The following is a 133,263-nucleotide window of genomic DNA, read 5'->3' as shown; positions in this document are numbered from 1 at the left end:
TAATGATGGTTGCTTCGACTCTCTCATTATTGACAATTTAGTATTCATGTCAATGCCATGGCACCCCCAACCAATGCAGCAACATCACGGACTCATTTTCTCTCCTTGCCCTCAAGGACCATGTGTTTGATCCTTATGGCATTTTGGTTAGAAGCTGGAACGCTACCACCTCCTTCTATAGCTAGACTGAAGTGTCTTATAGCCGCCATCACCAGAGAGCGACCACCCTGGTATTGAGTGACTCCCCCTCCAAAGTACCATTGCTCTCCATCTTTTCAACCTCTCATTCATCTCGCATCTCATCCTTTACAACACCAGACTCATAGGCCCCATCCCGGATGCTCTGGGACAACTACACCCCCTCGATGGGAACATGTATTGGAGCTCGATACCTGACTCTATTGGAAACATGACTCAGTTGCAATCCTCGACACTCTCCATTAATTTGCTGTCATCGACCATATATACCTTCAAGGATATGGCACCTCAGTGATGTCTTAGAACTTCATTTGTCCCATAATTCTCTAGACGACTTCCTACCAATGGATGTGAAGCCTACATGACATCAGTAAATTGGATTTCTTTGCTAACCAATTGTCTGGTAACCTTCTAGAAGCTTTGGGAAGCCTCATGACACTGACCTATCTAGATCTATCACACAATTCATTCCAGGGTCCAATTCCATGGTCCCTTAGTCAGTTGACGAGCATTTAGTCATTGAACCTGTCTTCCAATTCTTTCTTCGGTTGCATTCCCAAATCCTTGGCCAACCTCACATTCCTACCCAACTTGAACCTCTATTTTAATAGGTGAGAAAGCCAGGTTCTAGAAGGTGGTGTCTTCACCAATCTTACAATTCAATCTTTGATGTGAAATGTTGCATTGTGCAGGGCAACACTACTATGAATGTCAGCTTGCTCCTATGATGATGGTGGTGTCTCTCATTTTAGATTGACAAGGCAACTACTAATATATTCCCTCCCTATTATTGCATCTACTATGTTGTTGGCTGCTTGCTTCTACCTACTGATCACTAAATTGAAGAGACGGAAGAAAACAGTAGATGATGGGTCACTTGGAGCTATAAAGATTCTAAACTTGCCAACCGAAGGAGCCTCTGAATATTTTCGCACGGAATGCCGAGCATTGCGCATGGCTGGGCACTAGAACCTTGTCAAGATACTTAGCGCCACTTCTAACTTGGACTTCATGGCATTGTTTCTCCAGTACATGCCCAATAGCACCCTGGAGAGATAGATGTACTCCTATAATTAATTATTGCTTAAGCCCTAGAGAATAAACATTATGTTGGATGTGGTGACTCATGTTACGGATTTTGGCATGTTGTCTGTGTGTATTGTGAATTTGTAAAATAAATTAAATAATAAATATATGAATAAATAAATCTGACCTCAAATGAAGATTCAACTATGTTAGATCAAGGCTAGTGTTTGACACTATGTCCTTAAGACAGATTTCGCCCTCCACACAGGTGCTTTGGATCTCGTGAGCGTCTGCCTCCCAGGATACAATGATCTTCACAAACAAAAGGAGCACACCAATTTGTTTGTACGGCGAACAAAAACTGAGTTTTTGTACTCTCTTTGAATGAACTCACTTATGCTCTCTAAGAACTCTAGAATGAGAGAACTAGATGAATTGGAAAAATTCCATTTGTAGAATGGTTGGAGGAAGGCTCTATTTATAGAGTTCATGGTGACTTTTCAGAATAGACACCAAGTGAAGAGATATGTCTTTTCTATTCAAATGAATAGACACATCCCTATGAATAGTTATGTCTTTCATGCTAATAGTCATGTCTTTTAAATGAAAAGATGCATCCATACAAAGATGCAATGAAAAGATGCAACTCTTTTGAAGAGACATACCTCTTCTAAGAAGCATCCTTTCAAGTGGGTCATTTTGCAGCCTATTTTCTCATTCACCTATTATAGTCTAACAATCCCCCACATGAATAGAAAATTGGCTGAATGCATGTAAATGTTAATGCAGACACTTAAGAGAGTACATTGCGAAAAGATTCTGCATCGAGATAGGTAGCTTTTGGCCTTGAACCTTCTCTAGTGAAAGGCTATCGGATTTACTGGCTAAATAGTGAACAAGATGTCTTGAACTATTCAGCTGATTAAGTAAATCGAATCAAATAGACTTCACACAGTCTCTTTTCTAACACAGTTAGTTCTCATGATTGTGTTCATTTTGGCCCTGAACAACTCCTAGTATTCATGAGTGCTCTAGAGAATTCAGCCTTATAAAAAATTCTCATAGAAGCGGCCCCTTCACACTCATATAGGTGACTCTTATTAGGAATATCCTGCTATATTCCACTTAGATTTTCAAGATATAAGAGTTCATTAAAAGCGAAGCTTACCCTTAATTATAAACGTTGCAGGCAGCACTAGTTAATCTTAGGAATAGGTTGGAGATTTTGTCTCCCTAGTGCTTATGTTAAGCCACACATAATTCGGTTGTCCCTTTGAACATAGATCTTGGGATCTCCAGTCAACTAGGTTGGGTTGCCATTATGATGACTCTTTAATTATAGGCTTTAATCCCATTCCCCTCGATGTGCAATTTACTTGCTCTCTAGTTAAACCTTTAGTAAGCGGATCCGCAAGATTCTCTTTAGACTTTATATAGTCTATCGATATAATTCCATTTGAGAGCAATTGTCTTATGGTATTATGTCTTCGACGGATATGTCGAGATTTACCATTATACATATTACTCTGTGCCCTTCCTATTGCTGATTGGCTATCACAATGTATACATATTGCTGGCACAGGTTTTGGCCATATTGGAATATCCTCTAGAAAATATCGAAGCCACTCTGCTTCTTCTCCTGCTTTATCTAAAGCAATGAATTCAGATTCCATTGTGGATCTTGCAATACATGTTTGCTTAGAAGATTTCCAAGACACGGCACCACCACCAAGTGTAAATACATAACCACTTGTGGATTTTGTATCTTTGGTATCAGATATCCAGTTTGCATCACTGTATCCCTCAAGTACAGCTGAATATCTTGTATAGTGCAAACCAAAGTTTAGAGTGTATCTCAAATATCTAAGCACTCTAATAATTGCCTTCCAATGATCAACTCCAGGATTACTCGTATATCTACTCAATTTGCTAACTGAGTATGCTATATCGGGTCTAGTGCAATTCATGACATACATTAGACTACCAATTATACGAGAGTATTCCACTTGAGAAATGCACTCTCCAGTATTTTTGGCTAAATGAAGATTTATGTCAACAGGTGTTCTAGCTACATTGTTATCTTCTTTGTTGAACTTTTCAAGTATTTTCTCAATGTAGTGAGATTGAGATAATATAAGTCCATCAGATGTTTTAGAAATCTTAATTCCTAATATAACATCTGCAACACCTAAATCCTTCATGTCAAACTTATTGGATAGCATTCTCTTGGTAGTTTTAATGATTTCATTATTACCACCCAGAATGATCATATCATCCACATAGAGGCAAACAATGACATAGGCTTGGCTATCATTTTTGACATAAACACATTTATCACATTCATTGATTTTAAATCCATTTGTGATCATGTGTTTGTCAAATTTCTCATGCCATTACTTAGGTGCTTGTTTTAATCCATACAGGGATTTAACAAGTTTGCACACTTTCTTTTCTTGTCCTGGAACAATGGTGCCTTCAGGTTGTTCCATATAAATCTCCTCATTTAAATCACCATTTAGGAAAGCTATTTTAACATCCATTTGATGTATTTCAAGGTTATACAATGCTGCAATAGCAATTAGCATACGAATGGATGTTATTCTCGTAACAGGCGAGTAGGTATCGAAATAATCAATACCTTCCTTTTGCTTGTAACCCTTTGCCACAAGTCTAGCCTTGTATTTATCAATTGATCCATCAGCTTTCATTTTTCTCTTGAAAATCCATTTACTACCCAAAGGTTTACTTCCAGGTGGAAGATCTACCAATTCCCAGGTGTGATTTTGCATAATGGATTCAATTTCACTATTAACAGCTTCTTTCCAAAAAGGTGCTTCAGGAGTGGACATTGCTTCTTTGAAGCTTTGAGGCTCATTTTCTAATAAATATGTTAGAAAATCGGGACCAAATGACTTTGCAGTCTTTGCCCTCTTACTGCGTCTAATTTCATTGCCTCTTTCTTTTTCAATGGACTCATGATCCATATCACTAGTTGCAACATCATAAGTTCTTTTATGAGAACTTGTATCACTTATATTTTTGCATGGAAAAATATTTTCAAAAAATGATGCATTTCTAGATTCAATAATTGTATTGACATGTATTTCAGAAATATTAGATTTATGCACAAGAAATCTATAAGCACTACTATTATTTGCATATCCAATAAATATGCAATCAATGGTTTTAGGTCCTATTTTGCTCTTTTTGGGAGTAGAAACTAATACCTTAGCCAAACACCCCCACACTTTTAAATATTTGTAGGAAGGTCTTCTACCTTTCCATGCTTCATAAGGGATTTTGTTTGTTTTCTTATGGGGTAACTTATTGAGTATGTAATTTGCAGAAAGCAAAGCTTCCCCCCACAAATTCTGAGGTAATCCTGAACTTATCAACATAGCATTCATCATCTCTTTTAGAGTTCTATTCTTTCTTTCAGCAACACCGTTTTGCTGAGGTGAATAAGGCGCAGTAGTTTGGTGAATAATGCCATGTTCTTGACAGAACTTATTAAGCGGTGCATCATATTCACCACCTCTATCACTTCTAATTGCCTTAATTCTTTTGCTAAGTTGATTTTCAGGACAAACATATCTAATGCCTCATCTTTGCTTCTAAGTAAATACACATAGCAGTACCTTGTGCAATCATCAATAAAAGTAATAAAATACTTTTTTCCTCCTCTAGTTTGAACATTTTTCAAATCACATATGTCAGTATGTATCAATTCTAAAGGTTCAGTACTCCTTTCAATTGAATGAAAAGAGGATCTTGTTAGTTTTGATTCTATACAAGTCTCACATTTATTACTAGTATTAATATCAAATTTAGGCAATAAATCTAAACTTACCAATCTACGCATAGTATCAAAGTTAACATGTCCTAATCTACCATGCCACACATTTGAGGACTCAATAATATAAGCAGAAGATAAATTCTTATTATTAATAGATGGTACAATAGTCATTACATTCATCTTAAAGAGCCCTTCGCTCATGTACCCTTTGCCTAAATAAATTCCACTTTTAGTGAGTACAAATTTGTCAGACTCAAAAACCAACTTAAAGCCATTTTTGCTCAACAATGGCCCAGACACGAGGTTCTTTCTAATATCAGGCACGTGCAGCACTTCGTTTAGAGTAAGTTCTTTTCCCGAAGTCATCTTCAATATAACCTTGCCCTTGCCTTCAACTTTTGAAGTGGCAGAATTACCCATGAATAGTTTTTCACCACTAACTGTTTCATAGGAAGTGAACATGTTCTTATCAGAACATATGTGTCGAGTAGCCCCAGTGTCTACCCACCATGTCTTGGTATTGGAAACCAAATTTGCTTCAGATATGACAGCAGAAAAATTTAATTCTGCAACATTCGAAGCTAGCTTATCCACCTCGGTTATATTAGCTTGTGGAGATTTTTTCTTGAAATTCTCGTGTGCCTTTCGGTAGCGACAATCCTTAGCACGATGGCCAGGTTTGTTGCACACATAGCAATTTCCCTTGAACCTCTTTCTATTGCCACTCTTGGTATCTTGTTGATCATTATTCTTTCTTTTTCTTTTGTTGGTCTTGTGTCCCTCTTCCACCACATGAGCCTTGGACTCCATGAAATGGTTTCCAATCTTTTTCTCAGAATTTCGATTGTCTTCTTCAATTCTCAATCTAACAATCAAGTCTTCAAGTTTCATCTCCTTGCGCTTATGCTTGAGATAATTTTTGAAATCCTTCCAAAGTGGTGGTAATTTTTCAATAATTGCAGCCACTTGAAAAGACTCACTTAGTATCATCCCTTCAGCATGAATGTCAAAGATGATCACTTGGAGATCTTGAACTTGACTTATGACATCCTTGGAGTCGACCATTTTGTAGTCTAAGAATTTGCCCACAACGAACTTCTTTGTTCCAGCATCTTCCGTTTTGTACTTCTTGTCCAAGGATTCCCATAGTTCCTTTGCCGACTTGAGAGAACTATACACATTATATAATGTGTTGTCCAATCCATTGAGAATGTAGTTTTTACATAGAAAGTCAGAATGCTTCCATGCTTCTACAGCAGCCATAGTTTGAGCACTCTCTTCACCCTCGGCAAGAATAGGAGCCTCTTCACGAAGAACCTTCACAAGATTCAATGTTGTGAGATAGAACAACATTTTTTGTTGCCATCTTTTGAAATCGTTCCCATTGAACTTTTCGGGCTTCTCTCCATGGCTCACATGTGAGGCAATGGGAATGGCGGTAGGCACCACATTGCTTGAACTTAAAGCCATCTCTAATTACTAAATAAATGAATAATCTCAAATTAGAATGAGTAATATCAAAATTTAGTTTGTCAAGTGAATGCAAACCAACAATGAACAAATTTTGCAAACAGAATTAAAAAGTGTATATATAAAACTATTTGCAAAAAATTAAATAAATACAAAATCACAATATACACAATATAAAAAGTGGAGATCTGTCTTAAGATTGTTGTCTGTGTGTATTGTGAATTTGTAAAATAAATTAAATAATAAATATATGAATAAATAAATCTGACCTCAAATGAAGATTCAACTATGTTAGATCAAGGCTAGTGTTTGACACTATGTCCTTAAGACAGATTTCGCCCTCCACACAGGTGCTTTGGATCTCGTGAGCGTCTGCCTCCCAGGATACAATGATCTTCACAAACAAAAGGAGCACACCAATTTGTTTGTACGGCGAACAAAAACTGAGTTTTTGTACTCTCTTTGAATGAACTCACTTATGCTCTCTAAGAACTCTAGAATGAGAGAACTAGATGAATTGGAAAAATTCCATTTGTAGAATGGTTGGAGGAAAGCTCTATTTATAGAGTTCATGGTGACTTTTCAGAATAGACACCAAGTGAAGAGATATGTCTTTTCTATTCAAATGAATAGACACATCCCTATGAATAGTTATGTCTTTCATGCTAATAGTCATGTCTTTTAAATGAAAAGATGCATCCATACAAAGATGCAATGAAAAGATGCAACTCTTTTGAAGAGACATACCTCTTCTAAGAAGCATCCTTTCAAGTGGGTCATTTTGCAGCCTATTTTCTCATTCACCTATTATAGTCTAACATGGCATCCCCAAGCTGCTTCATGGCAATAGATAAAGGTCCATAGCATCTGCGACCGCATCGGAAACAATTTGCGATATGGCTCCAGGTATTCAAATTCTTAACCATAATTTTAGCAATGTACTAGCCTTCCAACCATAAAACATCACTAATCAATAGGAAATACTCCTTTGAACTATAGTTGCTTCATACACCAGCTGTGGACAAAAAAATCTTATGAGTAACATTCAATTTTGGATGCGTGTATCATTTGACAAAGTATGGATCAAATGGAAGAGTGTCAAGAAGGAGCGACGTTTGTAGCTACAAGATACTATTTCTAGGATGCTATGTTTGTGGGGAGTTGAGAACGTACAACGTGCATGTTGCCCAGCTCAAAGCTAGGTTGGGTTGGTGGCCAATATGGCCGATCAAGTGGATAGGGCTATCACAGATGTTAAGAAGCATTCTCGAGTCGAGAAAATCAAAGAAAACCATGGATAACTAAACGTCTTACATGCTCACACACTCTTGTATATTTTCAAAATATAATAGAAATACAATTCTATATAAAACAAAAATTAAACACTGTTGTAGTGGTTAAGTGGTTGTCAACGTATCTCATGGACATCGCATATTTCTGGAATGGGTCTATTCGGAAAGATAAACGTATTCCCAAGATGTATCTATTCAAAAGAATACATATTGGTCTATTTCAACCATGTATCCATAGTTTAAATTAGACCAATCTTCGACAATTCTATCAAAAACTAGTGAATGCTTAGTAGTTAGATCTTGTCAGTGCAAGATGTGATCAAATACTGTACTTCATTATATCCTAGAGGTTTATTGCATATTCTCTTTGCACATCAGATTGGTGGAGGTGAATAAAACTTTAAGAACAGTGGTAGTGTTACATGTCTTGAAGCCTTTCCTCAATAATTTTTATTTTTTCTTCCATCAGATCTTACGCACACAAGAAAGAAAAATTGTGAAAAAAAAGACATGTATTTGTTTATTTAAGCTAAATTATCCATAGCCTAAACATCATATCAATCTTCCATGATTTCCTCAAAAATCAGTGGCTTGATTTCATTGGTGCAGGATGTGATCAAACACTATGCTTTATTGTTTCCTAGAGGATTATCGTATATTTTCTTTGCATGCTAGATTGGTGGAGGCAAATAAATTAATCCTTAAAAAAAGTGGCAGTGCTACACACCCTAAAACTTTTCCTTAATAATTTCATTGTTTTCTTTCATCTGATCTAACATACATAAGAAAGAAAACCTGTGAACAAAACCGCACGCATCAGTCTATTTAAGCCAAATATGCACAGCCTAAAAATAATATCGATCTTCGATAATTCTATCAAGCACCGATGAATGCTCAGTGGTTTGATTTCATTGGTGCAAAATGTGATCAAACATTGAGCTTCAACAGATTTGTCACCACAGTTTGAGGAGGAGGAGGAGCATATGTCACATGTTCCTTATGCTAGTGCAGTTGAGAGCATTATGTATGCTATGGTTTGTACTCATCCAGATATTCCACATGCTGTTAGTGTTGTCAGTAGATACATAGCTCATCTTGATAAAGTGCATTGCCAAGCTGTGAAATGGATATTTCGATATTTGTGAGGTAAAACTGGTGTTGGCTTCGTATGTGATAGTAGTTCTAGCAATAATACTGGTGTTGTTGGATTTGTTGATTCTGACTATGCTGGTGATTTGGATGAGAGAAGATCTATGGTAGGTTATGTCTTCACTCTTTATAGTTGTACCATTAGTTGGAAAGTGACTTTACAATATATAGTTGCTTTATCTACCACTGAGGTAGAGTACATGATAATTACAGAAGCAATGAAAGAAGCTATTTGGTTAGTGATATAGGTTTACAACACATTGAGAGTATTATATTTTGCGATAACTGAAAGAGCGAGCCGATTTTTGCATGCATGTATTTTTTTTTAAATGCAGCAGAAAGATAGAATTAAACTATTTAATTCTAAGCATGCAAGAGATCATATCTCGAAATAAACAAGTCCAGAAACTTTAAACAACATTATGTAAAATAACTTGTGGATGATTAATTACATGATCTGAAAATTCTGCCCTAGTCAAGTTCTAAACCTAACTAAGAATGAAGAAGAGATCGAATCTCTTATCTTTTAAATGTGAAGACTGTGTGGATCTGTGTCTCGCAACCGCACACGTGTCCGGCCTCTATGGATCATCCATGCGAAGCTCCAGGTTGATCTGATTCCACAGAAGTGCTAGCTTGCGCAGAACCCTGCTGTGGCTGAAATCTTTCTTTCTTTCTTGGATTGATCAACCTTTGATCAGACCAAGACAAAAGGTGAATGGAGGATGAAGAGGAGGAGAAGAGCTTTCTGACTTTCACAAAATTATAGGTCTCATTGGACACCCTAAAGGAATGACTATTAAACCCTAGGCGTGAGAATAAAAAAGGAATGAAGAGAGGCGTATGGGCTGATTTCAATCTAATTGAAATCTCATCAAGCTACCCCTATTAATTCACGCCATATTCTGATGTCCTTTTATGCTTGGGCGTATGAGAGGATGAAGCAAAATGATAAGATCAAATCCCAAAAGATTGATCATATCCTTTGATCAAATCTCAATCGACCAAATCTTCTTCATACCACCTCATCTGCTTAGTTCACAATTTAGTAAATTTGGCACACAATAATTTTTGAATAATTCCTGCATATGGTGCCTCATCTCTGAGGCTTGCCACATGTCACCATGCGCCATCAGCATTTGAATTTTAAATCCTAACTAAATTAGGATCAAACCAATCCATGGCGCCATGCAAGGAGAAAATGACATGTGTCATCCAATCCTTGACTCAAGGGATCCACTCTAATCTGATTAGAGCCCTTCTTATGGCACATGGAAGGATGCATCACGTGCTTTCTTTTTCTCCTAATCACATCAGAAAACATCCCAATTAATTTCGAATTAATTAGGAATTAATTTTGATCAAATCAGAATTAGTTATGGCGCCAAGATGAAGTGGTGACATGTGGTCTTTGTGATTCACATAATGTGATCACAACTAAAGGAATATTCTCTAAGTTAATTCCTTGATCTAATCAGGCTATGAACCAATCATAAGCCCAAATTAACTTAGGTTGAACCTAATCTAATTAGGTCAAACCATGATTGAAGCCTAAATTGATTTAGGTTGAGCCTAAACTAATTAGGTCAAATCCTGATGAAATCCAAATTGAATCTTATTCAATTTGGCTCATTCCAAGCTCAATCACTCAATCAAATTGAGTCAATCAACAATCTAATTGTCAATTAATCCTTCAATAATTCTTTAATTATTTTTCAGCAACTTTTACTCATGATAATTTGTCAATCGAATTGACCAAATTATCTCTAGATGATTCTTAATCGTCCATCAGCCTTTATGATCAACCTAGAAAACTTCTATGTGTGTGACCCCATAGGTTCGAATCTAAGCCGGTAGCACAGAAATAACTTTTTGTACTAATTGATGTGACCATCTAGCAATGGTACCCAATATCCGAATAGGCCGAATATATACGAAACAATATTCTGCAACCCTGGATTATGGTTATCATATAATTCATCCCTATGACTCCTAATGCCTGGATGACATCAGAGTTCTGTCAACTCTGTAATAGTACATCCACTCTGTGATTAAACTTTAGAAATCTTGTGACTCCTCACAAGAATTACTCTGGCCAATGTTTTGCTAAATTGAACATAAGGGCATTATCTCCTGTCATCAGGAAGGGCCAATTCTATCTTGACTCACACACTGACTTTGCAAGTATTTGACTGCACCCAGTGACCTTCCGTCTCTGAATTAGAAATTCAGCTGGTTCGGTACCAAAGTACAGTGAGTTGCTTGCTAATCATCGTGGTGATCTCAGGTCTGAGGGACATATATACCCATATCCATTCAGAACATCTCTTGACAGCAGAGCGTTCCGGAATGGTCACGTTTAGTGAAGTGTACTCCTATACTTTACCTGTGTGACATATCAGTGTCTCCACACTCCTTGGTTTAAAGGACAACCGACGTATATGGCACACAACGACCTAATCTTGATAATGTTGTTGTCCTAGTAACAGCACATCATTTGGTCGCAAACTATTTTAAGGACTCATAGATAAATCCTCCTTTATCATAAAGGAGTCCTAAGGATTTCATCTCATAACAAGAGTTCATTTGAAGATGTATAAATAAAATGATGAATAATGCCAAATAATATTTTATTAATTAATCAATTCATATACAAATTCAATCATAAACAGGCTGACGATTGATTTTTAGGATACAATTCCCAACAATAACTAGAGTGCTATTACCTCTAACTGAAAATCAGACATATCATGAAAGAACCAAACATATTGATGTTAGATATTCTTTCATTCAGAAAATTATATCATAAGATATTATTTTAGTTAGAAAAGTCGCTACAGCATATAATCCAACAGATATGATGACCAGGCTTATTACTACTCTCAAATTCAAGCGCTCCTTGGACTTCATTGGTATTTGCAGTTTGTGAGATGCCGTTCGGAGTTTTGTAGTAGCAAAGGAGTTCTTTAATTTAGTGTTGCTCGATTCAATTCAATCCAAGGTGAAGATTTGTTATGATGTGGCATGAATTGAATAGGTTGGTGTATGTTATTTTGGTGCATCTCACCACACTCAATCAATTCCTTTTATTTTAGTCTTATGTGTGGCTAGAGTTAGATCATGGGAACCACCTTTGTTGAAAAGGTTTCAAACCCTTATTTAATTCTTTTTGGCCACATGAGAGAGCAAGGCCGCCACCACCCTTCCTTGGGAGTTGTTCTAAAGTTTTTTTCCTTCTTTAGATTTGTAAGCAAGTATTGTAATTTCTTGCCTTTTGATATAGTGAAATTTTTCCTTCTCGTCGTCAGTGGACATAGGCCAATAGCCAAACCATCGTAAATTGCTGTCTCTCCTGTATGGTTGCTTTACTTTATTCTATTCTCTATTTGACGCAGGACGGATGTAGGGATTGGAATGCAGAGAGAAAGAGGAGAGAAAAAGGGGAAGAAGAAGAGGAAGAGGAGAGGAGATGAGGAAGAAGAAGATTAATTTTCATGCAATAATTCATTAAAAAAAATAACAAATGCATGCCCTATATATATATAGGGCCACCAAATAACAAATAAGTCCCAATAATAAAAACAATTCGAAAGAGGTCCTCACAAGACAATATGCAAACTAATCCTATCAAAATAAATAATAATAAAAGAAAAACATCAATCAATCCAGCCACAATGAAAGTGGCTGGACCGTCTTCCTGCGACGACCATAATCCCGCAAAATAATCAGTCCAGTATTCGTGTCCGCACCAACTCCCCCCGGGTAAGAAGAAGTCGACCCCGACGAATGACTCTGGTAGTACTCCAAAAGATCTGGGTCAATGCGCTGTAACTCCGCACGGGTAATCCATGTAGTATCAGACTCCGGGCGTCCTCGCCAACGAACCAGAAAACGCTGAACACCCCCATCACTGGTAGAAACAGTCTGCTCATCTAAAATGGCATCAATATGTTCTTTTTGTGCTGGTGGTAAAGCTAGATTGGTCGGGGATGGGGTGGAATCAAGAAGAGGAGTATCATCAAGCTCAAGTGATGGCGGAGCGAAAGGATCAGTAGGAATAGAAAGGGGGCCCTTGTAAGCAACCAAATCCTCAATATTAAAAGTGGAGCTAATACCAAAATCAGAGGGAAGATCAAGAACGTAAGCATTAGTACCCACGCGTTGCAATACCCGAAAGGGCCCAGCACTACGAGCCTGCAGTTTCTTGACGGTTCCAGATGGAAACCGCTCAGGCCGAATACGTATCATCACATAATCCCCAGTTTGAAATGATTTATCTCGCTTATGAGAATCAGCTTATAGCTTATATTGAGCATTACTCATATGAATGCGTTTGCTAATTTCCTGATGCAGATTATGAATGTGCTGTGCAAATGCATGTGCAGACTCAGAAATGCGAATATGGGGGGACATAGGTAGGAGATCTACAGGTTTGCGAGCTTTATACCCATGGACCACTTCGAATGGACTCATCCCGATAGATCTATTGACTGATGAATTATATGCAAATTGGGCGACAGGCAGAATAGAATCCCAGTTACGATTGTGATCCCCAACTAGACTACGCAGAAGGTTACCTAGACTTCGGTTGACGACTTCGGTTTGGCCATCAGTTTGAGGATGATAAGCCGTAGAAAATTTAAGTTTGGTGCCAACCAGATGCCACAAGGTTTTCCAAAAATAGCTCATGAAACGGACATCCCTATCGGAGACAATGGTTTTTGGTAAACCGTATAACTTAACAATCTCAGCAAAAAATATCTTGGCTACTCGAGAGGCATCAGAAGTTTTGGAACAAGGAAGGAAGTGGGCCATTTTAGAAAAACGATCCACAACCACAAAAATGGAGTCATGTTTCCGAAATGTGCGAGGAAGGCCGAGTACGAAGTCGATACTAAGATCAAGCCAAGGGCGATCTGGGACAGGTAACGGGGTGTATAGGCCAGTATTTTGTTTTTTGTGCTTAGCCAGTTGACACGTGCGACACTGTCCCACAATTTTAGCAACTTCCCGTTTCAAACTTGGCCAAAAAAATTGACGTTCAACTTCTTCTATGGTCTTATCACGGCCAAAATGTCCAGAGAGACCACCGGCATGTACTTCCCAGATCAAGAAATCGCGCACGGAAGTGCGCGGAATGCAGAGCTTGGAAGCTTTGAACAAGTACCCGTCTTGTAGATAAACACCATCAATCAAAGGTCCTTGTCCATCAGCAAGGGCATTATAGAGTTGGCCAAAATCTGGACAAGACAAGTAATCGAGCTTAAGTCTATCAAAACCGGTGATGGAAACAGACATGGCGGACAACAGAGTTACTCGACGACTTAACGCATCAGCAGCTTTGTTCGCAGCACCGGACATATGCTTGAGGACAAAAGTGTAATCCTGGAGGAACTGAACCCACTTGGCATGTCGATGATTAAGTTTTTTCTGGGAATTAAGAAAACGAAGTGCTTCATGGTCAGAATAGAGAACAAATTCATTAGGAAGGAGATAATGTCGCCAATACCGTAGGGCCTGGACTATGGCATAAAATTCCTTGTCATAGGTGGAATATCGTTGTCTAGCCTCATTCAGCTTTTCACTAAAATAGGCTATAGGATGACGTTCTTGACTAAGCACACCACCTATTCCTAAGCCAGATGCATCACATTCCACCTCAAAAACTTTGTTAAAATCAGGGAGTCGCATAACTGGCGCTTCCGTCATTTTTGTCTTAATGTCATTAAATGCTTTAGCGGCTGCGCGTGTCCACTGAAAATCACCTCGTTTAAGACAATCAGTGATAGGTGACATAAGTGTACTGAAGCCCTTAATGAAACGACGGTAAAATGTGGCCAGGCCGTGAAAACTACGGATGTCAGTAATATTCTTAGGTTCAGGCCATTCAACAATTGCGGTGATTTTCGCAGGATCAGCAGATAAACCTTCAGAGGAGACGATATACCCTAAGAAGTTTACGTGAGTAGTGAAAAATGAACACTTCTTAAGGTTAGCATAGAGGCTCTCGTTGCGTAAAGTCGTACAAACTTGCCTTAAATGGCCTAAATGTTGCTCCTTAGTGTGACTATAAATAAGGATATCATCAAAGTACACGACTAAAAATTTGCCCATAAAAGGTCGGAGTACTTGAGTCATCACTCGCATAAATGTACTTGGAGCGTTTGAGAGGCCGAAAGGCATTACCAGCCACTCATAGAGGCCATCTTTTGTCTTGAAGGCTGTCTTCCATTCATCTCCCGGACGAATCCGGATTTGATGGTAGCCACTTTTTAAGTCAATCTTGGAGAAAATCGAGGCACCTGCCATCATATCCAGCATATCGTCGAGCCGGGGAATAGGAAAACGGTATTTGACCGTGATTCTATTAATAGCCCGACTGTCTACACACATTCGCCAAGTCCCATCTTTTTTTGGAGTAAGAAGGGCAGGTACGGCACAAGGACTTAGACTCTCTCGAATAAATCCCTTTTGTAAAAGCTCGTTAATTTGCTTTAGGAGCTCTGCATGATCAGAAGGGTTCATCCGATAATGGGGCAGGTTAGGAAGGGTAGCTCCCGGGACTAGGTCAATGGCGTGCTGAATATCACGCAAAGGGGGTAAATGATCTGGAAGGTCTTCCGGAAAAACTTCTTTGAACTCCTCGAGAATAGCGAGGGATTCAGCCGATAATGTGCTTTTAAGATGTGGCTGAAGTTCTTTAACTAGCAGGGCAAACACCGGAGAGTCCTTAAAGACGTTCCTCTCAAATTCCGTGGGGTTAAGGATATGCAGTTCCTTCTCCTTTGATTTACTCTTGTCTGTACTCTTATTGAGCGTTTTGGGCCGTAAAGGATTAAGCTTAATCTTTTTACCCTGGAATACAAAGGAGCAAGAGTTAGTTCGACCGTAGATGGTGACATCGAGATCGAACAACCAAGGCCTACCTAATATCAGATGACCTACGTCCATTGGGAGTACGTCACACCAGACAGTGTCTTTATAAGAGAGGATTTGAATAGGTACAAGACACCGTTCCTTAATGTGAATGGACGACGTGTCGATCCAGGAGACCTTATAAGGGTGAGGTTGGGACACAGGGGTCAGACCCAAGCGGGCGACAATGCTGGAAGATATCGCATTAATGCAGCTCCCGCTATCAATAATAACTTTACAGTCTTTTTCGCCGCATTTAATGTAAGTGTGGAAAATTGAGGTTCGTCTCCAGTCATCAGTCTCTTTAGGCTGGGTAATTGCACACCTTACTACATTCACAGTGGATCGATCAGGTTCGTGGGCAATTATCTGGGGAGTAGGTCGGATACAACCTAAAGTGTGTGATTCTTCCTCAGTTTCGTCTTCGACATCGTGAATATCATCTAAATTAGGCTCATAAATTTGTTCCTCCAAATTATCTATGTCATCCTGCTGTTCATGTGTGTCAATAACTAGGGTCGGATTTGCACATTGGGAGGCAACGTGACCAAACCCTTGGCATTTAAAGCACTGAATTCGTGAGCTTGGTTTTGGAGGTTCACCTAAAATTCCTTTGCCTTTATTATCTCGGTTTTGGATAGGTGGAGAAGAAAAGGATTTAGGAGGGACAGAACCGACTGGGGGTCTGGGTCCAGATGGTTGGGCACTAGTGGGGACCCGCCTGGTGTCAGGGCGCCTAGCAAACATAGATTTGGAGAATTGTTCATAATTTTGCACAAATGTATAGGCTTGGTCTAAGGTGGACACTTCACGAAGGACAAGTTCTTTCCGAAGCTCGTCATTTAGGCCTCGTCGAAATCGGCTCAAGATCATACGTTCATCTTCAGCTACATTACTACGCATCATAAATTCATCAAATTGGGCGATGTATTCATTAGCTGTGCGACTACCTTGTCTTAAATTGTTCCATCGATCTAAGAGGTCAGATTGATAACTTAATGGAAGGTATTTTTCTTTTAATTTTTCTTTCATCTCTACCCAATCGGTAATAGCGGGTTGATGTCTCCTGGTTAACAGTTGTTCGGTGTTTTGCCAAAACAACTTGGCTCGACCAAGGAGTTTCATTCTAGCGAATCGGACCTTTTTCTCCTCCGACAGATTGTACCACTCAAAGAAGTGATCCATTTCGTGTAGCCAATCGGAGAAGACCTTCGGATCAAGACGACCATCGAAAGTGGGGGCTTCAACCCTAATGCCTCGCATTACATCTTCATCAGGGTCACGAGGCTCTCTAGAGTCTACGGTATGTCGGTGAACTCTATCAACAGGAGGAATGGGACCAGGTCCTCTAGGGCGAGGGTAGGCATAATGGGGACCTGGAACAGACCTATGATCAAAGTTGCCCTGCCGAACCGAACCTTGTTGTTCTAGGATTTGTTCTAGGGTATCATCCTCATCAAGACCCGGTAAATGGGGAGTACTAACCTTTTGGGATTCAATAACCCTTTGAATTGAAGCCTCAATTGAATCGAGTCGAGCATTAACCTGGGTGGACATTGTGGTTAGTTCATGAATTTGGGCGTTGTTTGCTTGGACTTGGGCATTCGTATTTTGGACTTGAATATTAGTGTCATGGATAGCTTTTAAAAGGGCTTCAATTTTGGAATCCATGTCTAGGGGAAACTCAAGATGAGATGCGACACGACCACTACGTAGATGCATAAAATGAATGACAAAATGTAGTAGCCGACCAACTATAAAGGTTCCTAAGTAGACCTAATGCATGAAATGAATTCACAATTGCAAAGTAGATGCTCAATATAAACTAAAACTACTCCCTAGCAAATAGTCATAGCAAACTGTAAATTACTATGAAGCGCAGGCCAACAAGTAATGCAGTCCAGTAGTACTAGGTTTTCGGACTATGCAAGATGGTACGGAGCCACGTATGTTTCCCCGAATTGATCTAGCTCCACAGTTAATATTAAAAGTGCTGCTACTAGGGTTTCTGTTTGTCTTGTGAACGTGTGTGAACGCGTGTATTTTGGATTTGTAGACGCAGTACCACGCACAAATTAAGAAAATTAATGCCAACTTAATTGAGCAAATTGAATCTGCAGGAAATGGGAGAACAGCGATGACCTGGTCTGGAGAGAGACTCGTGCGCGCAGAAGAGACGTGGTCTACAGAGATGTAGAACAGAAGCTCGATGACGACCGGTGGCAGAGAAGGGGTCACTGAGACCTCCCTGAAAGGTGATCAGAGAAACTGATGGCGGCTTTGGTCGGGACAGTTCGTGATGGCTGATGGCGCGGTGACCGGCGATGGCAAGTTGTAGCAGCGGCGCAGCGGCGACTTAGCAGCGGCGAGCGGCAGTAAAGAAGGGCAGGGGCGGCGCGCAGCGCTGTGGTGCAGCAGCAGGCGAGGCAGCGGCGGTGGGGAGCGAGCGGGGAGCGCTGTCAGCAGTGGGAGGCAGAAAGTTGCGGTGGTGGGAGGGCGGGATACGGGGGTGGAGGTGGGAGCACTGTTGGCAGGGGAAGCGACAGTGGCGGTCTGCGGCGATGGCTGTCAGAACCCGACGGTGGCGGTCTGCGGCAACGGCAACGCGGCGGCGCGGCGGTGGGAGCAGCCCGACGGCGCGGCGGTGCAGCAGTAAATAGCAGCGGCTGGGAGCAACTGTTGGCAGGGGAAGCGACAGGGGCGGTCTGCGGTGATGGCTGTCAGAACCCGACGGCGGCGGTCTGCGGCAACGGCAACGCGGCGGCGCGGCGGTGGGAGCAGCCCGACGGCGCGGCGGTGCGGCAGTAAATAGCAGCGGCAAGCGGCGGTACGGAGGAGGCGTGAGCGGCGCGCGGCGCGGTGGTGCAAGCAGCGGAGATGGCGGCGGCGGTGGGGCAAGGCGGTGGCGCAGAGAGCAGTGGAAGGCCGCGGGAACGTTGGTGGTGGGACGAGAGGCGGAGGCGGCGAGAGGCGGTGATCGGAGATGAAGAAGAAGTTCGGGAGAATAAAGAAAGGGGAAAGGGAAGAGCACGTGCGTGACTTACGCGTCACGTGCAGCTTCTTTTCTTTTCTTTTTTTTTTCTTTTTTTTTTTTTTTTTTGAATCAAGTCGGGTTGCCGGGTTGTCGGGTTAACGGACCCAACCCACTAGGACAGTCCGACCCGCAAAATTTTTTTTTATATATATATATTTTTTTTTTGAAATAACTCGGGTTAATGGATATCGGGTTAACGGGTCGAAACCTTACCCGCACTGTGGATCTTCTTCCACCTTCGACGAATCCGACGGTCGCGCTCGACGATTCCGACGGTCGCGCCTGATTTCGCGGCGGTGGTTGCGGGGAGGCGTTGCGCCGGTGGAGCGGGGTGCTGGTGCGGCAGTGAACGGGCGGCGACGACCTTCACTTGGTCCGGCCACGGTCGGTGGCAGCAAGCTGAAGCACGGCGGCGACCGAGGGCGAATCGGCGGTGCGGCGAAGCGGATGCGGTGGGTGATGCTTGCACAGTGACTATCGGAGGAGAAATTGACGAGGAGGCCGGCTTATTTGCCTCCCGGGCTGCCTTGGGGTTTTCCGGCGACAGTGGCTTTCTTCACTGCATGAGATCCGAGAGAAGGAGGGAAAGAAAGGGCGAGAGCGTCGGCGGCAGCGGCGGTGGGAAGAGAGGGCGGCGACGGCGTCTTGCGAAGGCGATCTGTGGATTGACGCCGGAAGACAGTCGACCGACGGGGGGTTTTGTTTTTCTCTTTCTTCTCGGTGGGTGAGGTGATGAACAGGGAAGAAACTAATGAAGAAAGGGAACGACCCTTCTTCTTCGGAGTACGTGCCGTGCGACGACCTTCCGTGCGTTCCGGCGTTCGCGGTGCAAATGAACTAGCAAAGTACAGGTGAGGAAAAGGCCGAAAAAGAATCGGCGGGGGTCCGTCCATAAACTGGATCCTTCGACTTCAGCAACAGAGGCAAAGTCAGCCCTGCTCTGATACCAAAGCTGACGCAGGACGGATGTAGGGATTGGAATGCAGAGAGAAAGAGGAGAGAAAGAGGGGAAGAAGAAGAGGAAGAGGAGAGGAGATGAGGAAGAAGAAGATTAATTTTCATGCAATAATTCATTAAAAAAAATAACAAATGCATGCCCTATATATATATAGGGCCACCAAATAACAAATAAGTCCCAATAATAAAAACAATTCGAAAGAGGTCCTCACAAGACAATATGCAAACTAATCCTATCAAAATAAATAATAATAAAAGAAAAACATCAATCAATCCAGCCACAATGAAAGTGGCTGGACCGTCTTCCTGCGACGACCATAATCCCGCAAAATAATCAGTCCAGTATTCGTGTCCGCACCACTATTTTGTAACTTACTTGTGCAATTGGTTGCAATCATAACAAGTCATAACATTTAACTTGGGAGGAATTTAGTAATGCAACATGACTAAATTGATGTAAGAGTTGAGATTCAGCTTCTCACCAAATTTGAAGATTTGCATAATATTTTTTTTTTTTAAATTTTGAGAAAATTCAGTTCAAACTAGAAGAGAAATTTAGTCTGGATTTTACAATGGCAAACCTCATCAATATAAATAAAGATCTTGTATCATAGTTTTTCACATATTAAGTCGATGAGAATAAAGCAAGTTTATTCTATTTTCTTCCTACTTTCTCTTTGAGTTGTAAGAGGAATCCATCTTGATTCTAAAATAGCAAAGTTCACTAGGGTCTATATAATAGATTTATCTATCTTTAATAAAAGTAAAGGGCTCATAATTCTATTTTTGAAAATATTTTATCTATTTATCTATTTATTATTTTAAGAGATTTGTGACGCATAGATTGAAAGAAAATCAATTTTTTTCACCAATCAGGTCAATTTTCTAATAGATTATGGTTTATTTAAAATCTTGATTGATAACTTTCGTGTTCATTGGGCGGAAGAACTAGTGATCACTACGGATGCGATGCCAATTTTTATAATATTTTGTTTTTTAAATTACAAGAAACAAATAGTGCTCCTGCAGACAACTCATGCTAATTTACTGTTATTCTTCCAGTATTAAAAATTCTAAGAATATTTTTAAAGATATCTACTTCATATATATTAGATGGTATATGATAGTTTCGTAGTCTCTCATGTTTCATATAAAATAATAATTTTGTTGTTTTGTAAGATTAGACACTAATGAGTGGAGTGAGGCTTCTACTACTATTTTTTATTAATTCTTGCTAGCAAAAAGCTTGAATTTAGAATGTGAGAATTTGAGCATCGCTTCTTGAAGTCTCATTTTTTTGTTGTCGCCGAAGCTTCTTTGGTCTATTTTAACCCTCCAAGGTAAGTTATTGCTTTTTTTTCTTCTTCTTCTTCTATCACTAATTGACGGGCGCAAGGTTCCGAAATCCGTTTTTAAAAATAATATACAATTTTTGCTGATTCTAAAAATGATATGTACTTTCTATACTAGTTTGTCCTGATTCATAGTTTAGAAGGGATGCCGGAAGCGTTTCATTTTTAAATTCTATATTTTAAATTAATACTTAATTCTAATGGTTTAACTATATGCATCGTATGCATTTAGGTTCTAATGTACTTTTTTTCACCAAAAGAAATATAAATATTGTATAAATATTTCAGTTCATATATTCTGATTTGTTCAAAATATTAATATAATTATTGTTAGAGCAGGAAAGTGATTGCGTCCCAACCAGAGATATTGTCCGCTTTGAGGGAGCACACATGTGCTTAATACTATGCGCGGTTCGTACACGACAATTGCTTACTCATAGCTTTGTCCTTCTTAAAAGAACCCTCTAGAAGGTAAGGGACGGTCCCTCCTTATAAGGCACAATTCTTTCCGCTACTCTTTTAATATGGGACTAAAGTTCCAGATCCCCCATCCACCCCCCAACACTATCCTCCAGCGGGAAGGATCATGCGGGGAAGTTTTGGCATGACCCTCCTTCTAGCGCCATCTGTTAGAGCGGAAAAGTGACTGCGTCCCAACCAGAGATATTGTCCACTTTGGAGAAGCATGTGCTGAAACAGATGTATCATACATATTATATACAAATATATCTGAAAAAAATCAAAAGATAAAAGGTTTCGGAATGCACTCAGTAATCCTCTCTTCTCTAGCTATAGATTTCAGAATGATTAGCCCTATAAAAAGCTACCTAATTTGTTGTATGTTGGTCTCACTTTTCATCAATGATCACATCTTGAACGTTCCTAAGCAGCAGGTGGTATATGTCCATCATGCTGAATCCAACCAATAATTATAGTGGATACGCCCTGGGAAGCATAATTATATCCTTCAAAAAAATCTTTTTGGATCTTGAAAAAAATATTTTACCAGAATTCAATAAACCCCTAGCCACCAAGATAAGCAAGATAACTTCGATTCTGATGACCTGTGTTGCACTTTTCATATTGGTTGTCCGATGGTTTATATTAAGCGAAAAAAAAGAAAACTTTACTTCTCGGGTTCCCCAGCATCGTGCCCTAACCTTGTCTCCGCTCCTTCCTTCCGCTTCCGTTCTCGATCACCTCCGCCTCCACCCCGGACATCGTCGCGACCGACCCCTGACACCAACGCCGTGGCCGCCGCTGTCTGCTCTCGGGTTTCGGTAAGTACGCTTGTCATCTTCTTTCCCCCGTTTTTCTTCCTTTCCGAATTCTCATATCCCCCATCTCTCAGCGTCGGTCTTCGCGACCCGGACCCCTCGGTACCGCCCTCGTCATCGGTGCCGGCTTGGTACCGGCCGCACCGTTGTCTGTAGCTTTCGGTAGTTACCAACCCGAGCCGGCCTGCACGCCCCGGTTTTGTAGTTTCGGCGACCCGGGGAGGAAATCCTTTGTGTTTTGTCCTCCATTTCAAGGGGAAAAGTCGGGAAAAAACTTTTGAAAGGATATATAGTTCATGTTTAAAATGCATCAGGCGGTGTTTCTAGAATTTAAGTTTTCATTATGTTTCATATAATCTTGAAAAACTTTTTTTAAGGATATCTACTTACATTCTTGATTTCTATGTCTTTATGATCGATTCAGGATGCTGGGCCCGCTTCTAAGTTTCTGAGGTACAAGGGGACTGAGATTCAGTTCTTGGTCCCCTGTATATGACTGTGGTTCAGAGGAGTTTGGAAACGAAATGAGTGTCAATCATTTGCGCAGCTCATTGCTGGGACCTCCTCTTCAAAGGCCTCATAATCAAAGAAATGGGAGCAAATTCTCTATTGCTGTTAAGGGAAAATCAAATGTTTGGGCTTCGTTTGATTTGTTGTTTCCTGGACAGAGTCAGAAATGGCATGGAAGGGATAAGTCTTCATTTTTCAGTGGTAGAAATGTCAATTATTTATGGAGGAACGGTTCAAGGAATGATTTTAAAGTAAATTGCATGAAGGAGTCTTTCCCTAAGACTAAGGCTCTGATCAGATCTTTTGTTCCTGTGTGGATGGAGGGGTTGTTTTTGGTTAGATGCTCAGTGTTCTTTGTTGTAATTTCTGCTGCAGGAATGCTGGTATGGTATGCCCGGCTGAAAGCCCGGTGTTTCATCGAGGCTCAGCTTCTACCATCTGTTTGTTCGATACTGAGCGAACATCTTCAAAGAGAGCTTGATTTTGGTAAGGTTCGAAGTATTTCACCTTTAGGCATCACTCTGCATTCATGTTCCATTGGGCCTCATCGGGAAGAATTTTCCTGTGGGGAGGTACCATCCATGAAACTTCGAATCCGCCCTTTTGCAAGTCTTAGGAGAGGGAAAATTGTAGTCGATGCTATTCTATCCCAACCTTGTCTTCTGGTTTCCCAGAAGGAAGATTTTTCTTGGTTGGGGATTCCATCACCTTCTGAAAAAGGTCTGCAGAGACATCATTCAACTGAAGAAGGCATAGATTATCGGACGAAAGCTAGAAGGCTTGCTAGAGAAAAATCTGCAGCTCGCGGGGCCAGAGAAAGGTTCAAATCAGCGAAGGAAGCTGCAGAGATGGGCTATACTGTTCCTCAAGAGCATTCAGAGACTTTGTTGAATGATGATACTAAGGATGCTTGTCATTGTACTAAATATGGTAGATCTGGTTCATTCGTTTGCATGGATGAACAGATTCATTGGAGGGATCATCATTGCATGGATTCCAGGATTGAGTATGGCTTGAAGCATGCAGATCTGGAGAAATCGTTTGGTGTAAAAACTCGTGGCACATGGCTTACATTATGGTCTAGAATGATACCGCATTCGTTCAGGCACAAATTCAAAAGAAATGCTCAGAAAAAGTTGATGTTTGAAGGTGATATTACTTCTAAAGAAAGATGCCTCAAACATAGTGCCCTTGCAGCTATGGCATATTTTAGGGGTTTAGATAATGGGAAGTTTGGCGAGCCATGGTCCACTCAGGAAATGGATGCTTCGGCTGGAGGCTGCATAGATATTGCATTTGATAGGACTACTGCAAAGGATGTAGTGACTAGTGATACTAATATTATGCCCACGAGTATGGTTGATCAAACTAGATCTGCAAAGCTAGTCAAGTTAGTTCCCTTGGATGGTGAGGAACTCAAATTGTTGACACCAATTGAATTCGCTCGAGATAATTCAGTTGGTAATGAAAATTTTGACATGCCGGGAAATGACAACTTTCTGAAAGATGGAAGTGTGCAAAATTGTCATCCTCCAGAAGATCATCATAGTATTGGGCAAAGAGATGTTGATATTCTCAGGAGTTCTGAATCCAATTTGTGCAGTCCAACTAATGGAGACTTTAAAGCACATCATGTTGTAAATTGTCATGATGAAGGAGTTAGATGCAATAGTTCGCAGGATCTTATACTGGAAGGTTCCATGGAGAGTTCCGAAGATGATGTTCCTCCTTGTCAAAGCTTTAATCTTAGAAAGTTTGGAACATGCACCCAAATGTGTCAATCAACATCTTTTTGGCCATTCAGCCTGACACCTGGTTTAATTAGATTCCCCTTTGCTGTGAACAAACTTCTATCTGATCATCTGGATGATCAGATTCAGAAACTAAAGTCATACTTGAGCATAAGAGCTGAAGACCTTTCTGCTGAACTTGCAGATGGGGTAAATGAGATTCACCCAGAAGGTATTGAGAAGGTCCTTCCAGTTACGCTGGATTCTGTTTATTACACTGGGGGTACTCTAATGCTGCTGGGATACGGTGACCGTGAACCCAGGTTTGAATACTAACTACTGGAGTCCTATCCTTGTTTTATTTGGTAAAAATTGTCTTCGGTCTTTTTTATTTGCCTCTTTCCTCTTTTCTCTTGATAAACTAGGTAATAAGATTATTAATGCCTAACAGAATTGATTGCCATTGTTCACTTAAGCTCTACAGGGACTATCCAATTTATGAGAACCTTTTCTTATAGTTCTTAAAAGTAATGATATAAAATTAACTGAAAATTTGCAGGATGTTATCCTATTATAAATTGATATAATCTTATTACTTTTACGATGAATTAACCTGTCTAATGTTCATTGTAGATCCTTGGATATGGCTTGTTGATTATTAGGTCTTTGGCAGACAATATATAATTAACTCATGGGTGGTTTTTGATTTTTAAAAAGCACAATCAAATTTGAGTGTAATTATTAGTATGTTAAGATGTGTACTCTAAATTCACTAAATTAAACTAGAAAACATAGCTAAGTCTCTTCGCATGGTAGTTTTCTACAAACAGAAGGTTTGACCAACACATAGGCAATCAGATGCAAGTACTCTATTAGCAGAAAGTATCAAAGTATCCAATCATGCCCATGCAAAGCATGACTTTTAAATCTAGCATGAATCGAAACTAAAACTTTTAATCTCTCTAAAAGCATTATAAACCTTTTAAAACACCTTTAGATTTTTAAACCTGTATGCCAATTAATTTGGTTTTCAAGTAACCTAGATGATTCTTGTAATATGTCTGGAATTAGTTATCAAATTGATTATGAAGAAGATTGGACAAGAGTAGAATGTAGTGCTTATGCTAGCTTATGCATTTTAGCATGTCTATTTATTTTAACTTTCCATATTATCATAAAGATGTAACAAATAAGATTTAAGATTCTAGAGTGTGTACAGAAAGTCATCATTGGATCGTGTCTGCTGGAAATAGTGTAACATCCTAAAATAAACAAATGACACATCAAGTTTGAATACTATACTTATAAATTGATATTACCATCATTATAAAAGGATGTCCCAGTGCACAATGCTCCCACAATTGCGGGATTTGGATAGGGTCAGATATACATAGTCTTACCCGTGCGTGTGAAGAGGTTGTTTCTGTGTTTTGAAGCCATAAAATCTAGGTTACAATGGAGCAAACTTATTATTGCGCCAAGGTCCGTCCTCTGATATTTCTGTCGTTATATCATTTTTTTATGTCTAGAAAATAGATGTTATTGAATAATTTCAATAACAACAATATTTTTATAACTATATTATATGGTTGATTATGGATCTACTTGCAACCAAAACCCAATAAGAAATCCTGAACATAGATCTTAGTTCTAGTCTAGATTGAAGACTTGTTTCCACTTTCCCTTTTGAGGTTTAGGGGCTAAAGTTTTGTTGATCATTGGTTATTTGTTAATTATCTATATTATGCTAAGAAGTGTATTTTAACTTTTGTAGCGTCCTCTTATACATTCCATTTCTCGGCTTTTTGGATGAAAATATTCTCAACTTAATTCTAAAATAAAAAAGAAAAATGTATTCAGAGGAAGATAAGAACTCAACTTAACTCAACCAAGCCTTAATCCCATATTAGTTGGGGCTTGCTACATGAATCCATTTTCTTCATTCTGCTCTATTTAGGGCCATAGAAAGATGTAGCAATATCAAGCCCTTATTGCTTCATCTCATGTGATTTTTAGTCTAACTCTACCTCTCTTTCCTTCTATACATGTTAAACCACTCCTTCACACTGGTGCATCTCTTGGCCTACGTTGTACATGCCTAAACTATTTAACTCATCCTTCGTTCATTTTGTTCTCAATTGGTGCTACTTCTACGCATATCAAATCCCACTTTCATATTGGCGCAACATTTGGCCTATGTCGTACATGTCTAAACGAGCTCATTCTTATTCTCGGGCTGGTGCTTATCCTCGAGCTGAATTTTATTCTCGGGCTGGTGTTTACCCCCGAGGGTGCTTACCTCCGAGCTCGTTCTTATTCTCGGGCTGGTGCTTATCCTCGAGCTGGATTTTATTCTCGGGTTGGTGCTTACCCCCGAGCTGGATCTTATTCTCGGGCTGGTGCTTACCCTCGAGCTCGTTTCTACTCTCGAGTTGGTACTCATCCTCGAGCAGATTTCTGCTCTCGAACTGGGTTTTACCCTCAAACTGGTCTCACTTATTCTCCGACGCCGCTCCGCAGGTCGGCCTCGGGGTGCCCTACGGAATCAAATGAAGAGCTACAAGCTCATTCGACTGCGAGGATATCTCTAAAATCGGGAATAAGAACTTAATGCCAAGTACTAAATGAAACGAGTTTAAACGTTTCGTTGGACCTCAAAAAGCAAAGCGTTGGAGAAAAGTGCGCTTCATTAATATTAAGGGGCAAGGACCGAGTACAAAAGAAACCGACCTTGAGGTCGGGTTGAATACAGAAGGCTCGAGTGGCCGACTTTATAAAAAGAGAAATAAAAAGTCAGCACAGTCAACTTGAATGACCTCAACACCAATCTCAGGGGCAGCTCCGGTTTCAACGCAGCCTCGGCAATGGCTTATGACTCCATCCCAGTGACAGCTTCGGGGACGATCTCTGGCCTAACTTCAGTGATGGCCTCTGCAGCACCCCCGTCCACTTCGGCAGCTTCGCCCAAATTCGGTTGAAGGCCGCTAAAGTCGACTCCAAGGCAGAGTTGTTGGGCTTGACCAAGGCAGTTTTCAAAGTCCTGGATCATAGCACTGGTAACATGGTCTGCCGTACCGATCGGTACGGGTCGGTACGGGCCGGTACGTACCGGTACCAGACGGAACCGATACGGTACAGCTATATTTTTCGGTTCCGACTATTCATAACCCGTACGGCCGGTACCGATCCGTACCGAACCGGTACCGGTCCGTACCGACCATACTGAACCGATCTCAATTTTTTTTGGCTTTTGGCCCGAACCAGCTGAATCGGTACGGTACCGGTTCGGTTCGGTATGGTACCGGTACCGGTACGGTGCCCACCGGTACGTCGGTACAGTCGGTACAGCTGACCTTGACTGGTAGCCCCCTTCGCCAGCTCGTTAAGGAACTCCTCCGAATGGCGGAACTTCTTAACGGCCTCGCAGGCAAGTCGCGCGGCCTCCAGCCTCAAGGCCTCAGCTTCGTCACGTTGGCCATTTAGAGCAGCTTCGAGCTCGGAGATACGGCCTTTAGCGGACGAGCAAGCCCGGGAGTGCTCGACGTCCATATCTTGGATCCAGACGAGCCTGTCTTTAATCAGGACTTCGGTCGCTCGTACTTTCTTCCTGGCCCTTCGAAGTTGCTGCTCGGCAGCTGCGGCCTTCTCCTCAGCCTCGCGCCACTGTTGCTTGGCAACTGTCGCCCATTCCTTGGCCTCTTGCTGCCGCTGCGCGACAGTTATCGCGCGAGCCTCAGCCTCCTGCTTCCGAAGCACGGCGTGCTCCATCCTTGGCCGGAGTACTCTCATCTCTCCTCAGTAGGCCAGCATGCCAGACACTAGCATGTCGACTACGTGGAGGAATTGGCATAGAAGATAAAATATCAGCCGAGGTCGAGCACTTAAGGAACAGGAGGGTTGCGTCACTCACTATGATGCTGGTTGAATAAGCATGGCGGGCGAAGTTGTCAAGGTCCTCCATCAGAGCTCGATCGCACGGGAGCATGATATTGTGCACGAGCTCCCGAGCGACGTCGCCAGACTTAAGGGCCACGTCGTCCTCAAATACACGACACTAAGGCTGGAGTCGCCTCCGCTCGGGCTCAGAAGGAATGGACTCGACCCCAGCCGAGGTCAAAACCTCAGGAGGAGTCGAGGCCCCACCCGAAGTCGGGGCCCTGAAAGGAGTCGCGGCTCCAGTTGAAGTCGGGACCTTGAAAGAAGTTGGGATCTCGACCCCGCTCTCCAGCTCGGGACCCGATTTGTGCAGATAGGCGGCCTCGCGAGCCTTCTGAGTTCGATCGACAGACACAACCACCACTTGTTCAAAAGAACCCCCTTCCGCTACCGATGGGGGCACCTCGACCTTCGCTGAAGGAACCCGATCGGATCCAGCCCGAGTAGGGACGACGCCCTAAATCAGAGCGAGCTCGCCCTATTCAACCCCGGAGCCAAAAGCAGCTCTGGCTCTCTTCGGCTTACTTTGGATTGGGCTCCTTCCGAGGCGGCCACCCTCTTTCTGTATCTGGCCATCAACATCTCGGCACTAAAGATCATCCCTGCAATGTCTGGCAATAAAAGACCTTGTTAGAACCCAACATGGAAAAAGAAAAAGAGGAGCAGCCGCGCTACTCTTACCCTCGGAGTGAGCCGGGCTCCGGCCAACATTTACTAAGGCCTCCTCGCTGAGCAGGTCGGGAAGCTGTGGAGTCCCTTCTAGCCCGAGCAAACTGTCTAGAATGCCCCGCTTGGACTGCAATAACTGGGGGAGCTTGTTATTCACCGAGGCTAACGAAAAGCTCCAGGTCGGGTTAAACCCCCACGACCGCTTGGAGGAAACAAAGAAGAATTTTTTCTTCCACCCATGAATGGAGGAAGGAATGCCCCAGAAGAGCTTGCGGCTTCCTTGGAAGGAGAAGCACCACCATTCTTTGTCTGCGGGGTTGCCTTTTAATATAAAGCAACTCCGAAAGACGCTCATCAGGGAGGCAGACCATGCGTAAGGCAGAGAGCGAGGAAGCCAATTATCATTCTCCACGAGTTCGGGGCGAGCTGTGCGGGCACGAGACGGTAAGCCGTCAAAAGCTCGTCCACGAACCTGTGGAGAGGGAACCTCAGCCTTGCTTGGAGCGTCTCTACATACACCTCGATCCAACCTCTAGGCGGATTGGTGACTGGCCCCGAGAGGTCCAGGAGCTCGAGGACGAATTTTAGAGGAAAGAAGAACCGAGCCTAGATCCTCGTCACTCATGAGCGAACCGGTCCCATACGGACCTTGGCCCACCTCAAGCTCAGCCTCTTCCACATCGGAAGAAGCTTGGGCTCGAGATGAACCTGCACCGAGCATCAGGGCCCTCGTAGGCGAACTCATTGCCTTGGTCACAAAATTATAAAAAAAGAGAGGAGACAAGAAACTCTCCGAGCGACCGAGAAATGGATAAAACACCTATCCAAAAGTTTGCCGAAGATGGTGATCGGGGAAAGGAAGAATGATCGTCGGGGATCGAAAACAAAGCTCGATGTGAAGATCGCCGGAAAGCTCCAAAAATACCCAAAGAGAAGCTCGAACACCACGACGATGGCGGTCAGGAAGAAAAGAAGTAGGGACGAAAAGGATCAAATAACGACCCTAGGGTCTCCTCCAGGCCCTATATAGCCCACTACAACGGCTCTGATCGGCTAACTCGAGCGATCAAGCAGGCCAAATCCCGCAATGTGTTAGACCCGGAAGCAACCTCAGCAAATCTTTCCAGATCATGGCACTAAAAGCCGACCATCATGCGAGGCGCTTTGGGGAACGGAACATTAATAAGTACTCTCTCGCATTCCATCAGGTGGGGCGCTTCAGAGGATGGGGCATTAATATTGGCCCCCTTCGCGTTCTATCCAGCAACACCTTGGAAAGGAGGGCGCACGTGGTACATTAAGAAGCTTGCACGGCTGTTCCTACTTGGAGCAACGTAGCAGCCAAAGCCACCCAAGCCCGGCTCAGAAAGCCCGACTCAAAGCTATCGGCTGCAACAACACCTAAAGTGTTCCTGACCCGGTGCGTTCATCTTCATAAGCGCTTAACCTCCTCGCAAGCCGACCAACAATCCAGCTACTTTTTTCGCCCGAGCTAAAAAGCAACTCTACCTCCAAAGTCGGAGGGCAAATGATGGGGGGTAAAATGGATCGTCCTGCTCACCACAGCAGGGCCGCCCAATTTTAGCCAAAATAAACCCCAACACCGGTTGAACCGGGCTTTGGCCCTGCTAAGAGTCAATTCGAGCTCGAACTTTGTCAAAGGCTCAGTCGACCTTAGACAGGTCTCTCCGCTGCTGCAACCTGCGTCAACCTTCTTCGATGCTCAGCAAGGCGCCCCTCGTGGGACGAAGTCGTGAGAGAGAAATTGTAGTGCACGAGCCCACACACGATGTTAAGCACGTGCGTGCTCTCTCAAAGCGGACAATATCTTGTCCTCTGCTGAGTTGCTCCGGCACTCTTCATAGACAACGCGCTCTGGCCTTATTCAATAATGCGCCTCGACCCCCGAGCTCGAGGCGCTTTACTGAGCACACCTCGGAATCAAGGATGCTAGACCGACCTCAACACCTGACAAGCCGATCTATCAAACGTTTGATGCGACCTCACCGAGCTCGGTCTCACCTACAGCCGCATCCACGAGCCTACCCATGCCTGCCCATGTGGCCGTACATTGCAACGCCTCCGCGCCAAGTAGGGGTGCAAATGGGTCGGGTCGGGTCCTGAGTGACCCCCGACCCGACTCGGTTTTTTGTTCGGGTCCTAATTTTGGACCCAGACCCGACCCGATTGAAGATCGGGTCGGGTCAGGTTCGGGTCCGAATCGGGTTCAATTTTTTTGTGCTTTGGGGAAAGAATTTGGGCAGATCTAATTTGGTCATATCATAATTATGAGGTGCTGGGTGACCCATGACTTGAAAGACTTGCAATTGACATCCACTCAGAACAGAGGACCCATGACGTACTAACTAAGTCAGTCTGCAAGCCACATTTCATATCACACTATTTTTTATCTGTATGACTGATTGGATGGAACTTGGTGTCTCCTAGCTCCCCTCTCACGAGGGCAAAAAAAATCCCAGACCTTCTTCCAAAATCCAATTCCATTGTAGAAAACTGGCACATGACCCATATTCAGTTCAGCGTTCCCTCACTTTCTCCCTTCAAAAGTTAAAAGAAACAAAAACCAAAAAACAGAAGGAAAAAAAAACCAGCTACCGAGACACCAGAGGTATCAACAGTGTAATAGATCGAGAGAGAATCCTGACGGGCCGAGGTTCCTTTGGATTTTGTGAACCTATGCCTGTTGCTATCCTTCCAGGCTTCAACCCAACTCCCCTTAGGCTTTTCCACTTCGTTCTCTCTCTCTCTCTCTCTCTCTTCGAGTCCATTCGGGTCGGGTCGGGTCCGTTCGGTAAATCCAGACCCGACTCAGAAAATGATTCGGGTCCAATTTTTGGACCCAACCCGGACCCGTGGGTCTTAAAATTCGGGTCGGGTCGGGTCTACGCGGGTCGGGTTGGGTCGAGTCGGGTCACGGGTCGATCCGACCCATTTGCAGCCTTAGCGCCAAGCTTTGCTTGCCGACCAACGATAGTCAAGGACAATGCCATGCTGCTCCAGCCATACCCTGCTGCGGCTGTCAACGCCTTACCGTTTACAAGAACGGATTGCACCGTGCACCTCCAGTAAGCTCCAGCTACGCGCCATCTGGCCTAAAGCCATCCCATCTCATGATGAGGACCGGCAATACCTTTACCATCTGGACACCTCTACAGGGACTATAAATAGCCCCGCCTGGTAACATAAAGGGGAGACTTTTGGAATCCATCAAAAATCTAACTTGGGCATCGGAGGGCCCTCACCGGAACCACTGGTGAGGCTTTGTGCAGGTACGCCGTCGCGTGGGAGGTGGCTCCTCCATCTCCTCCGGCGTGGTCACCCTCGGGCCAAATTTGAACCGCAACAACATACATGCACACACACACATATATATGCATACACATATATACATACATATATATACATGCACATACATACATATCTATACATACATACATACATATAGAGACAAGCACACATATACATGCACATACACGCACACATATATATATATGTATATATATATTGATACACACATACATATAGAGACGCACACATATACATATAGAGATACACACGCACACATATACATATAGAGATACACGCACACATACATATAGAGATACGCACACATATATATATATATATATATATACATGCACATACACACATATATATATATATATATTTATATGTATATATATGTGTATGTATATTTATATGTATGTATATGTATGTATACATATGTATATATATGCGTGTGTGCGCGTGCGTGTGTGCGTGCGTGTGCGTCTAATAGAAATAGAGCTAGTTGGATGAAGTGGAGAGATGCATTTGGATTATTATGTGGTAGGTGCATACCTGGGAGACTTGAGGGAAAATTTTATAGAATGATAGTAAGCTCAGTAGGGCTATATGGCTCAGGATGTTGGGCAATAAAGAGAGAATGTGAAAACAAAATGAGTATGACAAAAATGAGAATGTTAAAATAGATGGGTGGTAAAACTTGGAAGCAAGGTCCGCCGTACCGGTACCGGTCGGCGTACCGGTGGCGGGCCGGACCGGTACGTACCGGCCGGTATCGGTACAGTACCGGCCGGTACCGCGAGCCAAAAACCACAGCGCCTCGTGCTGTGGTTCATAAAAAAAAAAAAATTCGTACCGGTGCGAACCGGCCGATTCGTACCGGTGCGACGGTACCGACCGGTACCGGCCGGTATGGGCTCCGTACCGGCCGGTTTGCACAAGAAAACCGGAGATACCGGTTTTCTTGTGGTTCCGGTACCGGCTTGTGGTTCCGGTACCGGTATAGGACCGGTACGTACCGGCCCGTACCAGCCGGTACGGCATTCCATGCTTGGAAGGATAAATTAAGAAATGAATATATCAGAGAAATAGTACGAGTTGCATAAGTTTAGGAAAAAGTGATATGGAATTGATTCAGATGGTGTGAACATGCAATGAAGATCTTAGGAGGCTCTAGATAGGAAAACTTTAGTTTGTATTGAAGATTGTAAAGAAGAGGAAGATCTAAATTAACATGGATGGAAATTATGATGAAAGAATATGAAAAAATTTGGAATAACATCAGAGGTGGCCCTAGATAGTAATACTTGGCAAATGAGGATCCATAAAGTCGACCCCAAATTATTGGGAAAAGGATAGAAATTGATGATTAAGATTATAATTAGATAAATGGGTGTCAGTGAATGAGATATCGGATTTCAAATATAAGATTGGCAATTGAAGTTTGTAAATTGTGTTTTTGCAGGCTATAAATTACTTTTGGGTTTTGCAGGCATATGGTAAAAATGAATGAGAATGCAAGATTGTTTTACACTAAATGCAACATTAAATTCAGTTTAGACATGCATAATAAAATTCAAACTTGTCTGCTATGAAATATGGATTTTATGTTTAGCATGCACTATGATTTTTGGATTTATTATTTCTGGCAGTTACAGCTAACTTTTTATTTTTGTAGGGAAATGGTGAAAGTAAATGGGCATGTAAAATTTCAAAACAGTTACAGCCGTGTGCATGTGCAATTGTGTGGGAACTGTATGGAATGGAAGGATCATACTTCTCAAAGTGGAGGCCAGCTGTCTGCAGATGTTTTTGTTGATAGTGTAGAGCAGAAATGGCATGCCAATTTGAATATTAGAAACCTGTTTGCTCCGGTAAGGCAGCTAATATGTGCAGTAGTTTGTTTCTACTAAATGTGTTATATGTGATGTGAGCTTGCCTGACTTTTCCTCGCATGATCAAATGCAGCTGTTTGAGAGGATTCTAGAAATTCCAGTCACATGGTTTAAGGGGAGAGCTACTGGTGAGGTGCTTGTCTGAACTTAACATTTTTTCCTCCGTCTCCCTCTCCCTCTCCAACCCCCCATCTCCCACATAAAACGCATGCAAACTAAGACAACACATGATCTAAAGTAGGAGGTAAACCAAATGCAATTGGATATTTGGATTTTAGAAGTTTTAAGTGCTCGTGATCTTCTTGTGAGAAACAATTTTCTGCTAGAACAAGATTTTATGAATACATTTTGCTTCAGTTGTGACTACTTTTACTGCTGCTGCTACTACTAGTCTGCTACTATTTTTAAGTTTGTACTATCTTCCTACCAATCCTTTTTTGGAGATTTTTAAAGTTGCGAATTACATTTGAGGTTTTGGTAGGATTTAGAATTCATGTGTCTTCTTGAACATTGTTTTATATAATTTTGTGATAGATCATTGACATCAGGGCATTGGAGTTGTTAAAACATACAAAGTTCCCCTTTTGCTAGAGCTTAATGGTCTCTAAGAGTCTTATCTGGAGTGGGGATGTTTAGGCTGCATTTGGCATCGCGCAGATACCCCCCTGCTTCCACGGTCCGCTTACCGAGGAAGAGATGCGGGAGGACCCGGGGCCAGAGCAAGTTGGGTTGGGGTATAGAGCCGTAAGCGCGGTGGGGGGTGACAGAGGACGTGCTCGTACGGTTCATAGTTGGGTATGATATTCTCGTGGATTGTTGGGAACGTCCTCTATATTCGAAATATGCCTTTCTAGGAGCATTACGATCTGCAGCTCAAATGGTCCCTTATGAAGTCTCTATTGGTCTTATTCTTATTGTGCGCCTTGTGAGCACGTTTGGATCCGCGAAGGCAATCGCTCGGATGTTCCCCTAACCCAACCCGGGAACGGACCGGAGGGAACCGCAGCATGAGGAATGTCCGCGTCTCGTCGTAAGGCTCATTTTGAGTTTTGGGTGCAAAGTTTGTTTGTTTGTTCACATAGGCAGTGAGATTGTGGGGGCGTGTTGCTTCGCAAGGTAGGTAGTTGGTTCATCAAAGAGGCATGATAGTACCCAACTGCAGAAAACTAGTAAGAATTGTGCCTGCCATCAAATTCGTGCCGCATTGTAATTTTTCTTTTTTTAAAAAATAGAAAAAGGAATTCTCTTTCCATTTTTTCCCAATTTTTGATGACAGAAACATGTTTGGTAGTTACTTTTTTTTTCAACAACAAACCTAAGAAAACATGTTTAGTAAATAGGGCTAAAGCCGGAGGCGGTTGAAGAAGAGGCACTTGAGGATGTGCTCGGCCTTGTTGAAACTGGCAACCATTGTGTGGGGCGGTCAGAGAAGGCATGGACCGGGTGGGGGAGGAGCAGAGGACGTGGGGAATGAAGGCCTCAATGGAGGTGTTGGAGAAGTGATGGGCGTCGAGGACAAGGAGGCTGGCAATGGCAGAGGGGGGAATGCGAGAAGTGAGGAGGTTGGTGATGAGGATGCGTGGGGCAATGAAGAGGGCAGTGCTGGAGGACTAAAGGATGGTGTAGTGGTGGGATGGGAGGTTTTGGGGATGCCAGAAGTAGTTGGGAAGGAAATTGAATAGACGGGGAGTCGGGGGGGGGGGGGGGGGGGTGGTTGGGATGCATGGGGGAAGGAAGCTTAAAAAGTCACTTCTAGAAAAAGTGAGTGAAATAATTTCACTTTCACTTTTTCCATAAATAACGGATGCTACTTTTGAAAAAAAGAAATAGAAATAGGGCAACCAAACAACTTTTTTTTTTTTTGCATTGGATTCCACATTTTTAACTTTAAAAAATGAAACAAGAAAAAATGATACCAAACAGGCCCTTAATCTTTTAATTTGGTCACTTTGTTTAGCTGATTAGGGTGCCAAGAGAGGTAAGATAACTTAGTTATCTTTTTTTATCTAAAAACTTAGTTATCCTTTTTATCCCAAAATTTGATTAGAAAATTCTGCACTTTTCTCATCTTTCAAAAAAGTAGTTCCCAATGTGAAGCATGAATGTTTCTTTTCGTAAGTGTTGCTTTGTTATTTAGAAGTCCCAATCACCACTGTGTCCTATCTTAATGGGTATTCATATGCTTTAGATATTGATTTGTTCATGGCCTTGTTTAATGTGCTTATGTTTACATATGATTGTAGTAATCAAGCGACTCCTTGAAGTTGTGAAGCCATTGGCTTGCCTCAATCAGATTGTTTGCGAAGTAATCCACACAAATCATCTCTTTGGTGAAAAGCTTTTTATGCTTTATGCTGTTATTGTTCTTGAGATGTCTGGTAGCATTTGGATGTGAAGTGGAGCTTTCTGAAGTTAATGATGGCAAAAATATGTTTTGTTTTTCTCTGATGTGTGGTTTTGTTTTTTTATCTTTTTTTTTTGGGGGGGGTGGGGGGTGGGTGGGGGGGTGGGGAGGGGAAGGGGGCGATCAGCTAGTAGAGATCTTTTTGACCTAGTGCAATTTGTTTTGGGAGTTGTTTTTCCCGTGTCTAGAACATTGCATTTAAACCTGTTGCATTTAGGCATTCTGCATAGTCCGCTCAAGCAATTTAGAACATTAAGCTTATCAACTTGTTTTGTCTGTTAACGGTGTCATACCATCTGTATCTGCAACTTAATCCATTTATACACACTTGCTTTTCTGATCATTAATAAGGATATTTGTAATATCCTGGTCATTACATCTATCTGGATGTGAGGTTGTAGATATGTCCATCTTTATGGAAAATTTGCCCATCTTTATGGAAATGAATACTTGTAATTATGATCACTTGGTGGTCCACTTTGGAGGTGGATCCCTAGGCTGCTCGTGGTTGATTGTTTTGATGATAGTGTCAGGGTTAATGGTACGATCAAATGCTTTTGCTAGCTACTTTCATTTGGGCGCAAGAGCTGAATACTAGAGTTTATGAGTGTACCTTTTCCTGGATTTATGTGGGAGGCAATAAGGGCAAGCGGCTCCCAACCTCTACTTATTGGTGACTCAATCTAAAAGTTAGAGGGATCTGGTTTGGTGCTGTGGTCTCTCGAGTTTCTGAGGGACTGACTTCTATGAGTTTATTTGTGATTTTTATCCCCCTATTCCTTTGGATCCTTGATAGATTCCAAGATCCTCTGTTCAATAAGTTTTTGTTTCTTCATTCAAGAAATGCTTTCCCTGCTGTACTACTTAAAACACTTTATTTTTAGTCAGATTGAAGGTATGTGCTCCCTTACTCTCCTATAAATGACATCAGTTAATTGTCTACACTGAAAATGTAGTCTTTCTTTTGTGTCATGCAGCGAATCCCTGAAAGACTGAGAAGGTCTGGATCTTTTATTTCCTTGTTTTCAGAATAAATTACCAAATTTTCATAGCTTCAACCATATTTAATAACAAAATTATGAATATCACATGCATTACTGGTTAATCCAACTAATATATGTCCTAACATCTTCATTTTCCTTTTCTTTTTCAGGTTCATATCTGTATGTCTAGAGGGGATGCATTCCCGAACATTCATGGTCAGCTTGATGTTAATGACCTGTCTTTTCAGATACTTGATGCTCCTTCATGTTTTTCGGTATGTAAAAATTTCATGATCTGTTGGCTAGTTTTTCAACATTCCTAGAGGACACTTTTTTTGATTCTTCATTTTCTGATCCTTTCCACTCATCTGTAGTTTTAAAATCAGGAAAAAAGATGACTATACCTAATCAACCAATCAGGATGGGAAGGAACAATCAACTGCTATTTCAGAAGTCTTAATTGCTGGAATATAGCTGACTTCCAAAAATTATAAAATAATAATTTAGTTAAAGTCACTGATAGTCCTAAGCATTTTCATGAGTATTTGCTAATTTTATAACAACTGCATGGTTAAAAAGTATGTAATTTGTCTCCTTTGTCTTTTGACTGACTGGCATTTTACACAATATTAAGAATGACTTCTAAATTCAGAAGCATCACTAGAACACTGTGCTGCCTGTTAGTATACTCAAGTGACTTCTCGAGTCTATTATATTTTAGTCTCTCTTCTAGATGCTTAATGATTTGTGTAGATTATTTTTCCTTGTTTGATTTATTCAAATGATTCATGCATCAAGTTTCCTAATGCAGTCTAGTTGGTCTTTAGCTTGGAGAAAATTGCATCAGATCTTGCGGATATTGTGATGCATACTGAGTGCTTATCTCAATTAACACAGGACAAGGATTTTGATCTTTTGGGTGTTTCACTTGCTGCATTGAGAGTTCTGATCATCATAGTTCCATGCTGGGATGCAGGAATTCTGTTTATGAAATCAAGCTAAAATTATGTCGTTATAGATAAATAAGGTTCTATTCGCTTAAGAGAAGGAAAAGAAACAGTCTGTAATTTTTTGTTCTATCACTTGGAAAAAGAAATAGTTTGTAATTTTTTGTTCTATCACTAGATAAATGAAGGTCTGGTACCCAAATTGTTAACTACTCAAGATTCAGACATAATTTCTGCATATAACTGTCAGTTGCCAACATACTGCAAGAGATGAGTCCTGGTTTCTCCATAGAAAGTAAATTACTTGGTTTGCCATTTTGAAAATTTTGTAACATTGTAATGGTCTTTATATATACATGCATGCAGGACTTAACAGCATGTTTGTGTTTTCGTGGTCAAAGGATATTTTTGCACAATGCTAGTGGCTGGTTTGGTGATGCTCCATTGGAAGCTTCGGGTGACTTTGGCATAAATCCTGAGAATGGAGAGTTTCATCTGATGTGTCAGGTATCTTTTATTTTCTATCATTTAATTTTTTAGCTGTAGCTGTATGTCTGAAGAGGTTTATTCTATTTGCATGGAAGGAAAAATAGCCTACATTAATTGATCTGGTATTCATTTCATACTAGAACTTTATGCACGTCGAACTCTGAAATATTTAAGCTTTTATAGTATAAATATGGAAGCTAACTTTGTTTTGTTTTATCAAAATGGCTGCATTTTTGAGCAATTCTTTTCCTCAATGCCACTGAGTCGACAAAAAAAATCAGCTCAGATGGTCTGGTTATGCATGGATGATAGGTTTTTTCTAGGCTTTAGATATCCATGAAACCTTGGAAGATCATAGTGTTTTGTTTTGCATAATGACATGTGCTAGTTTTATTAATTTTATGGCTGATTATTAATGTCAAAACTTTTAGATTATTTAAAAGGCCCTTATTGAGCTTTTGTTTTCTTAACTCTTGCACGCACAATATTTGAGTTGTATTACTTTTTCAAGCATTTATTGGTTTGCTTCTGCAGTCACTATAACTGGATGCCACAACTGGAAGTTGGTTTCAGTTATTCTAAGTGAAAGTTTATGTTTCTAGATGCATGTCTAATATAGCACTTACTCTTTAAAAATGAAATGCTTCTCCTTGTTGCATAGTCCTATAAGTTCAAGTTCATTTCTGGCTTCTACTGTATCAGTTAGCTTGCAACTGAGGACCACATAAACTAATCCTTGTAAGTGCTTGCTTTTGTTTGATGCATGCTCTTCGTATTTTTCAAGCCAAATGACCTTTTAGAAATCAATTTGGAGCATAATAAATTGAAGAGATTGGTAATAAATGACCTCTTCTGGGAAAGTTCTTGGCTTGTTATACAGGATACATACTGAACTTTATGGCGAGCCTTGAAGATAAGGCCTTATGCTTATATGCTAAAATATCAACATGCAGATTGGCACAAATATATGTAATGCCGCTTAACTTTTTTCGAATATGTTTGGTTGAATATCATAACCTGTTGGAACTTACACATATATATGTCTATGCTGTCCAGTTCTGGACCAGTGCGGCACTTCATATGGTTGGCATACCAATTATTAATAAATTTTTAATTTTTTTAGAAATAAAGCTTTTCAAATTTTTAGGTCTATTCAAGGTCCACTGTTCCGGATCTAGTAGGCATATCGGTCGCCAACCGGACCCGTACGGTTTCTGTTCGTACTGAAACCGGGCGGTACGAACTGGTTAGCTCTTCTCCGCCGGAGCTGGGGAAGAAGAAGAGAACGAGAGAGCGGGGAAGAGAGGGAGGAAGGACACCTGTGGATGCCATCGAAGAGCTACGGAGGGGCGGTGGGGAATCCGCGGGGGCGTGGCGGAGGCCGTGGCCACGTCCTCTGTTTCGAAAGAAACAGGAGACGCGGCCGCGGGTTTTTAATTTGGGGGTTTTAAGTAAAGTCGGCAACTCGGTTAAAACCCTCAAATTAAAAACCCGTGGCCTCGGCCTCCGCTGCGCCCGTGCGGTTTCCCCCGCTTCCCGCCGGGCTCCCCCCCTGGCGGCCTCCGCGGCTCTCCGATGGCGGCCACAGGTGTCCTCCCTCTCTTCCTCGAGCTCTCTCTCCTTCTCTTTGTCTTCTTTGTCTCCGGCACAAAACCGGCCCGTACCGGTTTCCACGGCTCCGGCGTATTGGTAGCTTGCCGGACCGGTCCGTACGGGCCGGTTCGGGATACCATGGGTCTATCATCATCATCATCATCATTTTAATTCAGCATGGCATGGTGCGTGCTGTGCAGCTAGTGATTGGAACTCCCACAGACAATGATACTTGAAATCTTGTTGTGTTGTTATGAGTTACATGTTTGGTTTGTTATCCCCTTGCTATTATGCTTAATATCTAGCTAAGTTTGTGCTGTTGTTTCTCAATTTGGATTATGTATGTCCTCATGCATGTTGATGTATACATTCTAAAGACAGCAAAAAATACCCATGGCTTTGTCCATGAGGATTTAGTTTTACCTAATGCATCATTCCAGTGCATTTTAATTTTTAGAAGGTTGTTTAATTAATTTAATTATTGATGTTCGTTTTAGATGTGATGTATCAGCAATAGCCTGAATGCAATAAATAAAATTTTATTCGTCATAGTCCTACATGTGCAAGTGCTTGTTAACTGAAAAGGAAATAAACGGGAAAAATAATGATATGAAAGACGAAACTATTGGTTGAGATGATGCAGTGGCATGACTTTCTTCATTGTTGTGCAGTGGCATGACTTTCTTCATTTTGGTTATGTATTAAAAACTTCTCCCAGCATATTTCAATTGGTTCTGAAAAAGGATACTTGTAGCACTTGGGTTATGACTTGCTAATGAATCTTTTTGACCAGTTTTTATTCCATGACATATTGTTAATATTATAGGAAGAAAAAGGTACAATGAAAGTTGTGCAGACTATGATTATTCACTTGTAATATAATTGCATTTTTGAGAATATGCAGTTGTCTTTTGCAGTGATTATTGGATACTAATGTATTGTCAAGTGAGTAGTATGGTCAGTTGAGTTTCATTTAATGGCTTGGATACTAATGTATTTTTGTTTTATGCTTGTTTTTTCAGGTTCCATGTGTTGAAGTGAATGCCCTTATGAAGACTTTACAAATGAGACCTCTTTTGTTTCCGGTATGTTTTTTGCTTTTAATTCAGTTTGTAAGCTTTGTTGTTCTTAAATATTATGCACATTGTGACCAAGGAAGGGACCTATAGAGTTATTAATATGTGTGAAAGCTCTGTGCTTATTGTCCACTCATGCCTAGCACTTTTGGAATTATGCTGTTCTTGATGTAATCAGTTAAATTATTAGTTTCTAATTACTGGCCTGTCTACTGCTACTTCTCATTGGAAGCAAACTCCAGCTTAGCCCCTTTTTTTTTGGTTTCTTTGAGAATCAGGACCAAGGTACACCGTTTCGGTACCAAGCCCTGTACTGGTGCCACCCTATCATTGTATCGGTATGGTACGATACTTGGTATGGCCTCCGTACCATGTACTGGTACCGAACTGGTATGGCATGATATGCACCATACCGCCCGATTTGGTACGGTACGATACGGTGAACCTTGATCAAGACCTCCTTTAGTGATTGAGAAACATTTCTGCTTGTGTTCTAGAGATAAAAGAGAAACACTTATATTTATTTATAGTTTGGTTTTTCACTCTTGACTGGTTGCATATCTCAAGAGTGTATAGTTGTACAGTATCTAGTTTGCACCTTTCAGTAAACTGGTAAAAGAAGGGAAGAAATTCTTGGCACCAAGATCTGCAATCTCGATATCGAGTATTGTACTGGTACCTTACCGGTTCAACATGCTATGGGTTGGTACAGTACGCAACCTGTGCCATAACAGTCCTCCAACTATTTTTCTTACTTTTTATCTTGGTGCGCCTTTGTATGGATTGGTATGCACCTTGGTACGTCTTGATACGGGGCCTGTGTTGACCCAAACTTGAGTTTTGTACTGGTTTCTACCTAGTATGGTACGGTATGCCTGGTACGACAGTCTATGCTTTGTACACCTGTGCTGTTTCTTTGTAACAATAATATCGTTAACCATTCCATCTGCTTGCCTCTGACCTGATGAACTTACATCTTTCCTTTTGATACATTTTTTATGAGATTCAAGTATCAGTTACGTTTTTCACTGATGCAGTTGGCTGGCTCTGTAACTGCTATGTTCAACTGTCAAGGTCCTTTGGATGTTCCTATATTTGTGGGAAGTGGAATTATATCCAGGAAAACTTCTCATTCAATTTCTAGTTTCCCTCCATCTTCTGCAGCTGAAGCAGTAACTAAAAATAGAGAGGCTGGTGCAGTAGCTGCATTTGATCGTATTCCTTTTTCCCATGTATCAGCCAATTTTACTTTCAATCTTGACAACTGTGTAAGTGTTTTCTGCATGTTATATACATGCATTTATACATGCATTCTCTTCTCTGTGCTGCTTGGTTTATGTGACCGACTTTTGCTGATTTAATATTGCATCTACCAGGTTGCAGATTTGTATGGCATCAGAGCAAGCCTCTTGGATGATGGAGAAATTCGAGGAGCTGGAAATGCATGGATTTGCCCTGAGGTAAAGTGGTAAAAGTGAACTAATCATACAGTAGCATGCCTGTGGATGGAGCTAACACGTTGTGCAGTTTTAGTTGATTTTACATTGGCAAAAGATTTGGAGGTTGACAGGAATGAATGAAAATGGCTCACAACTGGTTTAGATCCTTGGGGTAAGCTTGGCTGTCATGGGTAGGGACCTTGGAAGCTTGTCACTGTTAGGTATAACATGTCCCTATTGTGTTGAGAAGATTTTTAGATAATCTGGAGGGAAGTTTTCTTGGCAGTTCTATTCTATTTGAAATGATTTTAACAATTGCAGCCCTTGCAAGGAAGAATGGTGAAGAAAGATCTTGTATACTTGGCCAACAATAATTAGGAAAAAGTTGCTGCCCTTTTGTTATGAAGTTGGGAAAATGGTGGTGTCTAGACAAGTAGTTTCTGCTGGTCTTAGAGAAGTTGGGCTACTGGGGCCTGTTGCCACTTTTTTAGGATTATGGTTATGGAGGTGGTATAAGCTGGAATTTAAGTCTGTAGATGTTTAAGATTGTTGTTATCAAGAATGTGTATTAAGGCTCATTATAGGTCTGATGTTCCTGCCGTTGGTTCTTTGGGAGAAAATCCTTTTAATGCATGCTTATGGTTTTACCTACTGCTCATGGTGCTTTCAAATACCAGTACCAAGGGTGGTATTCGTTTTCTGTCAAACTGGTATGATAATGACCCCTACCATACCGACTCATGGTACAAGGTTCCATTTTAGGATACAAATTTGATGTTCTTTTTATACTTTTCCATTTTTCATCTTTTTGATGTGTGATAGGAATACTGATTGAATTTTGTTTTTTCTGCATTTCAGAAATTTTTTATGAGGGTTGTGATGCCGGATTATCGGTATTTGTGCCAACACTTGTGGTTTCTATAAGGTTCAAAACTAGCAACAACTAGAAGTGAAACTAATTCATAATATGGTAATATAATAATCAATAATGACTCACTATTCAATTTTCAGGAGAACTTAAAATGTTTGGAAGCATACAAGATAAAAATGGGTGGTTGCAGGGGAGGCGAAGTAGCATTCTCTTGTCGATTTTAAAATGAAACTGAAAAGCTTATGCTAAAGAGTTCAGGGAGGAAGTATGTCCTTATCATGATAAATTTGATCATCTCAGTTCATAGTTCATAGTCATGTCAGGAAATGGTTTCACACAAAAAGAAGCTATTAAGTGTAGCTGAGTGCAGAACAAATGATCACATGTAGTGTTCCTATGCACCTTTCAGTCATTTGGTTTCACTTAACTACACTGAGTAGTTTCTGTCCATGTGAATCTTCTTTTGTACATGATTGCAAAGAGAGATGATCAAATTTATGATGATGAGGGCATATGTCCTCCTTGAACTCTTCTGCATAAACATTTCAGTTTGATTTTACTATGCAGAAGAGAATGTTGTGCTTGAAGTTTCATTTTAACTTGATTTATTTTTAATTTTTTCCTTTATACATCAATTGATCTATGCATGTTCCATATTTTTAGTACTTGATTATAGTTTTTACAATTTCAACTATTTTTTCCTTTTAAAAAATTGAAAATTATATAAATTTTATTAATCTACAAAATGCAAGACAACTAATTTAAACTTTATTTTGTTAATGCTCGATGCACGTTTGATGTTTTTAACATTTAATCAGATTTTTTTTTAATTAATTAAAAATTAGCTTACATATAAACTATGTTAACTAACAAAATATAAGATAGCTATTTTAAAATTTATCTTATTAATTATTGATGCATGTTCCATATTTTTACACTTAATCATTTTTATATTTTAATAGTTTTTCCTTTTTAAAATAGTTTAAAAATCAAACAATCTGTTACTTAGGAAATGCATGCCAATTACTTTTATCATACATTTTTGCTATGGGCATCCGTTCCTAATTTTTAGCCTTTTTAGAATTTTTGTAATTTTTATTTTTTTTCCAAAAGAAATTAAAAGTTTGAAATATTTTGAACATTAGATTTCTTTGAGGGCTATGATAGCACGCCCAAGAAATGCCATATCGTATTGAACCCGACGGTATAGGGCGTACCGTATCATACTGGTTCGGTATTGGTATGCAGTGTGGGGGTGTATCGATACTCGGTATGTTGAACCGGCTTTCATACTGGATGCACCGACATAGATACCGGGTGGCATTGGTATGAGCCTCGGTATCGAGATAACATACCCTGGGCACCCCCAATTGGTACTATGTATTTTTTTAGTGGCTGCTTGGATGCCATTTTGATGGGATAATTTAAAATTTTATCCAAATTTCAAGCCTAGGCTTGGGGCTCCCAAACATGCTACCAGATCATATAATTTGAACCAAAGTAATTGTAGTCTGTGCATGCTACATATGCATACATGCTACAATTTTTCATCTTGAAATGCCATTTATTTTATTTTTGTACTTATTTTAATCTAGAAATGATAATATTTCATAAAAAAATTGAAATTAATGTCAGAAACAAAAAGTACACTTGTTGTAGGGTGCTTTGGCTTCCACAACATATCCACAATTTTTGCAAACAAAAAAATTGGTATGTATATCCCTAGATTTGCCTTTTGCCAATTTTTGGCCAACAAAAATTAAAAAGGGTGTGTGTGTGTGGGGGGGGGGGGGGGGAGTGGCTCACCTGGTTTGGGTTGCTCGAACATATACAATGCTGGTTAGGGGGTGGTTGAGCTGAAACAACCCTCTCCATTCTTCTTTCCGTTCTCCCTTTTCTTTGTTTATCTCTCTCTTTCTCTCATCGCTTTCTTCGCTCTTTGGTCAAAATTGACTAGGAGCTTATGAGGCAGCCCCAAAGTGAGAGGACAACCCTGCATGGCCCCTTGCCCCCGCCCTGAGTTTATTTTTATTTTTATTTTTTTAACTTGCCATTTCTTTTGGACAGCCTTGGTATTGATTGGTGCTGACCCATTTTGATCGTGATACACGATTTGTGCGTTGTACTGGTTGAATAGAGCTCGATACTAGTCGATATGGTTGGTTTTGATCGAGATGGTTGGTACATCTATATTCTTAAGAGTTCTAGCGACTCGAACCTCATTGCAGTCCCATTTTCACATTCGAATGGTACGGTACCAATGGTGCCTTCCTGTTTCACCAGTATTTAAAACCATGTTGTACATTATATAATATACTCTGTTCGTTGTGACATTGTGTTGTTATAGTGCTTGTCTTTTGGATTGTAGTAACTGGCACTATCCTTCAGGGACATTTTAAACAATAAATTATACTCTTTATTCGTTGTACTATGTTGTATAATGCTTACATTTTGGATTATTGTAACTGGTACTACCTTTAATGACGTACTTATAAATCATTGGCAATTTGGATGGTAGGTCGAGCCCAACAATGTCTTAAAATATACTAAATTTTAGTAATAGAAAAAGTGGAACAACTAGCCACTTATTTTGTTGTATGCAGAGTAAAGCGTACATATGTTAATGTCCTATTCTATATATATATATATATATGTATATCGTTTTTGGCTCCGATGGAGACTAGATCAACGTGTCATTGGCTCAAGAGAAGTTCCCATCGAACTTCAATATGAATCTTTGGGTACTTATCATGAGATTTATGAGCACTATCTAATAGTAGGAAATGTAAAAAAAGAAACCCAAACATGATTTGGAATATGTTAATCAACTTAATCAACTAATTGGAACCCAATCTCAATCCAAAATTAACCCAAAAACAGATTTTATCAGGTTAGGTTGGTTATGTTATATTTGCTCAAGCAAGTCTTAACTTGTAAAGAAAGTCTATATTTTACAGAACATACCAATTATGCTTAGACTTATACCTGACCCATAGGTTGCTGGATTTAGATTGTGTTTGCTTTACTTTTAAATTTGATTTAGGCCACAACTAAATTGAAGTCTAACTTTTTAACTAAATTCTATCCAATTAAATGGGTCCATCTAGCTCCAATTGGTCAAGTCCAATTTCATGAGACCTATATCTGGTCCAATTTGAGGTTGAATCTTCATTTAGACCTATGCCTAATCCATAGGTGAGGTCTTATTTTGGATTTGGAAGTTAGGTTGGTAGGGGTCAAATTTGCAACTTTAGCGAGACTTTTAGTTGTAAAGCCAATATTAATAGAATGGAAATTACATTTATTCATATTTAATTTATTATGTGGCGAGTCTAGATCGTGGGTGCTTTACTTTTAAATTTGACTGAGGGTACAACCATTCTAGACCTAGACTTTTTAACTAATTTTCATTGCATCAAATTATGTTTTTTGAGTCCACAATTTGATGAGATTCATTTCTGACCATGTGAGGCGGGATGTTCAATTAGACCTATGTCTAACCCATAGGTCTTTTGGTCTATGTTAGGTCAAGTGACAGATTTGGAACTGTTTCAGTTACTATTAGTTGTTATATTTTCATTTTTTTTATTTTGCTGTACTAGTTTATTGATTTGCTTGCTTTTTAAGTTAACATCTGGAACTTTCAAATTATTGTATTATAGTTATTATTATTTTTAACTATATTATCTCAAGTTGCAATATAATATTAGCTTCATAAAATATTGCTATTGGTTTATTTATTCAATCTTAGTCCACTCTTTAGTTCAATTTTAGTTACTAAAATGATTAGCATTTTGTTGTTATTTATTTTTTTATTCTATTTAATAATTATTTTTATATGCCTACTATTCAATCTTCATTTCTAATTTTTATTATATCTAAATTTTATTTTAAAATTTAATACCAAAGTTTTTTAAATTTCCTCCTTCATTGTGAGGGTGTTTTACTAGGAAATTCGTTAATTGAATAGACTAAATTTCAGTGACCTGGTATTTTTGCTTCTAAGTGGAGGTTTTAACATACCTTTAAAAAGTTTTATATGGATAGTTTGAGTATTTTCTGAAGGTTTTTATTAAATTGTGAACGATATTTGGTGTTTTAATGATGGCAAGTAATATCTGGATCAGATATTGGAAAAATTCATTAAAATATGGTATTATACAGATACTTCCATAGATGGTCGGTAGTGGTGTCAAACAAAATGAATAGATTGTGGTTGGCTTGGGCTTGGCTCGTGAAAGTCTCAAATCATTCTCTGTTGGAGGTTAAACAAACCAAACTTCAACCAGCAGAATGATCTCGAAGTTAATTTGCCGTGCTAAAATTTGACCCAGCTCGTTCAAACTCAGCTTGATAGGTCTCAAATATAGTTAAATTATATATTGTATATCTCATATATGATGGACCATTGAATTAAAGTTTTAATTGCTGTATTTTTTTTACTTTTTGGATTTAGACCTGAACCAAGACTTGATATCAAGAATCAGGCTTTCATTTAAGATTCAACCAAGCTTGATTAATCTCGAGTTTATTTCATCTTGATTTACGATTACCAAGCTGATGAAGTAGGCTCGTGTCAGGCTGAATTTAAAATTAAGCTTGGATTGAGCTAGAAATAATGGTAAGCAAATCAAGCTTGATCTTGGAATTCAAGGTCAAAATTAATTTCAAACCAAGATCAGACCCAAGCTTGATGAAGCTCGGTTCCTCCTCTAATGGTTGGGGTGGCATGAACCGATAAGATCAGACCCAAGCTTGAAGAGTATGCATGATCAGTTGAAGGCTTTATTATAGGAATGCTATTTCTTTTCACTTTCTGAAACTACCTAACCTAAAACATAATCAGCATGGTCAGTTCAATTGCTTATGTATGGTAGTGCAGATTGGCGAGCAAAGTGGTGATTTACCAACCTATGGTTTCTTTTTCGCTGCCTTGGATGGGGGTGTCGTTGGAAAGGTTGTGGCGCTATTTTCTGCTTGTAATTTGAAAGGATTAGAATCTTAGTTTAGTCTATTGTTTTAAACCTAGGTTTGAAGAGCTAACCCCACTGTGTATGCTTGAAGAGCTAATGTAGGTTTAAACTTGTATCAACTCAGTATGCTTGTTACTATGGCATACTGAGGTATGTAAGTGCGCCGTGTTGAGGTGTATCACCTTATCATGAGTTGCTACAAGGGTATAGTGTGGTGCAAGGTTAACCGAACTGCTACCGGGACCCATGCTGGTCGGCTACCGATTTGGTATGGGGTGAACTAGGCGGTTCATCCTTGGTTTAACAAATCAATTTCAAGCTTTTAACGAAATGGGGGGCCGTTCGGCTCGTATCAGTTCTGCTCCAAACCGCCCAGTTTGGAGTAGTTCACGATATTTTCTGAAAAACAAGGTCGAGCCAACTAGGTTCCGCATCGGTTCGGTTCGGTACGGGGTAAACTGGGCGGTTTGGTCCGGTTCGGCATACCTTGGTACATATCATGCTAGTATGTGATTGGTATGCCGCGTCACTATGGTTCTTCAAACCAAGGTTTTCATTCTTGATATAGGGACCACATTGGTACCTTACTAGTATACATTGGATTAGTATGGTATGCTCCTGTACCGATAAATAATATGCTGCTGGAGTTAGTGTTCGTCCGATTCCTGTCTAACTAAAAATATGCTAAACAGATCGTTGTTAGAATCGACAAACAAAGTTTAATTTAATTTTACTCTTACCTTTCCTACTCGAAGAATAGCGGTTGTAAGAGGTCGATCCACAGGGAGGTGATTGGAGTTGCATAAAAATTAAAACGTTCACTCCGATTCGAAATCGACTTTTGAATGATAAAAGAAAAAAAACATTACTTAGGGGATGTGGAATGATTCTCTAGTCTATCAGAGAATGTTTTCTATTTGAAAATAAACAAAGGACAGAAAGAAAACTTGCAATTGAATTCTAATGCAGAGTAGGGATCGATTCCTGAAAACATAATATAAATGAAAACTGCAGATCGAATGGCAAAGAAAAATTTTAGAGTTATCTTAAAACTAAGAATTCCAAAATGCATAAAATAAATTGCAGAAATTGAACTGAAACTTAGACACGGATTTCATAAAATAACAATTAAAAATTTCATAACAAGAAATGATTACAGAAGTAAAAAAAATTGAAGATGAAGCCTAATGCTTCTTTTCTTCTACAAATAAAAAAAAGAAAACAAGGACTAAAAGAAAATCAAATTGAAATCTCTCCCTTCTTTTTTTCCCTAATTTTTTAATCTTCTTTTCAAACGAAACAGAGCATGGCTCTATTTCTTTTTTTTCTTTCTTTCTTCTCTCCCAAACCGAACACACCCTTCCCCTGTTTCTTCTTCTTCCTTGGACCAGCCGGCCACCATCCAGCCGAGCTCCCCCTCCTCCTTGGACCCGCTGGCCACCACCCAAAACCGAGCTCTCTTCCCCCTCTCCTCCCGTCCTACTCTTATAAATCGCCGAAGACCTTGAAGCCAGCCTTGATTGCGTATGGAGAGGAGGAACGGGCGCCTGGGATCGTGCGCGGGATCATCTCTTCGGAACGGACGCGGTATCATGGGAAGGCTGAGACGTGGATTCCCATCTAGCTGGCCACGGAATGCTGAGAGGAGGCTGATCCGGAATGAAGAGTGCCGCAGGATCGACGGGAGGAGAAACGAATGCTGGGATTTCCTTCTTTGGGTGCCGGATTGGAAGCGGGAATCCTTGGATGCATTACTCGCGGAAGCTTGATCCATGGAAGCTGGAAAATCGCCGGGAGTGCAGAGGGGAGCTAATCTGGACGGACGTCGGTCTGGATGCATCACGGGAGAAGAGGAATGGGGCGTACGCACGGGATGAGATGCGGAAAGCTTGGCATTCATCGCGTGATCTAGAAATTGCTGGGAGATTGCGGTGGAGGCGACCAATCCAGAATGCTTGGATCACGGAGAAAGGAAGCAGAAGCGGGGGAGCAACGTGGGATCACGGACGGACGTGTGATCGCCTGGGATTTGGGGGAGAATCACGGGCGGATGGAGTGCTGGGCTGCGTTTGAACGGGCGCTTGAACGAAGGCATGGATCCGGGTGAAGAGTTTCGGAGGATCTCCCTTCATTATTTTGTGAAGTGCGGAAGAGGAGCGTTGGGGGCGTTGATCACGGAATGGAACTGGGAGGATGGAGTGCTGGGCTGCAGGTGCGGACGAGTCACGGGATGCAGATACGGGCTGAGAGCTGGAGACGCATTTTGTAGAAGCTAGCACGGGATGACGCTGATGCGGACAGTTGATGGTCTAGTGATGTTTTATTAAATGCAGGTTCGGATGAGGCGTGGACGGCCGGGATTTCATGCATGCATGGCAGCTGAGGAATTTGTTGAGCTCGGGCTGCCGGGCATTGGGCTCAAACCCAATGTTATTGGGTTTCCTGGATTACTTGCACTTAAACACAAATACAACGTTAATTAATTAATTTTATCATTAAAGATTAACTATAATACTAATTAAGATGGTACGACGATTGCACTTTAGTGCTCTCATCACACCTCCCAACTAGCTTATTACTAGTCTCTAGCAATTTAGTGCGAAAATGATAAAATGAGAGTGCAAAAATGTTATTTATTATATAAATATACTAAGATAAATACTCATTTTCGTAGAGCATTACGATTGCACTTAGTACGTGCAACAAGCCGTTAAACCCCTAGGTTACCCTAGTGGACGAGTGTTGTCTCGTGAGGGTTTGCAGTGAAGTTACCCACAAACTTCATCAGTCAGGGATTTCCAATTTTTAACTCGAAATTTGAACAAGTATTACTGTATGAACTTAGAATTGCAAGGACAATAAAGACTTATTGCTATCATATTTAAGCAGACTCTAACTCAAGTTCCATTACTCCCCATCTATCTGCTAACAAGTCAAGAATGTAGTGAGGTGCAAGATAGTATCATATAAATGAGTGGCTTTCACTTACTTCCAACATGATCATTCCAATTTTCAAGACTTTCTAGAGTTAAATGGTAATGAACACTCCAATTTTTTTTTATTATTTATTTTTTTATCAGACTGAATGCTAAGAAGAATGACTTGTGCAATATCTAGCCTTATTAAGCTTTCTAGCTGACCCATGTAGCGAGTGTTAGGCCAATGACTTCCGATCCAGATGGCTTAGGGCACTAGGTGTAGAGACACCCTAACGGGCTTAATAACTCAAGTTAACTAGGCTTCGAGGCCAAATTAGTCACTTAAAGTTTAATCTCAATTATTTTTACCTTTTTACGCGAACACTCGCTGCTTGCTAGGCAAGAGGCTCGGTTACTCAGTGAGAAGACTTAAAATAAACTCACTATTTTATTTTATCCTCTTTTTTTTTTTGATTAGGGTGTTCATCACACATATAACTTTAAATTATCCCGAAGATTAAAAGTATTCATATTAGTTGCAAGTATACATACCCCACTATCATGTGCTTACGTGTAGGTGCTAAATCATCTTGTATTATGTTAGCAGAAGATAGGTGGGACGAAAACTCAAACTAGAACTGCTATCATATTCCTTAACTCAAAGCTATTGTCAAAGCAATTCCTAATTTGTACAGCCAAAAAGATTAGAGTTTGAGTTAAAAATTTGAACTCCTTTTTTTTAAATTTTAATTTTAATTTTTTTTGGCATAAAAGATTAAAAATATTCCCACCCCCATACCTAAATCTAACATTGTCCTCAATGTTAAAGAAAATTTAAAGCAGTAATAGAACAGAGGAGAAGTTACCTGATATGGGTGGGTAAAGTGACAATTGGGGCCAAAAACCTCCAAACATGCATGTTAGTAAATTTTTTTAAAATAATAATTATTTTTTTTATTTTTATTTATTTATTTATTTATTTATTTTTTATAATATTTATATGTTGGGTTGCCTCCCCAGAGCGCTAAGTTTTATGTCTTTAGCCAGACAAAATGTGGATTCATTTTTTTTAACATTATCTAAGAATGATTTTGGAAGAGTCCGAGGAAGAACAGTTAGCTGATGACAATCTATGCTCATGAGGGGAACAGAATTAGGGAGCGCATGCTCGACCCATTCATTGGAATGGGCAAAGCCTCTAAAGGGTCCTTATTATAAGTTTGTAAGAAAGTCTCCTGAACCAGGCTTTCAATCATGTCAACTTCATTGATTTCTTTGTCGTATGGTGGTTGTTTACTTATGTTGAAGACATTAAGCTCGACTTTCATGTTGCCAAAAGATAACTTCAGCATCCTATTTCGACAATTGATCACAGTATTTGCTGTGGCTAAGAAAGGTCTCCCTAAAATTATAGGTGTGTGAATGTCTGGATGTATTACAGGTTCGGTCTCAAGGATAACGAAGTCCACAGGATAGTAAAACTCGTTTACCTTCACTATTACATCCTCTACAATCCCCTTGGGGTACTTCACCGTCCTATCTGCTAAGGAAAGGGTAAGATTTGTGGGCTTTAATTCTTCCAAACCTAACTTTTGGTACACATAGTAGGAAAGTAGGTTCACACTGGCTCCTAAATCTAATAAGGCTCTCTGGATGATCGTCTCTCCTATTTTTATTTCAATGGTGGGGCAACCAGGGTCTTTGAATTTCGGGGCAATCTGTTGTTGAATGAGAGATGAGGCTTGTGCAGCCATAACAGCTTGCCTAGGAATACTGATTTTTCTTTTGACCGTGGTGAGGTCTTTCAAGAATTTTGTATAGGAGGGAATTTGTCTTATGGCATCGAGAAAAGGTATATTTATTTGAATAGTTTTAAAGACTTCCATTATTTCATCAAAGTTAGATTGTTTCTTGGAGTTCTGAAGTCTACTGGAAAAGGGTTCTTATCGGATTCATTTTTATTTTCTTTTTCAGGAAGTTGGACTTTGTTGTCCACTTGTTTGCCAGACCTTAAAGTGGTAATTGCCTGGATTTCATAGGTCGGATTTCCATTAGAATCGATTTGATACTGACCTCTCTGACCTTGATTTTGTTGTCTACTGGGGTTAGGCACTGGTTGACTAGGTAGTTCACATTTCTTCCTATCCCCTAGAGAGTTTGCTATTTGGCTTAGACTAACCTCAAGTTTTGCAATTGCTTGCGCATGGAATTGGTTAGTCTGGGCTTGGGCTGTATTGGTCTGTTGTTGTTGCTTGATAAAATCTTGTTGTTGTTTCATCATATTAGCCATCATGGTTTCTAATTGTGAAGGTTGCTGTGGGATAGGGGCATTATAAGGAGGTACAGATGGAACCAAAGGTTGGTTCATTTGTGATGGACCTATCCTGGGAAAGTTGTTCTGAAAACCTGGTGGACCACCTTGATGCTGAATAGGTTCGTTCTGCTTGTATGAGAAATTTGGGTGGAACTTATTAGCAGGGTGGTAAACTGGGCTAAATGAATTGGAAGTGGGCTTCTTGAAGGCACTATATGAATTTAGAGCATTTGCTTGCTCGGCCTTTATGGTGGGCAGATTAGGGCAGCACTCCACTAGATGTTCCGAACTGTTACACAAGACACATAAACTATGTGACTCGTGATCCACTTTCATGATGGGATTTAACTCTTTATATGAACTAGAGCTAGTGGAAACAGTTAAAGCATCAAACTTTTTACTTAAGTTATTCATTCTAGTCACCAGATTGGACATGACATTTTTGAGATCTGGATCTGCTTTCATTTCATAATTACCTGGTTTTCTAGATCCGAACTCATCTCTATTTACTTCCTCACCATAGCTACTCCAATTTTGGGCATTTTCAGCTAAGTCAACAACTTGGATCACGGAGAAAGGAAGCATAAGCGGGGGAGCAACGTGGGATCACGGACGGACGTGCGATCGCCTGGGATTTGGGGGAGAATCACGGGCGGATGGAGTGCTGGGCTGCGTTTGAACGGGCGCTTGAACGAAGGCATGGATCCGGGTGAAGAGTTTCGGAGGATCTCCCTTCATTATTTTGTGAAGTGCGGAAGAGGAGCGTTGGGGGCGTTGATCACGGAATGGAACTGGGAGGATGGAGTGCTGGGCTGCAGGTGCGGACGAGTCACGGGATGCAGATACGGGCTGAGAGCTGGAGACGCATTTTGTAGAAGCTAGCACGGGATGACGCTGATGCGGACAGTTGATGGTCTAGTGATGTTTTATTAAATACAGGTTCGGATGAGGCGTGGACGGCCGGGATTTCATGCATGCATGGCAGCTGGGGAATTTGTTGAGCTCGGGCTGCCGGGCATTGGGCTCAAACCCAATGTTATTGGGTTTCCTGGATTACTTGCACTTAAACACAAATACAACGTTAATTAATTAATTTATCATTAAAGATTAACTATAATACTAATTAAAATGGTACGACGATTGCACTTTTGTGCTCTCATCAGTTAGCACATGGTATCATGCGTCACTATAGTGCTGTATTGAGCCTCCATACTATACTAGCATGGTAGCAGGTTGGTATAGTGTGCCTCATACTGGATGATATGAGTCAGTACTGAAAACTTTGCTTCAAACCTTTATAGTTATTTATTTGCATGCAATTCATTGATGATTTTGGAAAGAAATTGATAATAGTGCTACAGACATTAATGGTGCTTTTAGCACAATGCAGAAAATGATGATACTGTTGTTGACATTTATTTGCAGAGAAAATAAAGTGTGGTCTAGATCATTCTGTTATTCCTCCCTCACTTTATTAATGTTATATGTTTTGTTGCCAGAGTATCATACCATATCATTAGTGTTTGTTTTCCCTTTTACATTTGATAGGGTGAAGTTGATGATACAGCCATGGATGTCAATTTATCTGGAAACTTTTTACTTGACAAAGTTGTACATCGATATCTTCCGGAGGGCATTCAGCTGATGCCACTTAAAATTGGGGAGATCAATGGAGAGACAAGACTATCTGGTTCCCTTTTAAGACCGTAAGTTTCAATGTCAACAGTATGTAAAATAACTCATGTGGCTGGCATATACATTTTGATGTTGTTATTGTTTGTCTACTCTTATAGTGTTGATTTTCTTACTTTATTGCTTGTCATAATATTTAACATTTACCTTGTTTCTATCATCGAATTCAGGAGATTCGATATAAAGTGGGCTGCTCCAAAAGCTGAAGATTCATTCAGCGATGCACGTGGGGACATTGTTATTTCACATGAGTATATCACTGTCACTTCATCATCAGTTGCCTTTGACTTGCATGCTAAAGTTCAGACATCTTATCTTGATGATTACTGGCTACGCAAAGAAGTCAAAGATGTTAAAGGAGCTGTGCCCTTAGTTGTTGAGGGAGTTGAATTGGATTTACGAATGCTGGAGTTTGAGTTTGCTAGTTTGATTTTATCTGATGCTTTTGATTCACCACGACCTCTGCACTTGAAAGCAACCGGAAAGATCAAATTTCAAGGAAAAGTTGTCAAAACCATAAATTATACTGATGATAGGATATATGGCCATGAGAAGAATATGGTAGATCCATTGATGATGAACAGTGATATAGCAAGACTTGTTGGAGATGTTTCTTTTTCTGGTCTCAAGCTTAATCAACTCCTGTTGGCTCCACAATTGGCAGGTTCACTTTGTATCTCACGTGAGGCGGTGAAGGTAAGATGCTTGAAAACAATGGCTTTTTTCTCCTAAATGGCTTTTGTATCTACCTGAGCTCTTTAGTAAGATTCCTCATGACTTATTCACAGCTATATGCATGTGAACGATGATTCTTTCTCAATGGTTTTTGGATCTAAATATATTACAATTAACAAATAGCATATGCATGAACCGCTGACAAATAGCAATTGGTACCCTTTTCTGTTTGGAGGAGGTTCTAGCTGGAATCCAATTGGGGCTTCAGGTTTTATTATGTTATTGCAGGTCTGATTATGCTGGTGTTTATGATGCTATGTTCCTGTAATGGAAGCTTGTGGAGCTTAAATGCCTGGTGAATTTTTGGTCTTTGTGCCCATGGTGGGCCAAGTGGTCTTTGCTGTAAGCCATCAAGGCTTTGCTAGTAAGAAAAAAAAGAAAAACAAAATGCATAAATACTCTTAACAAAAGGAAGGAAAGGCTGTTACGTAACAAATGAATTCCAGTAACATCATTGCATCTTTAGCATATCTGTGAATAGTCTAGGTTGCATGTTGTTATCAAAGATGTAGATGCCTTCTTGATAAAATAAAATGCAGAAAACAGGTTAACCTGTTAAACTGGTGATTGATATAATAGATAAGGCTATGGTATTGTGGGCAGAAAATCTCTATTTGTGTTAAATTTTTGTTGTGGAATAGTGGAAGTTTAATTACCTGTGCGCATATTTATATTTGGATTCAATTATTTTAGTATTGATTATTTATCAAAAAATCTGTTGGAACAGAAACATTTCTGTAAGGGATTATACTGCTGTTATATTTAATTAGAAAGCTGCTTGGCCTACCATTTTAAGCTGACCTCCTATGGAACTGTCATTTTCCTACAGGATATTTTCCCCTAAGGTTTCTGTACAGTCTACCATGAGTTTTGAGCTTGAGCAAGATTAAAGTTTCTGTTACTCTAAACCAACATGTTAAAATGTAATTTCCATTTTCCACTGTATCACGGTAAAAATAAACACCCGACAGCTGCCTATTTTCCGACCCTGTTTCCTGCATGTTAAACAACCTACTTGTCACGGCACACATGAATGAAGAGCCTTCCTAGGGAATATTTCCTTAGATATATCTAGGTTTTAGTTGAATTTCATCTTAGATAGATTTAACAGTTAATTTGTCTTTGGTTCTGGTTCATTGTTATGCTACTCCTGGAATCTGTTTGAATGCAATGATGATTCCACATAGTAGTCAAGTACAATTACTGTTTGAGTGATGGGATTTGTGCGAATTGAGGATTAAGTGATAATGTTGTTGATAAAAGAGGCCTTCTGACTTGTAAAAGGTTTGGATTTGAATAACTATCTATCTGGGTCTGTTAACAGTATTTTAGGGAAAAAGTCTTTTTTGCATAGTGAATTTACCTTTTAGCAGCAACAAATGTGAAAGAAAGATTCATAGTCCCAGATATAGATTGATAGAATTAAACAATTTTGATTGTTTTATGTCATAAATGCATGAATAATTATGTGGAATGAATAATTCCGTATAGTTTGAAATATATGACTAATTCCGTATCGCCAATTTATTGGATCTTAGAATCTTTGGATTATTATTACATGTCTTGTTATTTCCCTCTCTTTCTTTTCTGAAGACTTATATTTTGCTTGTTTTTCTTCTTGCTTCGTGCGTTAACAGTTGAATGCCACTGGTAGGCCTGATGAGATTTTGTCTGTGGAAGTAATTGGACCATTATGGTTTAGCACAAAAGAGATCATGCAAAACAAAAGACGCCTATCTGTTTCTCTTCAGAAAGGGCAACTAAGGGCTAATATCTGTTATCAACCTCAAAATTCAACTAATCTGGAGGTACCATATTCTTTGCCACAGTCAATATTTGTGTCAGTACATCAAGAATCTTTTAAATGCTTCTACCTAGTTGGTTTTAGCATCCAAACATGCACCTGTTCTGATGTCTTTCTGTGCCTAGGTGCGGAATTTACCACTTGATGAACTGGAGCTTGCATCTCTTCGAGGAACTATCCAGAGGGTAAGTGTTGTTCGACACTGCAATCAATAATCTAAAATCTAATCATCGTAACCTGGAATTCTTTTGTCAAATAATTAGATGTTCTTGAAACCACATTTGTGATATCTGGATGGAGCACAAGTGTAGAAAGAGAAAATCTAGATAGTTCAATGTCTTTTCAGCAGTAGGAGACCGATGTAAGTAGTCCTTAAGCCACAAAGGAAAGCCATTTGACATATTCTTTGGTTGCTTAAACATTTCCTCCTTGCGCTCTCCTGAACCTTGGAAAAAGTTCCGTCTCCCTAGTTGAACTGTCGTGGTCCATGCATGTACTTTAGTCATGATTATGGATTAGTTGTGCTTATGCTGTTTTCCAATTTATGGATTATCTCTGTCTCCGAATTTTGGTATCAGAATCAGTGGTTCGCAAAAAGCACAGAATTTACTTAAGAATGACTTGGAATATTGATCTGGTTACTGATTTAATATATGATGAGTTTCATGGACTTTCATTCAAGGGCATGTAAATGAGATGTTTTTGCTTCTTTATTTTATGAACTTCCTTTGCAACAGCAGTTTAGGCAACTATCGTATAAATGACTTTCCTTTGGTTCACGTAAGTTATTTTTGGAAATTATTTTGTAATGCTGTATATTTCTAAGTTGCTGATCAATATGAATTTCTAACAGAGTTAATTTATCCTTTCAGAAAGAGTAAATATCATGTCATGTCAGTGGGCTTTTTTCCTTCTTGAGCTTTACTATGGTCTATTTCCTTGCAAGAAGTCCTTTATTATGAAGCTTTCATGCAATTTATTTTCTTATAATTTTTTAATCATCTTGATCCTTTTTACATCTAACCATTCTTAATCCAAAGAATACTTGTGTACATGCAGGCAGAGCTCCAGCTTAACTTTCAAAAAAGACGGGGTCATGGATTGTTATCAGTGCTCCGTCCCAAGTTTAGCGGTGTGCTAGGTGAAGCTCTTGATGTGGCTGCTCGATGGAGTGGTGATGTTGTTAGTAACTCTTTTCTCTTGCATGCCTGTGTTTTCCTATTATAATTGAAGGCTAATTTAATTTAGCTCATGAATGAGATTGAGTATATACAAGGGTGGTACTAGGGGGCCATGGTACCCCCTGCACCCCCTCTCCCAACCGCCCCAAAAAACACACAAACACACATTAGTTCCAACCAAAATCAACCTTCCTATGATAAATTTCATTAGTGCAAATAAAGAAAGAGTTTTCTCCTCTAATTAAATCTTATCCTAACATTCCACTATTAACAAGCTCCTAAGATTTCTCCCAAGGTGTCTCTTATGTAACTTTCTTTCTTTCTTGCCAATGTTTTTTTGGGTAGAGTTTCTCTCTATTCTCTAATGTATCTAGGCCCAACTTAATAAGTGGTTTGGTGGTCCCCTATCCTCATCTCTATTCATATTAATATCAGCCCATCTTTTATAAAAGCACCCAATTACTTAGAGTAGTTCTTTCTCCAAGGTACAGAAACTAGAATGCTAAATAAAAGTATACTGAATTTATCAGGTTACATGAAATAGACTTTTAGTTAGATGAGACTTACGGCAAATTGAACCTGTCCATATTTCCTTTCCTGCAAATTCTGATCACATATTTCATCTCCATTGACCGTAAAGTTACCATAATCTTTATAGTGACTGATTTTTTATTAAAATTAAAGTTATTTTATCATATGATGTCAAAGGTAATAGCAAAGAAGAAAACCCAAGTCTCAAACTCTTGCTATTTTTTCTGAAGGGAAAATATCCCGAGTTGTTCGATAAAATCGAACGCCAGGCATGAAAATCAGTTTTAAAATATTTTTATTTATTTTATTTATAACAATTATAAATATTAAATTTAACTTTTATGTAAAATTACCTCAAGCCCGCAGCGGAAGTTGGTCGAGGTAATCTGGATCTGGATCCCTGAAGGTAGCGCTGCGAGGCTTGGATCTGCAAGCCCTCTACTTCGCACGCACGTCAAGCTTCGCAAGAAGGTTGGATGATGTCTTTACTCGTGCAAAACAATCTTTTGCAAAAGGACCCTTGGAAGAAAGAAAATCCAGAAAAAAAGGACCTTCCCTTTTATGTTTTTTTCTTCTCTTTCTTTCTTTCTTCGGTTTCTTTTCTCCCGTTTCTTCACAGCACGCCTGAGAACAGACGCCCGTCTCTTGATCCTGATCACAGAGGGAATGGAAGGGAGGAGAGGACACCGGATCTGTGCCGAACTCCAAACCACCAGAGAGAAAGGACTCCTTCCTCTCTCTTCTTCTTCACAGAATCAAACCTCCCTCTCTGTCTGACAATTTCTTCTCAAGAAAATTCTCTTCCTCTTTTTTCTTCAAGAGGATACGGTGGCCTACAAATAGGCCAACGCTGAGAGGAGTTAAGAGGCGTTATTGGCCGAGCATTAAAGAATTCATTCATGAATGAATTTCATAACGTTTGTTTCAAAAACAAACGGTGGAAAAAAACTAGTAAATCCATGAAAACGTGCCAGATTTCGAAAATCTAAATGAACCGGAATGTAGAAGGTTCAAAACCGAACATTCCGGTCTAGACGGCAAGCCGAACGGAGTCCGGATGGTGGCACGGCGTGGCGTTGAACCAAGGACGGAGAAGACTCTGTTTTGCTCTCAGGCGTTTCTTTTCCATCGCGGCTCACAAGCAGCTCTTAAGGGTCCATGAGCTTAAGGGTCCATGGGTCCACAGGAGCTATTTAAATGGGATTTGGGTCAGCCGGTTCAATTAAATGGGTTAGCCTAATTGGTTCACTTGGTTCTAAACCAAATTGATGGCCCATTTAAATGATTTTTGATCCGGAAAAATTCCACATGAGTCCGACTCATGGGAGATTCAATTGGGTCCAGTTTCGGCTCGATCCAAGTCCGACTTAGATCAGAACAAATACGAAATTAAATTTCAATTAAATCGTGATCGAGCCCAATTACACTAATTGAGACCCAATCAAACCCAATCTCAACAATTGAGTCCTGATCAAGTTCAATTACACTAATTGAAACTTGATTGACCCGAAATACAGATTTAATTAGTTGTTTATCCATGAAATTTAGCATGTACCTCATGTTCTGTGCTAGCTGAACATAGACAGAACCAAATTCTAAATGACCCACCAATTAATTCTTAATTAAATTGGGTCAAGACCTTCCTACTTAGCTTGACTAATGTGCGTGACTCCGATAGGTTCGAACACTAAGCCGGTAGTACATGGACTACTTCCTGCACTAATCGAGGTGACCATCTAGCAATGATACCCGACGTCTGGATAGGTCGAATATGCAGAGCAACATTCAAGAACCTAAACGTATGGTTATTGCATAATTCATCCCTATGACTATCGATGCTCAAGATGACCTCGGAGTGGACTGTCGAACTCTGGGTTTGGTCATCCATAGTGTATTTCAATTAATCAAATCAAGTGACCTATCACTTGGTTTACTCTGGCCAAGGTTTTACTGAATTGAAATACAGCGAGACATCAACTCCTATAATCTGGAGCGGTCAATCCCATCTTGACTCAAATACAGACTTCGCGAGTACTTGACTGCACCCATCATCCTTCCGATCCCTGAATTAGAAATTAAGGTCGTCCAGTACCTAAGTACAGTGAGTTGCTTGCAAGTCACCGTGACAGTCTCAGGTCTAAGGGGTACTTGTGCCCATATGCTTTGCGAGCTAACTCCCGACAGTGGAGTGCTACGCAGGTGAGTCACTGTTCAGTGACGATGTACTCCTACATCTCACCTGTATGCCATACAGTGTCTCCACACTCCTTGGTTTAAGAGGACAACTAATTAAATGGCACACAACAACCTATACTTGATATAGCTATTGTCCAATTGACAGCTCATCATTTGGTCGCGAACTGGTTTAAGGACTAAATGATAAAACCTCCTTTATCCACTAAATTAGTCCTAAGGACTTCATCACATGAGTTCAATTTGAAGATGTATCACTTGTGATGAATAGAAAAAAGCCAGAATAAATTTTTATTCATTTTAATAAAACATATACATAATTCAATTTCTTACAATTAAAAAAATTGGTTTTGGGACACAATTCCCAACATTTTCTTCCCGCTTATAGCAAAGAGTCAAATATAATTCTTTTCATACCTTGTTGTATACTTCTAATTGTTAATTCAACTCCATGATACTATACACTAATCAATTGTTTAATTTTTTAACTCAATTGTATGATTGCAGAAGCAAATATGGGAAGGAAAAATTTAAGTTTCAGATTATTTTGGTGCCCAAAAATATTAAAGTTGAAGCTACCTATTTTATTGTTCTCCATTCCCCTTTTGTTATTAAATGTAATAATATGGTACATTGATTAAAACATTTTAATCTTATTGGTTATGTCATAGAGTTTCAAAATGTTCATTTACTTATCTTTTATTGATTTTATAGAGTTGCACACGTGTAATATACTTTATTTGATGTCATATTTTCACATGCTACTTATATGTGCATTATTTACTTCTTTCAATATTAGACTAGTGATTTTAACTATTTGTATGCCCCCATATATCTTTTAGATACTTGTACGAAAGGTTGCCAGAAAAACTTAACTATCACCAATGATTTTTTTAAAATGATCAATTATATAATTTTTGTTTGAGTAAAATAAATCATTGCCTCCCGTCGAAATGGGAAAATCCTGGGTCTGCCCGAGTCTATGAGCCTAAATATTAAATACTATTATATGTTCACTTCCTTCTCTGTAAATATTATAGTATAACTTTCTCTTTAAAAGTAAATAGAAAAGCATCCACTGTTATCCAACTGGATTTCTTTTCTCCTTGGAGAGAATTCTGTATCTTCTGAAATTTGAGCCCATAGCACAGAAGTAATATATCATCAAGCTTGTGAGCATCAGGGTTTTTTCAGATATTATTATAGTACTCAGGAATTTCTTTATCAACCTTTGACACTTGTGGGAGAGAATGAGTTTTTTGGGTAGACATGAAAGAGTAAGTATGATTGGGTAGGTATTTCGAGAGTCAGCAGAGTTGCAAGGGGTTCTCTTTGATGATGTGGGTTTTTGTGGGCTTTGTTTTTTGATTTGAAGTTTGTTTTTTTCTTTATACTTTATTTCTATTATTCAACCAACTCATTAACATGTTCTCTTTTTATCAAAAACTTTGATGTTTATTCTTTAGCTATAATTATTATACTAGCTTGTGTTTGACACCAGTACAACACTGAATTGTTTCACTGAGAATCCTGGCTTATATATTACTGGGGTTGCATTTTTATCTCTCAGATCACCATTGAAAAAACTATTCTAAAGCAAGCTAGTAGCCGATATGAACTTCAGGGGGAGTATGTATTGCCCAGAACACGTGATAGATATCCTGCTATTAAAGAGGGAGATGGCTTGTTTAAAAAAGCAATGGCTGGGCATTTTGGCAAGGTAATTTCTTCAATGGGAAGATGGCGAATGAGGCTAGAAGTTCCTGGTGCTGAAGTTGCTGAGATGCTTCCCCTGGCAAGGCTTCTTTCCCGAAGTACTGATCCTGCCGTTCGTTCTAGATCTAAGGTAATGTTTTGCTTCTCAAATATGTTGACTTAATTACCATGTTGTCTATTATTAATTAATATTATGTAGCTTATATAAAGACTAACCTTTTTGAAAATGATTGTGCCAAATGCTGACTTGAAGCCCTGCTGCAACCAATCCGATAGACAATAGCTGTGCACTTGGAATTGAAGTCTCTTTGATAGCAAACCTAATGCAATAAAAAATGTTGGGTTTGCTGATTCATTATTTGATGCAACTTACACATTTCATGGTATTTTTTGAGATTATGCACTTGTTTGGTACCATTTTCGAGACAACTCAGAACTATAGTGATCTCCTTCCACTACAAGCAAAGTTAACCTTAAATGAGATGTTTTTGCTTCTTTATTTTATGAACTTCCTTTGCAACAGCAGTTTAGGCAACTATCGTATAAATGACTTTCCTTTGGTTCATGTAAGTTATTTTTGGAAATTATTTTGTAATGCTGTATATTTCTAAGTTGTTTATCAATATGAATTTCTAACAGAGTTAATTTATCCTTTCAGAAAGAGTAAATATCATGTCATGTCAGTGGGCTTTTTTCCTTCTTGAGCTTTACTATGGTCTATTTCCTTGCAAGAAGTCCTTTATTATGAAGCTTTCATGCAATTTATTTTCTTAAAATTTTTTAATCATCTTGATCCTTTTTACATCTAGCCATTAGCTGTGCACTTGGAATTGAAGTCTCTTTGATAGCAAACCTAATGCAATAAAAAATGTTGGGTTTGCTGATTCATTATTTGATGCAACTTACCCATTTCATGGTATTTTTTGACATTATGCACTTGTTTGGTACCATTTTCGAGACAACTCAGAACTATAGTGATCTCCTTCCACTACAAGCAAAGTTAACCTTGAAAACTCATGTTGAATCGTTCCCTTTCTTTAGTTTGCTATGAAAAACAACTTTGTTCAACTATTGAGTCACCTTAGAGCATGGAGCTAGGTTTAATATCAGATTGGTGCAACCAAAAGTAAGACAAGAATTACAAAATATGCCAAATTTTAAAGTTTCAATAAATTCATCAAATGCCCTGAATTTGTTGCAGTTTACTGAGATGTAGGTGAAGTTTCAAAAACCCTTAATTATGTAATATGGACCATTCATTTTTTGATTAGCATAGTTATCCCCTACACAAAACAAGCTTTATATGCAATGAAAATAACTTTTATGAAGCTGGGAGGTGTTGAACTTGCGAAGAAGATAGGAGAATGAAGAGGATGATGATAGAACTAGCCGGCCTTGGCTCTTCCTTCCTCTCCCTTTCCCTCCCTCCCTCCCTTGCTCGCTTTCTCTTTTCCTCTCTTTCCTTCTCCTTCTTCCCCTCCGCCGACTTTTATTTCGTTTTGGTCGCCGGCTGCATATGCCCAAAGCCCATGCATTTGACGCACTTGCGGGGGTTGGAGGTGGTAGTGTTGGAATGACTGGATTTGGCTTCCTTGTCCTTCATAGATGGCCAGGAGGAGCTTGCTTTTGTGGATGGCGATGTCTTCAATGTGAAACTGTCCTGGCTGGATGCACCACCTCTATACCTTGAGAAGCGTGAGCTAGTTCCCTTAGTTGCTGCTTCTCAACTTTCAATGCCAATTGGATCATGTCATTCAATATTCGATAAGATCGGAGCTGGACACCTTGTTCGATATCAGGCTTTAATCCACTAATATATTGTGTGATCCTTTGCTCTTCGGGTTCTTTGATATCTCATGTCATGAGGAGTTGTTTGAATTCCATCATGTACTTTTCTATGGTCATGTCACATTGCTGAAGGTTGTGGAGCTTAAGAAACTTATCTTCATGGTGATCTTCACGAAGGAACTTATGCTTGAGTTCACAATGTACTTTGTCGTACATCTTGATCATACCACGTCCTTCATGCTTATGTTGTCATTTTAGATTTTCCCACAAGATTGATGCATATTTTTTTAGCTTGATGGCAACTAACTCGATACGTCGGTCATTGGAGGCTTTGTTAAGCTCAAAGACTCATTCAACAGTGTGAAGTCAATCAACGAACTCGTCGGGTTGCATTCGGCCCTTAAAGTCAGGATGTCTATTTTGATGTTGAGGTCGAGATGGTTGCGATGGGTTCTTTGTTGGCATAGGCGATGTATTTCTTCTTCACTCAGTGACGAGTCTCTTCTGTTGTAGAAAGGATTGAGATCTTCAACTTCTTCATGCTCGCTTTCATTATTGAAGGGCTCTCTATTAGAGTCATGATTGAAACTTTGACAATATCGGCATTTCTGTTGCCTTTGATGTTGCCGAAGCTGCTGATTTTCTTGTTGTAATTATTCAAGCTGGTGGTGTAGTTCATAATGTTCAGTATCGTGCAAATTTTGCTCACGTTCTACACGCTCTTTGACGTTGCGACGGCGTGGAGGTATCTTGAAATCGTGCTCTGATACCATTTGAAGGCGGGAGGTGTTGAACTCGTGAAGAAGATAGGAGAACGAAGAGGATGCTGATAGAGCCGATAGTGGTGAGGTAGAAACCCCATTACAACATGTATGACACGAGAGGCTGGAGACTAAACGGCTGCACCAGCGAATTCACATGCTGAATAGTTTTTAACAAAGGTGGGTGGTTGTTGGAGGAGGCGGGGTAGCAGGTTTCTGTTTTCCAAGGCTAAATCACCACCTTGGCCGGCTACTGCAGGGATATAGCTCTCACATAGTCACTCACAAACCCTAAGGGTCCACCAAAAGGGAGGAGGGAGAGAATTGAGAGAAGAATAAGGGAAGAACAATTCCCAAAGTAAAATTTCACTACTCAATAAACTCAAGGATGATTATAATAGGAGCCTCAATAGGGTATCTGTAAGTAGTACATGGAGAACCCTTTTCTTCTCGTTTTCGATGTGGGATTCCTAATCTTATTATAACTCGATTAACTCGAATGATTAACTTCCTAATAAGCATCAAAATTTCTCAAAAGAAAAGTTTACTACTCTAAAGTTTGCTAACATAAAATTTCGTAAATAGCTAACCGGTGCCAATGTGGGATGGCATCCAATGTGGGACTCAAACCCACCGATATGAGACTCAAACACACACACTCACTAGGTCAACCGTAGACGCTCCTGCATCATTTTATATCTCAGTTTCCGTCTTGACAATTTTAAGAACTAGAAGGGTCGATTAAATAACTATTATGATTTTAACATGGGCACGTTTGTCATTTATAACAAACTATAGTTCTGAATTTGCATATGTCTTTGGAATGTCTCTGCAGGACCTTTTTATTCAGAGCTTGCAATCCATTGGGTTTTATGCTGAAAGCCTTGATGATCAGCTGAAGGTATCTTGCTGAACTCATTAATGTTTTTGCAAGATATTGTCATTTGAGGAGAAAAATTAGTGCTTTAATCTCTTAAGGTTTCAATATTGAGGGTCAGCATTAGATTTATATATAGCTCTTGGTATAAGACCTTAGTTTCATATGTTTTTCGTGTAACAAATCGCTCTCATATATATTGAAAGATTAATGAAGCTTTCTGACATTGCAGGCAATACAACGATATTATAATTGGGCAGATGAGAGTATTCTTGAAGATATTAGTCTTCCTGCTTTAGCTGAACTTAAAGGTCATTGGTATGGGTCTCTTGATGCTAGCGGAGGAGGCAATGGGGATACAATGGTGAGCATCACTGGACGTAACTTTAGATGTGTAACTAGGATCTCGCACATGCATGCATGTGTTTTTTAGAAAAGAATACATGTGAAGGGATGGGTTTTACCCTTGACCTTGTGGTTTTACAGTCATATGCTGTCCAACTGGAAAAGCTAAAGTGGGGAAGCACATGATTGTAACATGCAGAAGGGTATTTTGGGAACTGAAATTTGGAGGCATATGAAGTGGAGCCTTATGAATGAACAGAGACACTGGGGTGTTTCAATTTAATGGTAGAACAGTAGATTTAGGAAAATTCGAAATGCCTGTTCTGATTAGTGATTCAAATTTTTACAAAGAACTCATTATTGAAGGTTAAGATTGCCTGAATAATTCTAGATTCATCATTTGAAGTGTTAGATTAATTCGTTTCGTGCGGATTGGTTTTTGTTCAGACAATCTTCATTAATCTACATAGCATGTTGATGATTTTTGCTTTTGGATTTTTTCCCTCTCCAATAATAGGCTTTTTTGCCTATACTGCTACACATTAACCTTTATGTAACAATTAATCATCAAGTTTAACAGCATGTTTGCTTAAGGTCTAATCCATCCAGTAATTTCCTCTGTATTGGTTTGCCATTTTATTCTTGGCATTTCTGTATAAGAAGATCATTGCTCTTGTTCTCAAGAAATTTTGATGTCCCGTGGTAGACTGATTTGTGAGAATGGGATGGGAGTCTGCAGTAATAATGAATATGCTTATCTAAATTTTATATGTTTTTTGCAGGCAGACTTTGATTTTCATGGAGAGGATTGGGAGTGGGGAACCTATAAGACTCAACATGTGTTGGCAACTGGTGCTTACAGCAATAATGATGGTTTGCGCCTTGAGAAATTATTCATCCAAAAAGACAATGCAACTCTCCATGCTGATGGAACCTTGTTCGGGCCAATAACAAATCTTCATTTTGCAGTTCTTAATTTTCCTGTTGGTCTAGTGCCCACTTTAGTTCAGATTTTTGAATCTTCAACCTTAGATTCTATACATTCTTTACGGCAATGGTTGACACCCATAAAGGGTATTTTGCACATGGAAGGAGATCTTAGAGGAAGCCCTGCAAAGCCAGAGTGTGATGTTCAAATAAGACTGCTAGATGGTGCAATTGGGGGCATTGATCTCGGACGAGCTGAGATTGTTGCTTCGGTAACCTCGACCAGTCGATTTTTATTCAATGCCAACTTTGAACCTGTTATTCAAAGTGGCCATGTACACATCCTGGGAAGTATTCCTGTGACTTGCATTCAAAATGACTCAGTAGAAGAAGTTGAAAAAGAGAGGGATATTGCGGAAGGAGGGATACAAATCCCAGTTTGGGTTAAAGAAAATGAAAGAGGAACTTCTGATGATTTCAGCGAAAGAAAAGCTATCAGAGATAAGAGCGAAGATAATTGGGATTTTCAGTTGGCTGAAAATCTCAAAGGTTTGAACTGGAATACGTTAGATGCAGGTGAGGTAAGAATAAATGCGGACATTAAAGATGGGGGCATGATGTTAATAACTGCTTTATCTCCTTATGCCAACTGGCTTCATGGCTATGCCGACATTGCCCTTCAGGTAGGTCAGCCTGAGATATGCTTTTCAATGCTCTTAGCTTATGTGCACAGAAGTTATATCTTTATTTCATTGAAAATGTTGCATGTGATTACCTGCACTTCAATTGTGGAGTCCGAGCGCTGACATATGATATAATAAATATCATATTAATGGGCATGTAAGTCAGCAATATAATAAACTCAATCCTTTGATTAATAATAATCACTGATTTAAAAATTGAGGTTTAGAGCCATATTCGTCCCAGGCTCTAATTTACATACCTTAATGAGGGTGATAAGGGTCTGTATTTCTCAGTACAAATGAGCCAAAATAAAAAAAGGGTGCTGAGTCGTATGGGCTTGGTATCCCTTGGTTAGGGTTGGTGCAGGTTGATAGGCCAAGTACAGCACAATGCAGGATGGTTCGGGCCTGGTTAGCCAAAACCAGGGCACACCAAGCCGTGTTGGACTTCTTGTTGGCTGTTAGGGTATATACCAGCCAGTACATGACCGACATGCATGTTTTTTCAATCCTTGATTAAAATAAGGTTTACTATTGTAATATTTTTCACTATATATAACCAAATCTCAGAGAAAATTATAAAGAACTGTATCCAAGTCAATATTTTACTTAAATGCATTAATGAGCACATCATATTTATGTTTTTATTTTTATAGAAAAGATTTAATAATACTGATTAATTTCCAAATTTTTATTTTTCTTGATAGGTAAGGGGTAATGTTGAGCAGCCTGTTGTAGATGGATCTGCATCATTTCACCGGGCAACTGTTTCTTCTCCTGTCCTTCGGAAGCCACTTACAAATTTTGGGGGTACGGTTCATGTTGCATCCAATAGAGTATGCATCAGTTCCATGGAAAGCAGGGTGAGCAGAAAGGGAAAGCTGTTGCTCAAAGGCAATTTGCCTCTCAAAACCAGTGAATCATCTCCTAGTGATAAACTTGATCTGAAATGTGAAGTTCTGGAAGTGCGAGCTAAGAATTTTTTCAGGTTGATTCTCTTTCTATCATTTCCACTTTTTAGCATACATTACATATATATTTTAGTTGTTTGATATCTTTATCCATTTGTTTTCTGACATATGAATTAAATCGCAGTGGCCAAGTTGATAGCCAAATGCAGATTTCTGGCTCTATATTGCAACCAAATATTTCTGGAATGATTCAGTTGAGTCATGGAGAAGCATATTTGCCTCATGATAAGGGGAATGGTGCCGTTGGTCACAGATTGGCATTGAACCGAGCCAGCTTTCCTGCTGCAAGTTACACCCGGGTGACTGATCCAGGGCATGTCTCCCATTTTTTGTTAGCTACTTCCTCAGGCAACAAATGGTCTCAACCTGCAGGTCTGCCATGATAATATAAGTTCACATTTCTCACCTACCTGTTGCTCCTGATATGATAAATCTATTGATTCTGCTTTGAAAATGCAAATGATTTATCCTGAAGTGCCTTTCTGTTTTCTTGGATGGCCTGTCCATGTGAAAAGGATAATCTATACATGGCCAAGATTGTTATTTTTAAGGAGGAATTATGTGATTGGAAATGACTTTTTACTGTTACCAGAAACTATAGATCATAGCAATTGTATGACAAAAATCACAGGAATGTAGCATCCTAGTTTTTTGGTATTGCATGATTAGGTTCTTCCCCTGATTGCCTGAGATTCTTCTGTTCCATCCTGCTCCTTCCACCACTTCCCTCGATATATGGGGTTGTAGACAAGCTTACCGGGTTCCCAAACAGGCCTGAAAAGTTTGCTGATTGCTATTATTACTATTACCTCCATTATCATATAATGATGGACCTTTTATATGCATATATTTCTATTTTATTAATAGAGGAAAAGGGTTCAAGCCAACTTGAAAGCCCAATCTGTACTTATATTTCTGTGCTTAATTACAATAGTTATTATCTATCATATAACATACTCGTGAAGATATTGGCCTGCAGTTTGTTCCTTATATAGCATGATATATAATTTCTTCATATTTTTCTTTAAATTATATTATTTTATGGAGCAATAAAATTAAGTTACAAACCTCATCGCCAATGTGTACTAACATGGGATGGAATGTCCCTTCTTACTGGATGGAATGCCACTTTTCATTTGTGTTTTTTTGCCATCGCTACCCCTGCAAAACCATTTGTCCACACAATAATGGCATCTTGCCTGTGTTTTTTGATGGGATAAAAGCTATTTGGTACATAAATGGATGTGCACATGTCCTTGGGTAGCAAAACAAACAACAAATCAACCAAGAAAAAAAAAATGCAGGGAGCATGTGATCTAGATCCGGCCTTCATCCCACCACCTAAATAGCTCTTGAATTTGGAGTCCTGTTAAGGGCTTCAATGTATGCTCATAAGCTGCAGAGCTCCAATTGCTTTACGTGCAAATGCACTTCCATTGTTTGTTTCATGGACGTGACATAACTTGAATTGCACATCTCCTTATTTCCTTTTTTCTATTGATGAATAATGAAATACTGAGATATGTTCCTGTAGGTCTAGTTGGGTTGTATTGTGGTGGTTTGCATCATGCCTTTGTTGATCTGTTGGGTTTTCAGTTGGGTCAAGTTGGGCCAAGGCATGGCAGGTCAAGTTTATATTGTTTGGTTCTATTTGGCTTGTTTTGGATTAGGTTGGATCAAGGCACGCTATACCATTTCGGTATCGGTACATGTTATGGGGAGTATGTCGACACTAGGTATTCCGAACATGCCCCATATTGTACCTTATCGACACTGTGCTAGGGTGGCACCGGTACGGGGCCAAGTACTGAGACAGCATACATTAGATCGGATTATGTTTAGTCGATTTGGGTTCAAATAGGTTGAACCCACTTTCCCCCCTACATTTATCTTCGATGACTTCTTGAAACCTGATTCTTGCTCCACCTAGGTCAAAATGATGACGTGGGTTAAGTCTGATTGTCGAGCACCTCATTTCCCTTTCCACTTTTGTTCACTCCAAAGTCCCAAGTGTCATTTTCATATTTCAATTCTGATGGTTGGCATACTTTTATATTGTTATATGAAGCATAAATATACAGTTTTTAGTCTTTTATTAGTTTTTTAATTTTAATGGGGTACTCCTGTAATTTGTTATCTTTAAAGCATGTGAGTCAGTTCAAGTCTATGTCTGGAGGCTGTGGTGCTTGATTAGGTATAGCCCTACATAAACTCAGGTAGATGACAATGGTGATTCTGCATAAGGAATAAATTGGTGAGAGTTAAGAAGCACTAGTGGAATAAATTATTGGTGGGTGCTGAGTGTATATGCCTTGAAGGTGACTCTTCAGTGGTGATTGATTGGGTGCAGGGAGTGGATAGATATGGTGATGATCATCCTCTTATCCGCGACACCCGTAGACTGATTTAGGAGCTGAGCCAGGTTTAGGTTTGGTGTTTTCTAACTTCAGACCAACTCGGCCCAATTCGACCTAAGATCTATATAGTATAATATATTATACAATATTAGTATATTTAATATGATATTAGATTATTATATTTATTATATTAAAGTTTGAAAAAAGGAAACAGGAGAGTATATATGATCAATTGGATCAAATAGGGTTAGGCTTGGTCAAGTTGGGTCGGGCTGGTTGGGCTTAGGCTCCCCCAATCCGACTTGTTCTCGCCGCCAGCTTTAGCCGGGCTTATAAAACTATATCTGGCTAGGCTTGGGCTCTAGAATTTAGGCGCAAGGTTAGGTCAGTCTAGGCTTGGGTGTGGCATAATTCTGTTGGTATGAGACCTAGGCCTAGCCCATACTTGGTTGGCCCCGACTTTTGCACATGTCTATTTTAGGGTAATGTAATTTCATTTTTAGGAAAAAGTCTAATTCGGTCAATGTTCCACGAGTATTTATTTTAGATACAATAGTTTCCAAGCACAGGATATAACATCTTCCCTGCAATCTTAAGAACATTACGTAGTTGAGGGGTGGAACCAACGAGAAGCTAGAACTAAACCTGATTGGCTTTGACTGAAAGCCTCTTCAATTTGGTGTAAGTGGGCTAACTTGGAGCCCCCTTTCCTTGTGCTAAAGCCACCTTAGGTTATTTCTCTCTAAATTGGGTCGTGTGAGTGCTCACTTCAGCTCCATTTCAGAACAACTAAATGCCTGAAGTTGGCTCCCTCTGGGCTGAGCTGAGTTTGAATGCCGAGTTAAAAGCAACAAAACCAGCCTTTTAATGGGGTCTTTTGGCTTAGGTCCATTTCAAAGGTGGGTTGTGTTTAGGCTTAAACTTTGGAACTATTTTTTTGAAGGGTCTATTCAGGACATTTTTTTGGGCACATTGTGTTTTTTTAAGAACCATTTCTGACCTGGCTGGAGAATTATGTCCAGGCATTGGTCTTGGTGTCCCTACCAAATGTAAAATATTGTTATGCATCACGTGTTGTATAATTGTTCAACTACATTGCCCCTTCCTTATGTGACAATGGACTTAAAGCCACCGACAGGTTGTTAGTAGATGAACATTTTTTAATTATATTTTGATTATTGGTTAGACTGTTGTTAATGCACTTCATGCATAGATGACCTATAAATGATTGTGGTCAATTTTCTGGATATCTGACACATCCTTTTTGCTATCAAAAAGCTTTAGTACTAATATTTTGATAATGGGAAATTTCTGTGCATTTAATTTGTACAAGTAGTAATGACTTTTTGGGAATCTTATTAATATTCTGGATGAAATCTTAATAAATGATAAAAATCTTGTTTCACTTCTTTACAGGTAAACAATCTGATGTAAAACAGAAAATGGAGCAAGCAAATACTGGACCAGGACTTGATGTTCGGCTGACTGATCTGAAGCTAATTCTGGGACCAGAATTGAGAATAGTGTATCCTCTGATTCTTAACTTTGCTGTTAGTGGTGAGCTTGAGCTTGATGGTATGGCCCATCCAAAATGCATTAGACCTAAAGGGATTTTGACATTTGAAAATGGATATGTCAACTTAGTTGCTACCCAGGTAAGTTCGTTGTTGCAGTTAAAACTGTGAGATCATTGTGTGCTTGATAATTAAACATATCATACTACAAATTAAGAGGGAATACTTATTCTTCATTTATCTGCAAATATTCATTATGTATGTATATACATTTTTTCTGAAAACAATTTGTGTTGAATTGTTTAATTACAGATCAGGCTTAAACGCAATCATCTAAATATCGCCAAATTCGAGCCTGATCTTGGTTTAGATCCAACCCTAGATTTAGCATTGGTTGGATCTGAATGGCAATTCATGATCCAAGGTCGAGCTAGTTCTTGGCAGGACAATTTGGTTATGACCTCAACTCGCTCTGTGGATCAGGATGCTCTTACACCTACTGAGGTAAGGGTCAAGTATCTGGTTTGTTTATGCTTTGGTGCTGATAGAGTGATTTTGCCTGCTCAATCTGCACATCTTTATGTCTGCATTATTGTGATTACATGTAGACTACTTGTGCAGCTAGGTTCTTCTTTTGGCTATTTGCTCATAGTTAAATGCAGCTTTTATAACAGAGATATCAAACTGAAAATGTTTGGTCTTGTTTATTGGGTTTGTAGATGAACCATTTATTCTGATTCAAGAGAAGTCAGCACTTGGAGTTATTATTTATTTCAATCTTTAACACTTATGGTCTTCCTTTGAGCAAAAATGTTAAATGGGTCATAAGTTAATTGGTAATTAAGGATTTTTTTTTTTTCTTGTTGAAGTTCTAGTTACTTAGGAATGTTTATAGTAGAAGATTTCTAAAGCCAATAGGACTTCTCTTTTGTGGTCAAACTAGCTTTGAAGAAAAAATACCACTGGTATTCCCTGTTGACATTTGGCATTATAGAAGGATGTTTGAACTGCATCACTTCCTTTGCACATGACATAATCTTCAGGAACAATGGTAAGGTGAAGGTAATTAAGTGGGTGACAGATTGCAAAACAATCTACCAGATTTCTTTAGAAAAATACTGCCACCAATCTTATGCTATCTTCATAATATGGATATTCTTTCAACTTTTACTTGCTTATGGTGGACATCTTGTAACTCCGGAGTTGTTGTATAACTAGGATGTATGTCGTGCAACTCATGGCCCAATTTCCAGTTCCTGTTCTTCAAAACCCTGGAAACACTCTTTACTGTTGCCTCATCTCTGTCCCCTGCTAATCTCTCCTCTTTGCCCGGCACTCTTATCCACGATGTATACTGTCATGGCAGAGAAGTGAGTGCAATGCATGAACTGGACCATGGAGCAAGAGGCAGGGAGCATTACCCCTAGCAGGGCATTGATATCCAAGAACAATCTGCATGTAGTGCGGCTAGGGAATTTTCATTAAAGGTGCCTCTAATGGAGAATAGTATGGAGGGCATCGAGGTAGAGATGGGAGGGGTTGGACAAAGTCAATTTGCATAGAAGTTGATCTTGGCTTTGAGAAATAATGGGCAATGGATTTGGATAGGTGTAGTGAAGGGAATGAGAATGGAAATGGAGAGGATTCATGGGGGATGAAAGCTGGTCACGTTAAAAGAGGGCAGCACTGGCCAAAAAAATTCCAAGTGGGTGGATGATGATGAGGTGGAGCATCGGTTTCTTGGCAACCCAGTTAGAGCTGAAGCCTGGAAGATGATGGTTTGAAAGATGTTCGATGAAAAATGCTTGGAAGCAGGGATTGGTTTCTGATAGTAGTACAAAAGGTGATGAAGAAGAGGTGCTAAGAGAAATGTTGCAATTGCTGTGGTGGTTTGATGCATTTAAAATCTCAACGATGATGCCTATAGAATATCTGAGGATGGGGAGCCAGACTATATTGGTCAAATTGTTGAGTTCTCTGAAACAATTGTTAGGCAATTATATTTTATGGCTGAATGGTTATTTAGGCTGAAAAATGTCATATCAAGGAGCAAGCACTTGCTCATAAAGACAAAAAAATTTATGATCCTAGAAGAGTTTTTGTCAAAGGATAAAAATGATAATGTATGGGCAAAAGAAGAGGGGTAAGGGCAGTGGCAAAGAGAGGAGAAAAGCCAGACTTTTAGGGTTATACCTGTGAGAAATTGTTTGTATAAGGATCAAGTTTATTAAATTTGAGGATTTTTTTTCTTTATCTCTAGTAACCATCTAAGCATTCAGGGGGCCACCCTTTGAGATGATTTAGGCATTGTCTCAGCCTTGGTTGTTTTTTTAAGCATAAAATTGTATGAGAATGATGAGCTAAAATACAACAGAACCCTACGTAGTGAGAGCACTTGCAGTACCATATAAATGTACCAACATAAATTAATAAATACATGGATAACAATTAATGCCCTGCAAGGAAATGTATTTGACATATGCTATGGTGATCCTAACAATACAAGTAAAGTAGGACTCAAGTTTAAAGTTTGAAGGAAGGGCTATGGCCTGAGTGAGGACTTTAGATAGTTTATGCAAGTTGTCAAGAATCACTTGACAACTTTATGAGGAATGGATACAAGAAAATATCTTAACTTTGCATGGTAGAAGTTGATGCACATGTGGAGACTGACTTGACAAGGAATAATTGGATTTAATTGATTTCCACAACAAGACCCAAAAGAACAATGAATGGTTGTTTTCATGGATATTTTTGATGTTCTTAAGTTAGAGTATGTCCTTATTGAGAATATAGTGGATATCATAGAGGTTGCTCAAGGTTTTTAGGAAGATTCTCTTTTAGTAGGCTGATTGCAATGGATTATTAAGCGATATTGGAACTGATGGTTGAAGGTTGGGGGGAGAGCTCATCTAGTTGCGATTTTGCCTACAAACTATTACCTACACATGCTGCCATGCATGGCTGTGCTTTTAATGAGTTTGAGCAAATTGTTATTGCATATGATAAACATCAACATTGATAGCTCAAAAGGGCTCTATTGCTTGAGGACTCCATATCTAATCTTCCTTCAAATGGCTTTGATGAGACAAGGGATGGAATGCCCTAGGAATGACACCCAAGGACGGAAGAGCAATGATTTATCTGGCTTACAAGAGAATTGATGGATTCTGCCCTGTTTTTTTTTTTTTTTTTTTTTGTTGGGGTGGTAAACTTGGCCTTCAAAGATGGCTCTTCTCTTTGATCATAGGCCGCTTTAGTTTAATGAATGTGATTAGTTTGTTAGATTGCTAAGGAAAGGTGCAAATTTTGGGGATCTACCTGTTGTTAAGGCTGGGCCAGGCATTGTTGTTGAATGGGTCCATAAATTAATAGAATATTAGTATCACCATGGAAACAAGTTTTCCTTGATTATGTACTATTACTTTCATGCAAGAAAAATCTGTAAAAGTTCATGATAAGGCGGCTATACATCTATAGTTATTCTTTCCATTTGAGGTAATGCAAATTTTAAAGGCTTTTTGGAGTATTGTGACCTTCATGACCCTATTAAAAAGTGTTATATTGAAGTTGGTATGGCCTTTCTTGTTGCTTGAGCAATTGAATATGCTTTAGAATTAGAGTGTTATATTCAAGTTGGTAATGCTATAGCCATTTTTTCTGCTTGAGCACATGGATATGCTTTCAAGGCAAATGAGAGAAGCCACTTGTCTCACACTTCCTTTGAAGTTCCCCAACATAGATCAATTCCTTTCTGAAGGAAATGGTTGAAATTGAAGAAAGTTGGGTATAAGGATGCATGGTGGATTGTCTATTGTTTTCAAGTATATTATATTACATGGTATTAATTATTATTATGATCTGCTGTATCGCCTTGCATGGGGCATACCGTACCGTACTGGCAGAAAATCGGTATGAAGCATACCTTCAAGTTGGTACAAACCCCGTACCATCCCTATTGAGGTGTACTGCCCCATACTGAGGTACGTACCGGTTTGTACTGAGGTGTACCGAGATGAAAATAAGAAAAATGGTTGGAGAGCTATTTTGGCATAGAGATGTACCGTACCGAATCGAATCGATAAGGCACCGATACGGTGCCTGGTACCGAGATTATGGACCTTGATTGTTAGCTATATATATTAATTTATGTTGGTACATCTATGTAGTGGTGCAAGTACTCTTACTGTATGGTGTCTTTTAGCTTGTTAATTTTGTATCACTATATTGTTATAATACTATATAAGGTTGTGAAAATGCCTAGGAGGTTTGAGCTAGTGGTCCCTTTTAAATGCTTAGATGGTTAATTGGAGACAAAAATCTCCCAGATTGAATATGATAGCTTTGTGCAGTCAATTAGCATGTCCGAATTTTCCTCTCTTTTTAGTGCCCCAAACTCTCTTCTTTTGCCATTCAACATTTAGGAGGTCTAGACTCTAGAGTTAAGAGAGGGCATTTCTCTTGGATGACTTTGGATGGATGAAGATCCATTATGGTGGTTATGATGTTTAAATGAAGCAGTCTTAACATGCATTGGTCGGTGAAGTCTAGGACAATGATACAACCCGAACTACCAGATTGTAAATACACATCACAAAGTATATGCTAAAGAGGCAAGCTGGACCTACTTGCCTATGTAATTCTTTTAGACCTACTTTCAGATAAAGAGAGTTGAGGGTGAACAAAGACCAGCTGGAGGGTTAAGAGATAAACAGGAGAGGAATCACTTGTCCAACCAATGATTGATCAAATAAGGACCACATGGCAAATCCACAGCATGTATGTTTCTCCCTTGCCTATACATGCCGTTATATCTAGCACACGACACAGTAGATGGCTCCAATTGCAAGTGTTTAACATGATTATGATAGGCACTGGCCTGGTAACAAAGTAGCTAATAGATAGTGAGGTACCTGCCTAGGCACACAGGCAAACACCTGGCTTGGCTGCCTGGAAAGGTCAGGAGCCTAGGCAATGGGTTGCCCAGGTGCGCAATTGTCACAACCTTGGTACCAACATTTTTTTCCCTTAATAGAAGGAAATTATGGATGAATGCTCTTCTTGCCTAGCATTTACCTGAAAAGTGCAAATATTGTGGGATTCTTTAGATAGGAACTTGTGTGTAGTATCACATAGAAAAAACCATGTGACTAGTGGAGTCTTAGTAGTGGGAACCTTCTAGTCCTCTAGTTAAGGTATTTAAAGTCATGTTGGAAACTTCTTGAGAGTTTTAATCCATACCCACTTCCTAAGCACTTCCTTATATCATCTGTTTTCAAAATGTCTACTTCTCCAACCCTGCACCATACTTGCTTCCACATCAGCTCATGTTTACGCAGCTAAGAGTGGAACATCCGCTCATATACCTACGGAAATCCATTTTTTTTGGATTAGATATCGGTACCTTAACTAGAGGGGAAACTGTTACATCCTCAGGATGAACTTAGCATTTGCTGTGAACCAAGATTTTGGTTTTGGTCTGCTATCTAGAGTTTACGTTTTGGTGGTTTTGGCGCATTGGCTCTGAATTTTAGAGTTTTGGTTTAAAAAAAAGCAGAGAAAAATTTTAAAAAGGAAAAATTAAGAAAAAACAAGCTATTACATTATTTCATTATGTTTTGAGTTATTGAGGATCGTAATTTGGGCAGTTTCAGGTTGAAATCGAACTATGTTAAATCTTAAACAATAGATATATAGTACTTTTTGCTATGTTATGTTTTATAATCATTTTGCACTTCCTCTAATTTTTATAATTCTCCTACACTTTTCACTTTTTCTTATAATTTCACATTAGTTAGTTAACTTTTGCATTTAACTATACTGTTCTCTAAATATAAATCATTTTATTTTAAAAGAAAATAAAAGAAAACTCATTTAAATAGAAAAGGAATCATAGGAACACGACCTAGTTGGTAAAGACACAATAAGATTACATCTTGCCCATTATAGTAGCAAACCTTAGCCAAAAAAAATTAAATTAGACATTAGAACCTTAGATAAATGTGTGTTTGTGACATTTGAATAATTTAACAAATTTTGGAAAAAAACATTTGGAATGTTGAACATGTATACCTATCACATCGAAAAATAACAGAAAAATGGTTTCAGTCTGTTTCAGTTGAAGCTATCGAAATTGGCCACAACTGGCTAAAACTGACTTAAACTAAAAATTTCATTAATTTTTGAACTGGTCTTGGTTGAAACCAATCTGTTTGAGCCAAAAATGATTAGTTGCGGTAGAAACTTTGAACTTTGCTATGAACACGGTAGATGAAATAAGATATCTACGACCATAGTATCAATGCAAAAAGGCAATTAATTTTTTTCAAAGTAATTCTAGCATGTCAGATACCAAGAAATATAAATGTATTTTAGAAATATCTATTTTTGGTGTTCTCCCTTGCATAATTACTTATGTAATGGAAACTCTCCTATTTTGACTCCATTTTTTAATATCTTTTCTTGGGCACTTAGATACACTCCCGTGCACTTTGTTGCGTTCTTAAGCATCTTCCATGTTTTCCTCGGTCATATTCATTGCATGTGCATGATGCTAGTGGATTATAATGTCAACTAAAAAAGAAACTTAATGGAATAATGGAAGAATCTATGAAAATTTTTTCTGATTATCTTTTCTATTGGGTACATGGGAGCAGAGGCCTAGAAAGAAAACAAGACACCTAATAGCCTGACAAAAAAAACATTACAATCTAACAAATTTAACAAATTTTGGAAAAAAACAAACAGCAGAGCAATCGTGGGCGGGAGAACTTGGACCATTGTTGTGTAAATACAGATGTCATGCCGAGGTTGGCTAGCTAATTCGCCAGTCGATTCCTCTTGTAAGCATTGGCAAGTTCTGAACTCACTGAGAGATGGGAGTAAAGCAAGAAAACTTCTAAGGTGAGGATGGTTACCATTGATCTAAGCTATAATAGTTGCCGAGTCTCCTTCCAGTAACATCTAGCACCTAGCACAAGGTAGGTAGCTCTTACCCATGCCAAGCAGCACATAAGTCAGCCTTAGCGGAGAGCTTCCCAAGCAAGATAGCAGCAGCAACGGCCTCCCAAGGTGGTCCTGAATCATGTAGCCTGCACCAGCTGTGGAAGAATCAATGAAGCCATCAAATTTGACCTTCACAAAGCCTAGTAGTTGCGATTCACGTTGAACAAGGAGATGGGGTGAAGGGCTCAAGAAAGGTCTTAAGCGAGAGTTCTAGATCCTGGGACAATTCATAATGTTCACATTGATGGTTCCCAAAATTTTGGAGCCAAAGGCTTCATTGTGGGAACAATCTTGTGCGGGTGGGTGGCAGTATCTTAGAAGAGCACAACTGCATAGTTTTCCATAATTGCCAAAATAGACACATCAAAATAGACTTTGGCAATCACAGCTGTTTTGCTAGGAGCATAAGGAACTCATACGCTTGTACCTAGAAAGATATATGCTGAAGGGCTTTGTACCTTATAAAGGTGCCAAACCTGGGCAATTGTTGTAGAATAAAATATTTGATAGTCTATGTATTCAACACCATCGCTTCACTATATACGGATGAGAGATGCTAGCCCCCAGGCTGTAAGAACTTCATTGTGCATAATTTCTACCAAGGACTGCTGTGCCAGAATTGAGGTTTGGATTGGTTGTCCGGTGGCACGGGTTGGTACGCCCCCGTGCCGGGCTCGTACCGACACAGTAGAGGGGGGTGGGAGAGAGGAAAAGAGAAGGGGAGGAGAGGGAGGGAGAGAGGAGGGTGGCGGAGGACGATGGAAGCTGGCGAGCCGCACGGAGGAGGGGCTCTGTCTTCGATTTTTGCTATGTTGTTTGAAATAGGGGTTCCAGAGGGGGCCTATTTTTATTTTCATAATTTTTAAGTGAAGTCGAAGTTGAAGTCGAGGTCAACAAAGGGTTTGCCGACTTCGCTTAAAAATATTGAAAATACAAAGGGCCCCCCCTCCGGGGTCCTTTGCCGACTTCACTTAAAAATATTGAAAATATAAAGGGCCCCCCCTCCGGGACCCCTGTTTGAACGAAATAGAAGAACCAGCGGCGGAGCCTCTCCTCTGCACGGCTCTGTGGCCCTCCACCTCCCTCTCTCTTCCTTCCTCTTCCTCTCCCTCTCCCTCTCCCTCTCCCTCCCGTGCTCTCTTTTTCTCTCTTTCCTTCTCCCCCTCTTTTTCCAATTTCTTATTTTGGTTGCCGAAACCATCCCGATCCACTGCCGGTAGAGCTCGATATGCTCCGAACCGGACGGTTCAGGATGGTTCCACCAACCATGATTTCTACCAAGCTAACTTTCATGGGAAATAAAGCAAACATTGGTGACACTATATATTCCGAACCCATTGAAGTAGAGCCACTGAGGAGCTTGCTGCTGAATTTGTTATCGATGGAGATCAGAGACTCTAACTGATGATTTATAACCCTTACTCCAACAAAGTAGATCGCTCCCTCCCTTCAAGATAACCAAGGTGTCAGGATTGCTTAGATAATTTATGGTGGGAAGCACTGTTGTAGAAGACTTAAGTTCCAACCCCCTCACCATTCATGAGAGACAACATTGTAGGGGACTGTTGGAGCAAATCCATGTGTACCAGCATTACTTGCCTGGATAAGGTGGTTGCAAGGTTCGCTAGATTAGTATCAGGGGTCGTACCAATGATTGGTTTGATACAGTACATATATGTACCATATTGATACAAGGCATACCGAACTAGGGGGAGGGAGAGGAAAAGGTGGGGGAGGGAGGGAGGAAGAGAGAGGGAGGGGCTTACCTCGTCGGTGGTGGCAGCAAGATGCCCCAAACCCTAACCCTAACCATAGATCAGAGCTAAAGATGTCGACAAAGGCCTCCATGGCATTAATCTAAGGCGATCGCATCGTCCTCGGCGTCTATTGAGGGCGATGGCATCGTCCTCGGCGTTGGTTGATGTCGAAGAGAGGAGAGTGAAAGTAGTTGAAGCCTTTGACCAAAGGGTTGTGGAGATTTTAGAAGCTAAGTCAACACGAATGTTGAAACTATCCTAATTTTGTGTTGGTTCGGTTTAGTACAAGCCGAACTGACTGGTTTAGGTTAGTTTGGCAAACATTGGTGGCGAGGAATCTAAGATCATTGAGAGTGCTCATTGTCTCTTCCCAATCAACCAAATAAGTTGGCTAGGGATCTTCTTAGCTCTCGTAATGGGTTTCTATATGGTAGAGCTAGTCGAGGTAGGTTCGAATGTGAACTAGGCAGTCCGACACATGGTCAATACCAATCAAACCCATAAGTTTTCCGGGATGAGTATAACTTGATTGATATTCTTAGAGAGCAGAGCATCCCATCATTTTCGGAGGTGAGGAAGACCAAGCCTTCTATTCTGCTTAAGTTGGAAAATAACTTCCCATGCAACAATATGTAGCTCTCTTATTAGCTTGATGGCCCCAAAGAAAGCTCCAAATAATTTTATCTAGCTAGTTTGAAAAGGAAAATGACATAGTTATGAATGAAAGGAGCTGGATACAGGAGGCAACCACAATTGTATTGGTAGGAGAGCCAGCAACGGACAAACTTTGCCATTTCCATTGGGCTGAAATCGGATCACATATTAGCATATCCATATCCATATTTGTTTTGTTTGACGAATACAGATATGGATACAGATGTTAGTCAAATGCAACAATGTATATCCATATTTGTTTTAAATGGATACGGATACAAATTAGAAGCAGAAGTATTGGATATAAATACGAATATAAATCGGATAATTTAACTTTATGACCACAGAATCAAAAATATTACTAAGTGGATGATAAATCAAGTTAATAGCATGTTAATGTGGTTATTTATTTTTCTTAAAAGTTCATGAGTGCCATATAAAATTAAATAGAGGTACAAATGGAATCGGATATTCGGATACATATTGGATAATTATCCATCCATATCCATATCTATTTTTTTTTTGACGGATATGGACACGAATCAGGATTTTAGTTGGATGTTCAAATTTATATCCATATCCGGATAGATTTGGATATGAAAACGGATCCAGATGGATATCATCCGATCCACTTTCACCCCTGCATTTGCATGAGTGCAATTAAGGGTGGATATTATCCATGATGAACTACAAGTCAGCCATCTTGGGGCATGTCTGTTTTTAATCATATTCGCTGATAGCGTCCAAGGCTCTCTATTGGAGATCCCCCTAGGATTGAAGAGATTTTAGGGATTCGGCTCGACAGGGTCTTTAGGCTAAAAATAACAATAGACTTCTCTATATCACTTGCCGTGCCTTGGATAATAGTAGACAATCATCTGCAAATGGCAAGTGCATAATAGTTAGGCTACTATGATTTGGCCTATATCTATTGAGTTGCCCATTCTGCAGTGCTTAACAAAGTCCAGAAGATAGTATTTCTGCACATTATACGACAATTATGGGGATAATAGGAACCCATGTTTCTGCCGAACAGTGGAGGTGAAGAATGTCGAAGGGCACTATTAACTATGATTACAGATCAAGAATCTTTTATACAACCAATTACCCATCCAAACCAATGAGTAGGAAACTGAAATTTGATGCATAACAACTTCAAGAAAACTCTATCATACCGTTTCCATGTCTACTTTAATTTCCATCAAAGAAGAGGTGGAACTGGCATGGTGAGGGAGCACACTGCTTCCTACACTATAAGGTTATTGTACATAATGTTACTCCCAGCAAGAGGCTTGCTCCTCAAACATTAAGCCATCCAGTACCATCCTAATTTAGTTGCCAAGATCTTCACAACCAACTTATCCAAGGTAGTGCATAGGCTAATGGGTTGGTAATTAGAGGCTCTTAAAGGGTTATCAGTCTTGTGTACTAGCACTGTTAAAGTAGCTTCCATGGGCTAGATGTTGAGGAAGAGGAGAAAAAGTATTTCATTGCGGAACACAGATCATGGTGTGTAGTAGGCCAGTAGAATATGAAAAAGCCTAGTGGAAATCTGTCGGGCCTAGGAGCTTTATCTGCGGCCATAGCTTTTAAATTGGCTTCAATTTCCTCATTGGTCACTTCTTTACAAAGCTCTCCCTGAGCAAAACAATCCAGAGTACTTCGAATAGAAGGAAGAGCCATTGAGGTACAAATAGTGTTTTGATTCCATCTATCACGAAAGAAATTGAAAATCTTTGGTCTGATGTTGTCCTCCTTTTCAATCCTTTCACGAGCCCCATTTCCATTGTAGGTGATCCTATTTCATCTCAGATCATGGATCGGTGGAAGAAGTTGGTGTTTCTGATCACTTTTTGGCAGCCACTGTAGGCAGATTTCTACTTCCAGAACTGCTTTTACTACCGTAACAGATAATGGTATCTGTAATGTGCCCTTGCAATAATCATTGGACAAACCATCACCCTCATCTTCTTCATGTTGTAAGGATGAAATATTCTATTCAAGAGCTGCAGTTTTTCAGAAGATGCCCCCTGCTTCCTTATTCCATTATTTTAGCACCCTCTTGCTGGAAGCTTCTGAAAATCTCAGTACAATGAGCCTCTCCCTTGGTGCTGCCAAGACTAGTTGTTATTTTCCCATGGTCGAACATAAGAAAACCAAATGTTCTAAACTTTGAATAGAGTCAAACCTTGAGATGTTGCATCTATACTAATAAGGAGCAATGGGTAGTGATCCGAGCGCACAGTTGAAACATGTTTGCTTTAGGAAGGTAATTCATCTAAGCTTTATCAGAAAGGGCTCTATCCAACCTTTTCCATATGCTACCTAATGTATATCGATTATTACACCATATAAATTGGGGCCCAAAGAAGCTCGGGTTGAACAGTCCGTTCCTCTATGAAAAATCCCTTAATTCAATGCTCTTCTGAGGGTAATGAAGCTACTGTCCTCCTCTATCATCCTCACTTAAAATGCAGTTAAAATCTGCCATAATTGCCGTCAGTAGATTCATTTGCAAAACCTTGGTGAATGTGGACCATAATTGATGGTGAACCACTTTAGATATGCTAGCATAAGTGGTCCCCAAGAGCCAGGCTAGCTCAATGTTAGGAGGAGAGATGATAACATAGAGAATTTGGTTAGGCACTAAGATTATGTCAGTATCCCCTAAATCAAGATTTCAAATTGCTATAGATCCGCCTACCCTTGAGATGGGATTGCCTTTAGCCTCCACTAAAGTCCTAAGCATCTATGAAGACGAGCAATTGAAATCTTGGATAGTCAGGTCTCCAAAACCACAAACATCCAATCTATGTAGACAACCTATGATGCATTATCAAGAAGGCACGCTTATCCACCCCCATACAATTCCTAACTAAGATATTCATTATAGATGAGGGGGTTGGGAGGGATTACCTCCACTGAGGCTCTTGTAGCGTTCATCGAAGCACTCAACGATTCCTTACTACGAAGAACATTGGAGAAGCAATTAGCATCATTCCTTGGATCTTTAGCCAAGTTAGTAGAAGGCCTGAGCTAGGGACACTCTTGTTCATGCTCAGGCGGGTATTGGAGCATTGCATGGCCAAATCCTAGGGAGTATCCCCTTGCCTTGGAGCCACATTCTCCATTGCAAGAACTGGCACAGCATGGGGCAGTCCCACTCCTCTACCCCCCGATTAAGACTTCTTTAGGACTAGAGGGTATTTGACTCACCTTCACCTTAGCTTCCATGTCATGTGCTATGGCCCTCTCACCTCGACCAGTAGCATCACGTGCTTACCCTCATTTCAGTACCAATGGGTTGGGGAGTAGGCAGAGCACTCCTTCCCTAATTTACAGTTACCCTAGAATCAAGGTGGGGAGATTGGGAAAGGGAGGTGGTAGGCGAGTTGCATGCCACGTGGCAAGTTATAGCCAATTTCTGGGCCTAGCACTTGTCTTTTCCTTTCCACATTTGGTGTGGCCAAGGTGGATTCTGTCTTTGGGCATAAATCTTCGAAGTCAGATGCATTATGGAGTGGCTGTTAAAATTTGGAGTTTGGTCTATGGGCCAGTGCATCTCTCCATTGTCATTAATACAAGGGTAGACTTGCATTGGCTCAAGGTCCCTTTATTAATGACCATGTGTCACGTTCCAAAATCTCCTCTATTAATGGGGGTTGGTCCCTTGCCACATCATTTAAAGGACAAGATTCCTCTGGAGACCCAACAATAATCGGGGAAGCTTTGTTCGTCAATGTATTGCTGACGTTGTCTTTGCAAGTCGACATAATATGAAAGGAAGATCCTCCAGTTCCCTCATACGGCTTGCCATTTGCCGCATGACCCTTAGGATCTTTTTGTCCTCTGCTCGTATGACTCTATTCGCCACTTAACTTCCACCTCCCTGTCGCTAATGTAGACTAGAGATGCCTCCTAGTCTCCCCTCAATCCCTCCAAGGCAATCAAGTCCAAAATCGACCCACTTGACTCACCTGGACTAGACTTGGTTAGAGTTCTAAGTTTTGGGGCTGTTTTATAGCATCATTCCTTCTTTATGTTCTTCGTCACAAATGCTAGCAAGAAGCAGCTAACCACAGGCCAAAAAGCCAATTTGGTTCCACCTGCTTGCCCTAGTTGCTAGGATCAACCTCTCCCACTTTAACGATATGCCTACCCACCATCTCCATGGTGTCTCCCAGGGGGGCCCTGTGTCTTGTGCTTGTGACCGACTTTGGCTAACGCCTCACAAGCCTCAAGGAATGAACACTCAATGGCGACATGATCAATATGATTGCAAGTCTAACAGAATATGGGAATGGCTGAATATGAGAAATCCTACGGAATAGAGGTTCAAAGAGGTGTTCAACAACACAAACGCTCGTGTAGGCCCCTTTCTTCAACATCTTAGCCTAGTTATAACACCATAGTGACTTCCCAGTCATAAAATATCTCCTCGCCCCAAAATTTCGACGGAAGCTTATCCATATGCATCTATATGGCTGATTGGCGAATGGGAGTTTTGGATGCCTTGAAGTTAGGTTGCCAAGGTTCAAGGGCAAGCGGCAGATTGATGACTATCCATAGCCCTTTTGTCATCATCATTAGCTATTCCTCATCAGACTTTAGCCTGAAAATGAAATAATCTTCTGCAATAGGGATGATCTCCAATTTAGTTTCCAGCATCCATTGTTCCATGAGTCTCTAGTTAGGAATTCCTCTCCCAATCTGCTCCCTGAAGTCTTCCCAATTAATGCTGATCTCCATTCAGAACACATTGATTCCAACACCTGTTTAGGAAATATGATGACCTTCATGAAGTGTTGCCTGAGTTTCTCAACTTCCTTATTGGAGACTTTACTCTTTGATGACCATTGGAGAGGACCTCCAGCCATAGCCGCCTAGGACTGACCATCCTCTGCCCTCGAAACAACCTTGAACCAACAACCAATCCCTGCCCTGCCCTGAGGCATTACTATGGCCAGCCACCATCTTGCAGGAACCCTAACACGAGTCATCACGGAGTTGGGCATGCAACCCTGACTTGCTGAAGCCAACAGGAGTCACAACCTCTATCGCTGGAGTCCACTGGGTCTGTGCAACCTCCTCCATCTCCCAGAACTCATGGAGTCTTCATAACTCTGAACTTTCTGATAATCTAGAGCGCCACGAAAAATGTCGGCATAAAAAATATAAAATTTAGCTATTTGGAAAGAGCCTAGTGAGAAGTGTTTAACAGAAAATTTGGTTTACAAATATATGAAAAAACAGTTGCAAGGATGCTTGGACAGGAAATTCAGATCTTATGGGTCTAAATTAAATAGTAGAACTCCATCCAACATTTTTACTTTTAGCAGATGTTATTATTTATAAGTTAAACTGTCCCTATTCAAGATGGCGCATTTGGCATTCTTCCACTGCAACAAATGTGGCAAGTATTAACCAGGAATAAGAGGGGAACCCGTCTAACTTCTGAATAAAGCTTGAGTCTCCTTTTGTATATGTTGACCTTTAGGCAGTAATTTGTGTGAAAAGTGAACCTTTTAGAGAGTTTTATTTGGAGTAATATGTACACAATGTATTGATATATGAAATAAACTAAAGGGGCTACGACCTAGATCGCCTTCTTGATTTCAACAACTTCAAGTCAACATGGCATGGCTTAATTTGATACATTAACTCTTATTTGGGTAATTGTCCAATGTGTTAAGTATGCAAGTCTGCTAAGGAAAAGTCCCTAACTTACTTTTTTTTAAATATTTGTAGGTGTCACTGTCATGTCCTCTGGTTTCCACATTTTGTTGCTATGTTTATTATATTTCTTGTTGTTCCTTTATTAGTAGAATCAACTTTAAGGGAATTTCTAATTGCTGCAGGCTGCCAAGGTATTTGAGAGTCAATTAGCAGAATCTTTGTTGGAAGGGGATGGTCAGCTGGCATTCAAGAAACTTGCAACTGCAACACTTGAAGCTTTGATGCCACGAATAGAGGGAAAGGGAGAGTTTGGACAGGCAAGGTGGAGGCTAGTGTATGCTCCTCAGATCCCAAGTCTGCTCTCTTTTGATCCTGCAGTTGACCCACTTAAATCTCTGGCCAACAATATATCTTTTGGCACAGAAGTTGAAGTTCAGCTTGGAAAACGCCTTCAGGTAGTTTCATCAAATGACCCTTGACTACTAGTGCCATTAACTATTTTTAGTTGCTATCTTAAGTTTGCATGTAATGTTATATTAATAGGTAATAGTAGGATGCATATGCATGATGCTAGGATAAAGATGTTATAAAATGTATATAACTTAGATAAATTTTTTTTTACCAGATAATTTGAACGATTGTTTAAGTAGATTTATCCCAATAGAGCAGTCATCCCAGAGTAAATCTATATATTGTACATTTTGATCTGTTTTTGCAGGCTTCAGTTGTTAGACAGATGAAGGACTCAGAATTGGCTATGCAGTGGACTTTAATCTACCAGCTTACAAGCCGCCTCCGAGTTCTTTTCCAATCTTACCCATCTAATCGGCTGCTTTTTGAATACTCTGCAACATCTCAGGATTGATACACTTACCTTCATCAACCCTGCAATGCAAGGTCATCCAGTTTTGTGATGCGTCAGGATGTATTTTAGATAAGTCATCTGCAGTTGAACCCATGTTCAGGTTTTTCTGCAATCGTAAATTTATTTTTATTTGTATATATGTTACACTATCAATATTCTTTTGCTAAGAGATGAAGTCAGCTTGTTTATAAGTTGTACATTAATTTTCATTCTTTTAAATGCCTATTTTAAAAGGTCCTATACACCCTATATTCATGGGTCAAGTTCTGTTTGTTAATGGAATCAAAGGAAAGAAGACAATATTTTTTTAGATTTAAGTATTGCAAAACATTTTTTGACCTAAGATAACTACAAGTCTGTAATCTATAATTGCGCTATATTCAGCTTCTCCTATTTACTTCCTATTTGCTTCATTCTTCTCCTATTTTCTTCATTGTTTGCTTCACTCTTGCATTCAAGGATTGCATTAATGTTAAACTTTTTGTATAGTTTATGGTGTACGAGGCAAGTAGTTTTGGATTATCTTTTGAATTGGTGATAAATCAAATTTCATACATTCTTCATGGGCTTACCATTGTTATTACATGTCAAGCTGAAAGCAATAAAGCTGCAATTCCCCGACAGACTGAGAGAGTTTCCCCTTTGACCATCATGTTTTCTATTTCTTTGAAACTAAATTGTGCATGGAAGCAGAGAGAAAATTGTAGATTGGGGCCTTCCCACCCGCACCATCTCCAAATGGAGTTATGTTAACCGTGAATAATGGATATAACGCATGCAGATAGGCATGTTGCAGCAATCGCAGACAGGTTTGCCTATAAACATAGTTTTTTCTTAAAAAAATAAAAAAATATAATGTGGAGCAGGTTGGAAGCTCCTCTGAAAGTCAAATAGGTTTGAGACAATTTTGAACATTACTTTCGATTCCAATCTGCTTCATTTTCTGGTGTTTCTGAAATTAACTTTAAGGCTAAATTCTTGCATGTGCATTTCTGCAGGACCTATGGCTTCTGATTTCATGACTTTCAAAATTTTATTCAGTCATATTGTCCGCCATTTACCTGCATTACCTGGACACACTTGTCACTGTGCTACAATCTGCAGAGAAAAATGATCGTTATAAGTGTTAATTTTTTTTGAAAATCATGGATCATTATGAGGAGTAAATCTCTGAAACAGGCATCAATTGTAATATAGGGGAAAGGTTGATGACACAATGTTTTGAAGCCCTAGTATAAGGCCAATATGATAGCTGCGTTACTGCTTTCTTACCTTATCATAAACCGACCAGGATGTGAACCATGTCTGCATCAAGAGTACTGTATCCAGTTTAATTATTGTAATCAGCCTGAAAAGAGCAATTAACTAGGGAAAACAGGAAAAAGAAGAGAAAGAAGCAACGAAGTAGTTATAAGTCCCCGTTATTCCAAATATATGTACCTCAAAGCAAAACTGTATGACATTATAACTTCCAAATTTCAAGAACATGCATTGGATGGTCAGGTATATGTACACCGTTAAAAAGACTACATTAGCTCTCTATGACTTTAATTTCATTGCATAATGGTAAAAACCCTCACTGCTTCATGCTTTAGTCATACAAAAATATTGTCAAAGACTCTTACGACCTTTGGTGCTTGACTGTAGGAGTTGCTCAGGAAGCATGCTATATGCCTAAATCTGCGAACCTTCACCATTAGCATCCTAGTGCGACTTCTGGGATTTGTTTAGTATTATTGAGTACCATGGTCGATTGCAGATTTCATATCCTCCATATCTATGCATCTTTCTGCCCCACAATTACTTGAATTTGGAATATATATTGCTTTGCACATATTTTGGCATAAATTAATATAGTGTACCTTGCAGATAATACATTGTTGTGTTTGTTGATTTGTGCATGTTGAACAAAGCAGGGATCTGGTGCTAAAATGACAAAAGAGAACATTACATCATGAGCAAGAAGCATTTACATAAAAGTTGAATTGGAGGATGATATTACCCATATGCTATAAATAAGCGCCAAGAAACTATGACTGAAACATGGGGAGCAATGATTAGGTCCCAACCCAGGATCAATTTTATTTTTCCCAGTTTTCACCTGTTACAATTAAGTAGATTAGTTTCAGCTGCTGCTCGGATCTCTGCAAAGCTTGCTCCATTTCAGATTTCCACACTGTTGACTCAGTGGTATATCCTATAAGGGAAATCCATATGCCTTTCATTTTTTTGTTAGGAATCTGTAGCGAAAAACTTCTATCAAGAAATAAGGACAGAAAGGTATATTTTGTTATAGCGCAGAATGATAAGCTTGATGGTTATAGTCAAAAACTGCTACTTGTAGAAGCATTTTTCATAATTCAGCAATCTGAATACTAGCTTTCCATTGATCTTGTGGTTGGAGGCCGGGAGGGGGAAGGAGGATGATTTGCGTGATCATTGTAGGCTTTTCTTAGCCTTTAAAACTCGTTCTAATCCAAGTACTTATCCAATTGTTGGAATCTTGTGATCTTTGCACACTCTAAATAGCTGTTGGTTCTAAATATCTTAGCGCGCTGCTTAATATTTGTATAAGTTAAGTTTTCATTATTTTTAGCTAAGAATTTCTGTAACACTTTTATGTAGTCTTATGAAGACAGATGTTGGCCAATATCCTGCCATGATCCAACAAGAAAGAACGCATTGGTGCAGAAATGAGGCCACTTTTCTGTGGGTGAAATGAGACCAACTGGGCTTCCCTATGTTATCCAGATTGCAGAGTCTTCGGCCGTAGCATATATACGTCAAAATTGTGGAATGTTTTATCGTATAAAAACCATACAGAAAGAAAAGTAGCTGGTAAAAAGAAAGGAAATAACTACAGAGTGAGTATAATCCCCTCATACGTTCAATGATTATTTGTAGTTGTTTAAGATGCTAAATAAGTAGCTGCCTTAATGAACATTTTATACCGTGGGAATTTAGAAAGGCATACTAGTTTCTCCCTCATTTACATTTTGCATAGTCAGCCTATATTCCTACACTTGTTTTGGCTAGACTGTTATGGCCGAATCCTGTCATGTCTAGTAGTAATCATGTGATTTCCATCTAATTCTAAACTCTTAATGGTTTACAAGGTGCTTACTCATGGCTGCCATCTATATTGGGACGGGGTATAAACGATACCCTGATCCACATCCCATAAGTTAATAGTCAGTTGGATGATGGTATGTATCTAACACCACATCCGTCGGCCTTTTAGGATAGATGAACTTAAATAATATGCGCAGACCTTGGCGATCTAGTAGAGGTGAGAAACTTGAGTAGCATATAGAAGTCATGAAGAATATGATCGGCCCATCGCTATGTTTACCGTCCACATTATTCGTATTGCGGATGCGGCTGATTTGGAGGAGAATCTGCCCAATAATATGACTAGTGCCCTCTAGCTCTTAGAGAGGCATAGGCCATTGGCTGTTTAACAGGTTGCTCCCTGGTATATAAATTAGGATTGCATGGTTGTTGATGAAGAGGATGTCGTGGTATGCGCTGAGGTGGTTGCCCATTATCTATTACCACTAAAGGATGAGTAGTGGAGATTTGTGGTGGCATAACTCCAATGACCTTTCTTCTCTTAGGTTCAATTGCTGGCTTGACGCTAACCAAACCATCGATCGATACATGTTCAGTTTGCCCTGATGCTACATTCAACTGTAGGATTCCTTTCTCATTACCTCAGTCTATAGATGTCGAGGACTCCACAGAGCGATCTTCAACTTTGTCCTTCAGGTGGGTCAAAAAATAAACGTTAGGTTTCTTGAGGATAGCTGATTCATCTAACAAATGGTAAGATCGAATGCTTTCACTACAGTATGGATGGGAAAATGTTGTGGCATATAATACTAGCTCTCAATAACAGAAATAAATCACTCAACCTATTCCACCACTAAAACTGAACTGGCCATGAATCTCTCAATAAATGGCTTTAGCATGGTGGCTACTTTACTTGCAACTACTTCATCAATCTTCGTGCATAGCAGCATGACGGTAACTATGCAATAGCATCCCACCAAACATACCAAAAACTTATTTCCATCTCTCTGTTTTCGATGTGGAGAGAGGCAAATGTATCAAGAAAACTTGTTCACTGGTAGAGAGTGGTAACAAGCTAGATGGCTAGGTTGCACGGGCGTGTCACTGCCATTGGATTAGCCAAAAATAGAATGATCGGAGGATGATGATGATTGTAATGTGGGTCTAGGTATCTTGACTTTTATGGATTTTTTACTACCATCACACCGCTCGTTTGAAAAAAGGATGGAGTAGGATAGGGTGTAGCTAAGGGCTATGACCAAAGTAATCTATTGCTAATTCTGCAAGAAAATTAGAGTCTTAATGGTAAGTAAGTGGAAGGAATTGAAAAGTAAAGATAAAAGGTAAGGTAAGACTGATTTCATTGATGGGTTGATGGTCTTTTCTTTATACCATACTATTATTTCTATACATAACAAAACTTGTAGAATAACTGTTGAACTTTTGTAACAGTCCTTGTTGGATCGTCTTTAGTGATTCTAGAAGTTCTCCTTCATGATTCCACGTACCTTATTTATGGCATAACTGCAAGCCAAATCCCATCCAACATAAAACTAACATACCTCGGTCTGTGCAAGGCAAATTTCATATATGACACTTACTCCATCCAAGTTGTTGAGATGGAGTGTAAACAAATTCGATCAAATCCACAATTAGTTCTAAGGACATAACAAAAGAACTAAAAGAATAATTTATTTTTGTTTGTAGAGTTTTTGAGAGAGAGAGAAAGAGTACTTGCACTATAATTACTAAGGACCCGACCATAAGGGCATTAACTACTTGAGAATTGAACGTTTGGTTGCTAAGAAGAGACGCCTAGCCATTGAGGAAGACATCTAAATTGGTGAGATGGGGTGTAAACAAATTCAACCAAGTCAATAATTAATTCTAAGGACATAAAAAAGAACTAAAAGAATCATTTATTTTTGTTTACGAAGTTTTTGTGAGAGAAAGAAAGAGAGGAACAATACCTGCCTTATAATTACTAATGTCACGACCCATACCCGAATCCATAATGGCCGTGCTTTTGCAGACTATCGCTCATAATAGGATGAAGCCACATATCAGGATAATAAGGTAGTTAAAATAGTCAACCTTCATTTATAACAGTCTCAGTACAACTTTCTGGATAACCCAAAGTACAGAGCTACCAAAATAGTTTATGTACACAAAATGTTTGTTTTAGCCCAGAAAGAACCTGATGCAAGATGTCTCTTGCTGCTAACCCCGACGGTGATCTGAAAAAAAAATATAAATAAACTGGTATGAGCTACACGGCTCAGTAAGTAATCGTGCATGATCTTACCAGATCAAACATAATGCTAAACATGTTTATGTAGGGTTTGAGAAGCTAAGATGTACATCAAATACAATTTTTCATATATATAATATACTCAAATCGAGCTGTAAATCAATGCATGTACAATCATGCAATTTCATAAATATGCTTATGCATCATAAAACTGTGCCATTATTCTATGATTTGAAATCCATACTCTCAGATAGTAGTGTAGCTATTGCCGCTCTTAACTCCTATGGCAAGGATCAGTATGCCTAGTTATTGTTACCCACTGGCGGGGGCCATATGTACATGCCAATTTATTATACTCACTAGCGGGGGCCTATGCATAGCATCTGAGAGTTCATAAATCATAACTTTTATAAATCGTACTTTATAAGTAATTTGAAAACTGATTAATGGTACCTCAAACCATTAATTTCATGATCATGTTACAAATATCATTTTAATACATTTATAACACCATATTTCATGGAATACATAATATAACTGAACCATGCTATCTTTGGTAAATCATGCACACTTACTAGCATATGCTTGATCCTATAATTGAAAGTATAAATAACACTTTATAATTTCTATAAACAAAGTATTTTCATGATTTATAAAACAATAAGATTAGTGCAAGTTTACTTACTTTTCACAAATTGGTAAATGTGCAAAATGCATCGTGAAACTTTATGCCGGTAATTCAGGTTTAAAATCTATACTCTCACATTTAAAGCTAGGGCCGTACTTAATTCCCATGGTAGGGATCGTTATACCTAATTATTCCTACCCACTAGCGGGGGCCCATATGGTCAGTTATTCTTACCCACTGGCAGAGGCCCATATGCTCAGTTATTCTTATCCACTGGTGGGGGCTATCCATAGCATCTGAGAGCCCATAAGTAGTACTTTTCACAAATCATACTCATAGGTAGAGTGAAAACTCATTAATAGTATCTTAAACAACTAATCTTATGCTTATGCCACAAGTACTATTTTAAATGTAATTATAACATCATAATTCATGTAGTACATAATTTAAAATGCATAAATAACACTTTATAAATTATGTAAGCAAGCGTATACATGATCCATAAAATAATAAGATTAAGGCATGCTACTTATCTTTTCAATTTGTTCAAAAATTCCTTTAAACTTGCTAAATGCCTCTTTGATCACCTATCATGTTAAAGGGGACATTTATTTAGTAAGTATACTTATTTATTTATTTTTGCAGGCCCTTAGCCTAATTTCATGTAATTTGAATTACAAGGCTTCTGAACTCAATTTTAGGCCAGATCCAGCTTAATTTAACCCACTATAAGAATGCTTGAGCTTGGTTTAAAATCAAATCGAGCCCACATAGACTAATTCGGTTTTCTGATTGGGTTATTGGGCTCAGCCCAAGGTCTAATTGAGTCTAACTTTGGTCCAGGGTCAATTTAATTATTTGGGCCTGGATCAAGGTCGGCCCACAGCTAATTTGGTCTCTAACAGTTGATTTAGGCTTGGATTAGGGTTGGCTCGAGCCTATTGAATCCAATTTGATCTGCCATTTTAAAATACTTTGGGCTCGGCCCAAGGCTAGCTCGAGTCCAATCATTGCATAATCCAATTTAATTGGGTTCAAGCCCAATTAAACTTGGACTCAACCCAATTAAACTTTATTTAGCTTAATCAATTTAAATTCCAATCTGATTGAACCCAGTTGGATTTGGATTAGACCCAACCCGAACTAACCCAAATCCATTTAATTTTTTTAAATCGGATTGGATTGGATCGGATTCGGACTCAACCTATTAACCCGAACCCAACCCATTAACCCAATCCATTTTCTTTTTTTTTTCTTTCCTTTTCTTTTCTTCACTGTTCCTTGCCTCTCTTTCTTTCTCCTCCTCTCTTTCTTTCTTCTTCCTTCTCCTCTCTTTTCCTTCCCCCTTTCTTCTCCCGCAAAGGGAGAAAGGCAAACTCAGGAGGCGCCGAGCCATGGCCTGCGGCACCTACGGTCGACGCCCGCAGCTGAGCCCATGGCGTCCCCGGCCGAAACCGCAGTCGGAGCCGATGGCTTCTTTGTTCCCACTGCGGTGGGGGAGGAACCCACCACCTACAGCCATGGCTATGGCCGGACTCGCTGCGACCAAAGGAGGGCTGCGGCCGAGCTCACCGTTTCCGAGGGAGGGGAGGAAGGTGAAAGTGCATCCTAGGTGCTTCGGTGTTTAGCATGCTGAATTTTTTTTTTTTTTTGAAAACCATGGCTGAACCTGATCGGATTGCCTACGTACCCCTTCACAAGGGGGATCAATTTACACGTAGTTCTTTTTAAGTTTTAAAAATACAGCAAAAAAATGAATCAAATAATTTAATTCATGCATGCTTACAAGATCAAATCTAGAAATCAGCACCTTAAGAATACATAGAATTATGCCGGAATCGTTTAAGCAATTATGCTAAAATTTTTATGAATGATTAATTATCAGATCTGAAACTTAAGAACTCTATTCCAATTAATCTCCGAATATCCATCGAATGGATTCTGGAGATATCTCCGTGAGGAGCCCCAAAAGAGGGTAAAACCTCGGAGAATCGGACCTAAACCTTGACACCATAATAAATGATTAATGCTAGATTAATACCTTTTATGATGGATGAAAGTTGTGGATCAGATCCTTGACTTCACAGCCACGCACACGAATGACCTCTATGAGAAGTACACGTGAAGCCCTGAAGAATCTTTTTCCGCAACAGTGCTAGCAGCTGCAGAACACTTGAAAGCTGAAATCTGCTCTCCGGGATTTAATCAACTCTTGATCAATCATCTTGAAGCAGATGGAGATGAGGTTTGTAAGAAAAGTAGAGAACTCATATCTGATCTTGAATCTTCTAGATATTCACCCTAAAAACTCTATCTAAAATGGAGAAGAAGAGGAGGAGGCATGTGAGGAAGAAGGCTGCAATGGATTTCTTGTCGGCGCCCATATTTGACCCCTTTTAATGGCCTTCAAATTTAATTCAAAATTCAAAAAATTATCTTCAGAAAATCTCCTTTAGTTGGCGCATGCAGTGGAATAGGAACAACCCAAATCAGATCTCAACCAAATCTGATTTAAATTCAAATTTTAAACACATGCACAAGAGGGAAGAAATTTGAAATCCATGCGGCAGAATTTTCCTTCCTCTTGTAGCATATATTTCATTTGAAATTTGAATTTAAATGATTCAAAGTTTCACACGTCAGCTTGGAAAGTTATTTGATGCATGAAATTATTTAATATATTGCTTAATGTTTGAATTCAAATTCAAACAACAAACAATGTTGCCATGTGTCAAGCAATGGGTCCATGCGCCATGCAATAATTTTGGTTTATTTAAAATTCATGAAATCCAATTCCATGTCACCGATAATTGCCACATCATCTGAGCCTAATCCCTTTGGGTTGCACCTAATCAAATTTGGTCAAATCCGGATTAAAACAAAGCATTTTGGTTGAACCTAATCTAATTAGGTCAGACACTGATTGAGCTCAAAATTAATCCAATTCAATTTTGGCTCATCCAAACTCAATCAAATTGAATTAATTACTTTGTGTTGGACCTAATCCAATTAGGTCAATCCCCAATTAAGCACAAATTAATTTAAAATTAATTTGATCAGCTTAAGTCCTTTTGGTTCTGACCTAATCCAATCAGGTCAAAACCCTGATTGAGCCCAAAGTTGAATCCAATTCAATTTGGCTCAATTACTCAATAAAATTGAGTTTATTGGTAATTTAATTACTAATTAATACTCCAATAATTACTTTAATTATTTTATAAGATAATTTACCAATCAAATTGACCAAATTACCCCTGAATGATTCTTAATCCTTCATCAGCCTTCTTGATCAATCAGGAAACTTCTAGGCGTGTGACCTCATAGGTTCGAACCTAAACCGGTAGTATAGGAACAACTTCCTATCCTAATTGATGTGACCATCTAGCAATGGTACCCGACGTTCGGATAGGCCGAATATATGTGAAGCAAATATTCTGAAATCCTGGACTATGGTTACTGTATAATTCAATCCCTTTGACTCCTAATGCCAGGATGACTTAGAGCTCACTGTCAACCATATAATTAGTACATCCATTATGTGATTTACTTTAGATATCCTGTGACTCCTCACTAGGATTATCCTGGCCAAGGTTTTGCTAAATTAATCACAAGACATTATCTCCTGCTTTCAGAAGGGGTCAATTCTATCTTGACTCATAACTGACTACGCAAGTACTTGACTGCACCCACTGACCTTCCGTCACTGAATTAGAAATTCAGGTAGTCCGGTACCAAAGTACAGTGAGTTGCTTGCTAGTCACAGGTTGCGGTCTCAGGTCAGAGGGCCAAACTTATACCCATATCCACTCGGAACATCTCTTGACAGTAGAGCGTTCCAAAATTGGTCACGTTCAGTGAAATGTACTCCTACACTTCACCTGTGTGGCATACCAGTGTCTCCACACTCCTTGGTTAAGAGGACAACCAACGTATATGTCACACAACGACCTAATCTCGATAATGTTGTCGTTCTTGTAACAACATATCATTTGGTCGCGAACTAGTTTAAGGACTCAAAGATAAATCCTTCTTTATCATTAATAAATTCTAAGGACTTCATCATATAAGAGTTCATTTGAAGATGTAAAATGATGAATAATGCCAATAAATACTTTATTGATTTGTCAATTTATTTACAAAATTCAATCATCAACATGCCGACGATTGACATTTAGGATACAATTTCCAACAACTCCCACTTAGCCTAAGCCAATTGGCACAATATCTAATACCCATCTTCGATTTGTGTTCGTTGAACTGTTTGATGCCAAGGACTTTGGTAAATGGGTCAGCCAGATTTTCTTTTGTGTCGATCTTCTGAAGATCAATATCACCTCGATCGACGATCTCTCGAACTAGGTGGTAGCGACGTAGAATATGCTTGGTCCGCTGATGTGCTTTGGGTTCTCTTGCTTGAGCTATGGCCCCAGTATTGAATGGACCTTTGAAGCTTGCACACCTTAGACTCATCTATAGATGTAAAACCTTCAGGTTGTATCATATACATCTCCTCTTCTAAATCTCCATTTAGAAATACGGTCTTTACATCCATTTGCCAGATTTCATAATCTAAATGTGTTGCTATCGCAAGCACAATCTGAATGGACTTGAGCATTGCCACGGGAGAAAACATCTCGTCATAGTCAATACCATAACATTGACGATATCCTTTGGCAACCAGACGAGCTTTATAAGTCTCTATCTTTCCGTCTGCGCCCCTTTTCCTTTTGAATATCCACTTACACCCTATGGGTTTAATCCCTTCGAGTGGGTCAACTAATGTCCATACATCATTGAATTTCATGAATTTCATTTTGGATTGCATGGCTCCTAGCCATTTATCAGAGTCATACCTTTGCATTGCATCCATATATGTGATCGGATCCTCATCATTTTCATCAAGTTCGATAGGATCCCCATCCCGGATCAAGAAACCGTTATATCTGTCCGGCTAACGTGGTACTCTACCCGATCGCCTTAATGGTGCATATAATATGGGCTCTGGATCTGATCTAATCAAATCCGACTCAACTGGTTCAGTAGATGGTGTCGGGTCTTCCACATGTTGAACTTCTCTAAGCTCAACATTAGAGCTATTTGTTCCTTCACCAAGGAATTCCTTCTCTAAGAAAATTGCTCTATTGCTTACAAACATCTTTTGTTCTTCAGCAAAGTAGAAGTAATATCCTTTAGTTTCTTTAGGGTAACCAACAAAGAAACAATTGTCAGACTTAGATTCAAGTTTGTCTGTCTTCAAATGTTTGACGTATGCCGGACACCCCCAAACCCTAAGGTGAAAGAGCACCAGTTTCCGTCCCGTCCACATCTCATGTGGTGTTTTATTCACAGATTTATTTGGAACCTTATTAAGTATATAACATGCTGACTCAAGTGCATATCTCCAAAAGGATATGGGCAGATCAGCAAATCCCATCATGGATCGAACCATATCTAATAGAGTTCGATTTCTCCTTTCTGACACACCATTATATTGCGGTGTACCAGGAGGAGTCCATTGGGAGAGAATTCCATTTTCTCCTAGATATGTCAAAAACTCACTGATGAGATATTCACCTCCTCGATCTGATCAAGAGTTTTAATACTCTTTCCAGTTTGTTTTTCTATTTCATTACGATATAATTTGAATATTTCAAATGATTCATATTTATGTCTCATTAAATAGACATAACCATACCTAGAAAAGTCGTCTGTAAACGTAATGAAATATGAATACCCACCTCTAGCATTTGTACTCATTGGCCCACATACATCAGAATGTACAAGGGTCAATAAATCACTAGCTCGTTCACCTTTTCTGGTAAAAGGTGATTTGGTTATTTTACCAAGAAGGCATGATTCATAGGTTGTCAATGATTCACAATCATTAACATCGAGGATTCCCTCTTTACTTAACCTGTTCATCTTGTTCTTATTAATATGACCTAGCCTATGATGCCAAAGGTAGACATCCGTGATATTATCTATTCTAGGGCGCTTATTGGACTTGTACATTACATGAACAGGCTGTGACAAAATGTAAATACCATTACTCATAATTTCATTTATTACAGCAGCACCATTCCCAATGATATTCAATAATCCTTTTTTATTGATATTTCATAACCATTTTTGGCCAAAATGCCTATAGAAATGACATTTGTTGCCCAAGGAGACAACCCAAGAGGGGGAGGGATGAATTGGGTTTTAATTAAATCTTGACCAATTAAAAGTATAATGAGTAATTAACTAAATCTAATGCAAGCAGAATAGTTAGATTGCCAGATGCAGTGAGTGAAGTGAGAGAAAGAGACAATTAGCCAATGCAAACACAGTAAAGTTTATAGTGGTTTGGAGCCAACTCTTGCTCCTACGTCCACTCCCCAAGCCGCACTTGGGAGTTCACTATAATCCCTAGGATTACAGCCGGTTGTTTTACAAGCTCATAACCCAACTTGTTGTTTTCACAAGTTTACAACGAACTCGGTCAGTTTTTATAGGCTCACCGACTAGAACCACCCGATTATTTTTCCGGGTTCACAATCAAAGCCAGTTGGTTTTTTCCGGTTCACCAACCACAACCTTACACTGTTGGTTTTCCCTTTGGCTCACCAACAAACTTTACAATTCTTGATTCAATCAGGCCCTGATTGAATCAAGTAAGAAAAACAGAGGTTGGAAGTGCACAAAGAAAGCTTCTAAAAAAGCAAGTGTGAGAACAATATAAGCAAAGAGGAGTTAGAAGTCCTCAAACAGATTTCCGATGAGAAAGTGGGGGCTTCTCAATTTCTGAGTCTCCTCTTGAATGTGCCGAATGATGGAGGACAATAGTAGAGCCTTGAATGCGAAGGAAGCACTTTCAGATTTGTGTTGAATGCACCTCTTCCTTCTTTTTCTTGTATTGACTCCCTTGTTGTTCTTGGTAGTTGAAATGCTTTAATGTTCAGATGGAATAGCTCTCTTGTTGTCTACTACTATTCATTCTGGCTATTTAAGTAGTTTTCTTTGAAAAATAGCCGTTAGAGACTAATTCATAACCGTTCTGTCCCGTCTGCACATCCTGACAATGTATCCGTTGGGATCGGAGTCGACTCGTGCGATCTGGAGTCGACTCGGCTGTTGCTGGAGTCGACTCATGCTTTCCTAGAGACGACTCGTTCACTGTTCAGAATTTGAATTAAAGTGCTTGTCCCGTCCTGGAGTCGACTCGGACCAAACCTGAAGTCGACTCGCCAACATCTGGAGATGACTCGCCACTCGGGAGATGGCTCGTTCGCAGGGTTCCAGAAATCCATCTTTCTGTTTTTCTTCCTCGAGTTGACTTGGGTATTCTTGGAGTCGACTCGGCTCTCTTGAGAGGCGACTCGAGATCTTCGGAAGACGACTCGCTCTCAGAGTCCGAAAAATTGATTCTCTGTCTATTGAACTAATCTGCCTCGGAGTCGACTCGCGCTTTGTTGGAGTCAACTCGGCTGATTTGGGGGTCGACTCTGGAACTCTTAGAGTCGACTCGCTCACGAGGTTTCTAAGATTGGTTCTCTGTCTTTCAGACTGCTTTCTTCTGGGAGTCGACTCGGACATATCTAGGAGTCGACTCGCCTAAACGTCGGAGTCGACTCGTAACCTTTTGGAGTCGACTCGGTAACAGGGTCTAAAATCCATCATTCTGTCTTTTTGTCTGTTACCCTTTGGAGTCGACTCGGAACCGTCGGAAGTCGACTCGACAAGCATCGGAGTCGACTCGAAACCTTTTGGAGTCGACTCGCTGACAGTGTATGAAACTCTTCTTTTTGTCTTTCTGTCTGTTCTCAGTCGAAGTCGACTCGTAGAGTATCGAAGTCGACTCGACCTTGTGCCAGAACCTTTATACCATTCGGAGTCGACTCGAAATCCTCCGGAGTCGACTCGGGATGCAGACTTTGGTCGAAATCGAGTCCTATACTTATCCAAATTACTTTGAACCAAAGCTTAAGGCAGTTTACTAGAAATTCACACATATTTGCCTGAAACACTAGATTGAATTCATTAGTACAATATAAAATATACTCAAATGCTTTGAGCTCATCAAAATCAAATAGGGGTTTACTCAATCACTCCACAACCTTTCCCTTTTTGATGATGACAAAACATTGAGTATTTGTAAAGTGAATTGCTCAATCAAGAAGTGAATTGTAGTAAAGTTTCAAAATGAATTCAAATGTCTAGTCATTTAGTGTATCCAAAATTGAAAGGTATGAGTCAGTATACTTTGAAATTAACGCTCCCCCTTTTATTTGGAATTATATAAGCCTTCAAATTATGCAATCAATTGTTTGGCTTATATGTTTTTAATGAATTTGCTTTTTTAGAATTTCAGATTCTCCCCCTCAGTATGTGCATTCAATTTTGTTTGAATTTTGCTCGAGTTTTCTGAATTTTTAATTAATATTTTAAACTTGAAATTCTTAATTATAGAAGAGAAAATCTGACGATTTGTTCTTGAATATTGTTAGATGTATGCCCTAGAAGCCAATCTGGCTGACACATTGTTAATTCTAGGGACATAATTTTGTACTTGACTATTTATTATTGAATAAATAAAAGGCATCTTTTCATTCATATTAATTATGTGTCTATGAATCATCTAAGAAATTAATAAGATGATGATGCATATTCTCAAGAGTTGAGAATTTGAGCCATGTATCATTGGTGATTAATTTCTAAATGCTCCTGATCAATGGATCATCACGAGGACGGTGATCGATCCGATCAGTGCACAGATCACTTTTCTTCTGGATGGACGAGACTTGAGTCCACAGTGCAGGGACACTGAAGTGATAGTGCAGGTGCTTGTTAGAGAACAAGGGTACTGAGCGTGACCAAGATAAGAAGTTACTTGGACGTCTATCCACTCGTCAGTGACTTGCTTGATGTTGCAGTAGTATGACTGGTTCTTTGACCTGCGGTGCTTCGGCTACTCACAGTGAGGTTATTGTAGTTTGACTACACGTATACATGGTCTCTAGTCATATGGGTCCTTGTAGTGTAGATTGGCTGCAGTAAGTTCACTGTAGGAGTAGGGTATGCACTTACATGGAATCTATCGACCTTGATAGAAGAGGAGTGATCCTATGTGATTTGTTAGACTGAGTTCTAAGACCTTGGCCAGGGCAGTAATATAAAGTGGAGAAAGAGTTTTCCACTATCGAACTCGAGTCAAATAAATCTTGACATATGACAGACGAAGGGGTTTGACGAGTTATCCATGACCTCCGTCCTGTAGGGATCCACGATAGAAAGACTGTATCACATGATAACTGCACCTAGAGGTTCATCATTCTATTCTGCTGGGTAGCCACTATATGCTGCTAGGTGTCACTGGTGGATGGTGGGACTCATAGAGATTATCTCGATGATCGATAAGCCCTAATGAGTAGAGTTGGAATCGTTCCGACCCATTGAAAGGAGTTTTCAATGATATTGTGATAGAGATCACAATATATCTCACTACCAGTCAGAGTAGAACCTATGGGGTCACACACACTAGAGGCATTGACCGATCCGATGGTTGAATCGTGATTAGGAATCACAAGTAATCAATTCGATTGATAATAAGCTGAAGAAGGAACAAAGAGAATTAATTAATTGGACTTAAAACAAGAGTCCTACTTGGAGTAGGATTCCTAGAGTCCTAATTGGATTAGGACTAGGAATCCTACTTGGACTGAGATTCCTACTTGGACTGGGATTCCTACTTGGACTGGGAATCCTATTTGGAGTAGGACTGGGATTCCTACTTGGAGTAGGATTCCTACAATCCTAATTAGATTAGGAGTTTTGAATTAAATTTGGATTCCTACTTGGAGTAGGATTCCTAGAGTCCTAATCGGATTAGGACTTCGAATTCAAATTAGAGTCCTAATTGGATTAGGACTAGAATTAAACAAGTCCTAATTGGATTAGAATTTTTTAAGTCCCAATTAATTATTAATCTAATGAATCAACATGACTCCTAATTGGATTAGGATTGAAGAGTTCAATTGAGTCATGGTTCATTCAAGTTCTAATAGGATTAGGACTAGCATAGATTGAACCCAATTGATTCATGATTTGGACTAAACCAAATAGGAGCCCTAGATGCCTTTATAAGGCTTTGAAAGGAGGTGCCCTAATGATAAGTGGCCACCCTCCTCTCCTCTCTTTTCAGCCACCAACAACAAAGGGAAGAAAAGGATCTTGGTGGCCTCCTTCTTCCTCCACCGTTTGGTTCCAACGCAAGGAAGAAAAAGAAGGCTGCAGGGCTTCGTTCCTCTTCTTCTCTTCATCCTTCTTCTTCCTCCTCCCAAGCACAATCAAGGATTGATTGAAAGGGAGGATATCAGCCATCAAAGTTATCTCTGCAAGAGAGCTAGCACCCCGGGGAGATAGAAAGCTTGGATCGGTTTTCTGCTTCGTGTGGATACCCGTAGAGGCCGGGCACTTGAACGGCTTCAAGCGAACCTTCATCCTAAACCACGATCATCAGTTTGCGGTGATCATCTACCCGCACAAAGGTGAAGATCTGATCTTCTAATGCTATTTAAAAGTTTTTAATCCTTATCTATCTACGAACGGTTTTTGAACAACGTTCATGCGATGAACGGTTGATCCCGCGCATGCCTCTTCCGCTGCATCTGAATTTTTTTTTAAAATTTCAGCGGCATGATCGGGGTATTCTAACAAATATGATTCAACTAATCTCCAAATATCCCTTGAATAGATTTTGGAGATTACTCCTTGAGGAGCCCCAACAGAGAGGTAATGAGCCTCGAGGTATCGAATCCACAAAGACAAATCATATTTTGCTTAAAAAATTCTTGTTTAGAGATTTCTTTTACATTCAATGTAGCATATTTTCTCCTCCTTTTTGTCATCATAGCAAAAAGGTGAAGTATCAAAGAATCAATGTAGAAGCACATAACACACACAGTCATAACACAAAAGATAGAATGCTCAATTTTTCAGAAAAATTACTTCAGTTCATTGATAACAAAATTTGAGTACATGATGGAAAGTCCAAAAGAACTTCGAGTGATTACATATAAGTACAAATCTAAGGACGTCTAGCAGAAGAGGATGATGCACCCATGCTCCGCCGATGAGCCTGCATAACCAAGCTTATTCCTTCAGACACATTTCCTAGTTGTGTAATAATCTCTGAGGTCACCGTGGCGTGTGTCTGGGTCAGTTGGGTCACACTTTCATTGATTGTGTCAAGCTTGTCTATCAACACATTTGCAAGCCTTTCTGCACCTTGACTTTGCCATAGCAGCTCTGATCTAATATTGTCTCGCATTTGTCTCGTGTCTTCCTTAATAGCTATAAGGCTCAAGTACTGATCCTGAACCAGACTCCTCAGACTTGATAGCTCTTCTTTTACTTCAGCTACCATCATGGAGATTGCTACTGTGGAAGGAGTGAGGTCAGTGGAGGGTGCACTGGAGGTACCTATGAGCTCCCTCACTATGTCATCCCTCAACTCTCGGAGCTGTTCAGGACAAATCCTAACCTCTAGGGGCTGCTGAGGTGGTGGAACTGTAGAGGGTCCCGTTGAAGTAGATGGCTCAGCAGGGAATGAAGGACCAGATGTGGATGGGAAGGTGGAAGGATCTGTGGAGTGGTCCTGGTCATGGTCAGAGATAGGTGAGTGATGAGTAGTGGGGTTAGATGGTGTAGTTGTGGATGTCCCCCTAACCCAAACACCCTCCACCTTGTGGAAACCCATTCGGTGGAGAGTCCCCTCACCCATATGGTTTGTGTATCTGAGGGAGCGAGAGGGTTCTCCCTCAGGAATAGGGACTTCTAACTCTCTAAAAATGAGTGTGAAAAGCATACCATAGGGGAGACTTAACCTAGGTTTGTCTAGGGGTTCACAGATATAGCTATAGATAAGTTTGGGAAAGTTTAGAGGAATGTCATGTAAGATGTAGAACATCAGGGCTATGTCTTTTTCTGAAATATAGTCAAACCTACCAGTCTTAGAAAAAAAGAGTCCTAGATATGATGCTCAGGAGGAGTCGCATTTCAGCTGAAAGCGGATTTGCAAACACCTCCTCTATAGGAGATTGGGGTGGTCTTCCTGTTGGCAGCGACCCACACCGGAACCCACTCACACCGGTACAACCACCAACGTCGGACAAGCAAAGAGAGAAGCAAACGGATAAGCACTCTCTCGCTTCCTCGACACCGGACTCAAGGATCACCGCTTCGCTTCCGCTACGAAGGGCAAAAGATTACCCCGTGGTATCAATAGGGTAAAACACTTGAGCACCGCAGCGGATTATCAAACCAAAAGAAGAAGAAATAGGAAGAAAATAGCAAAGCAAACACAAAGATATAACGAGGTTCGGCTACAAGTAGCCTACGTCCTCCACCGCTCCAAATCTCAATTAGGATGAACAGATTACAGAGATAGCACACACCCGAACGATCACACGCGATCGCTCTACAAGAGATTCACACAGAATTCTCTTTGCACAAGAAGTAGGATCCCAATCCTCTTCTTCTCTAGAACCCTAGCCGCACAAAACAAGAGTCTCTCTCAAAAATTATCCTTGAATATCTCACCTCCTAGGGCTCTCATGAGTCCTATATATAGTCTCAAGACCTTCAGATGATCATAGCCGTCGAAACGCCACCAAAAACACCAAAAGAAAATCGTCCGTACGATTTTTCGCGAGCCCGAGTCGACTCGGCTGTGGTTCGAGTCGACTCTGGCACGTCTGGACAAAACTGGCACGATCTAGAGTCGACTCGACTGTAGCTCGAGTCGACTCTGACAGTCGAGACAGAAACATGATGTTCTCGGTCTTCTGGCCTTTCTCCTCCCGGGTCGACTCGACTGTTCCCGAGTCGACTCGACTGTTCCCGAGTCGACTCGACTGTAGCTCGAGTCGACTCCGACAGTCCGCCAGACAGAATTATGCAGAATTGATTCTCCTTCAATTCTCTTCATCACCAATGGTCTCCACATACCCCAACAATCTCCCACTTGGAGACCTTGGGTATATCCTCTTGTTACTTGGCTCTCCTCTGTGCTCCCACTGAAACTGAATCATCCTAGTGAGATAGGTACGATGCCTCCTCAACGTCTTCAAGCATGAAGACCAGCAGAAGCTGAACAACTCCTCAGCTTCTCCACCATGACGACCTTCGTCAACATATCTGCAGGATTCTGACTTGTATGAATCTTCTCCAACTTGACGAGTCCCTGCTCGAGCAATGACCTCACAAAGTGGTACCGTATGTCAATATGCTTCGTCCTTGAATGGAAAGCTGAATTCTTTGCCAGATGAATTGCACTTTGACTATCTGAATATAACATGCAATCCTTCTGCTCCTTCCCAAGCTCCTTCATCAAGCCCTGAAGCCATATTAGTTCCTTGCACGCCTCTGTGGCTGCCACATACTCCGCCTCCGTAGTCGACAATGCAACAACTGGTTGCAACCTGGAAATCCAACTGACGGCTCCACTGCCCAGGGTGAACAAGTACCCTGTCGTGCTCCTCCTGCCGTCCAAGTCCCCTGCCATGTCTGAGTCCACAAAGCCCTGTAACCGGATCTCAGAACCTCCATAGCACATTGATATGTGCTCCGTGCCTCTCAGATACCTCAGTATCCATTTGACCGCACGCCAATGCTCCAAGCCTGGGCAGCTCATAAAGCGACTCACAACTCCCACTGCTTGAGCAATGTCAGGTCTCGTACAGACCATAGCGTACATCAAGCTCCCCACCGCCGATGCATACGGGATTTTTGACATATTGAGCTCCTCCACCCGCGTCTTCGGACTTTGTCCTTTTGAAAGCTTTAAGTGGGCACCTAGTGGTGTGCCAACAGGTTTGGCACCCTCCATGCAGAATCTCTTGAGTACTCGGCTGATGTACTCCGCCTGAGATAGTCTAAGGATATGTTTAGACCTATCTCTGCTGATCCGCATCCCAAGGATCTGTTTCGCTGCTCCTAGATCCTTCATTGCAAATTTTCTTGACAGCTTCAGCTTCAATTTTGCAATCTCATGCATGCTAGCTCCTGCAACTAACATGTCATCAACATATAATAGCAAGATAATATAAGATGTACCAAAGTCCCGGAAGTAGCAACAGTGATCCTCCTGACATCTCCTGTATCCTATCTCAAGCATGTAACTATCGAACTTGAGATACTATTGCCTGGGCGCCTGTTTCAAACCATAGAGGCTTTTCTTCAATTTGCAAACCAAGTCACCCGTGCCAGCTGCAATGTATCCCTCCGGCTGCTGCATATATATCTCCTCATCGAGATCTCCGTGAAGAAAAGCTGTCTTCACATCAAGCTGCTCTAAGTGAAGATTCTCTACTGCCACCATGCTCAGCACCACCCGAATAGAACTCATCTTGACTACAGGAGAAAAGATCTCCGTGAAGTCGATACCTGCTCTCTGCTGAAATCCTTTTACAACCAGCCTGGCCTTGTACCGTTTCTTTCCATTCTGCTCTTCCTTCAGCCTGTAAACCCATTTGTTTGACAGTGCTTTCTTCCCCTTGGGCAGATCCACCAAATCCCACGTTTGATTCTGCTCCAATGACTCCATCTCATCATCCATGGCCAACTCCCACTCCTTCCTGGTATCAACCTCCAATGCCTCCGTGAAGCATTCAGGTTCGCCATTATCTGTGAGCAGCAAATAACTAAGAGTCCCATCATACCTTTGAGGAGGCTTCCCATGAGTACTACGAGTGGACCTTCTTAGTTGTGGAGAGGGTGCCAATACTTCAGGTTCTTGCTCTGACTGAGTCTTCTGACCAGAATTTGTAGACTCCTCTTCAGGATCCACAAAACACGGCTCAACAGGTTTTGTTTCTGATTCAGTGCTCTGCTGCATTTTCTCATTAAATACCACATCATTACTACGAATGATCTTCCTGTGTTCGGGATCCCAAAAACGATACCCAAACTGTTGACTTCCGTATCCAACGAAAATGCACTTCTTTGATTTGGCGTCTAATTTGCTTCTTTGATTGGAATCAACATGGACATAACTGGTACAACCGAATACTCGTAAGTGCGCCAAATCAATCTTCTTCGCTGTCCATGCTTCCTCAGGAATTTCAAATTCAAGTTTCTTTGATGGCCCTCTGTTGATCAAGTAGGCAGCAGTGTTAACTGCTTCTGCCCAAAACTGCTGTGGCAATCCAGCATGTATTCTCATACTCCTGGCACGCTCATTAATTGTTCTGTTCATCCTTTCAGCAACTCCATTTTGTTGTGGTGTCCCTGGAACTGTCCTCTGCCTGACGATCCCAGCTTCTGCACAGTAGTCCTCAAACTCTCTGCTACAATACTCACCACCGTTGTCTGATCTCAGGCATTTTAACCTCCTTCCTGTCTCGAGTTCTACCATTGCCTGCCATCTCCTGAAGACCCCAAATACCTCTGACTTGTGCTTCAAGAAGAACACCCAAAGCTTTCTGGTAGCATCATCAATAAAAGTAACATAGTACTGAGATCCACCAATGGAAGAAACCGGTGCAGGCCCCCACACATCCGTGTGCACGAGATCTAGCTTTTCTTGCTTCCGAGGTTTACCTTCTTTGTTGAATGAAACACGCTTCTGCTTTTCGAGAATACAATCCTCACAGAAGTCCATCTCAACACTCCTGAGACCCTGCAGCTTTTCCAACTGGTGCATCACCTCCAGTCCCTGATAACTCATGTGCCCAAAGTCTGCAATGCCATAACTTGGCGTCCACATCTGCTGCAGCAACTCCAATAGAGTTTTCCATGCCGTTGGCGATATAAAGTGTCCCAACCTTCTTGCCACTAGCCACCATCAATGAACCCCTGGATATCTTCCACTGATCAGCTGTGAAAATAGTCTTGTACCCCTGGCTCGCCAACTGTCCAACAGAAATCAGATTCCTCTGCAGTTGAGGCACGTGCCGTACGTCCTCAAGCTCAAGTGAAGATCCAGAAATCAACTTCACTTCCGCGCTTCCCCTTCCTTGTATGGTGCAAGGCTCTCCATCCCCTAAGTAGACTTTGCCGAAGTCTCCCTTCTCATATCCTCCAAGAAGCTTCCATTGGGATGTAGCATGGAAAGACGCGCCTGAGTCTATCACCCAAGACTCGTCACTGGTAGATAAAGATAGAACGAGGGCATCCATGTCACCGTTTTTAGCAAGATTTGCCAGATCCTTGCTGACTCCTTCGGTGTGGTCGCCTTGCTTCCCTTTAGGAGATTTGCAGTCCCTCCTAAAGTGCCCCATCTTCCCGCAGTTCCAGCACTTCGCTCCCTTGTTCTGAGGTGCTCGAGACCTGCTGGATCTCGACTTCGAGTCGCTTCGAAATCGACCGTCCTTCTTTTGTCTTCCCCGGTTAGAGATGTTTAGTGCACTTCCAGACGACTCCGTAGCTCCAGAAGATTTCCTTCTTGCTTCTTCACTCAGAAGCACTCCCACAACGTCATCAAAGATCAACTTCCCCGTCGCCGAAGAGTTGCTCACCGCCATCACCAGGCCCTCCCAGCTATCAGGCAGTCCGGAGAGGATTAGCAATGCCCGAATCTCATCGTCAAAACTAATCTCCACTGACTCCAACTGGGCCGTGAGTCCGTTGAACTCGTTGAAGTATTCTGCTACGCTGCCGCCATTTTTCATACGAAGATTAAACAACCTCTTCATGAGAAATACCTTGTTTGATGCTGAGGGTTTCTCGTACATCCGCGACAATGTTGCCATCAACTCCATCGTCGTCTTCTCGTTTTTGATGTTGAATGCCACTTGGGATGCAAGTGACAATCTAATGGTGCCGAGCGTCTTCCGATCGAGGACCTCCCAGTCTTCATCGGACATCTTCTCTGGTTTCTTCGCTCTACCTCCAAGAGGTAAATAGAGATCCTTCTGGTAAAGATAATCCTCTATTTGCATCTTCCAAAATCCGAAGTTCATGCCATTGAACTTCTCAATTCGCAACTTCCCTTCATCCGCCATTGCAGAATACCAATAGCTCTGATACCACTTGTTGGCAGCGACCCGCACCGGAACCCACTCACACCGGTACAACCACCAACGTCGGACAAGCAAAGAGAGAAGCAAACGGATAAGCACTCTCTCGCTCCCTCGACACCGGACTCAAGGATCACCGCTTCGCTTCCGCTACGAAGGGCAAAAGATTACCCCGTGGTATCAATAGGGTAAAACACTTGAGCACCGCAGCGGATTATCAAACCAAAAAAAGAAGAAATAGGAAGAAAATAGCAAAGCAAACACAAAGATGTAACGAGGTTCGGCTACAAGTAGCCTACGTCCTCCACCGCTCCAAATCTCAATTAGGATGAACAGATTACAGAGATAGCACACACCCGAACGATCACACGCGATCGCTCTACAAGAGATTCACACAGAATTTCCTTTGCACAAGAAGTAGGATCCCAATCCTCTTCTTCTCTAGAACCCTAGCCGCACAAAACAAGAGTCTCTCTCAAAAATTATCCTTGAATATCTCACCTCCTAGGGCTCTCATGAGTCCTATATATAGTCTCAAGACCTTCAGATGATCATAGCCGTCGAAACGCCACCAAAAACACCAAAAGAAAATCGTCCGTACGATTTTTCACGAGCCCGAGTCGACTCGGCTGTGGTTCGAGTCGACTCTGGCACGTCTGGACAAAACTGGCACGATCTAGAGTCGACTCGACTGTAGCTCGAGTCGACTCGACGATGCTTCGAGTCGACTCGACTGTAGCTCGAGTCGACTCTGACAGTCGAGACAGAAACATGGTTTTCTCGGTCTTCTGGCCTTTCTCCTCTCGGGTCGACTCGACTGTTCCCGAGTCGACTCGACTGTTCCCGAGTCGACTCGACTGTTCCCGAGTCGACTTGACTGTTCCCGAGTCGACTCGACTGTAGCTCGAGTCGACTCCGACAGTCCGCCAGACAGAATTATGCAGAATTGATTCTCCTTCAATTCTCTTCATCACCAATGGTCTCCACATACCCCAACACTTCCTAGAATGGCCGTAAGGGCCTCTGTCCTATCAACTGGATGAGTGGGAGCAATCCCCTCTTGGGAGAGGTGGAGGACTCGAGCAATGAGATCCTTTGAGACAAAAATAGGAACATTTGCTATTGTCCCTTGAATAACACCGCCACCCCATATGACGGTCCCATAGAATTTCCTAACTAGCCCTGGGTAGGTAGGGAGATCAAGAGAACAAAAATACTCTAGACTTTGGGCCCTAAAATGATGCCCTAAGGTGAACCCTTATCGGGAGAGGAAGTCAAAGTTGACTTTTCTTCCGGTAGAGACAACCCTCCCGGCGCACGGACGCGAGGGAACCGACCTAGGTGGAGAAGGAACCGGAGGTGGTGGCCTCACGGGTTCGTTCCGCGCCTTGGACCGTCTCTCGGCGCCGCTTGCGGTGAGAGGTCTCTTCCGGCTCGGGACAACGGCTTTTCTAGGCATTTTTGACCTAAATCCGAAGGAAAGACAAGAAGAAAGGGAGAAATTACGGGAATAACGATGAGAAAATAGGTCGGGGACGAGGTAGGAGACGGCTCTAGGGCTTTTATGAACAGTGGCGGCCGAAATAGAAGTGGAGAAAAATATTTTGATTAGGGTTAAAAGACCGATTCCCGACTTAGAGTCGAGTCCAATAAGACGCGAGTCGACTCGACCTCGAGTCGACTCCTGAATATGCGCGAGTTGACTCGCCTATGAGTCAACTCTTACATTCATTCGAATCGACTCTAACTCTGGCACATAACCAAAATCTCAGTTATTACCATGCCAAAAGAGGGATATGGTAATCTTTGAATCTCAAAGAATGATTTGATGATCATAGATGTGGAATGCTATATCAACCATAAATTAATGGTCAAAATAAATGAATGAAGGGATATAATCAAATGAATGGGTCAATCACTCCTAACCCTCTTCTAAGAGCAGAGAATCGATCTTCACTTAATGGTTTTGTGAAGATGTCAGCAAGTTGATCATCAGTACAAACAAATTCAAGCATCACATCACCATTTAATACATGATCTCTTATGAAGTGATGTCTTATCTCAATATGTTTAGTTCTTGAGTGCTGAATTGGATTTTTAGTTAGATTTATGGCGTTTGTATTATCACAATTTATGAAAATCTTATCTTGTTTAATGCCATAATCTTCAAGTTGTTGCTTGATCCACAAAATTTGAGCACAACAACTCCCGACAGCAACATATTCGGCTTCTGCCGTAGATAATGCAACCGAGTTTTGTTTCTTACTAAACCATGAAATTAAGTTTTTTTCTAAGAATTGACATGACCCGCTGGTGCTTTTTCTATCAAGTTTACAACCAGCGAAGTCAGAATCAGTGTACCCTACTAGATTTATGCTTGATTCTTTAGAGTACCATAAACCTATGTTTTTTGTTCCTATTAGATACTTAAAAATTCTTTTAACGGCAATTAGGTGTGATTCCTTAGGATTAGATTGATATCTAGCATACATGCAAACACTAAACATGATATCAGGTCTACTTGCTGTAAGATATAATAGTGATCCAATCATACCTCTATACAGCTTTTGATATACTGACTTGCCTGATTCATTTTTGTTTAGTTTGCATTATGAGCTCATGGGTGTGCTGATTGACTTGCTTCTATCCATATCAAACTTTTTGAGCATCTCCTTGACATACTTAGCTTGATTGATGAAGATCCCTTCCTTAGATTGTTTGATTTGAAGTCCGAGGAAGTAGTTCAATTCTTCCATCATGCTCATCTCAAATTCACTCTGCATTAATTCAGCAAACTCTTCGCAAAGATGATTGTTAGTGGCACCGAAAATTATATCATCTACATAAGTCTGCACTACTAACATATCTTTGTTTTTCTTCTTCAAAAATAGGGTTGTGTCTACATTCCCTCTAGAAAATTCATGGTCTAATAGAAATTTGCTAAGTCTTTCATACCAAGCTCTAGGGACTTGTTTTAGACCATAAAGTGCTTTATTTAATTTGTAAACATAGTTGGGGTATTGATGATTTTCAAAACCAGGGGGTTGTTCTACATAAACCTCCTCATTAATATACCCATTTAAGAAAGCACTTTTTACATCTATTTGAAATAATTTAAAATCTTTATAACATGCAAATGCTAGTAACAATCTAATTGCCTCAAGTCTAGCCACAGGAGCAAAAGTCTCATCAAAGTCTATACCTTCTTCTTGATTATAGCCCTTTGCTACTAGTCTAGCCTTGTTCCTAACCATAACTCTATTTTCATCAAATTTATTTTTGTATATCCATTTAGTTCCAATTATTGAGTATTCAGAGGGTCTTTTAACTAAGTTCCATACTTTATTTTTTGTAAATTGGTTAAGTTTCTCTTGCATAGCATTTATCCAATTTACATCACTTTCAGCTTCTTCAATATTTTTAGGATCTAAATGTGAAACAAATGCAAGATGATTATTTAAGTTTCTAAGAGAGGCTCTAGTTCTAACAGGTTGAGATGAATCATCTAAGATTAACTCCTTAGGGTGACCGTGAGCATACCTCCAAGCCTTTGTAAGCCCATGTTCAGCAATTACCTCTTGGCTTGTTGAAGTTTCTTCAACTAGCTTGGGTTCATCCTCTTGTAGAGTTATGTGATCTATCTTTTCCTCAAGTATTCCTGCATCATCATCAAAAGCTGCTCTCTTGCTAGAGGAAGAATTATTAGTCTCATCAAAAACAACATGAATAGATTCTTCGATAACAAGGGTTCTTTTGTTGAACACTCTATATGCCCTACTTGATGTGGAATATCCCAAAAAGATACCTTCATCAGATTTATAATCAAATTTTCCTAAATTATCTTTGCCATTGTTATGAATAAAACACTTACAACCAAAGACATGAAAGTAATTTACTTTGGGCTTCCTATCTCTCCAAAGTTCATAGGGTGTTTTCTTTATAATTGGTCTCAATAAAACTCTATTTAGTATATAACATGATGTGTTAATAGCCTCACCCCAAAAGTACTTTGGGAGATCACTTTCACATAACATGGTCCTAGCCATTTTCTCTAGGGTTCTATTCTTTCTTTCAACTACCTCATTTTGTTGTGGAGTCCTAGGAGCAGAAAAATTATGAGTTATCCCCTTTTTACTACAAAATTTTTCAAATAGATGATTTTCAAATTCCGTTCCATGATCACTTCTAATAGTTATAACTGAAGCATTTCTTGCACTAGTCACTTTCTTATGGAATTTCTTAAATATTGAAAATGCTTCATCTTTATGAGCTAAGAACATGACCCATGTGTATCTAGAAAAATTATCTACAATGACAAGACCATACTTGTTTCCACCAAGGCTTGTGGTCCTAGTTGGTCCAAAAAGATCTATGTGAAGTAGCTCAAGGGGTCTAGTAGTAGAGACACAATTTATAGATTTAAAAAAACTTCTAGATTGTTTGCCAAATTGACATGCTCTACAAATTTTATTTTTCTCAAATTTTAGCTTTGGCAAACCAATCACAGAGTCCCTTTTAACTAATTTAGATAGTGTATCCATACTTGCATGACCTAATTTACGGTGCCATAACCAACTCGCATCATTGACCTTAGTATCACTAGCTACTAAGCAGCGGCTATTTTTGGCAAGATCTTCAAGATCTACTACATAAACATTGCCACGTCTTAGTTCTTTGAACACTAAGCTATTGTCAATTTAGTTGGTTATGATGCATAAAGATGGCTTAAACAGAACATCAAAACCTCTATCACATAATTGACTAACGCTAAGTAAGTTATGCTTAAGACCATCTACAAACCGAACATTATCAACAAAGGTTGAAGGTGTGATTTGTATTTTACCGATACCAATGATGTGGCCTTGGTTATTGTCTCCAAAAGTCACCGCACCTCCCTTTTTATACCCTAGGGTGAAGAATTTCTCATTGTCATCCGTCATGTGTCTTGAGCAGCCACTATCCAAGTACCAACAGTGTTTATTGAGCTTGGCTGCAAGACACTCCTACACAAAGAAATCATACAATCTTAGGTACCCAAGTTTTCTTGGGTCCTTCAAGGTTAGTTATGTTGGTTCCTTTTGGAACCCAAATCTTTTTAATCATTCTTTTAGTTTCTGTTTTTCTATGGTTACATATATTAGCTTTATGTCCTACTCTACCATAATAAAAATAAGTCACAGTTTTAGTTTTACTTTCACCGGCTTTTACAAAGAAGTTTTTGAGAAGTTTTTGTTTGTTCTTGGGCTTATACCCTAACCCGACTCTATTAAATACAGCTCTTTGACTATTAAGGATCATATCAAGTTTTTCAGAGCTATAGGTAAACTTCTCAACAATTGGTTTATATTTTTCAAGTTCTTTTGTTAAGTTTAGTTTTTCTGTTTTTAGTAGGTTTAAATCTTTTGTAAAGTTATCTTTTAGAGTTTGATTGCTGTTTTTAAGTTCTGAAATTTCCTTAGTTAGTCTTTCTTTATCTTTAATTAAGGTATCAGTTTTTTGAGTTAGCAGTTGGTTGCTTGTTTTAAGTTCTAAGTTTTTTTTTATGATAGAGTTCTTATCCTTAATTAATTTATCGTTTTTGTGAATGCAGGATTGATTAGTTAGCTTCAACTCTTTGTTTTTAAGGTTTATTGACCTATATTCATCCATTAGTTCATTAAAGGCATCATACAATTCTTCAAAGGTAAAATCTAAATGTGTTTCAGATGTTACCTCATTTTCGTTTGCCATAAAGTAGAAATTGGCCTTTTCCTCTTATTCCTCTTCTGATAAGTGCTAAATAATGCATGAATTAATATCTTACTCATAGCACTTATCATTATTTTTATGCATATATTTTAAATTTAAACATAACAAAATTCATTCCCCTTCATCATTGCATTTTAATTAGAAATAATTCAAGTTTGATTATTTTTATTGATCGAATCTAATGTATGCAGGTCAAGTCAAATTCATTTATTTCTGAACCCAAATCGCACGCACCCTGCAAATTAGATCCTCTCAGATTTCGATTCAGTCATTTATCCCAATTCCCCTGCATCACATCTTAGCCATTCACATTCAATCTGTTCATGCATTCACCCATTAAAACAAGTTTTTTTTTACGTGTGCATGAAACATCCCAGCCAACCTCCCGTGCCTTCCTAGCCGTAAGCACAGCCAAAATCTTTCTCATTGCACACCATCCATGTAAGTGTCCTTCCCAGCCCCCCTGCATTCAGGACATACATCTAGAATCAAATATGGACCGAATCGCATGCATCCTCATCCCATCGGAATTAATTCCATCATCCAAGATACAACCGAGTCCAAGCTCCCTTCCGCAAGATCAGCTTCCATTAAGCTTTAAATCCCAGCAGAATTCCAATATCCCTCCGGATTACGTTGATCCAGTCTTCATCTCAGTTCACGGCTCTTCACTCCTTCCCAGCCGAATCAACCAACCTTCTCCGGATTCCACGTCCACGAACAGATCCAGCTCCTCCCAGCCGAGATCCCAACGTCTCCCCCCTGTTTCACGCGTCTTCATCTCATCCGAATCCCCTGTTCCATGCCCAAGTATCCCGTGGCTAGCCGGATGAACTTCTCGATCGCATCTTCACATCCCGATCCCCTCCACAGAAGAATCCCCTATTTCAACTTACACGTCTCCGTATTCATCCACTTCCTTCCAACCGAACTAGCTTTCCATCAACCACATCCAAGATCCCACAGTTCAGCTCTCATCCCGCTTGTGATCCCCTGCATCTCGGATTACATCCCCTATGGAACCAAGTCCCAATCCCATCTTCTCCGAGATCCTTTCAAACGCCCACGTCAATTAACCCCAGTTTCATTCCTCCGAGGTCCTCCCAACGACTTCCCTCATCTCAGCTGTGAGCAACATCCCTTGCATCCGAGAATCAAGTCAACTTCTTCAACCTCCCTCCATCACATTATCCCTCACACCCGTGAGCTTCATCCACATCGTACCCAACCTCGAGTTCATCTGGTCTCCTTCTCAGCCGAATGCAGCCACCCACTGCGGACTCAAACCAACTCACAGCATCCCCTGATTCCTAATCGGATGAACATCCCAAACCACTTCTCCCAGCATCCTCTTCCTTCGGAACAGAGTCCATCCATATCTCTCTTATCCACGGACAAGTTCATGCATTTCTTTTCCCTGCTTTGAAACAGAGTATTATCTTTATCTTCTTCCGGTTTCACGACATTCCTCCCATCTGGATAGACTTCATCGCCCATGAATCCAACCCGTCCTAGCTCCCCTGTTCCGAGTTCATTCTTATCCGTGGATCCAATCTTAACTTCCAACCATCTGCCTCTTCCCATGCGCCCAATCCTCTTCGTAAATCAAGCATCCAGCATCTTCTTCCCAACGTCCAAATTGGATATTGCAATCATCCAGATCAGATCAAGCCTCCACGAGTTTATATTCCCATTCGGATCAGCACATAGGAAGAAAGAGAGGGGATGCCGAGTCTATAAAAGGAGGAGGCTTTCCTTCTTCGGTTGGACATCTCTTCTCAGGTGAGTTCCCACAAGAATAAAAGGAGAGAGAGTAGTTTTGGGTATTTTGGGAAGGATTTCCCAAAGGAAAAGATGATGATGTGCTGAGAGGGAGCCGACGGGAGGAAGGAGGAAGGAGCATGAAGTTCCCCTGCAGTGCAGCTGTTCAACTCTTCATGGAAGGCTGATCTTCTCTAGGGCTGGATGCAGCCCTAACAAAGGGACATGGATTTTATGTATTTAATTTTATATTCTTGGAGTTGTATAAACCTTATTTTGTTCTTAATGAATATTTTATTTCATCTCATATTTAATTTAGATATGACGTTTATACAACTGTTCTTCATGATCACTAAGTTAATAGAAGATCACCCATACTTAGGAAAGATGCAGTGTCCTGCCACATTAGTTTAGAGTAGACATTTCATGCCGACCGAAGATGGATGTTCCTAAATTACTTTAGTGAATTTTTTATTTGAATGCTTATAGGCTTGTAGCCAATTTGCATGTTAATCCAAGAATAAATTAAAATACAAATAATCCTTGTTCCGATGTTAGTGGTGAATTTCTTGCCCTAGGATCCCTCAAACTGATATCATTTTAATTGCATTTTTTTTAAATTTCTTAGTTTAATTTTCTTCGCAAACTCTTTCTTTTAAATATTTTTATTTTTAAAGAAAAAACAACTGTACCCCAATCCCTATGGATCGATACCCGTAATCACTATCCTACCAGATACGTGTTATTGCGTGGTCTTTAAAGTTGACTATCATCTTCCGATGATGATGATGATTTATCGGAGTCTGTCCAGGTGGTGACAAGAGCTTTCTTCTTCTTGTACTTGTTGCCCTTCTTCAGCAAGGGGCAGTCGGCTCTAAAATGACCGGACTTCTTGCATTCATAGCATTCGGTTCCCTCACTTTCCTTTTTCTTACCTTTATCCTTGTAGAAGAAACTCGAGGAAACTCTCTTCTTATGAAAAGGCTTCTTTCTATTCATGAATCTTCTGAATTTTCGCACAAGAAGAGCTTCTTCATCATCTTCCTCATTGTCTTCTTCTTCACTGCTGCTACTGCAAGAAAGATCCTTGTTAGAAGAAGTGGACTTGAGGGCAATTATCTTTTTCTTATGGGAGGATTCTTCTTCGCTGTGTCGTTTCATTGTGAGCTCATGTGTCATTAGTGATCCAAGAAGCTCCTCGAGTGGCAGCTTGTTCAAGTCTTTTGCTTCTTGGATTGCCGTGACCTTGGCTTCCCATAACCTTGGTAAAGAGCGAAGAATTTTTCTGACAAGATTACTGTTAGTATAACTTTTTCCAAGGCTTTTTAAGCCGTTGACAATATCAGTAAATCTTGTGAACATGCAAGAGATGGTTTTATTAGACTCCATTTTAAATAGTTCATATTTATGTACTAGCTTGTTAAGTTTAGATTCTTTGACTTAATTTGTGCCCTCCTGGGTCACTTCAAGTCTATCCCATATTTCTTTTGCAGAATTACAAGTAGAGATTCTATTGAATTCATTAGGATCCAAGGCACAACAAAGGACATTCATTGCTTTGGCATTTAGTTGTGCCTTCCTTCTATCATTATCATCCCAATCTTTTTCAAGCTTGGGTATAGCAATGTTATCAACAAAGATAGAAGGAATATATGGTCCATTAATTATGATGCTCCAAACATCATAATCTTGGGCTTGGATAAATATCCTCATTCTAGCCTTCTAATAGGTATAGTTAGCTCCATTGAAAACTGGAGGCCTATTGGTGGATTGCCTCTCACTAAGAGAAGATCCAAAAGGGGTTGTTATTTTGATCTTTAACTCTTTTTAAGGATTGGAACACCAATCGATATAAAAGCACCTGCTCTGATACAACTTGTTGCCCAAGGAGACAACCCAAGAGGGGGGGGGGGGGTGAATTGAGTTTTAATTAAATCTTGACCAATTAAAAGTATAATGAGTAATTAACTAAATATAATGCTAGCAGAATAGTTAGATTGCTAGATGTAGTGAGTAAAGTGAGAGAAAGAGACAATTAGCCAATGCAAACACAGTAAAGTTTATAGTGGTTCGGAGCCAACTCTTGCTCCTACGTCCACTCCCCAAGCCGTACTTGGGAGTTCACTATAATTTTTAGGATTACAGCTGGTTGTTTTACAAGCTCACAACCTAACTTGTTATTTTCACGAGTTTACAATGAACTCGGTCAGTTTTCACAGGCTCACCGACTAGAACCATCCGATTATTTTTCCAGGTTCACAATCAAACCCAGTTGGTTTTTTCCGGTTCACCAACCACAATCTTACACTGTTGGTTTTCCCTTTGGCTCACCAACAAACCTTACAATCCTTGATTCAATCCCCTGATTGAATCAAGTAAGAAAAAACAGAGGTTGGGAGTTCACAAAGAAAGCTTCTAAAAAAGCAAGTGTGAGAACAATATAAGCAAAGAGGAGTTAGAAGCCTTCAAACAGATTTCCGATGAGAAAGTGGGGGCTTCTCGATTTCTGAGTCTCTTCTTGAATGTGCTGAATGATGGAGGACAATAGTAGAGCCTTGAATACGAAGGAAGCACTTTCAGATTTGTGTTGAATGCACCTCTTCCTTCTTTTTCTTGTATTGACTTCCTTGTTGTTCTTGGTAGTTGAAATGCTTTAATGTTCAGATGGAATAGCTCTCTTGTTGTCTACTACTGTTCATTCTGGCTATTTAAGTGGTTCTCTTTGAAAAATAGCCGTTAGAGACTGATTCATAGCCGTTCTGTTCCGTCTGCACATCCTGACAATGTATCCGTTGGGATCGGAGTCGACTCGTGCGATCTGGAGTCGACTCGGCTGTTGCTGGAGTCGACTCATGCTTTCCTGGAGACGACTCGTCCACTGTTCAGGATTTGAATTAAAGTGCTTGTCCCGTTCGGGAGTCGACTCGGACCAAACCTGGAGTCGACTCGCCAACATCCGGAGATGACTCGCCACTCAGGAGACGGCTCGTTCTCAGGGTTCCAGAAACCTATCTTTCTATTTTTCTTTCTCGAGTTGACTCGGGTATTCTTGGAGTCGACTCGAGGTCTTCGGAAGACGACTCACTCTCAGAGTTCGATAAACGATTCTTTGTCTATTGAACTGATCTACCTCGGAGTCGACTCGCACTTTGTTGGAGTCGACGGCTAACTTGGGGGTCGACTCTGGAACTCTTGAAGTCGACTCGCTCATAGGATTTCTGAGATTGGTTCTCTGTCTTTCAGACTGCTTTCTTCTGAGAGTCGACTCGGACATATCTTGGAGTCGACTAGGCCAAACGTCGGAGTGGACTCGTAACCTTCTGGAGTCGACTCGGTAACAGGATTTAAAATCCATCGTTTTGTCTTTCTGTCTATTACCCTTTGGAGTCGACTCGGAACCGTCGGGAGTCGATTTGACAAGCATCAAAGTCAACTTGAAATCTTTTGGAGTCGACTTGCTGACAGTGTCTGAAACTCTTCTTTCTGTCTTTCTGTCTGTTCTCAGTCGGAGTCGACTCGTAGAGTGTCGGAGTCGACTCGACCTTGTGCCAGAACCTTTAAACCATTCGGAGTCGACTCGAAATCCTTCGGAGTCGACTCGGGATGCAGACTTTGGTCGAAATCGAGTCTTATACTTATCCAAATTACTTTGAACCAAAGCTTAAGGTACTTTACTAGAAATTCACACATATTTGCCTGAAACACTAGATTGAATTCATTTGTACAATATAAAATATACTCAAATGCTTTGAGCTCATCAAAATCAAATAGGGGTTTACTCAATCACTCCACAACATTCAATAAAAAACTTGGACAATAGTGACAATCACTAAGGACATTTACATGAGAGCTGAATTCAAGTTTAAGAATTCCTAAAGCTAGAACTGCAACTGATCTTCCATCTCCAACATTCAGGAACCTTTCTCCTTCTTCAAACCTCTCACTGACTTGTAGCCCCTGCAACGAATTGCAAATATTAAAAGGACTACCGGTATCCAATACTTAGGTCGAATTATCACAAATAAAAAAATTGCAAGGTGTTATTATATAAGTACCTTGATTGGCAACTGATTGCTCACTTTTCTTAGGCCGGTTCGGATCGAGGGATGCAATGTAAAGAGGATAGTTTCTCTTCTAATGTTCTTGCTTCTTGCAGAAGAAGCACTCCGCCTTGCTCTGATCAATTTTTTTTATTCTTTTTCTGACTAGGCTGAGCATGGTGCACCTGTTTCTTTTGATTTTTATTTTTCTTTTTCCTTTTCTTAAAGAGACCACGACCCTTGGATGAACCTTCCACTAAGTTCACCATCTTCTTAAGAAGTTGGTGATCATTCTCAAACGTCTGTAGTAACCCCAACAATTGGTGATAATTTATTACAAGTTTTTTCATACGAAAATGAGCGAGAAAAAGATGGTATGATCCCGATAATGAGTTTAGTACGGCATCCTTCTCCAATTGATCATGAAGGGGAAAGCCAAGAGAGCTTAGACACTCGATCAACTCAATCATGTAAAGTACATGGTCAGTTACCGAAGTCTCATCTTTCATTCGGGCGCTGAAGATGGCACAACTAGTTTTGTGCCTCTCAAAGTCGTCAGAAATGCCGAATGATTCATTCAACACTTGAATGATATCTTCCGGCTGCGTATTCTCAAAATGCCTACTAAACTTATCACTTATTGCTGCCAACATGATGCATCGAATAGTGATCCGGTCCCTGAGCCACTTCTGATAAGTGTCTCTAGCCGATCTTGATGCATTAGCAGCGGGCTGCTCCGGTGCTGGATCTGTTATCATATAAAGGATCCTGTCATGCTCTAGCACTATTTTCAATTTTCTATGCCAATTATTGAAATTTGGACCAGTCAACTTGTCATTGTCCAACAATGAGCGAAGTGACAAATTAGTGGTCATTTCTGCATAAAAAGAAAATTTGGCTATTAGTATATGAATTGATTAAACTCAATAGACTTGAACTTTAGTCTAAAGGTACTCCCACTATTTTATACAAATTGGTAGCCTCTACCTTCAATTCGAAAAATTACTCTTAATTCTTTAGTGGGCACTAGAACCCAATAGATCGCATGTAGGCCTGAGTGTGGCTCGACCAACCCATATGCACCTATTGGTAGGTTCTAAACCAGTTGCTTCACCAAGCAATTTCTAGTGATAATTTTGCCGTAGGTTTTTCGGCAGGCGTATGGTGCCTCCACCGAATACCCTAGTCAGGTCCAACCATTAAATGATAGGGTTAAGTCTAATCAGCTAATAGACGACCAAGCCCGAGTGTGGCTTGGCTCACCTAACCGCCTATTGAAGGTACACTTAACTCATCATATATTGAATAATTCCAATGCTTGATAAGTACCAGGCGTGTCGCGCCTCCAATAATTATCAAAACATTGAACCCATTATCACCCAACTTAATGGGAGGCTATGATCTAGTTATCCCCATAACCATTTCATTTTAAGGACCTAATAATTTTAGAGGATTTCATAATTAGGATAGATGAGAAGATCCGGTTAGTCTAATTTCTTCCTCTGACTTCACCAAATCAGATTAGACTCAAACCGGTTAAGAAGGCACCTAAATTAGTCAAACTGATTTTCCTTATAGGCATGGGCTAACTCGAATCATTAAGTGATCCAATCAAAATGTGATTGACCATGTCAGCTAGGTAAGTAAGATCGGTGGAAGGAATATGTTATTAACTCGACAAAGACGAATCAGTGCGAGTAGCTCCCAATTAAAAACCACCGGTCGAGTCTGCCAAACTTACCTTAGACACCGACTGGTTAATCAATTTCAATTTGATTACTCAAATGACTCGGGCTACACCTCTGAGCCTAAATCAAGTTCCATCTTTGTCTAATCAAAGACATGGACTTGATCCATCTACAACTATTGTAAATTGAACTAGAATTTTCTTGACCTAATCTAGTTACTACTTAATTAGATTTGATTAATTAATTTTATTAGTCCATATATGATTCTAACCTTAGGTCTAACCCAATCCTAGGAACTTGATTCAAGCTAACCCATATGCCCAAAGAATTATACAATGTCAATTAATTGAGTTACAATTCTATTTCATAATACTTAATTCTTAATTAAGTTTAGACTTATAAAAGTTTTGATTATTGTATATTTCTTTTTAATTACATATTAATTTCAATCTTTCAGTTCTTAAAATATATTTTCAGATCTGAGTTTTTGTAATTAATCACATATAATCAGATTTAATTCATGTTTAAGTCATTATGTTTATGTTCATGCATCACATATACATAACAACATGAATTAATACAAACAACATACATCTTATATATTTGTTTTTTTACTTTTATTTTTAGATCTGATTTGTTCATTAAAATCAGAGATCATATGAATCATAAACTTTATTTAGATCTAATCAAAACAATATTATGATTTTAGATTTATTTATGCTACTAATCCTAACACAAACATGTTTCATATGCATCCAAAATTCAGATCTACTTAATCATGCATAATTAGCAATTAAATCAATCATAAAAAGTACTTTAGATCTAATCTAAACATGTCAATGATTTCAGATTTAATTGTAAGAACTAAAACATAAAAGTTTAAACATGAACCTCGCTCTGATACCACTGAAAGTGCATCCTAGGTTCTTTGGTGTTTAGCATGCTGAATTTTTTTTTTGCAAACCATGGCTGAACCTGATCGGGTTGTCTACGTACCCCTTCATAAGGGGGATCAAGTCACACGTAGTTCTTTTTAAGTTTCAAAAATACAGCAAAAAAATGAATCAAACAATTTAATTCATGCATGCTTACAAGATCAAATCTAGAAATCAACATCTTAAGAATACATAGAATTATGCCAGAATCGTTTAAGCAATTATGCTAAAACTTTTATGCATGATTAACTATCAGATCTGAAACTTAAGAACTCTATTCCAATTAATCTCCGAATATTTATCGAATGGATTCTGGAGATATCTCCGTCAGGAGCCCCAAAAGAGGGTAAAACGTCGGGGAATCGGACCTAGACCTTGACACCATAATAAATGATTAGTGTTAGATTAATACCTTTTATGATGGATGAAAGTTATAGATCAGATCCTTGACTTCGCAGCCACGCACACGAATGACCTCTATGAAGTACACGCGAAGCCCTGAAGGATCTCCTTCCGCAACAGTGCTAGCAGCTGCAGAACACTTGAAAGCTAAAATTTGCTCGCCGGGATTCAATCAACTCTTGATCAATCGTCTTGAAGCAGATGGAGATGAGGTTTGTAAGAAAAGTAGAGGACTCAGATCTGATCTTGAATCTTCTAGATATTCACCCTAAAAACCCTATCTAAAATGGAGAAGAAGAGGAGGAGGAGGCGTGTGAGGAAGAAGGCTGTAATGGATTTCTTGCTGGTGCCCATGTTTGACCCCTTTTAATGGCCTCCGAATTTCATTCAAAATTCAAAAATTATCTTCAGAAAACCTCCTTTAGTTGGCGCATGCAATGGAATAGGAACAACCCAAATCAGATCTCAACCAATCTGATTTAAATTCAAATTTTAAACACATGCGCAAGAGGGGAGGAATTTGAAATCCATGCGGTAGAATTTTCCTTCCTCTTGTCGCGTATATTTCATTTGAAATTCGAATTTAAATGATTCAAAGGTTCACACGTCAGCTTGAAAAGTTATTTGATGTATGAAATCATTTAATATATTGCTTAATGTTTGAATTTAAATTCAAACAACAAACAATGTCGCCATGTGTCAAGCAATGGGTCCATGCGCTATGCAATAATTTTGGTTTATTTAAAATTCATGAAATCCAATTCCATATCACCACTAATTGCCACATCATCTAAGCCTAATCCTCTTGGGTTGCACCTAATCAAATTTGGTCAAACCCGGATTAAAACAAAGCAATTTGGTTGAACCCAATCTAATCAGGTCAGATCTTGATTGAGCTTAAAATTAATCCAATTCAATTTTTGGCTCATCCAAACTCAATCAAATTGAATTAATTACTTTGTGTTGGAACTAATCCAATTAGGTCAATCCCTAATTAAGCACAAATTAATTTAAAATTAATTTGATCAGCTTAAGTCCTTTTGGTTCTGACCTAATCCAATCAGGTCAAAAACATGATTGAGCCCAAAGTTGAATCTAATTCAATTTGGCTCAATTATTCAATCAAATTGAGTTTATTAGTAATTTAATTACTAATTAATCCTCCAATAATTACTTTAATTATTTTATATGATAATTTACTAGTCAAATTGACCAAATTATCCCTGAATGATTCTTAATCATTCATCAGCCTTCTTGATCAATCAGGAAACTTCTAGGCGTGTGACCTCATAGGTTCGAACCTATACCGGTAGTATAGGAACAACTTCCTATCCTAATCGATGTGACCATCTAGCAATGGTACCCGACGTCCGGATAGGCCGAATATATGCGAAGCAAATATTCTGGAATCCTGAACTATGGTTACTGTATAATTCAATCCCTTTGACTCCTAATGCCAGGATGACTTAGAGCTCACTGTCAACCCTATAATTAGTACATCCATTATGTGATTTACTTTAGATATCCCGTGACTCCTCACTAGGATTACTCTGACCAAGGTTTTGCTAAATTAATCACAAGACATTATCTCTTGCTTTCAGGAGGGATCAATTCCATCTTGACTCACAACTGACTACGCAAGTACTTGACTGCACCCAATGACCTTCCGTCACTGAATTAGAAATTCAGATAATTCGGTACCAAAGTACAGTGAGTCGTTTGCTAGTCACAGATTGCGGTCTCAGGTTAGAGGGCCAAACTTATACCCATATCCACTCGGAACATCTCTCGACAGTAAAGCGTTCCGAAATTGGTCACGTTCAGTAAAATTGTTAGATGTATGCCCTAGAAGCCAATCTGGCTGACATATTGTTAATTCTAGGGACATAATTTTGTACTTGACTATTTATTATTGAATAAATAAAAGGCATCTTTTCATTCATATTAATTATGTGTCTATGAATCGTCCAAGAAATTAATAAGATGATGATGCATATTCTTAAGAGTTGAGAATTTGAGCCATGTATCATTGGTGATTAATTTCTAAATGCTCCTGATCAATGGATCATCACGAGGACGGTGATCGATCCGATCAGTGCACAGATCACTTTCCTTCTGGATGGACGAGACTTGAGTCCACAGTGTAGGGACACTGAAGTGATAGTGCAGGTGCTTGTTAGAGAACAAGGGTACTGAGCGTGACCAAGACAAGAAGTTACTTGGACGTCTATCCACTCGTCAGTGACTTGCTTGATGTTGCAGTAGTATGACTGGTCCTTTGACCTGCGGTGCTTCGGCTACTCACAGTGAGGTTATTGTAGTTTGACTACACGTATACATGGTCTCTAGTCATATGGGTCCTTGTAGTGTAGATTGGCTGCAGTAAGTTCACTGTAGGAGTAGGGTATGCACTTACATGGAATCTATCGACCTTGATAGAAGAGGAGTGATCCTATGTGATTTGTTAGACTGAGTTCTAAGACCTTGGCCAGGGCAGTAATATAAAGTGGAGAAAGAGTTTTCCACTATCGAACTCGAGTCAAATAAATCTTGACATATAACAGACGAAGAGGTTTGACGAGTTATCCATGACCTCCGTCCTGTAGGGATCCACGATAGAAGGACTGTATCACATGATAACTGCATCTAGAGGTTCATCATTCTATTCTGCTGGGTAGCCACTACATGCTGCTAGGTGTCACTGGTGGATGGTGGGACTCATAGGGATTATCTCGATGATCGATAAGCCCTAATGAGTAGAGTTGGAATCGTTCCGACCTATTGAAAGGAGTTTTCAATGATATTGTGATAGAGATCACAATATATCTCACTACCAGTCAGAGTAGAACCTATGGGGTCACACACACTAGAGGCATTGACCGATCCGATGGTTGAATCGTGATTAGGAATCACAAGTAATCAATTCGATTGATAATAAGCTGAAGAAGGAACAAAGAGAATTAATTAATTGGACTTAAAACAAGAGTCCTACTTGGAGTAGGATTCCTAGAGTCCTAATTGGATTAGGACTAGGAATCCTACTTGGACTGAGATTCCTACTTGGACTGGGATTCCTACTTAGACTGGGAATCCTATTTGGAGTAGGACTGGGATTCCTACTTGGAGTAGGATTCCTACAATCCTAATTAGATTAGGAGTTTTGAATTAAATTTGGATTCCTACTTGGAGTAGGATTCCTAGAGTCCTAATCGGATTAGGACTTCGAATTTAAATTAGAGTCCTAATTGGATTAGGACTAGAATTAAACAAGTCCTAATTGGATTAGGATTTCTTAAGTCCTAATTAATTATTAATCTAATGAATCAACATGACTCCTAATTGGATTAGGATTGAAGAGTTCAATTGAGTCATGGTTCATTCAAGTTCTAATTGGATTAGGACTAGCATAGATTGAATCCAATTGATTCATGATTTGGACTAAACCAAATAGGAGCCCTAGATGCCTTTATAAGGCTTTGAAAGGAGGTGCCCTAAAAAAAAGTGAAGCCCTCCTCCTCTCCATCACGTGGCCACCCTCCTCTCCTCTCTTTTCAGCCACCAACAACAAAGGGAAGAAAAGGATCTTGGTGGCCTCCTTCTTCCTCCACCGTTTGGTTCTAACGCAAGGAAGAAAAAGAAGGCTGCAGGGCTTCGTTCCTCTTCTTCTCTTCATCCTTCTTCTTCCTCCTCCCAAGCACAATCAAAGATTGATTGAAAGGGAGGATATCAGCCATCAAAGTTATCTCTGCAAGGGAGCTAGCACCCCGGAGAGATAGAAAGCTTGGATCGGTTTTCTGCTTCGTGTGGATACCCGTAGAGGCCGGGCACTTGAACGGCTTCAAACGAACCTTCATCCTAAACCACGAACTTCAGTTTGCGGTGATCATCTACCCGCACAAGGTGAAGATCTGATCTTCTAATGTTTTAAAAGTTTTAATCCTTATCTAACTACGAACGGTTCATGAAACAACGTTCATGCGATGAACGGTTGATCCCGCTTATGCCGATCCGCTGCCATCTGTTTTTTTTTTGTAAATTTCAGCGGCATGATCGAGGTTTTCTAACAGTGGTATCAGAGCCAGGTTTCGTAGACTAAGGTAAGGATTAATTATTAGTAGGCTTATTAGATCTGAAAATTGAAAGATTATGCATGCTGAAAATTTTCTGCATGCAGATTTTTTCTAGGGTGCTGATTTTTGCATGCTAATTTTTATGTGATAAGATGATGATTCTAATTGCATTGTTAATGAGATTACAAAGTTTAGAATCATGATTAGCATGATCAGCAACCTATGTCATGAGATAATCAGTTAGTTTTCAGATCTGAAAATTATAATTGCTGCATGTGGTGTTGATCATAGGATTCAAACCCTTTTGGTATCAAATGTAATGACCTGCGATGTGATCTGTGATGTCATGTAATTTTTCAGATGCTTGCATGCATCTTATTTGATGTTTTGAGAGGCCTACATGCCTCCTAAAAGGAGATGTAATTTATTATTATTTTTAGTTTACATCTGGTTGTATTTCTGTGATGTGATGTACGTCAACGATCAAGTTGAAGACAAGGCATGAGATGAACAGGTGATCTAAGCGGTTGATGGCGATTGGATCAAGAGTTGATCAAGGATCGAATCAAGGAGGCTTGGAACCAATTCAAGAGTTGAAGACCAGTTGATCGATTGACGTGCATGTGCTTGTAATACGACCTAACTAGAATCCATGATCATCACCTATTTAAAGTTTAGCTTTAATTATTGCTGCGATTATAACTGCCTGCAATGTGCCGTTTGCATGTGATGTGAATGAGAGTCGGGTAGATAGGTTTACATGTGATGTAGCAAACCCATTGAGACCTTAATTAAAATCTCCTCAATCAAGTCAAGAGTGAACCAACATGAGCAAGTCATATTAGATTAATTGATCTAATTGGTGTCTAGGAAAGAATGAAAGGTGGTTACTTAATTAGGACCTTACTCTCTGAGTAAGGGGAGCCTCCCACCTGCTTACCTGGCCAATTGTTCGATTACCTCTTATGAAGAGCTCAAGTTGCAAACACTAAGACCTGATTAACCAATATTAAGTCAATAGGTCTTCCACTGTAGTAGAGCTGCTAAGGCCTTTCTGATGTTGATTTGTCTCGGCTGGATACAGTGGTCAAGTTGCATCGGGGGGCTGGACCTCTCT

At 39.9% G+C, this 133,263-nt stretch overlaps 1 protein-coding gene across 2 annotated transcripts; it reads left to right on the top strand.

Moving 5' to 3' along the window:
• Positions 1-22,271: 22,271 nt before the first annotated feature.
• Positions 22,272-90,868, top strand: LOC103697147 (protein SUBSTANDARD STARCH GRAIN 4, chloroplastic). Of its 2 annotated transcripts, XM_039117186.1 has the most exons (24): positions 22,272-22,469; positions 22,891-25,029; positions 34,296-34,491; positions 34,586-34,645; positions 38,070-38,174; positions 39,213-39,353; positions 41,951-42,013; positions 43,042-43,272; positions 43,381-43,464; positions 56,068-56,225; positions 56,382-56,907; positions 58,584-58,754; positions 58,876-58,935; positions 59,810-59,932; positions 64,226-64,501; positions 67,756-67,821; positions 68,030-68,161; positions 68,925-69,752; positions 70,460-70,740; positions 70,848-71,095; positions 74,497-74,735; positions 74,907-75,098; positions 89,869-90,141; positions 90,405-90,868. In XM_039117186.1, exons 2-24 carry the CDS (start codon positions 22,991-22,993, stop codon positions 90,549-90,551), a joined length of 6,639 nt encoding a protein of 2,212 aa, XP_038973114.1. In that variant the 5' UTR covers positions 22,272-22,469; positions 22,891-22,990; the 3' UTR covers positions 90,552-90,868. The 2 variants fall into 2 exon arrangements, with proteins under 2 accessions (XP_038973114.1, XP_038973115.1); XM_039117187.1 differs by lacking the exons at positions 22,272-22,469; positions 22,891-25,029 and having other exon boundaries at positions 34,586-34,640.
• Positions 90,869-133,263: the final 42,395 nt, after the last annotated feature.

Source organism: Phoenix dactylifera, unplaced genomic scaffold (assembly GCF_009389715.1).
Source record: "Phoenix dactylifera cultivar Barhee BC4 unplaced genomic scaffold, palm_55x_up_171113_PBpolish2nd_filt_p 000189F, whole genome shotgun sequence".
Lineage (NCBI taxonomy): Eukaryota > Viridiplantae > Streptophyta > Magnoliopsida > Arecales > Arecaceae > Phoenix > Phoenix dactylifera.
This window is presented reverse-complemented; position numbering and strand designations above follow the sequence as displayed.

Bases quoted from the DNA above. Each gene is read 5' to 3' on its own strand.
- LOC103697147 (XM_039117186.1), top strand. From the start codon at position 22,991: ATGAGTGTCAATCATTTGCGCAGCTCATTGCTGGGACCTCCTCTTCAA. The intron at 58,936-59,809 runs GTAAGTGTTGTT...GTGTACATGCAG, and splicing joins TTCGAGGAACTATCCAGAGG to GCAGAGCTCCAGCTTAACTT. The intron at 67,822-68,029 runs GTATCTTGCTGA...CTGACATTGCAG, and splicing joins GCCTTGATGATCAGCTGAAG to GCAATACAACGATATTATAA.